At 42.9% G+C, this 144,179-nt stretch overlaps 1 protein-coding gene across 2 annotated transcripts; it reads left to right on the top strand.

Moving 5' to 3' along the window:
- The first annotated feature begins 26,760 nt into the window (after nt 1-26,760).
- On the top strand, nt 26,761-136,466 carry n4bp3 (NEDD4 binding protein 3). Of its 2 annotated transcripts, none has more exons than XM_080201125.1 (4): nt 26,761-26,938; nt 127,144-127,599; nt 132,779-133,597; nt 135,603-136,466. In XM_080201125.1, exons 2-4 carry the CDS (start codon nt 127,183-127,185, stop codon nt 136,236-136,238), a joined length of 1,872 nt encoding a protein of 623 aa, XP_080057251.1. In that variant the 5' UTR covers nt 26,761-26,938; nt 127,144-127,182; the 3' UTR covers nt 136,239-136,466. The 2 variants fall into 2 exon arrangements, with proteins under 2 accessions (XP_080057251.1, XP_080057250.1); XM_080201124.1 differs by lacking the exon at nt 26,761-26,938 and adding an exon at nt 113,443-113,519.
- The last annotated feature ends 7,713 nt before the right edge of the window (nt 136,467-144,179 follow it).

The raw sequence follows: 144,179 nt of genomic DNA, 5'->3' as shown, positions 1-144,179 counted from the left end.
GTAATATATCGCGTCTATCTTGTTTAAATTCATTTAAATAAATTTATTATAGTCAAAGGTGTGCACCACCATATTGCCCTGGAGGGCTGTGGAGGCCAGGTCATTGAGTGTCTTTAAGACTGAGGTAAATAGGTTCTTGATCAATAAGGGGATCATGGGTTACAGGGAGAAGGCAGAAGAATGGGGATGAAAATCATGCCAGGTTTAAGTCCAACCGATTTATTTGATAGTACGCTCACTAGCTTTCGGGGTTAGTCCCTTCGTCAGGTGAAGATTCACCTGATGAAGGGACTAATCCCGAAAGCTAGTGAGTTTACTATCAAATAAATCGGTTGGACTTAAACCTGGTGTTGTCAGACTTTTTACTGTGTTTACCCCAGTCCAACGCCAGCATATCCACATCATGAAAATCACAACAGCCCTGGTTGAATGGTGGAGCAGACTCCGTGGGCCGAATGGCCTAATTCTGCTCCTATATCTTATTGTCTTGTGGTTCCCCCTGGGTAAGCAATTCCTCTCTGGCTGATGCGATGTCACGCCTGCAAAGATTTTCATCAAGTATTGAGAAATGGAAAGCAATCGCTGGGCGCACAAAAATACCAGGGGTGGGGGGGGTGGGGGGGGACATGTCCAGCCTCCTGACACCCTGGCACTGCCATCCATTCAGTGCCATGGGGTGCTCCAGTGGGGGTTTCCCTTTGCATGTGTTGGGGGGAGGGTTGCCCCTGTGTTTGTGAAGGGGGTTTGCCAAACTGCTGGTGGGGGATGGTGTTGCTCTGGTGCAGGTGGGGTTGCCTGCTGCCTGTGAGGGTGGGAGGTTGTGGGGGGGGGGTGGTATAGGTCTCCCACATCTGTAGATTTGATTGGGAGGGGAGTAATGTTCTATATCAGAGATTGGGGCGCACATTAAAGAGGGATCCCCGATTGCTGTGGAGCTGGAGTTGTTGGTACTATCAGTCCCCACCCCACCAGCACGACAGTGAAAACCACTGGGATCTTCCTGCTCTCCCCAAAACCAGGAAATCCTGCCCGAGGTCAGTGGACCTTTCCATTGTCCGCCCCTCACCCACTACAATTCCTGTGGCAGACAGAATGGGATAATTTACGCCCCCCCCCTCCATGTCTCCGGATTTTCAGTGCACAGAGAATCTGGAGACAAAACTCAGCTGTGCAGCTGGTGAGCTACATGCCAATTTCCTTACCCAGCCAGCATTCTGAGTAGCACCTTATGGAACTGTCACCACTGTGTCGTAACAAAAAACCTGGTCTATTAACATCCTTTAGGGAAGGCAACCTACTAAGTGATTTGGACTACATGTGACTCGGCTGACTCTTAACTGCCCTCTGAAATGGCAGGCCATTCAGTTCAAGGGCAATTAGGGATGAGCAACAAACACTGGCCTTGCATTTTCAATTATCCCTAAAAGTTCAACTCTTATCCCCTTGGTCCACTTCCTTCCCAATTGTCAGATCCAGCAATGCCTCCTTTCTTGTGGGACAAACGGCTATAGAAAATTTTCCTGAACACAGTCTGGGAATACTTGTCCCGCTCTGCTTTTCACACAATTACTGTCCCAGTCTATATTCAGATAATTAAAGTCCCCATTATAACTATGCTATAATTTTTGCACTCATTCCATTAATGTATTTGTACATGATTCAGTCTATTGATGCTGTGCATGTGAAACATATTTCTTCCCACTCAATCATCTGTTGCGATGTGAATGTGCAGAGCTTTGTGAAGGTTTCTTTGGACGTCAGTTCTACGGATACAGAAGGCCAGAAATGTCATGGGCCATGTGCACGAGTGCGTGAGTTTGAGCCAAAACTGTATGTAAGATTGAGTGAATTTGGGAGATCCTGCAAATTCACGGTCAGTGCTTCCAGTCGCAAACCTAAAGAAAAAAGTTTATTTATTAGTCAGAAGTAAGCTTATATTAACACTGCAATGCAGTTACTGTGAAAATCCCCTTGCCACCACACTCCGGCACCTGTTCGGGCACGCTGAGGGAAAATTTAGCATGAGCAATTCACCTAACCTGCACACTTTTGGACTGTGGGTGGAAACTGGAGCACCTAGAGGAAACCCATGCAGCCACAGGGACCCAAGCCAGGAATCAAACCCGGGCCCCCGGCGCTGTGAAGCAGCAATGCTAACCACTGTGCCTGGTTGACAATTCCCTCTATGCTGTCACTACATCAGTTAATGTTACCATGGTGACTGTAATCGGGCAATTGAACTTCGCCTGTTAGAATATGAACTCCTTGATTAAGGGCCAAATTGGTGGGCCAATCAGGGAGCCTCTTGCTTTGTACTTAACCAGGAGTATCTCGCCCTCTGGGCCTCCTAGTGTGATGTGGATGTGCTGGTGTTGGACTGGGGTGAACACAGTAAAATGTCTGACAACACCAGGTTTTAATCCAACCGATTTATTTGATATTAAACTCACAAGCTTTTGAGGTTTCCCTCTTCATCAGGTGAATCTCCTAGTGTAGCCTGCTAACTGAAAGCACTCTGTATGCTGTTGTCAGACTTGGAAATAAAGGGATTTTGGTGAAGGGACTTCTGCCTCTGAGGGCTTATTACAGTTACCACAACACTAAGAATGATTGGACCGCACTCCAACACTGATCATTCTGAGTGTTGTGGTAACTGTAATAAGCCCTCAGAGGCAGAAGTCCCTTCACCAAAATCCCTTTATTTCCAAGTCTGACAACAGCATACAGACTGCTTTCAGTTTGCAGGCTACACTAGGAGGCCCAGAGGAACCGAGACTCCTGGTTAAATACAAAACAAGAGGCTCCCTAATTGGGGTCATTGAAAAATGCAATATGGTGGTGCACACCTTTGACTACAATAAATTTATTTAAATGAATTTAAACAAGGTAGCTGCGATGCATGTCCGTTATGGGGCATGGAAAATTGGAAATTGCTATCTCACCGGCGGCTCTTGCAACTTTTATTTATCCTCAGCCTCTACAATATCTCTTCCATCACAGAACTGAACCTCAAAGTGCACCTGACGTGTTGCTTGCACTGAAGTTATATTTTTAGATATTTGAAAAAGAGAATCAGAATTTCACTTGATGTATTTAAAATAAATGAACCTGACCATATGGTCCCTCCCTTTCCCTATACATTATGTATCTGAGACAACTTATCATTTGAATTTTTCAGCACGGCAGGAACAGTGCTGTCTGATTGTGTACATCTCTCCTGGGAGTAACCAAAGTCAGAAGGATTTCTGATATTCTGTTTCCTGGCATTGTCATTTCTTACCTTGATTTTGATTCGTTTGGCGCAGAATAAACAAATGGATTACATAGATGCTTAAAGAGAATCAGATATCATGTTAAATTGAATATTGCCTTTAACCTTGACAAAGGAAAATACACGTCTCACCATGTTGTGAAAGATCGGCTGTGCAGTGCTTCCTGGAAATCAATGCGGCGATTGATTTCTTGTCATTTCCACGGGAGTGAAGAAGATGAAGTAACAGCAAACGGAACAGGATATATCTGACGGGAGAGAGACTGTACACATTAGGGACAAAACAAATCACAGAGAGACAGAAATCGAGAACAAGCAGGCACCTATTAGAGACAACAGCAAGTTGGTGGCACAGTTGTTAGCACTGCTGCCTCTCAGTGCCAGGGACGCCAGTTCGATTCCCGGCTTGGGTCACTGTCTGTGTGGAGTTTGCACGTTCTTCCGGTGTTTGCGTGGGTTTCCTGCGGGTGCTCTGGTTTCCTCCCACTGTCCAAAAGACATGCTGGTTAGGTGCATTGGCCATGCTAAATTCTCCCTCAGTATATCTGATTAGGGGCCAGAGTGTGGTGACAAGGGGATTTTCACAATAACTTTGTTGTAGAATTAAGCCTACTTGTGATACTCATAAATAAATAAAGTTACAGAGAAAGAGAAAGCAAGAACCTGCACCAATTAGAGGCTAGACAGAACGGTCACCAATTAGAGACAAATCAAAGAATATAGGAATAAAGTTGGCCGTTTAGTCCTTTGCACTTCTTCCACTATTCAGTAAGATCACGGCTGTTCTGTAACCTCGCTCCATATATCCATCTATGCTCGATGTCCCTGAATATCTTCGCTTAAAGTAAAAACATATCAGTCTGAGATTTAAAAATAACAATTGTGATGCTAGTGTTCCTTTAAGAAAGGTTTTTCTTTAAACATGATTTCTGCAGCTCTCACAGTTTCAGCGGTATCTTAGCTCACAGCTTCAGTGAAGTCATTCTTGCCAGCTTGACTACGATGATTCCTTTTGTTGCTTCTCAAATGGTTTAAATGGGGTTACTTGTGTTTACTCTGGGATTAGTTTCATGATCCTGCATTGTTAGGAGAAAAGGTCATGTGTTTTGGATGATTATTTTTTCTTCCTAGTGAACTTTTTTTTTCAGTTCTGAGGCTGCAGTTTAGTTTTTAGTTTGAACAGGGCCATCAAGCAAGAAAGAAGCTGAAATCTCTGTCTCCCTGTTCTATTTGGAAATTCTGCTGATTATCTCACGGCAACATTTAGCCTTCTGGAGGGAAAGTGCAGGCTTCGAAAAGACTCAATTCCAGTCAAGTGAGATTTAATCTATGCTGTGTTAAGCCTGTGTAAAGGGTTTTGTCTATGAAAGGTTTTGGTTTGTTGGAACAGCTTTAATATTCAGTTAAGGGTTAATATGTTATTTTGATTGTTTTCTTTTTGGCCCTTTTTTGTTTGTCATTATTTAAAAATCTTGCTAATTTTCTTACTATGCATGTCAACTATATTTTTAAATAAACTTTGTTTGATAAAAGCTTCTTTGTGGGTTATTGAATCATATCTGAAGAGAAACATATCATACTCATTCGTGCCAAATTCAATTTGAAAAAACCTATGGTTCAGGCGGTCTCCATAAAGCACTTTGGAGCTTCTGCCCTGATTCATAACACAATTGATTCAGGATCAATTTCTATTTGCAGAAGAGAGTTCTAAACATCTATCCCTCTGTGTATGTACAAGCATTTCCTAATTCCATTCCTGAAATGTCAGGCACGATTAGATTAAAAATCTTAATCCTGGGCTCCCCAAGCAATAGAAATATTTCTCCCAATCTACATCATCTGTTCTCCTTAATGTTTTGAAAACTTCAATCCCATCATCCCTTAACTTCTAAATTCCAGGAAACACAACTCCAGTTTGTATAATTACTCTTCATAAGTTAACTCTCAAAGTCCAACCATTGTTCTGGTAAATTTACACTACATTCCCTCCAAGACCAGTATGTGCTTCCTGAGATGTGATCACAGAATTTTATCTTACAGATAATGTCTCAGACACCCCCATCACTATTCCTAGATATGCCCTGTCTCACTGGCATGACAGACCAACAGAGGTGGGGGCGCAGTAGTATACAATCAGGAGGAGGTAGTTGCTCTGGGAGTCCTCAACATCAGCTCTGGACCCCATGAAATCTTATGGCACCAGGTCAAATGTGGGCAAGCAAACCTCTTGATTATCATATACCCATCCCCCCCTCAACCGATTAATCAGTTTGTCTCCATGTTGAATGCCACTTGGAAGAGGCACTGAGAGTGGCAAGGGCACAGAATATACTTTGAGTGGGGTGTTTCAATGTCTACCACCAAGAGTGCCTCGGTGTTACCACCACAGATCAAGCTGGCCAGGTCCTAAAGGACATAGGAGCAAAGTGGGATTGTGGCAGGTGGTGAAGTAACCAACAAGAGGGAAAACATATTTATCTTCACCAACCTGCCATAAAGTGCACTCAGATGCATCTGTCCATGACAGTATTGGTAGGAATGACCACCGCACAGTCCTTATGGGGATGAAGTTCTACCTTCACATTGAGGATACTGTCCATCGCGTTGTGTGACACTACCACTGTGCTAAATGGGACAGACTTTGAACAGATTTAGCAATTCAAGATTGAGTATCTATAAGGTGCCATCAGCAGCAGCAGAATTGTACTCAACCACAATCTATAATCTTATAGTCCAGCATATTGCTAACTCTACCATTATCACCAACACAGGGGATCAACCCTGGTTCAATGAAGAGTACAGGAGGACATGCCAGGAGCAGCACAAGCATACCCAAAAATGAGATGTCAACCTGGTGAAGCTACGATACAGCCTGGTGAAGCTAAGATTCAATCTGGTGTTGTGAAACTACTTACTGGTGAGGCTACAACACAGGACTATTCGCATGCCAGACAGCATAAGCAGCAAGTAATGGACAGAGCTAACCAGTGTCATAACCAATGGATCAGATCTAAGTTCTGCAGTCATAGCACATACAGCCATGAATGGTGGTGGTCAATTAAACAACTCACTGGAGGAGAAGGCTCCACAAATATCCCCATCCTCAATGATGGAGTAGCCCCACACATCAGTGCAAAAGATAAGGTTGAAGCATTCACTGCAATCTTTAACCAGAAGTGCCAAATGGATGATTTATCTCGGTCTCCTCCAGAGGTCCCTAACATCAGAGGTGTCAGTCTTCATCCAATTCAGTTCATTCCACGTGATATTAAGAAACAGTTGAAGGCACTGCATACTGCAAAGGCAATGAGCCCTGACAATATTCCAGCAATAGTTCTGAAGACTGTGCCCCAGAACTTGCTGCTCCCCTAGTCAAGCTGTCACAAGAGACCTCATAAGGGTTGCAACACTGCATCATTAAGGATGATTGTAGCAAGCAGATTCACTGCAGGAGGTGGTGACGAGATATTGGCGTATGAATCATGAGGTATAACCACATGCTGATGTAGAATATTTGAGTTCATTGCTGCCTATCACTGCATGTGGTTACACATATTACACCATGATATCACAGCATATTACAGCATTAGGTTGCCAAGTGCTACTGCATGCAGTTAACGGCATTAAGAAATTGAATGCTGTCATGACGGTTAACAGGGATTGGTTGTGAGATATTACAGCATGAGGTCACAAGGTATTAAACATGGCAGATACACAATATTACACATATCCATGAGAGTGCAAAATGGTCATAAGATACTGTAACATGCACTCACAAGTTACTGCAGTTCCAAAATACTGCAAGAACATGTAACTATGTGACAACAAGGTATGGCATCATTATGTGATCTTCAGTAGCTTCAACTATGCTCATGAGAAATTGCAATATGTGGTCTCAAAATGCTGCATAATTCATTGTTCTTGAATGTTCCATTGTTAATGAATGGGAGTGTACAGAATGTACTCCTGTTAGTGAATGGGAAAGTGCTGGCGAGGGTTATTATTAGTACATTGGAAAGTGTGGGATGTGTGATTACTATTGCGAGTCAGGGAGGTGAATGTGAGCAGGATGTGCAAAGCCCTTGCATGTTTACAATGCAAAAGAAGTCTGCTTGAATCTGATATCCACAACTTTTATTGCTATAAGCAGCCCAGGAGTTTAAAGAAGCAAATCATTAGCTACTGAGCCAAGATTGTGGCAATGCATATTATCAAAAACTCTCACTGCTGAAGCCAACTGGCTGTCTTTCATTATGTTATTTTCATACAATTCTACCTAGATTAGTTTATTTAAATTGTTGAAGTTGTGTTAATAAGTCTTCATTTATCAATTATAGTTCTGTATTTCTTGTTTATTGGAATACAATGTGCCTACTTCTTGCCTGTTCAAACCTTCCCAATCTTCATTTATTCTCTCTAAGAGTCCTAATCTATGGTTCATGTGTAATGGCGGATTTCTTTTTTGATTTTCATGCCCTTATCCTATTTAGCGCTCCTGTTTCAAATGTCTGAATGGCAAACATGGTGATTGCTGGATATCATCTGTCCTTCAGACTGAAAAGTAATCTAAGAATTAAATAATTCAGCATTTATTCTGAATCCTGTTCCTCCTCAAGAGCAAAATTCACTTAGGGTTTCACTCTTTGCTCAACGGTGGCTCTCTACCCTCTAAATTGAATGGTTTTGTCCTCAAGCCCTTGCCCAAAGACTTGAGCACATGATCTCAGCTGCCCCTGCTGCCATTTTAGTGCAGTGCTAGGGAAATACTGCCATATCAAAGGTGCCATTGTTCAGATAAAACTGAAGCCCAGGTGGAATTTAATGTCTACCAGAGCTGAGATGGGAGGCAGGCTGGACCGTTTGATCAGGCAGGAGGGTAGAGAGCAGAGGTCAATTGCGGCCCTTAAGAAGCTACTTAAGGGCCACATAAAAAGCTACAACCCACTGCTATGAGAATTCAACCAGTAGCTAGCAGGCAACTTGCCATTTGGGAAAACCAGCCCACAAACCCTGTCAGGTTTGCCTGCAGCCTAGTGGGTGGCTTCCTTATACTCAGATATTCTGTGCCTAATCGAGAACCCCAGCATCAGGGAATGGGAGGATGTCCACAGGATGGGAGATCCCTGCCCTTCTTCCCCAACCATCCTGCCGTTTCCATCAAACCCCCTCTTACCGGTGTTCCTCTCTCCCTGTTACCCTATGCCCTCCAAGCTAACTTCTCTCTGGGGTTCCATCTTTGACCCCCAGTGAGGGCCCCTGTGCAGTACCAGCAATGGCCACTGCTCCCAGTGACACTACCAATGCTGGAGAGCAACCAACCTCTGATTGGCTGGCAGCTCTCAGGGGTGGAACTTCTGTCCTGCATTGGGCTTAACTCAGCGGGGGACCCAACTCTGCACAGTTAAGTGTCTGTTTCTTATAAAAGTCTCCTGAAAATAGGGATTCAGAGCATTTGTTCAGCATTATGTAAGAAAGAAAGGCTCTGTTAGCTAAGAATTTGGTGCAATATTATTGCCAACAGTATGATCCTCATACTGGCTGGGGCCATTCAACATTTATCCTGTGACCACTAAAACAGACTGCTTATTACTTATCTCACAGAGCTTATGACTTATTGCTGTGGGAAAGTGGACTATCGTGTTTCCCAGTGACTACTCGTCAAAATATTTTATTGGCAGTTAAATGTTCTGTGATTCTCTGAAATCATGGAAGATGCAATAGAAATGAGAATTGATTCTTTTTTACGTGATAACAATGGTAGACTCCTCTTTGCCTGAGATATGTTAAAGCTACAACTGATTTCAAAGGCCTCACTTTTGTAGCTCAGCTTACACCTGATGGAGGAAGGATGTGTGCTGCTGCCCTGATCCTTTCAGCTGCTTTTATATGATTCTAGACACAAGGCGTATCCAAGATCCACAGATCTCTGAAAGCAGAAGGGCATGTTAGCAGGGTGGTGAAAAATGCATGTGGTGCACCTGCCTTTTATCAATCAAGGGATAGATTATAAGAACATAAGAACTAGGAGCAGGAGTAGGCCATCTGGCCCCTTGAGCTGGCTCCGCCATTCAATAAAAGCATGGCTGATTTTTTCGTGGACTCAGCTCCACTTACCTGTCTGCTCACCATAACCCTTAGTTCTTTTACTGTTCAAAAATTTATCTATCCTTGCCTGAAAAACATTCAATGAGGTAGTCTCAACTGCTTCACTGGACAAGGAATTCCACAGATTAAAGGGCAAGGAAGTTGTGTTGGAGTTGTATCGAATTTTGGTGAACCACAGCTAGAATTCAATGTGCAGTTCTGGTCACCAATTTATCAGAAGGATGCAATTGCAGTGGAGGGTGTGCAGAGGAGATTTTCCAGGATGTTGCCTGGGATGGAACATTTAAGTTATGAAGAGAGGTTGGATAAGCTTGGGTTGTTTTCTTTGGAGCAGAGAAAACTGAGGGGCGAGCTGATCGAGGTGTGCAAAATTATGAAAGACATGGACAGAGTGGATAAGGAGCAACTATTCCCTTTGGTTGGAGGGTCAGTCATGAGGGGACATAGCTGCAAGGTGAAGGGCAAGAAGTTTAAGGGGGATGTGAGGAAAATATTTTTCACCTGGAGGATGGTGATGGTCTGGAAGCACTGCCTAAGAGGGTGATGGAGGCGGGTTGCCTCACATCTTTTATAAAGTATCTGGATGAACACTTGGCACATCATAACATTCAGAGCTATGGGCCAAGTGCTGGCAGATGGAATTAGGTGGAAGTTCAGACGTTTCTAATGTCGATGGGCCAGAGGGCCTCTTCTACATTGTATCATTCTATGATAAGATATCTGGGTAGCTTAACAATTGCAGTGAACAATTGGGACAGTGTGTTCCTCTGCTTTTACTAAGCTGCAGTCACTAAGGCCTACTCATCATGAATTATACAATGTAGTACTATGAGACAAGGCAAAGAGATCAGCTCCAAGAACAATCACAGCCAATATAGGGTTTGAAATCATGTTTGTTGTTGTTATGCTGCGCCACACTCATAACCAACTGAGCTAGAATGTCTTTTACATAGCAAATTATAGGAGTAGGAGACCATGTAGGAAGTGTAGGGGTTATTGGAAATAACTAAAGGCGAGGTTGAAGAGGCAAGATTTGAGTAGATTTTTGAATGAGGAAAAACTTTAGAAATAGTGGCTAGAATCAAAAAGATGTAGATTTTGGGGGTGGGTAAATTAAAGATGGGGAGGAGCAAGACCAGGCAGGGATTGAAACCTGAGAATTTTAAAATGGAGTATTAGATACTAATAGCCATGGTAGGTCAGCAAGGACAGGGGTGACGCTGTATGTTATAGGATACTGACAGCAGAGTTTTGGATCAGATGAAAACTGTAGAAGATGGGGAGCCGCCAGGAAAGTGTTGGAATTGTGTCTGGAGATGACAAAGGCAAGTGTGAGAGTTTCAGGAGCAAATGAACGGAGGAAGGGACAGAGGCAGTCAATGTTACAAAGGTAAAGGTAAGGGAAAGATCATGGGGTTGATAGATCAACTCTGGGTGAACTAAAATGATAGATTGCAAACACTCTGGCTTAAACCCTCACTGGCTAGAGAGGGTGGAATCGTTCACAAGGATTTGTCATTCAGGCTGATGATAATGATGCGAGTCTCCCTCACATTTAGCTAGAAGAAAATGTGACCTTTTCAAAACTGAATGTTCAACAAGCAATCCAGCTGGGTTTGAGGCTGACAAAGCAGCAAATGTATTGTAATGCAGAGAAACAGCAGCATGAGCCACTGGCCTGCAGCTGCATTTCTATGTTTCCTCTGTGCTGCATGAATATGAATGGATATAGAGATTGTCAGAAAGTTCCTATCCACACCATTCACACTTCTATCCAATCTCCATGCACTGAGAGAGATGCTCAATCCTCGAGCCACAATGGTGGTGGTCTCAGATCTCTGTGAAGTTGTCACCAGAGGCTCTGTCATTGTGTACTCCACTGTTCATAGAGCCTATCATCCTCTCCAACATTGACTTCATAGTTTCAATGCCTTCCCTGATGAATCCACACAAACTAAAGCTGGATTCCACATTGCTCTGTGCCATTCTGCACAAGCTCTAAGGCAGGCTGTCCAGAGTATTTAATGGGTCCTAGTTTATAGGGAGCAGTGTTGAGTTGTAATCTACAACATCATGATCGTCATCTGTGCTCTCTGCAACAGGGCTAGAATTAGAGAATTTTACCGCATACAAGGAGTCCATTTGGCCCATTGTGTGTGTGCTGGTCCTTTGTATGCGCTCTCCAATTAGTCCCACTCTCCTGCTCTGCCCTGTAGCTCTGCAATTCCTTCCCCTATAAGTATTTATCTAATTTCCTTTTGAACTTTTTTTTGCTGAAACTGCTTCCATTATCCTTCAAGCAGTCATTCTAGACCACAACAACTCATTCTGTAATTTTTTTTCCCTTTTGTCACCTCTTGTTCTTTTATCAATTACCATAAACCTATGCCGCTGGTTACTGACCCTTGTGCCAATGGAATCAATGTTCCTCAGTTACTCTATCAAAACCATCCATGATTTTGAGTACCCCAATCAAATTTTCCCTGAACTTTTGCTGCTCTAGGGAGAACAAACCCAGTTTCTCCAGGATCTCCAGCGAACTGAAGTCTTTCATCCTTGGTGCCATTCTAAAAAAATTCCCTCTGCACCCTCTTGAAAACCCCAAAACCTTCCAAATGCGTGCTGCCCAGATTTGGGCAAAATGTTCCACCAGTGTTTTATAAAGTTTATATTTACTTTCTTTCTTTTGTTAATGTTTCTTGTCCAATTTGACTCTGAAGAGGAAGGAGGTTATGTCATGTGACTGCTTGCCCCACCGTCTTGTGCCTGCCACTAGTCACCTGACACATTCCTCCTCACCTTCCCACATCGAGTGAACAGATGCTTTGTTAGCTGATTGGATTATTCTTGACTGTTAAAAACAGCCTATATAAACCCTGCCCAATATTCGTATTGCCAGTGTCCCTATTGGCAGCAGGATCAAGGACCGGAGGATACAGAAAGGTGAATGGCAAAAGAAGCAACTTTATTGTGCAGTGAGGGGTTAAGATCTGGAATGCACTGCCTGACAGTGTGATGGAGGCAAATTCCATTGTTGCTTGAAGAGAAAAAATGCGTAGGGCAAAGGTGGGGAAATGAGACTAGATAAATTCCTTTTTGCAGAGAGCTAGCACAGACACAACAGGATAAATGGCCTCCTTCCGTGGTATAATCATCCTACGATTCGATATTTCAAAAATGACAGAATATGTTTAATCTTCTTATGAATTATTTCCCCTGAGCTCCTTGCAGCAGTGCTTTGAGGATTAATCTTTTATTTCTGGAGACTGCAAGACAATGGACCTATTCTAATTGCCTGGTTACTTACTTTCTTGTGATATTTTGTGGCTCAGAAAGATTTCAAAATTATTATGGAAGCAAAAATGTCTTCTGTATACCTGTTCTGAGGTAGAGGGAGGCGTGTTTGGTGGGTGTTGCTGTTAAGGTCCTTAGGTATAGAAAAGTAGAAAAACACGTATACTCCATGATAGAATTGATTTGGATGGAAAGAATGAAAAATGTTGACCATTTAATCGGTTTGTTATTCCCCACTATCATGAGACAACCAAAAGAATCAGTTACTGAGCAATAGTACACCTACCATTTACTGCCTTAAAAGTTTTGCTGTGTGCTAGGGAACTGAACAGTGTGATTAAAAAATATATATTTTTGGCAAATTGCTTGTTTCTTTGGTGTAGTTTTCCTTTGTTGCCAACTCCTACTTTTGTAAGTCCCCTCAAGTCATGCTTACATTCTACAAATCATATTTGAATCGATCTGTAAATACCTTTGGGTTAAATTAGGGATGACAGAACAAAGAACAGGCTATGAATAGACCATAGTTAAACTTATTTGTCTTCATTGAAAAGGAAGAGGGGATTATCAAGTGAGGTTTTACGGTGTTTTGGAAGAGCCTGTTGCTCCTGCGGGTTCTGTTCATGCTGGTGGGTTGGGGGAGGGAATGTTTAGTGCAGGATATTGGCTCAATTCCCCCTGGGCTCCAACAATAAAAGCAAACACTCTCCACTTCTTACTTTTCATCTCTGTATAGAGCCGGTGTCTTATTTCAGGTGTATGGAGAGGGGGAAGGGTGAAAAGCAAAGAGATGGCTTTGTCTCTTCTGTTCTTTATGCTTTTTTTCTTCCTACAGTTCCAAGTCGCTCCTCCCCACAAGTACCTCTTTACTCAGGAAAGATCTTGAATGAGCTGTAATATTTTGCTCTGTAGCTTTTCTCCCCCTTTTCTCCTCAGTGGTTTTCTCCTCTCTTTTCCATTCCTGGATGTAGTGACTTTGCACTGAGCCAGTCACCCTCAATTACAAGAAACGCAACTTCTAAGAGCATCCAGTAAATGATGCAGTCGAGTCAGACCCACATTCATTGAGGGTTATTGACTTTCCTGGATTGCCTGTAAGGCTCCCAGAAAGGGGTATCATTCACCTGAAGGCTCGTTTGAGGTTTTGTGCTGGAGCAGTGTTCCTGTCAGAATTGCATCAGGGTAGGATTTCCACCTGACAACGTGACCCACTCCAACCCTGCACAGTTTTCCTTGATGTGGAGATGCCGGCGTTGGACTGGGGTAAACACAGTAAAAAGTCTGACAACACCTGGTTTAAGTCCAACCGATTTATTTGATAGTAAACTCACAAGCTTTCGAGGTTTCCCTCTTCGTCAGGTGAATGAAGAGTTCTGGCCTCAGACAGAGCATATAACAGCACAGACAGTTTACAGATTACTGATTAGAATGCGAATCTTTACACCTAACCTGCTATTCAAGTCTTAAAGTGGCTAACAATGTGAGTGGAAGGAGCACTGAGCACAGGTTAAAGAGATGTGTATTGTCTCCAGACAGTACAGTAAGTGAGGTTTTGCAAACCCAGGCAAGTCATGGGGGTTACAGATAGTGCAACATGAACCCAAGATCCCTGTTGAGACTATCCTCATGTGTGCGGAACTTGGCTAACAATATTCATTCTCCCCTGTGTACTTTATGAATGGTATGTTTTGTCTATTTAGCTCACAAGAAACAATACTTTTCACTGTATTCCCAATATTTGTGACAATAATAAATGAATTCAATGCAATTCAACTCACCTTACCCTAAGAGTATGTAAACCCATACTCTTAGAGTGACACGGTGGCTCAGTGGTTAACACTGCTGTCTGAAAGTGCCAGGGACCTGGGTTTGATTATCTGCTTCACTCACTGTCTGTGCACAGTCTGCATGAGTTTCCTTCAGGTGCTCTGGTTTCCTCCCACAGTCTGAAAGGTGCATTGGCCATGCTAAATTCTCTCTTAGTGTACCCGGACAGGCACCGGAGTGTGACAACTAGGGGATTTTCACAGTAACTTCATTACAGTGTTAATGTAAGCCTACTTGTGACACTAATAAATAAACTTAAAACATTTACCATGGCTAATCCATCTAACCAAAGGAGAAATTTAGCATGGTCAATCTGCCTACTAACATGCTCAGTAGGAATCAGAACATGGTGAGTGAATGAGTGGTGAGGAGGACAGTAAGTTGCTGTTGCTATGAAATTTAACTGGGTGCAGCAGCTTGAACAGGACAGACCCGCAGTAGAACATCAGTGAGAAAGAACTGCAAAGAATTTCCGAAGATATTGCAGCTGAGGCCAAAGCCCTCAGATTACAGACTCTTCCATAAAAGGTTTTACCCACTCAAATAATGAAAGAAGTGTGCAGTTCAGAAGTAAGTCAAAGAAAGCATCCATTGAAAAGTCTGGTCTTGTTTTATCAGTGATTGTTGGGATTTGGCAGGTGGTTTTCCAGCCAGCTGACCTTCCTGCTGTTAACTTACTCAGACTTGGAACTGGCACACTGACCTGCAAGCACCTGTGGCTGATTTTATTAGTGAGTGGTTTCAACCCAGGACCTGATGAAGTGTAACCCAGGACTTTATGGGAGGCTAGGGAGGAAATTGCAGGTTCCCTAGCAGAGATATTTGAGTCATTGATAGTCACAGGTGAGGTGACTGAAGATTGGAAGGTGGCAAATGTTGTGTCTTTCTCTAAAAAAGGCTGCATTGAAAAGCCTGGGAACTACAGGTCAGTAAGCCTCACATCTTTGATGGGTAAGTTGATGGAAGGTATTTTGAAGGGCAGGATCTACAGGCATTTAGGGACACAAGGACTGATTAGGGACAGTCAGCTTGGCTTTTTGAGTGGAAAATCATGTCCTACAAATTTGTTTGAGTTTTTTGAAGGGGTAACCAAGAAGGTAGATGAGAGCAGTGCAGTTGATGTTGACTACATGGACTTTAGCAAGGCCTTTAACAAGGTACCGCATGGTAGGTTGTTGCATAAGGTTAAGTGTCGTGGTATCCAGAGTGAGGTATCTAAATGGATACAAAATTGGGTACTTGACAGAAGTCAGAGGGTGGTTGTAGAGGGTTATTTTTTAAACTGGAGGTCTGTGACCAGCGGTGTGCCTCAGGGATCAGTGCTGGGTCCATGTTATTTGTCATTTATATTAACAATTTGAATGAGAATATAGGAAGCATGGTTAGTAAGTTTGCAGATGACACCAAGATTGGTGGCGTAGTGGATAGTGAAGAAAGTTATCTCCGATTGCAATGGGATCTTGATCAATTGGGCCAGTGGGCTGATGAATGGCAGATGGAGTTTAATTTAGATAAATGCGAAGTGATACATTTTGGTAGATTGAACCAGGGCAGGACTTACTCAGTTAATGGTAGGATGTTGGGGACAGTTACAGAACGAAGAGCTCTAGTGGTACATGTTCATAGCTCCTTGAAAGAGCAGTCACAAGTGGACAAAGTGGTGAAGAAGGCATTCAGCATGCTTGGTTTCCTTGGTCAGAACATTGAATACAGGAGTTGTAATGTCTTGTTAAAATTGTACAAGACATTGGTAAGACCACACTTGGAGTACTGTGTACAGTTCTGGTCACCCTATTATAGAAAGGATATTATTAAACTAGAAAGAGTGCAGAAAAGATTTACTAGGATGCTACTGGGACTTGATGGTTTGAGTTATAAGGAGAGGCTGGATAGACTGGGACTTTTTTTTCTGGAGCGGAAAAGGCTGAGGAGTGATCTTACAGGGGTCTATAAAATAATGAGGAGCATCGATCAGCTAGATAGTCAATACCTTTTCCCAAAGGTAGGGGAGGCTAAAACTAGAGAGCATAGGTTTAAGGTGAGAGGGGAGAGATACAAAAGTGTCCACAGGGGCAATTTTTTCAGAGGGTGGTGAGTGTCTGGAACAAGCTATCAGAGTTAGTTGTAGAGGCGGGTACAATTTTGTCTTTTAAAAAGCATTTAAACAGTTACATGGGTACAATGGGTATAGCAGGATATGGGCCAAATGCAGGAAATTGGGACTAGCTTAGGGGTTTAAAAAGAAAAGGGCAGCATAGACAAGTTGGGTTGAAGGGCCTGTTTCCATGCTGTAAACCTCTATGACTCTATGACTCTGTGTTTTGGTGTCAATAGTGGATGGAAATACAGAAATGTAAATTAAGCAGTAGATTGCCTCCAGTTGGAGTAATTATATAAAATGCAGTGGAAGTTTGTGTGATAGAAAGGTATTGCTGAAACTGAAAGGAAGAACCTACAAGCCAGTTGTGGGCCCAGCCTTGTACTTTAATGCAGAAATCTGGGTAACATCAGGAAAAGAGGAACAACATTTGGAAACTAATGACATTAGATCCTCAAATAGATGTAAGAAAGACAGGACACAGTCAAGAACCAACACGTTAGGGAGTCTACGGAAGCATCGAAGAAATGGCAAGAGGACAATGAAATGATATGACCATCTGTTACAGAGAGAGAGGGGGGAAATAAAAAATGTTGTGAGTGATAGAGATGGGACTGCCAAGAAGCAGGAGAAGAGTACGGGCAGCAAGGTGGCATAGCTGCCTCACAGCGCCAGGGACCCAGGTTCGATTCCCAGCTTGGGTCACTGTGTGTGGGGTTTGCAAATTCTCTCCATGTCTGCTTGGGTTTCCTCCGGGTACTCCAGTTTCCACCCATAGTCCAAAGATGTGCAAGTTAGGTTGATTGGCCATGATAAATTGCCCCTTAGTGTCAGGGGTCTAGCTAGGATAAATGCATGGGTTATGGGGATAGGGCCTGGGTGGGATTGTGGTTGGTGCAGACTTGATAGACCAAGAGGCCTGCTTCTGCACTGTACGATTCAATGATTCTGAGTAAGACCGAAGACCAGATGGTGGCGAGAGACTAAAACAGAGCAGCATTGGAAAAGAAATGTGTGACTGACAGGAGGAAATGGAATGAACCAGCATTGTGGTGACCCCAAATGGGAAAAGCTACACAAAGGAGGAGAAGGAAAGGCTGACCCTGTGTTACCTTCACAAGATGGGGTACCAGAGAATTTTGAGGCATATTACCCAGGATAATGAAAGTAAGAGGAGACTGTGAGGATGAAATTCAACCTCAGGTGCTGCAAAACAAGCAGCAGTTAATTAACTGCCAATCAGACAACCCGTCTGATTTTCCCTCTCATTGAAGTCAATATTATTTGGACATATGTTTCTCATTTGGCTGTCTCTAAAGTCTGTAAATGGCAGCACATTCAACATTGGCTGTTTGATCTAAGCGACAATCAAGGCAGAGACAGGACTTCAAGCCATTAAAAAAAAACCTGAGACTGTGACTGTTGAGGCTTTTATATTTCAATTAGCCTTATCCTGAAAAAGCTGATTGTACTACAGTTTGTTCATTTGTGTAACTGAAGACCCATTTAGTGTTCATTTCTCCAAAATCTACAGAAATGAGTGGATGTAATGATTTCAGGGCTTTATGACTTTGTGTATGGGGCCAGTTAGTTCAGTTGCCTGGAAGGCTAGTGTGTGGTTCAGGATAGTAACAGCCGTGAGGTTTGATCCTTATTCCGGCTCCAGTGGACTGGCGACCTGCCTCTGAGAGTGGAAAGCAATGACAAACCACTACTGACAACAATCTGCCAAGAAAGCTGCTCAAAGTGAAGAAGTAGCAGACAATAGCGATGAGTTTTGGCCTCCCCACGGTATATTTCCTGTGGCGGGAGGCAGTGTGCCATTCGCTCACTGCAGGATCTTCTGGTCCCAGTGCTATCAATGGGATTTCCCATTGACTGCACCCCACACCACAGGGAAACCTGAGGTGGGAGTGTGCTGTTAGTGGGACCAGAAGCTCCTGCCAGCATGAAAACTCTGCCAATGAGTCAAGGATCTGCCGTCAGGCAAAGCACACATGAATGAATGAATGAATAAGTCTGTGTACAAAGAGTAATGGATACTATGGAGAGAGTTAGAAACTGTAGATGACTCAGTTCTCCAGGGCTATACCAACATCAGGAAGATCCCAAGATAGAATGTCAGCATTTAATTTTAAGAAACGTTAATGTGACATTTCTTGATAAAGAGAACCATGGAGACATGACTGTATTGCAGTGATTCAGATGCTTGCCAAGTCTTTGTTCTGCCCAAAAATAGCCAACAGCTGGCATAGATCTAAGGTTTTTAAAGTTTATTTATTAGTCACAAGTAGGCTTACATTAGCACTGTAATGATGTTACTGTGAAACTACCCTAGTCCCCACACTTTGGCGCCTGTTCAGATACACTGAGGGAGATCTACTGTGGCCAGGATTTTACCTGCCGTAGAAATCGGAGCAGGCAAGGGGTGGACTATGGAAAGGTTCATTGACTTCAGGTAGGATTTTATGGTTTTGGGATAAGCGAGACCATAAAATCCCACCCTGCATTTTCTGCAAACTTCTGCAAAAAGTCCTTTTGATTAAAAAAAAACTATGGGTAACATTTGGTAACTGATGAGATGTTATGCATTATTCTCAATTTTTCTCCAACCAAACGGCCCAAACTAACGTGTTTAAATGGAGGAAGATCCAGTTATTGTTTCACTGTTAGGACAGTAATAGAGAAAATTGTTTCCAATGACAACTCATCTTTATTTCTAACTATTTTTACTGAGTTTTGTTTCTTTATATGCTCCTTCCCCTATCACACATCCCATGTCTTAGTCAAGGTATTGGTTCTTCCCTACTCTTAATTTAAGACTGCTATGTGTCTGCCTGCTGTCTGCCTTGTTAGAATTACTCAGCTTTCCCTCTGTGCCATTTACATGTCTGTTCGGCTGCTGCTTCCAATCCAAGGCCACTATTTCTCCCTCTTTTACAGCATTCATTGGGCTCCCAATGTCTTGTCTTCTTCTCATCCTTTCACCTGTTTTCAATTTCTCCCTTCAGTATTTTAGCCTTCCCCAGCTTCCTTAATCACTACTCCACCCATTACTACTTTTTGGCTATCTTCTTTCCCGTCATCATTCCATTGTACAGCTGGTCACATTTCAAGCTTGACTTCCTCTTGGCAACGTGTGCTCACTGATCATGCACTATCACTTATCAGCATAGGCCACTGGCTAGCAGCAACCTGGTGTACAATGATTCCACATTGCTGTAGGTGGGATCTTGTTAATGCATTAGCCTACAATTGTGATGGGCAACGTGGGCTAGTGAGTGGGCTGTAAGAGTGAAATTGGGCTTGTTCACTAACCATGACCCCATGAATAAGATTAAATGCAGTTAATACACAGCGAATATTTCATAACGCATTATAGAAAACGCTTAATCATTTATATGCTAATAGAACTCTCATCAACTTCACATGGTAAAACAAAAGAAATATTTACACTCTGGATGCAAAGGGAGTGCACAGCTCTCACAGTTACTGTTGTGTGTAATCAGCACGCACTTCATTTCACGTGCTCTTGCTTTACATGTTTATCATATCAGTCATACTTGTAGGAAAAAAGCTATGTCGATGGAAATCAGTGGAATGTGGCAGTCCTGCGACGGTTAACAAAATATCTTGTGAGCCACACTCAGAACACAGATGGGCCGCATGTGGCTCTCCAGCACAGGTTGCACGCCAGTGATCTACAAAATAACAGTGCCCGGTTCTTCAGAAGTAAATAATTGCTGCTTTGGGAGGCCATGAGTATGTGAACGATACTATACAAATCCTCTTTCCTCATCTTCCTAGTCAAGGATTACTTTGTTATTTCACCAACGGCTGAGCTGGGCATATGAGTTTGAAATATCACCTTCACCTGTCTGCCATGGAGCATTCTGTGCTAAGAAACATCTTTACCCTTTCAGAGTGAGGCCTGCGCTGTGTTTGAGGAGCTTGACCCCAGAGGCACAGGGACAATGCAATTTTGGGAAAACTCTGTTAGCTCTAGATGTCCTTGATGTGTCACATAAAATCCGTTCTATAAAAGTGGGTTTAAGTGAATGTTTTCCGCTAGCCTCAGAACAACAATTAACTGCTGTGCAGGGATTGTTAACAACCTTTTTGTTATGAGACAATGATATATTCAGCTGCGTGCCGAAGTACATGGAAATCTCAGAACCCTGTGTTTTCGCAGTCCGTCTGATCGATATTTGATTAATCTCAGTTCAGGGGCAGGAATCGATCCACGCATAAAATGTTATGCTGCCAGAAGTGATGTGATGAAGAGGTCTCCTGGGCACAATGAAAACAATCGTCATTCGTTAAATTTTTCAGTTGTTCAAAAGTGAAAAAACTGTGGATTTCCAGCATAAAGTCCCCTTTGATGCCCATTTGAAGTAGGCTGCAATGGAAGTCTAATGAGATTGAGTCCTCTGTATAGAAGCTACCTGCTGTGTCATCTTTACTACACGCTGTGGACTACTAGTGATATGACGTGATGTACAGTGCTTGCTGCATAGTACAATTTAGGTGCAGTGTGTTTCTTGTGAGCCACTTATTGCACCCTGCAATACAAATATATGCTGTGTGTCAAGATTACAGGCTGAAGGCTATGGATTGTGTGTTATTTGGTACTTAGTGTGGTGTTGGGTTCTATATTTTGTGGGCTACATGTTATTAATTACTTGTATGAATTGGATTGTATATTTATTCTGTGATTAGCTGTTAGTACACGCTGTACTTTGACCTGCATGGTATATGCTATGAGCTGGGGCTTACAAACCGTTTTTAATATTCCATATCACTGAAAAATCTGTGCCTCCTGCATTGTGTATCTTGCATGTTGTGTTGAGTTGCTGCATTGATGTGTGGGCCACATTTTGTGTTAAATATTTTGCTTGTGGAGAGATTTTGCTGTTTTGCATGCTGTATTGTGTTTGATACTGTGTAACAGCTGCAGTGCAAGGACATAATATATATTGAAGGCTATTATAACTGGATCCTACTGCAGGTTGTTTTTGTAAATTATGTAACGTGTACTTGATGTAAAAGGTAGATTGCACCTTGGAAATTTTATTGTGATGGTAATCACCATCTACAAGTCTTTTTAATGGTTAACAATGTTACACTTTGGAAGTGTTTTTGGAATTACAACTTAGTCACATTTGTAAAATGATGGCACCCTGCAGCACAAAGATCATTCCATCAAGTTAAGGTTTCTCTCTCCATTAATCACTTCCTTGAACCCCTGACTCTCCTTACCCTTAATAGTTTTCATTTCCAATTTGATTTCTGAGCTATTTATGAACTTTGCCGTGAAAGCAGAGGATGCCACTTTATAACCATCTTCTGTGTAAAGAATTTCTTCTAACTTGGAACGTCACGACAGAGACAATTTTACCACAAATCCAACAGTTTTATTGCTGGAGTTGCCAACTGTGATTAAGTGTGTCCCTGGACAATCACATGACTTGTCCCCCTCCCCCCACACACAAAGTCCAGCCAGTAGTCGGCCAATACATCCACCTTTATGACGTACTGTCTCCCTACGCTAATTGGAAAGCAAAAAAAGACTTATTACAATTGGATGATGTTTGACTGTCAGCCAAACGGCCCTTTTTCAATATTTTTTATATCTGGAAAAGAGAGATGTCAATTGAAAATGACAAAAGTTGATTTTGTTTTAATGTCCCAATGGTTTTTTTTTCCCAGGGTTGCACACAGCAGTGTCCTGGAGATTGATCTCCAATTTCGCGAGACTCCAGCCAATCCTGGAGGGTTGGTAACCTTGTGGTCAGGATTTTCTGTGCCTATTGCAGTGGGGCCTGCTATAGAAGATTTAGCAGCCCAGCCAAAAGTCCATTGGTTTTTACTGGAGGGCAGACCTGAAAATTCTGCCTTATTCATTGCCAAAAGATTCAAATTAAAAGTAGTACAGAGTTATTTAAAGCAAACAGTTGCCCCAGTCAGTCAGACCAGGTTGACGCTGGGCTGATTGGATCCAATTTGACTAGAGCCAATTAGTTGCTAATGGGACTTCCCCTGTTGATAGCCTCACTCCCAACGGTGCTCTCAGTGAGGGCTTTCTGCCTGATTTCGTTCTTTGGCTGCCTCTCTACTGCTCTTGTGCTCAATCGCTCTCCCAAACTAATCTTAAAATGTATTTTTATAAACCTAGCCTTCAATTTGTTTGTGGTTGTCTTATATTTGTGTCCATCTCACCAACCAAGGAAAACTATTTATCTTACTGTAATCTTTCGTAAACTTGAATATTACTGTGAGGTTACTTTTTGAGCCTTAATGAAAACTTCTCAAGTATCTCTTAATAACTCTTCAATCCTGTTAACATCCTAGTGAATCTATATTGCAGTTTTTCCACCACGTTGATAAACTTCCTGTATGCCAATGTTCAAAACTGATCACAAACTACTGAGCAGTATCATTCATGTACACTCAGTCGCTAGAACCTTAGGACTCTGTGACACAGTTTGTGATGCATTTCCATTCCTTGTGTATATGCCTTGAACCATTTCAACATTTTAAACTGATAGATAAAAACTGGTTTGATTTTATTCTTCTCTACATAGACTATCATCTGTGAACCAGTAATTCATTCCCATTAGCTGAAACATTTACTGGCTTCAATATCTTTGAATGAATGTTTAGCGAGTGAGGAGGCGTATGGAGTACGTTTATGTGAGTATTTTCCAGTATGTCTTTTTTTAGTACAATGTACAGTCACAGTCTTTGTTCCTCCTGACTTCATGTGCTTGGCTGGCTCCTTGGGGAAGAAGCGACCACACAGGGCTTTGGATCTCCTGGGAGCTGATGGTCAGGTACTTATTGTAATGGCCAAGTGGGAAGTTTAATCTGCAATGTATTCAAACACATTAATCACCAAGCCATCTTCATTATTTTACTGAATGCTTCTGGGTTTTTAGTGGATCCCTGTATATGAGGAGGAGGTGGATCTGGGGCGTTTTGTATCTGTTTATGAATATCTGTAGAATACTTTATTATTCTTCCTTATATTCCTTGATAATATCATTCTGCAGTTCCTTATTGATGATTTTTTTTGCTATTTTTCCTGATCGTTTTTGTATTTTTTTTTAATTTGCTTCATGGGATGTGAGTGTCACTGGTGAGGCCGGCATTTGTCGCAAATCCTTAATTGCCTTTGAAAGGTGATGGTGATGAGTCACTTTCTTGAACTGCTGTAGTTGGTGTAATGAAAGTACAAAGAACAAAGAAAAATACAGCACAGGCACAGGTCCTTTGGCCCCCCCAAGCCTGCACTGACCATGCCGCCCGACTGAATTAAAACCCTCTACCCTTCTGGGGACCATATCCCTCCATTCCTATCCTATTCATGTATTTGTCAAGACACCTCTTAAAAGTCACTATCATATCTGCTTCCACTACCCCTCCCAGCAGCGAGTTCCAGGCATCCACCAGCCTCTATGTAAAAAAACTTGCCTCGTGATCCCACAGTGCTGTTAACTATGGGGAGTTACAGGACTTTCACCCTGCGATGCTCAAGAAATGTTGACATATTTTCAAATCAGGACATTGACATCCTACTCTTTCTTGTCTGTGTGATTAGTGTCTATTTTTACTTCTGTTTTAATATTGCCCTTATTTCTTTGTTTCTCTGTGTCATCACGGTGGCACAGTGCTTAGCACTGTTGCCTCATAGCGCCACGGACTCTGGTTTGATTCCCGGCTTGAATCACTGTTTGTGTGGAGTCTGCACGTTTTCCCTGTGTCTGTGTTCATTTTCTCCGGGTGCTCTGGTTTCCTCTCACAGTCCGAATGTTGCGATGGTTAGGTGCATGGCAGCGCAGAGTTGCTGAGCAGAGACTGATAGCCAAGTTCTGCACACATGAGGACGGCCTCAACCAGGATCTTGGGTTCATGTCACACTATCTGTAACCCCACGACTTGCCTGGACTTGCAAAATCTCACTAACTGCCCTGGCTGGAGACAATACACATCTCTTTAACCTGTGCTTAATGCTCTCTCCACTCACATTGTCTGTACCTTTAAGACTTGATTAGCTGTAAAGCCTTGCATTCCAATCATTATTCTGTAAATTGAGTTTGTGTCTTTATATGCTGTGTTTGTGAACAGAACTCCCACCCACCTGATGAAGGAGCAGCGCTCTGAAAGTTAGTGGCATTTGCTACCAAATAAACCAAATAAAGAGATGGATGGGGGTAAGGCAGTTGACGTGGTATATATGGATTTTAGTAAGGCGTTTGATAAGGTTCACCATGGTAGGCTTCTGCAGAAAATACAGATGTATGGGATTGAGGGTAATCTAGGAAATTGGATCAGGAATTGGCTAGCAGATAGGAGACAGAGGGTGGTGGTTGATGGTAAATATTCGTCATGGAGTTCAGTTACGAGTGGTGTGCCTCAGGGATCTGTTTTGGGGCCACTGCTGTTTGTAATTTTTATTAATGATCTGGATGAGGGTATAGTTGGGTGGATTAGTAAATTTGCTGATGACACCAAAGTCGGAGGTGTGGTAGATTGTGAGGAAGGGTGTCATAGTTTGCAGGGAGACTTAGACAGGTTGCAGAGCTGGACCGAGAGGTGGCGGATGGAGTTTAATGCGGAGAAGTGTGAGGTAATTCACTTTGGTAGGAATAACAGATATGTCGAGTATAGGGCTAACGGGAGGACTCTGAATAGTATGGATGAACAGAGGGATCTAGGTGTATGTGTACATAGATCCCTGAAAGTTGGGAATCAAGTAGATAAGGTTGTTAAGAAGGCATACGGTGTCTTGGCGTTTATTGGTAGGGGGATTGAATTTAGGAGTCGCAGCGTCATGTTGCAACTGTACACAACTCTGGTGCGGCCGCACTTGGAGTATTGTGTGCAGTTCTGGTCCCCATATTATAGGAAGGATGTGGAGGCTTTGGAGAGGGTGCAGAGGAGGTTTACCAGGATGTTGCCTGGTATGGAGGGGAGGTCCTATGAGGAGAGACTGAGGGATTTGGGGTTGTTTTTGCTAGAAAGAAGGCGGCTAAGAGGAGATCTTATTGAAACATATAAGATGATTAGAGGTTTAGATAGGGTGGATAGTGATAGCCTTTTTCCTCGGATGGAGAAAGCTAGCATGAGGGGGCATGGCTTTAAATTAAGGAGGGGTAGTTATAGGACGGATGTCAGGGGTAGGTTCTTTACCCAGAGGGTGGTGAGGGATTGGAATGCCCTGCCTGCTGCAGTTGTAAATGCGCCTAGTTTGGGGGCGTTTAAGAGATCCGTGGATAGGTTTATGGATGAAAAGGGATTGGTTTAGGTTAGAGGGTCATTGTTTTGTTTTAACTGGTCGGCGCAACATCGTGGGCCGAAGGGCCTGTTCAGCGCTGTAATGTTCTATGTTCTATGTTAACCTGTTGGACTTTAACTTGGTGTTGTGTTCTTACTGTTCATGCATTTGGCCATACTAAATTCTCCCTCAGGGTTCCTGAACAGGTGCTGGAGTGTGGCAACTAGGAGATTTTCACAGTAACTTCATTGCAGTGTTAGTTTTGGCCTACTTGTGACAATAATAAATAAACTTAAACTGACTACATTGTTTTTGCTTTTAAGTGGGATATATTCCATCTGGATTTTTGACCATCGTTTTAAATGTTTCCCACTCCTTCTTTGTTAATCAGTAATATTTTTCAGCTAACTTTTCCCTATTCTCATTCCCATAAAATCACCACAAAATAATTTCTTATCTCGTCCTTTACAAGTTGTATCTTAAACCCCATGATGTTGTGACCCTACTGTATATATTTTGCCCATATTTTTCTTTCCTGTTCTGGTTTATTTAAACATGTTCACATGAATGAAAGTTTATGTGCATGCCAATTTTTGAGTGTGTGTGCACATGATGATATGCTGAGAATGTGTGGCCAGGAAGCTCTTGTCTCTTTATCCAAGAGCAGAACAGCTTTAGCATTAGCAGACACAAGTTGTGTGGCCTGCATGCGATGAAGTGTGGAGTCTCAGCTGTGGAAGGACTAGGCGGAGTTGGGCTGGGGGGAGATCCTGTTTCTTTAAGGATCCACCCCCGAGCTGTTTGAATTGTCCAGTCCCTTTTTCTGCGACTGCCCCGTTCCTGCTCGCTATTGCATTTGATAAAAAGTGAGATTAGGGCTGGCTGCGCTGTGTCAGAGAGAGAGAGAGAGAGAGTGAGAGCGCGGCTACTCAGCAAGTCTTTCACACAGAGTATTCACAGGCAGGCAGTCTCCCCGAGTGAGTGCATTCGGAGTGGGAGAGGACAGAGTGCGGGAGCGTCAGCCACAACCTCGCTGCAAACAGAGCCGGAATACCAGTGAACTATGGTGAGTTCGCTGCATTCTGTGTATGGGGAGGGCATTGTTCTGTGTCCTTGCTGCTGTGGTGCTTGTGCAGACTTGTAAAAAGAATGTGTTTCTAGCCCGGGACTCTCAGTTAGTAGGAGTGGGTTTAGAAATAGTTGGCGAGCTAATAGTTGGTTTTATTAAGCCTCAAGTTATCGCGCTCGATAGGTGGTCCCGTCTTGTCTGGCACATTGAAAGCGTGCACTTTATACATCTGTGCACTTGTCCAAGTCACGATGGAACCTGAGCTGTGTGCCTTCCACTTTAAAGCTGGCACCTCCCGCTTATCCTGAGAGGCAAGATCCAGACAGAGCCTCAGTAAAGAGAGTTGGCATCGGTGACTCCCCGCCAGACAGAGCCTCAGTGGGATTGTTTCGGGAGGAGGAAAGAGGGAGAAGTAGAGGTCCCTCACACCAGCTTTCAGATGATGTTCAGGTTACAGCAGCATTGCGAGGTGTGTGGGAGAATGCACTCTCACTATGACTGCTCCAGAGTTTTAGGAAATCCTATGTTCAACATACTTTTCAATTGGTGATGCTGGATATTGCAGTTGGAGATTTTTTTTTGTTAATCGCTGTGATTAGAGTGAAGATTTGATCTTTGGGCGAGCGCTGCTTTATGTTGTCCAAGACTCCAGGCCAGTGCTGCTGGGTTCCTGCACATGGCACTTGGACACAGCCCATTGTCCATCAGTAAAGAGAGTTGGCATCGGTGACTTGCTGCCAGTGTGAGTCTTTGTCCAGTTTAAGATTGGCCGGAGTTGATCTTAGCTGGGGCAGTAGCCTCGGCCTGACAGCCACTTTCAGCGCTGGGAGGAGTTCATAGAGTCATACGGTGCAGAAAAGGCCCTTCGGCCCATCGAGTCTGCACCAACAATATCTAGCACTTTTTGAAAGTTATTTTTGTGTACCTTATTCCCAATCAAAAATCCAATTCAAAACAGATCCAAGCTGACAAGACAGACCATACCTCCCAACTTGGGCTCGATCAAGTAAGATGCAAGTTGACAGGATGAAGCATTACACCCCCTCGCTTGATCTGAGCTTTATCTTAGCCAAAAGGCCCAGATGGCTTTTAAAAAATTGCTTCAGGTGAAGCCCCAGTGTAACCTCATTAGCCAAGACCAGATGCAAGACCGGATTTCCACTTGATTTTAGCCAAAAGGCTCGTTAATCCCATTTTCCTGCACTTGTCCCATATCCTTGAATATTATGGTCCCAGCTCCTGCTTGTTAGTCATTGACTCTTTCAGTAGGGTCCACGTTAGCAGATATCTGGCTAGACTACGATTGGATTTCTCTCAAGGATGAATTGCTCTATGCCTGTGAAGACTTACCTGTGAACACTGGCTTCAGGAGAGCTATTTCTGGGTTTATTGGAGTGTATTTGAGTCTGTGTGTGTGGTCTTTTTAAATGGGAGGCAATGCTTTGTGGAGCTAGGGAAATGCAGAAATTCTGTCCTAAAGTGTGGAAGTGATAGAGTTACATTTTGCAGTGATTTTTGTGACAGGTTAAGCAGTCTCACTGAAGATTTAGATGGGAGATCACTTCTCTACAGTTCATACCAGTCTGAATACACTAGGGGCTTCAGTACTGAAATCAGTATTCCAATGTAAATTTAAAGTTTGGCTGGAATGAGGTGAACGTCATTGGGAGAGAAAATTATGCGGCATGGTGACTCGGTGATTAGCACAGCTGCCTCACAGTGCCAGGGGACTGGGTTCGATTCCTAGCTTGGGTCACTGTCTTTGATTTGATTTATTATTGTCACGTGTATTAGCGTATTGTTTCTAGCATGCTATACAGACAATGCATACTGTTCATAGAGAAGGAAACGAGAGAGTGCAGAATAGTGTTGCAGTCATAGCTAGGGTGTAGAGAAAGATCAGCTTAATGCGAGGTAGGTCCATTCAAAAGTCTGATGGCAGCAGGGAAGAAGCTGTTCTTGATTCGATTGGTACGTGACCTCAGACTTTTGTATCTTTTTCCCAACGGATGAAGGTGGAAGAGATAAGTCTATGTGGAGTCAGCACGTTCTCCCTGGGTCTGCATGAGTTTCCCTTGGGTGCTCTGGCTTCCTTCCACAGTCTGAAAGACATGTTAGGTAAATGCATTGGCTAAGCTAAATTCTCCCCCAGTATACCCAATCAGGTGCCAGAGCGTGGCGACTAGGGGATTTTCACAGTAACTTAATTGCAGTGTTAATGTAAGCCTACTTGTGACACTAATAAATAAATTTATGCATATTTTTCTTTTATTGATTGTGTAAAGAGCAAGTTATGTGAATAGTGGCACTGTGGGCAAGTTGTTGATCCCCTCTTTGCCATCTTACAATTTGTTCATTCCTCCTTGGCACGCGTGCTCTCCATTTGTTTTTGGATATCAGTTTGGTGATTCCTCCAGTGCCATAATGAATCTGAAGTGAGGTGAGCTTTGGGAATGGCTGCAGAATCCATTTAAAGAACCCAGAAATTAACCACAGTTAATCTTGGGAAAGACTGCCCTGGTGGCTATGCATTGCATGTTGCCAGATTTAAATCCGGTGAAGATTGCATAGTTGGTTCCTAGGAAGTTGATAACAATGACCAGCGTCTAGTCCTGTTTCTCATGCAATGTATTTACTCACGTCCATCCCCCAGACCAAAGGTCAGCAGGCCACAATCTAGGTTTGTCTTTAGAAAATAAATATCTTAAATAGTTTGAATAAAAGCTATTGGTAGTGGCAGAGTACAAAGAGGATTTTTAATGCTCGCTAACTGAAGGAACTAATGATATTGGGTGGCACTAAAACTGCAGTATGCAAGTCACCTGTTTATTAGGTGATTTCTGATCATTGCTGTTTATATATGTGACATTCTGGTGGTGGTTATTCCAGATGAGTGAGATGTTGCAGGATGATTGACAGCTGTCGAATGCTGATTCAGTGTTTTGGGGGGAAGATAAAGACTATCATAGCGTCAGAAAGTTCGATCACTTCATAACCCTCCATAAATTTGAAAAACTTTTTAGCCAATGATAAGGCATTTAATTGGCAAGGAAATTCAACTTTTTCCTCTGGGCCAATTTCTTCTAAAATAATTCTGTGATTGCGGTGCTAATTGTAGGTCATGGTAAGCCAATCTCTGGAGGATAACAGGCCTCCTTTAAAACAATGCATCCTCTTTCACCATTCAATTCTTGCCTTTCACAATGCTGTTTTCCCTTTTACCCTTTTGTGAAGTCGAGGAAATGGCTGTAATATAACCTAGGATTTCTGATGCATTAATTCTTCCACACTGATCCAGTAATTCTCTTTACTCTATATAAGAAGCAAACGGTTGCTGAGAGCATTACTGACTTGTCTCAGACTTGTACAGTGTACATTAGTGACAGTAGGTTAAAGACATGAATGGCTCCAGTCTGTGATAACAATCTTTGTAATGGAACATGAGGAGCTGGTTGGTGAACAAGAAGATGCTGGTTTGTCTGCAGTGTAGCTTTTTGTGACTGACTGCTGCTGTGTAAACACCTCTGCGGGCTTGTGTTTTGAACAGTAACATTTTAGAAATTGGCAGGCGGTGAGTAATTCAGTAACAGATAGTAGGGTAGTGAAGGATTGAACCGCAGTTAATAGTCCTCTGAACTGAGTCTGAGCCTGTCTTGATAAGCCTCTCTGCTGTAAGCTTGGCTTATTTGGATAATACATTTTTTTGAGTTTTACTTTCCAAATTCATGGCATTCTTTCAGTGTAGCCTCTTTGTCTCTTCTGATAATTTTGAGAAATAAAAAATAGAACAGACAAAATATGACTTGTCTAGGCCATTGATTTCCATCCTTGTGAGTCACTGGAAGTTCATAAATGCAATAAGGATGCTTGATCAGTTTATGTTCTCATTCTCTATTTACTGTGATTTTTGTTTGTGATGGTGATTGTCACAAATAATAATGAAATGTATTGTATGCTCTAATCTAATGGATACAGTTTAAAAGGTGTGTATATGTGAAATAGAGGAACTGGCTGCAATTTAACCTAAGATTTCAGATGCATTCATTCTTCTATGTTCTTCAGTTGCCCTATCCACCAGATTTTCTGAATCTCTCAGGGAGATCCACTGCAGTGCAATAATGACCAGACTTTATTCTTTCATCTATTTCCCTAAGACTAAGAACCTGTAGTTATTGAACACCTTTTCAATATAGAGCAACATCCAAGTGTGTAATGGGGTGGAATGTAGAGATGAATAATTATCGTGGGACAGTTAGGGAGGGGACCCGAAGCTAGTCAAAAGGGTGGGTTGAAAGCAAATTTCATTGTTTTCAGTGAGCGTGTTCCAGGGAGTAAGATTAAGAAGGCTGAACGTTCTTCTGGGGTAAAGAGTAGAGAAGAATGCAGAAAGCAAGAAACAGACAACTGGATGGTAAAAGAGGATACAAGTCTGAAGAAGTTTGTTAAATTATGATTGTGAGCCAAGTGAGGGATATGAAGACCAGATGAGGTTTTAAACATGGGGTTAGATTTGAGCAGAGTTTGGGACAAATCAGCCTTTCTGGAGCTCAGTGGGAGGTCAAGGAAACAGAATATTGAAGATAGTTGGTGGGCAGTAAGAAAATAGGTAAACTATTTGGAGAGTATTTCATAGGAAATCAAAAGTGTTAAGAAACACACTTTGTCAGTTATGAATATTTTATAGATATTTGCAGTTTAACAACACATTGGCAATATTTGACCCATCTATGCCAGCACTAAGATCAGCCATTTCCACCTCTATACAATCATCCAACTCCCTACTTTAACTGCTGTGCCACTGAAACACTCATCCATTGTTACCTATAGACTCAACTATTCCAATGCATTCACGGATGGTCTCTGTGGTTTTTCCTCAGCAAACTTGAGGTCATACAAAACTCTGGTGCCTGAGTCTTAACTTGTACCAAGTGCTTTTCTATTATCCTCATTCTCAATGACTTTGGCACCTTGTTAAGGAATGTCGTGAGTTTTAAATATTCTCACCCTTGTTTTCAAATTCTTTCATGGCTTCATTCTTTCCTATCTCTTATATCCTCCACCCTCCAAGATCTCCGTGCTCTTCCAATTCTGGCCCCTCCAGTATCCAACATATTAACTGTTTCAGCACTGGCAGCCATAGCTTCAGTTGCCAATGTGCTAAGCCCTAGAATTCTCTCGGAACCTCACTGCCTTCCTCATCTCCTTTTGTTCCTTAGGCACCCCTTAAAATCTGCATCTTTGACCAAGTGTTGGATGTCTATTCTCTTCATGTGTCCTTCTCCTTATGTGGTATCAAATTTTCTTTGATAGCTTCCTTTTGAAGGGCCTTGTGAATTTTTACTGTTAACGGTGCTAGGCAGAGTCTTACCAATAAATTATAAAGCGTTAGAGTTTGACTGAAAACTGGTGTGTTTCTCTCCACATCTTAGGACACTTTGTCAAAAAGAAAATCATGGGTGTGTGTTTCATGCCATTAGGTAAAGTCTGGCTGCCTTTTTTAACAGGCACCCCAACCAAAGCAAACCCCCCCCCCCCCCCACCATCCTGTGAGCAAAGCCGGCATCACCCACCACCCCCCCCCCCCCAACTCCTCCAAACAATCAATGCTGGCAAACCACCACCACCACCACCAAACCCCCCCCCCCCCCCCAAACACCATGTCCTGATTACATGGTGCCAACTTAGCAGTACTAGTTTGTGCCTGGTGACAGTGCCAGAGAATTGCCTGGCCATGGTCTCTCTCTCTCCCGCGGGGTTCATACTCACCTTTACAGCGCTGGGGTGGATCCCTGCAACAGTTTCATATCTGGGTGAATCAATTGTAAAGATAGGCGAGATTTGAAAATACGCCGTGGGGGGAAATGGCTGGGAGATGGCCTTTAATTATATTTAAATGTAATAAAATTGGGCACAAACCTGATTCCGGGTTTCTTGAGCACCCGCCTGAGGGCTCAGGATCACACCTGGTATATAAATACATGGAGGTGCGGACGTTGAGTAGACTGCAGTTCAGAAGAAAGAGGTGATCTCATTGAAACATAAAATTATGAAGATGCTTGTCTGATTAGATGCTGGAAGGATGTTTCTCCTGGTTTGTGGGGCGCACGGGGTGGGTGTCAAAAAGTAGAATTATCAGTGTAAATCAGCCTGCTACTTAGGACTGACATGAAGGGAAATTTCTTCACGCAAATAGTTGTGAATCTTTGGAATTCACTACCCCAGAAAGATGTGGATGCTCAGTCGTGGAGACGGTGATCAATAGCTCTTTGGACACTTTTTGGAGCAAATCAAGAGGTACGGGGATAGTGCAGTTAAATGAAGTTGTGTTGATGATCAGCCATGATCTTATTGAATGGCTTAGTCCTTACCTTCTTAAGGCCCCTCTTAATCTCTCCTTCTGTGGTGTGCTGTCCATTTCCCTGCAGCTTTGTTTTTGTTTAACAGTAAAGGGTCGATACACAAACAGGTTCTGTGTAGAAACTGGCATATTATATCTCGTCCGCTAAGGCAGAAGCTGGCTTTTTAATGTAGTGTAGACACTGGGATCATATAGCCATGACCTATATTTCCCTTTCTGCTCTCTTGACAGGTGCTCTTGCTGTCGATGCACTCCACTGCACTAGCACTCAGCTCTTGACAATTCAAAATCTGGGACAAACATTACCGCACTTGTTCCAGTTCGTTTTTCTGAAGCAGATTTTTGGCAGTTTGCATCACTGACATATTTTACGAGACCTGTGATCTGCACTAAGTTTACATAGAAGCATTGAGGTTAAAAGTGTAGACGCTCTGGGTAATGGATAATAAACAGGATGAAGGATTAAATGCAGTCTCTCTCTCCAGTTACCATATTCTGGTCCATGGTTATGCTTGGCAAGGTACTGCAGTGGTTTGCCCTTGCCTTCTGCAGATATTGTTGACTAGGAAGTTCTCAGAGTCATAAAGGTTTACAGCATGGAAACAGGCCCTTCAACCCAACTTGTCGATGCCGCCCTTTTTTTTAACCACAAAGCTAGTTAATTGCCCACGTTTGGCCCATATCCATCTATATCCATCTTACCCATGTAACTGGCTAAATGCTTTTTAAAAGGCAAAATTGTACCCGCCTCTACTACTATCTCTGGCAGCTTGTTCCAGACACTCTCAACCCTGTGTGGAAAAAAATGCCTCTCTGGACCTTTTTGTATCTCTCCCCTCTCACCTTAAATCTGTGCCCTCTAGTTTTAGACTCTTCTACCTTCGGGAAAAGACGTTGACTATCTAGCTGATCAATGTCCCTCATTATTTTGTAGACCTCTATAAGATCACCTCTAAGTCTTGTATGTTCCCGGGAAAAAAGTCCCAGTCTATCCAGCCTCTCCTTATAACTCAAACCATCAAGTCCTGATAGTGTCCTAGTAAATCTTTTCTGCTGTCTTTCTAGTTTAATAATATGCTTTCTATAATTGAGTGACCAGAACTGTACACAGTATTCCAAATGTGGCCTTACTAATGTCTTGTACATCTTCAACAAGACATCCCAACTCCTGTAATCAATGTTCTGACCAATGAAACCAAGCATGGTGAATGCCTTCTTCACCACTCTGTCCACCTGTGATTCCACTTTCAAAGAGCTATGAACCTGTACTCCTAGATCTCTTTATTCTTTAACTCGACCCAATGGCCTACCATTAACTGAGTAAGTCTGGCCCTCGTTCGATCTACCAAAATGTATCACCTCGCATTTATCTAAATTAAACTCCATCTGCCATTCATCAGCAGACTGGCCAATTGATCAAGATCCTGTTGCAATCCGAGATAACCTTCTTCACTGTCCACTCTGCTACCAATCTTGGTGTCATCTGCAAATGGTCTGGGTAATGGGCAATAAACAGGATGATTATACAGCCTCTCTCTCCAGTTACCATACCCTGAAAAGTCATTGGGTGACTGGTCCGTAGTTATGCTTGGCAAGGTACAGCAGTGGTTTGCCATTGCCTTCTGTAGATGGCTGTTAACCAGGAAACCCTCTCATTTTTACTGCCTGCCATGGTAGATTGGAAGAATTGATGTTCAACCTGCTTGGCTGTGTTCAACACCATTATTCTGATGAAACTCGTCTCCAATCTCCGTGACTTGAGCCTCGGCACTTCCCTCTGTGACTGGATCCTAAACTTCCAAACCCACAGACCACAATCAGTAAAGATAGGCAACAACACCAGTGCGGCACAAAGCTGTGTTCTCAGCCCCCTAATACACTCCTTATACACTTATGACTGTGTGGCCAAATTCCTCCCCAATTTGATTCTTAAGTTTGCTGATGACACTGCCATAGTGGGACAGATCTCAAACCATGATGAGATGGAGTACAGGAATGAGATAGAGAATTTGGTCAACTGGTGCGGTGACAAGAATCTCTCCCTCAATGTCAACAAAATGAAGGAGATTGTCATCGACTTCAGGAAGCATAAAGGAGAACATGCCCCTGTCTTCATCAACAGGGATGAAGTACAAAGGATCGAGAGCTTCGGGTTTCAGATGTCCAGATCACCAACAACCTGTCTTGGTCCCCCCATGCTGACACTATAGTTAAGAAAGCCCACCAATGTCTCTGTGTTCTTAGAAGACTAAGGAAATTTGGCATGTCAGCTACAACTATCACCAACCTTTACAGATTCACCATAGAAAGCATTCTTTCTGGTTGTATCACAGCTTGGTATGGCTCCTGCTCTGCCTAAGACCGCAAGAAATTACAAAAGGTTGTTAATGTAGCCCGATCCATCACGCAAACCAGCCTCCAATCCACTGACTCTGTCTACACTTCGCGCTTCCTCGGCAAAGCAGCCAGCATAATTAAGGACCCCCACGCACCTCAGACATTCTCTCTTCCACCTTCTTCCGTCAGGAAAATGATACAAAAGTCTGAAGTCACGTCCCAACTGACTCAAGAACAACTTCTTCCTTGCTACAGTCAGACTTTTGAAAGGACTGACCTTGCATTAAGTTGATCTTTCTCTACGCACTAGCTATTGACTGTAACATTACATTCTGCATTCTCCCATTTCCTTGTCTGCATAGTACTCAAGAAACAATATTTTTCACTATATGCTAATAAATGTGACAATAATAAATCAAATCAAATCAAATAAAGGATATACTGGCACTGGAGGGGGTACAGAGGAGATTCACTAGGTTGGTTCCAGAGTTGAATTATGAGGAAAGACTGAGTAGTCTGGGACTATACTCACTAGAATTCAGAAGACTGAGAGGAGATCTTATAGAAACATATAAGATTATGAAGGGGAGTAGATAAGGTAGAAGCAGGGAGGTTGTTTCCACTGGCAGGTGAAACTAGAACTAGGGGGCATAGCCTCAAAATAAGAGGGAGCATTTTTCGGACTGAGTTGAGGAGGAACTTCTTCACCCAAAGAGTTGTGAATCTGTGGAATTCTCTGCCCAGTGAAGCAGTTGAGGTTACCTCATTGAATATTTTTAAGACAAAGATAGATACATTTTTGAACAATAAAGGAGTTAAGAGTTATGGCGAGTGGGCTCGAGGGGCCAGATGGCTTACTCCTGCTCCGGATTTTTATGTTCTTACATCTTGCCACACCTGAACTTATCAAGTCCTGAAATGGGACTTGAACCAGGAGTTTCTGCCTCAGAAATAGGCAAACTACCATTGTGCCACACAACCACAAGAATACTTATTAGTATCACTGGGATTAGGGGTAGGGACTGCTGAATGGGTTTCCTGTAGAATCATGGAATTCTTACAGTGCAGAAGGAGACCATTCGGCCCATCAAGTCTGCATTGACAACAATCCCACCCAGGCCCTTTTCCTGTAACCCCATGTATTTACCCTAGTAATGCCCCTGACAATAAGGGTCAATTTAGCATGGCCAATCCACTTAACTTACACATCTTTGGACTGTGGGAGGAAACCAGAGCATCCAGAAGAAACCCATGCAGACACAGGGAGAACATGCAAACTCCACATAGTCACCCAGGGCCTGAATTGAACCCAGGCCCCTGGCGCTTTAAGGCAGCAGTGCTAACCGCTGAGCCATTTTGGGCCCATTGCTCTTTCCAATTTTGAATTGTTTTGGATTGAGAAACTTGATGCATTTGGTCAGATTTACAGGCCATCACAATCTCTCTTTGTTCCAAAACACCTTATGGCCATATAAATACTTTTGAAATGTCTCCACTGTAATAGGAAATGTATTAGCCAATATGCACACAAGGTCTCAAAAACAGAAATGAAATAAATGACCATCATTCTCATTTTTGGTAAAGGGATAAATGTTGGCCAGCAGGCTATTCTTTGAATAGTGCTGTGGGATCATTTACCTTCGACTGAGAGGACAGGTGGGGCCTCAGTTAAACATTTCAGTCTGAAAAGTGATAGCGGCGTTCCCTCAGTAGCGCGCCGAAGAGCGGCGATCCCTCAGTAGCGCGCCGAAGAGCGGCGATCCCTCAGTAGCGCGCCGAAGAGCGGCGATCCCTCAGTAGCGCGCCGAAGAGCGGCGATCCCTCAGTAGCGCGCCGAAGCGCTGGTCCCGATTTTGCATTCAAGGTTTCTGACTCTGAGGCAAGAGTACTACCACTGTCACCCAATGCGGGTGGCATGTTGGCACAGTGGTTACCACTGCTGCGGCACAGTGGCAGGGACTTGGGTTTGATTCCTGGCATGGATCACTGTCTGTGTGGAGTTTGTACATTCTCCCCCTGCCTACGTGGGTTTCCTCTGGCTGCTCTGGTTTCCTCGCGGGGTAGATGCATTGGTCATGCTAAATTTTCCCTCAGTGTAGCTGAACAGTGTGGCAACTAGGGGATTTTCACAGTAACTTCATTGCAGTGTTAATGTAAGCCCACTTGTGACACTAATAAGCTTAAAATCTGAACAGCATGGACATTGTTTGATACTGTTGAATAGCTAAGGGAGAAATTGACAGCATTTTTGGCAGACTTGATGCTCACCAACTCACACCAAGATTGAGCAACAACTGATTAAATTAATAGAATGCTTAACTTGTATAAACAAGAATACAAGGCAGGGAAATTGATTAACAAATAGTATGCGTCTCTGGCGAAATAAACTTGGAATAATTTGTGCATTTCAGGTCACCAAAATATCAAAGAGATGTTCAAATTTTGCAGGCTGTACATTGTAAAGACAGATCATCAAGGATCCGAGTTGTAACAACAGTCAGAAGAAACTTTGCAATTGAGGTGTTTGAGGGCTGTTTTCTGGTGAGATGTATTAAGGCAATAAATGTTGTGTAAAAAGATAAGTAAAAAAATTGTATTGAGTCTCGAGCAGGACTAGGGAACACTGGTTCCAACCCAAAGAGGGTAAATTTGGGTCAGCTAAGAGGGAAGTTCCTTATGCCAATGTGTCAATATGTGAAACGGACTCTGGAGTTGGCTAGTGGAGATAGAAACTCTAGAATTATTTCAGAACCGAGTGGATGATATTTTAGAGAGGGAAAGAGCTGCACATGCCTGGTTTTGATTTTGACATTGGTCAAGCCCATGCGCATGACCAATGGGACTTGGAGCTGAAGACAAAGACCCCACATAGCCGCACAAAAAGTGAAAACTGAAGAAGTGTACAAAAACCCCTGAGGATACCAGAGAGACAGAGATAAAATATTCTGTTCTAAACATCACAACATTGAAACCATGCCAATAACTTGTATCTACACTTACGCTTAGATAATGCCTAGATGTGAGATTTGCATTATGCTGAGACTTATGTCCCGCTCTTCATTGAATCCCCTGCAGTGCAGAAAGAGGCCATTCAGCCCATTGAATCTGCACTGACAACAATGTCACCCAGACCCTATCACCATAACCTCACATATTTACTTTGCTAATTTCCCTGACACTAAGTGGCAATTTAGCATGGCCCATCCACCTAACCTGCACGTCTTTGGACCATGGGAGGAAATCAGAGTACCTGGAGGAAACCCATGCAGATACAGCAAGAACGTGCAAGCTCCACAAACACACACGCACACAGTGGTCCGAGGCCGGAATTGAACCCGGCTTCCTGGCACTATGAGGCAGCAGTGCTAACCATTGTGCCACCCCAGCTTTATTCTCTTTTCTTATTTAATTATTACTGCTTTTTTCTTGTATTTCAGTTTCTATCTGAGGTAATAGTACTCAAAGTACTAAATTCAAAATATTACAAAAGCAAAATACTTCAGATGCTGTAAATCTGACATAAGTAGAAAAAATGCTGGAAAATCTCAGATAACCAGGCAACATTTGTGGAGAGTAACAGTCAAAAACAGTTGATGACTATCTCAAAATATTACATCTTGCGTGTGGGTTATGCTCTGTGTAGAAGCAATGAACAGAGTGATGTTGGGATGTTTCTAATGAGAATGTGTTCAATGCCTATGAGACATGGTCAGAATTTGAAAGCCTTCAGAAAATTATTTGATAAGTGTTTTTAAGGAACTCAAGTTTTCCTTTACGTAGTTAACATATTGAATCGTTTGCATTTTTCCAATCAATGATCCAGGTTTTGTGATAGCTACAATTGAAGTTATCAGTGGTCAGCATTGTTCTGGTGGAATCAGATTTGTGGTGTCCACATGCACAGTAAAACATGGAAACCTGCGTTTCCTGATTCCATCTGGATTTTCAGCCCAAGCCACCATTCTCTCTGACAGTGAACACAGGCTGAAAATTGCCCCATAAAAATCTTCTAATGGAGGGTAGTTCAGGGAAAATAAGAGGTATGCCTGAAATTATTTTTATGGTGTAGAGGTGTGCTGTGACATATTAAATAATCCTCCTTCTCTGTTGTGACCTTGTTGTCTTATCAGAATTTCCCCAACGTCTAAACATCCTTGCCAATTGCTTTCATCCTCGATTGCATCCTCAAGATGAGGAGTGGGAGAATTCATGGCTTGACCCAGCTGCCTCGGGAGGAAGTGTCAGCAAGGACTGGATTATCATTTAGGTCGGGGAGCAGGTGTGGGTTACTCTCCGTGCAAAAGCAATGAACAGTGCGATGGTAGGATGTTTCCAATGAGAACATGTTCAATGCCTATGAGACAAGGTCAGAATTTGGAAGCTTTCAGAAAACAGATGGTTATTCCATGGAAAAAAATATCCTAGACTTTAACAGCACGGCCATTCTTTGCCTTTAAATGTCAAAAAAGAAAGCTGACGGACACAAATGAACAGTTCATACATTCATGGGCACTGCAAAGACAGAAGCAATTTATTTTATTGTGAGAAATCAAATTTTCCATCTCATTTGGGCTCCAAACATTCTTGCTTTCATTCATGTTGCAGTCCACCACATACAACATTTCAAGTGGTCAGAGCCAGAATGAAGCTGGACTGCTCTCTTTAAAGTAATTGTGTTTTTTGATGGTTCCCCACTGATGAATAAATGTCCTGATGCCTCTCTTCATTGGGTATATATTCCTGGTTTGTGTTGTGATTGATTACTAGTTATTGAGTCATTTACAGGACTTGGAACTCACTGCATAGCTGGTGGATCTGCAGCTCTGTATATTGTTGCAGCTTGCTAATAATATGAGCAGCCATATCATTATTTCACTGAGGTTGCAGTGGCTTTGTGCATGGCGTGGTGTGATACTATAGAAACCAGAACTTCCAACCTCCATTCTTAATGTGTACTGGGTTACATCATGATGTGGAGATGCCAGCGTTGGACTGGGGTGGGCGCTCACCTGAGGAAGGAGCAGTGCTCCATAAGCTCATGATACCAAATAAACCTGTTGGACTTTAACCTACTGTTGTGAGACTTCTTACTGAGTTACATCATGTTATTCAGTAGCCATCCCAGTTAGCTTTCCTTTGTTAATTCTGTAATGGAAATTACTATCCACTGACCATTGTGGGTATCAAAGCCATACTTCTGTGATTGAATAGCCTGCTGATATTCTGTGTGAGGTGGGATATTGGAAGCTTGCTAGTTTCTATAAAAGCTATACCCAACCAATCTTGGCACAGGTGGCACAGTGGTTAGCACTGCTATCTCACAGCGCCAGGGACCCAGGTTCAATTCTACTACAAAGGGATAAGAAGCTCAATTAGAAACAGGGATTATAACCCTCTGCACACTCTCCCCATGTCTGTGTGGGTTTCCTCCAGATGCTCCAGTTTCCCCCCTCAGTCCAAAATTGTGCGGATTAGGTGGATTGCCTGTGGTAAATGTGTGGGATTACAGGGATAGGGTGAGGGAGAGGGCCTGGGTAAAATACTCTTTGTCAGAGAGACAGTATAGACGCGAGGGCCGAATGGCCTCTTCCTGCACTGTAGAAATTGATGACTAGTCATAGTTGTGGCCATGGGAATACCATTTTAGCCATGTCTATTACTGTTGTTAGAAAGTGCCTTATACCTACTTATCCAATACAAATGAGCTTTAGCTGTATATTTACTGAAACGTTTACCACTATTTAGTAACCAGGGAGGATAAAGCACTCATGTCAATCAAAGGCACTTCCACACTCGTGTTTATTTGTAAAATTAAAACAAATATTTAGAATCCACACATGTGCGTATGCAATTAAAATTAAGGTCACATGCCCAACAACAGTATCTATTATTCATTTTTATTTAATCAATTACAAATAGGAACATCTGATACCCATTTAGCGACATGTAAATGTCCTTTCTGCAGTGCCAGCAGGAACATAAACTGCCAATTTCTCAATTCCAACATTTGTACACATACCAATCAAGTTGCAAAATCACTTCAAATTCAAAAACAAGTTTACACAATAGACAGTCATTTTCCTCTCACTCTCACTCATGTGTTCTTTTTTCTCTCTCTGTCCGGCTCAGACTCCAGTGCAGTACTGAGCGAGTGTAGCACTGATGGAGAATACACTTTTCAGATGTGTTGTTAAACTGAGGCCCTAATTTAAGTCTGGGACCACCTCCTTAAGTAGCAAAGGAGCATCTGATACCCATTTAGCTACATATAAATGCCTTTGGGAAGTATATAGAGCAGCATGGTGGCACAGTGGTTAACATGGCTCCCTCACCGCAGCATGAACCCGTGTTCAGTTCCAGCCTTGGGTGACTGTCTGTGTGGGGTTTGCACATTCTTTCTGTGTCTGTGTGGATTTCCTCTGGGTGCTCTGGTTTCACCCCACAGTCCAAAAATGTGCAGGATAGGTGGATTGGCCTTGCTAAATTGCCCCTTAGTGTCTCAAGATGTATAGGTTTGGCGAGTTGGCCATGCTACATTGCCCCTTAGTCTCCAAAGATGCGTAGGTTAGACAGATTAGCCATGATAAATGCATGGGATTACGGGTATAGAAGGGATGGGAAGGCCTGGGTGGGATGCTCTTTCAGTGTGGACTTGATGGGCTGGTTGGCCTCTTTCTGCACTGTAGGAATTTTATGGGCCTGTAAGTAAAGCCATCATTGTGAATCCATTGGCTGTGAATATTTTGCAGAGGATTATAATTCCTGTTTCTAATTGAGCTTCTTGTCTCTTTGTAGTAGCTCTTGTGTGGCCCCTTATCCATGTTTCCATTCCTTCCAGCGATAGGAATCCTTTTCTGTCTAAAATTTAATTCTTCAGATATAATTGTGTTTTTATTCTTAATTGTCTTCCTCTGGCTCGTGTCATTCTGACTAATCACACTGATCAATTTACACTATTATTAAAATCCAAAGTGCATAAGTGCCTCTCTCTTCAGGTACCAGGCCCAAAGAGCACACTAGTGACCATGGATCTCCATGTTAATCTTGCTCTGGAAGGATGGATTTTTTTTGATGTTTTGTTATGACTGAGAAAGAAACTTCTGAATGGATCCCATGGCCTGTGTTTTCATGGAATTATGGAGACTCAGTGAGGAGGTGAAAATGTAGGCTGGGACCTGATTCCACATTTTCTGACCATCCTTCCTGACGTTTCAGTTTTCAGCAGTGTCTTTTGAAGGGTGCTAGTGACTTTAAGGGCGTGCCCACAGACTATGGTCCACAAGATTTCTGAGGTGCAATGAGTGTGAACTCTTTGCAAAGTTGGTCCGACTCAATGAAAGTTGCATTGAATTAGGATATTCCTTTCCTAGTATTGAAGCTGGCCAGGTCGGGAATGTAGGCATTGCCATTGTAGGTGACTTGGATGCAGGTCACCTGCAGAATTATAGAATCACAGAATCCTTACAGTGCAGAATGAGGCCTTTCGGCCCATTAAGTCCATACTGACCACAATCCCACAGGGATGTATGATGTTGATGTAGGTTCTGGTGTCCAGGAGGTGAGCTGGAGAACCTGGATGTTGACACATACAGCATACCAATTTAAAATCAAACCTTTACCATAAAGCAATATCTTTTTGCTGGAAACGAATCTGGAGCACAATGGGAATGATTAAATTATCTGTATTGCAAATTGGGAATTAGCTTTAGCTGAAAATGGGACAGTTTTAATTTCTCGTGCAGTGTAACTAGGTTATTTTTAAAACAATTCTATCATGGGATGTGGGTGTTGCTGGCTGGACCAGCAATTATTACCCATCCCTAATTGCCCTTGCCTTGAGTGGCTTGCTAGGCATTTACTCGTCAATCACATGAGTGAAAATTTGGAGTCACGCAGAGGCCAGCCAGATAAGGTGCAGGTGGCAAATTTCCATCTCGAAAGTACATGGGTGAACCAGATGATTTTTTTAACAATTCATAGACTCCCAACAGTGCAGAAGGAAGCTATTCAGCCCATCGGGTCTGCACTGACTCTCCAATAGAATTGTTTTCCCTGCCCCCCTGTATTTACCATGGCCAATCCCCCTAACGTACACATCTTTGGATACTATGGGACAGTTCAGCATGGCCAATCCACCTAACCTGCACAGTTTGGACTACTGGGGGAAACTGGAGCACTCTGAAAAAACCCATGCAGACACAGGGAGAATGTGCAAACTTCACAGTCACCCGAGACTGGAATTGAACCCGGGTCTCTGGCGCTGTGAGGCAACAGTGCTAACCACTGTGCCGCCAATTTATAATCATTATTAGACCTCTATTGAATTCAAATTCCAACATCTGCGGTGGCAGGATTCAAAACCTGGTCCCCAAATCATTACCTGGTATCTCTGGATTACTAGACCATGAAATTACCACTGCTTCCCCATTTGCTAATAATCTTTACCAGTTGATGCTCAGGCCTTCAATACAGTCTCACAGAGGATTCCTTTCTTAAATTTCTCTGATCAAAGTAATGGGTTGTAGCTTGGAGGTTGTACTCTTTCCCTAACAGCATTACAGGTGTACCTATACCACATGGACTACAGTTGCTCAAGAAGGCAGCTTGCCACCACTGCCTAAGGGGCAATTAGGGCTGGGCAATAAATGCTGGCCTGGTCCAGTCACCTTGATATCCTATAAAAGAATAAAAGGTAAAGCTGGTCCTGGCAGGCAGCATTGAGCAGAGCTGCAGACGAAGTTGATCACTGGAGTCAGTGGGCTGTTATATACCATGAACAACTTTGACAAGCTGTCAGTGTGCTACTACAGACTGTCACTCTGCTGACACAAAGATACTTCATCAGCCTGACGACTGCATTAACATTCAACTAACGCACTGCAGAAATGGCCAAAGGACAACTTGGTCTTTTATAAACAAGAGCAGGAGGCCTAACATTTAATTTTTATTTAGTTATTTGGGGCATTTATTGGGGTGTGAGGGAAAATGATTGAGAAAAGCAATGGGGTGACGTTGGCTGCGTGTAAACTTTTCAGTGTTTATAGTATAAAGCAACTGAACAGTAGGGACCAGTAAAAACTTTCAGATATCTGCTGTGCCCCCACCACCCACCAAAGGAGTTAAGTCATTTTGTTTTATTTATTAGTGTCACAAGTAAGCTAACATTAACACTGCAATCAAGTTACTATAAAAATTTCCCAGTCGCCACACTCTGGTACCTGTTCGGATACACTGAGGGAGAATTTAGCATGGCCAATGCACCTAACCAGCATGTCTTTTAGTCTGTTGGAGAAAACCAGAGCACCCAGAGGAAACCCACGCAGTCACAGGGAGAACTTGCAGACTCTGCAGACAGTGACTCAAGCCGGAAATTGAACCTGGGTCCCTGGCGCTGTGAGGCAGCAATGCTAACCATTATGCCACCATGCAACCCCATGCTGGGGTAAAGTGTCTCAGCCATTCATGTGCTAACACTCTTTAGTACCTTGCCAAAGTGGCTGTTTCTTATGAAATGTTTGGATGATTGTTTGACTGTGGCAGGCACTACTGTCAAGCCCAATCTATTCTCAGGTGAACTCTACATATTTTCAGCAGAGATTACTGGGTGTTAGCCTGGCTTCAAAGTCCTGAATGATTTAATTTTCACCCCCCACCCCTCATCCCCCGATCCCCTCCGTTCCATCCAGCCCACCATTCCTCCTCCAAGTGTTACAATCTCAGTGGATATTGTATGCCTGCAGAGATCTATGGATTGGAGTCTCCCTCATTTGTATGACCTGATATCTGTAAGAGCCAGTGATTTGCCAGCTGAAAGATCAGACACAATGTGTGTCTGTTTTAGAAAAATATTTCCATTTGATTTGTTGCTCAAACTGGGATGGAGAGGATGAACAGGCAGTGTGCTGTGTAACTGAACGTAGCAAGAGTATAACGCTGATCTGGGTGCACCTTCCTTTTCTATAGGAAGTGACTGATCGCTTCACAATCCCACACAGCTCTGCAGCTCAGTATGACAGTGCTTATGGCTGGGTGCAGTTCAGTTAAAAGGCTTTGTGCAAATATTGGAAGTCCTGTTTTTGGTCACATTTAGGGTGGAGGGTGTGATTGTGGGGGAAGAGGAATATGTCTTTTCAGGAGAAATGATTCAGCAGCAGCAACAGCAGGCTAGTACAGAGCAGGCGCTAATTGGAATTTTGCTTCCTGCTGGCTGTTGAGAAGGTAACTGCAGAGAGTTTGTATGGAGAGCAGTGATGCTGCTGCTACTTATCTCACTGCTGGTCAGTGATGAGTTTCTCACAACACTGGAAAACTCAAGGGCTCGGGAATTCTTAATTGACCTTGAGGAAAACCTGCTTCCTGACAGCAGGGGATAAATTACTTTTCCCACATTGCCATCGTCCTTAGTTTATATTAAATGTTAAAATACCCAAATTGCAGAATGAGGCCTGTGGTTTGGGTTTGAGTGGAGAAAGAGGAGTCCACAGGGGAGAGTCTGTGACGGCGAGATTAGTGTGTGTCAGGGCATGGACTGACTGTACCAGACGTGGTGACCAAAGGGAATTCCCATTTCCACTGTTCTTTCAGTGAGAACACAGTGTATAACAACAGGGACATTAGTAATTGATGAATCTCCTCTCCTTCAAGATCAAGCATTGGGACTTGAGGTTGGAGAGAAGCAAGTAAGGATGGCAGGTGATAGCTGCAAGTTTGTGATCAGAGCTCTTTGTTTTGCTTCTTATCCCCTCACAGCTTATCTTACCCTTCTAAAGTAAGCTCTCATGAGCCCTCGTTTCACTGTTCCAGAGAGTGAAATATTTGGTCGCTCCTCCTAAATGTGATGGAGGACAAAGTGCCAGGCTCTCTTGGCTCTGGCTTCACTTCATCCAGTAAAAAATCTGACAACACCAGGTTTCAGTCCAACCGATTTATTTGATAGTAAACTCACTAGCTTTCGGGTTAGCCCCTTCGTCGGGGCTAACCCGAAAGCTTGTGAGTTTACTATCAAATAAATCGGTTGGACTGAAACCTGGTGTTGTCAGACCTTTTACTGTGTTTACCCCAGTCCAACGCCGGCATATCCACATCTTCACTTCATCCCACATGCTGTCAAGACTCACCTTTTTCTCAAATTAAAACTGAGGAAAGTTTGGGTAGGCTGAGGTTATTTTCTTTGGAATAAGGGGGGCTGAGGGGCAATTTAATTGAGGTGTACAAAATAATAACAGGCTTAGTTAGAGTGGATAGGGAGGATCTATTTCCCTTGACAGAGATGTCATTAACAGAGGGCAGAGATTATCTAAAGGAGGGAGAGAGAGAGAGAGCGAATCCTGGCTTTGGAATGCACAACACCCTCCCCTCTCCAACGCAGCTCTTTTTCTCTTTGCGCAAAGACTTAAGGCTCTATGATTGGCTGCACCTTGAGGACAGACATGTTCTGAAGCTTGACTGGCTTCAGCCTTATTTTGAGGGACTGACTGTGACAGCCTTCCAAAATCCCTGCCCAGAGATAACCACCTGGGCTGGAGGACATCAGTGAGTGAGTCAGAAAGCTCTGGCTGATACTTGGAGCCAAGGAGGAAGGCATTGTTATAATATCTAACTCCTCCGCTGATGCGTCCGGAGTCAGCTTTCATGGATCTAGCTTTCAAAATAAGAAGGTTTAGTGCAGTAAATTATCATCACAGTTTCTATCGAGATGCAGCACATGATGTCCACATCTGCTTCTCCCTGGCGGGTGGCTTCTCAGAACTCGACATCTGGCAGATCAGTAGCAGAAGCTTAAGGACAGCCAGTTCCTTCCATGGATGCTCTGTCACTATGGAGACCTGTGGGTAACTTTGAACTTGGTCAGGGCTGGAAACGGCGTGTCTTCCAGTTAATTCCCATTGGTTTAATTGCACTCCACCTTGACTTAAAAGTCTAGGTGGGATGTAATGGGCAGCTGATCCAGACCTCCCACCCAATGGGAAAGCGTGTCTAATGGGAGATAGACTGCTCCACCAATTCAGAGCTAGGATTTAGGAAAACATTCTTTGACACTGATGGAGCTACTTTCCCGCAGGTTAGTTGTCATGCAGAGCCAGCGTCTGAACTAGCATGACGCTGTAACTCTCTCTTTAGGATAAAAAGAGAGAATGTGTGCCCTCCCACCAATCCCGTCAAATGCCTATGCCAGTAGTGTGGATTAGGGGTGCAGAATCCTACATACGATGCTGGTGAATGTTGGGTGCTGGACTGCTGGCGATGCATGTTTCAGTGTTCTGTGTTTGTGTAAGATTTGGGACTAACTTTTATCAGGTGTGGACTGGAGTTGTGTGGGTTGATGGACACGCAGAAGGGCCTATGAACAATGGGAAGGAAATCTATCCATCGGGCTGTTTGTGCAGTGGCTGGAAGTTGGAAGAAGAATAAGCCTCCACATGTTGGTGTGGCAGGTTTGTCATTGAGCCAGGGAAAGATTGTTGCCTGGCATTTTCTTCATCGAATCCCTACAATATCCTTATTGAGTCTTATTGAGTTTATTGAGGCTTATTGAGTCTGCCCCGACTCTCTGACAGAGAGTCATATCCAGGCCCTATTCCCGTAACTCCACATATTTACTCCACTAATCCACACATTTTAGGACACTAATGAGCAATTTAGCATGGCCAATCCACCTAACCTGCACATCTGTGGGAGGGAACTGGGGCACCTGGAGAAAATCCATACAGACACAGGGAGGCAGTCACCCAAGGCTGGAATCGAATCCATGTACCTGGCACTGCAAAGCAGCAGTGTGCCTGTGCCATCATGCTGCCCCTCGTTGGCCAGATGCCAGTAAATGTAAGTGTGATCTCTGGCATATAGATATAAACAGGTAGGTGCTTTGTTTCTTTGGCATTCCACCCTGATGATCTGCCATATGCCCTCGATAGTAGAAATGGATTCCTAACTGGAGCACCGACTTTGAAAGTATTTCTTGGAGTGAAAGTGCTGGAGACCCACAGACAAGAGACAAATGGTAAAAAACCACGATTCTGCAAAGCTTTAACATGTACTTATTCCACCTTTTTCTGAAGCGCCTCGCAATACTGGAAATCTTTTGTAAACTTGTTTTTATTCACATGAAAATGAGACAGTAAATAATGGGAAACAATTTGAAAGCTCACCACACCGTCACTTAAACACACCACTATTTTCAAGTGGGTACACTCGCCAGGAATCACAGTCGGAAATTAAATAGATGCTAAAGTGGAGAGGCATTTGTTCAATGGATCCCCAACCCCCTAAAGCTGGAGTAGTTTTAGGAAAATATAGACGAGACACTGAGACTGCACTTTCTCAGTCATTTGTGAGCTGCAAGGTCAAGGTGTTGACTTTACAGATGGGCAGGCAAACAATTCTATGTCTCATATGGAAGATGGTGCGTCTGACAATGTGATGTACTCTTGGTGCTGAAATATCAGCCTAGATTGTTTGCACCACTCTGGAATGGGCCTCTGATTGAGAGCTGCTGCAAATTCACCCAAACAGATACTTGAGGTTCTATGGTACTTGCAGGAGGTGCCACCAGTAGTCAAACTTGCAATAATCTTCTTGTTTTAACTATGCAATTGCATTCTTTCCCATCAGGAGCATTTAATTTTCTCACTTTTTAAAAAATTCATTTCATGGAATATGGGCATTGCTTGCTGGACCAGCATTTATTGCCTATCCCTATTTACCCTTCAGAAGGTGGTAGTGAACTGTCTTCTTGAACCATTGTAGTCCTTGAGGTATTTGCACACCCACAGTGTTGTTGGGGAGGCAGTTCCAGGATTTTGACCCAGTGACAGTAAAGGAATGACGATATATTTCCAAGTGAGGATGGTGAGTGACTTACAGGGGAACCTCCAGATGCTGGTGTTCCCAGGTATCTTGTCCTTCTCAATGCTGACTTGCACGAGGTACGTTTTCATGTGTCTCCCACCTACTGATACCTCCTTCAGTGGGTGATCTTTGTGAATCTAGGCGATGAATGTTTACCTGTGCTAATCAACTGTGGAAGGCACATAACAAGGCATTCTGTACAGTACCACTTCTTCTACAAATTATTTGTGGTGTTTGAGAGAGGCCTTTGTGATTGGGTGATCATTGTTGCGCACGTTTGAAGGTTCCTGTGAAGACAGTAATCTTGACCGACTGTTTCTGCATTAGTGCATGGGTGTCCAAGGCCAACTATACCATCCTGTTACCCATGATGGCTGACTCCATACAATGAAGAGAAAAGGGAGTCTGAATGCTAAGTGCGTTGATACTCTAAAGTGTACATTTATACACAGATCGCACATTTTGCAGAAACTATCTCGCTTATCTTGCCAGGACAGTTCGCACACGATCCAGACTGACCTAAAAATAGCCATGTATTTACCTTTTCCTTTCATTTTTCACCCTGCTTTCTGACTGAGGCTGTAGCTGGATTCAAATCCACCCTGTATGTTTGTGCTTCTGAAGATTTGGCACATTTTGAACTGGCTGTGTGCCAGTGACCTGGCGTTATACAAACTCTTCAAATCTATTGCATCTTAATAACATCTCCAGCTGTGAGCAGCTATTTCTGCTCCTGTTTTTAATAAAGGAAGATGAACCCAAGGGCTTGTTCTTGGCAGTTTTTAAGGCTGGCTGCCAGTTGCCCAGGAGGTTAGTGGTTAACGAAGCCTGATGTTTTGGACTTTTATGTTACCGACTTGCTGCTGTTCACTCTGCTCAGAGATGCAGATGTGCCCATTCCTTTATTCTGCTTTTCAACCCGATGCAGCCATTTCAAGAACCTACACTGTTTTGTGAATAAAGCGGGGGAGCTCTGACAATTATGTGATTCAGTAGTTGCTATACCGATTTGTATCCATATATCGGGGTGCAGTTATCCGAAATTCAAATGCTTTATTTGTGAGGGTGAAGAAAATAGATGCTGGGCTGGAAAACTTTCTACTTTAAGTAGTCAGATATAGTCATTGGTAAGTAAAGTCAGAATAGTCCCAGATGATCATGGGGAGCCACCTCTGAAATGCTATTGCTGTTGGGTAATCAAACATTGCGGCAAATCTGGGCGCTGGTCCACTGACATAGCTGCCTGGAGTCCCCAAATCTGTGAATCTGATTTTTTTGGCATTCATTGAGGGATAGTCATTGACCAGAATGTCAAGAGAGCTTGCTACTTTCCTCCAAGCCAGGATAGTGTTTGGCTGTTTGTCTGCAGCTCTTCTTGTTCAAGGAGGTGGGTATCGTCTGTTTGGAAGGTCAAAGGAGCCTTGATGAGTTGCTGCAGCGTGTTTTCCAAATGGTACAAACTGCTGCCACTATGAATTGGTGGTGGAAGAAGTGAATATTAAGGTGATGGCTGGGATGCTGATCAAGCGGACTGCTTTGTCCTGGTTCGTGTTGATCTTCTGGAGTGTTGTTGGAGCTGCACTCATCCAGGTAAGTGGAGAGTACTCCATTACACTCCTGAGTCAGGAGGTGAGTTACTTGCTGCAGAATTCCGAGCCTCAGGCCTGCTCTTGCAGTCAAAGTATTTATGTGACTGGTCCAGGTCCATTTCTGTCACTGGTAGCCCCAGGTTTTGGATTACACTCCGTTTTCTTTAAACGTTGTTTGCGTTCTTGGAAGAGGTTTCAGTTTAATGCTCGTCTGAAAGATGGAGTTTCAGCTTAGTTTTTAATCTGAATATCTGTAACATTCGTTTGGTAAAATACCACGAGTGTCAGCTGAGATTATGTGGTCAAGTCCTGGACTTTGCATTGAACTCACAACCCTTTGATTTATGGGGAAAGAATTCTACGACTGAACCACAATGACAATTATACAGTCCTGTGTTTGGAACGAATGGAACTTAGTGTTATTACCCATGTCTTCGTATTGATTTGCCTTGCTGCTGCTTCATATGGTTGGAATTTCTCCTTCAATAGTAATCTCACACAATGGTAAGTGCAAACCTGACGCTCAGAAATGTGTGAAAACAGGATATGCTGTGAAATGGCTGCTATACACTTGGGTTCAGCATTTGGAAATTATTTTCACAATGGCTTTGTTCTGTTTATGGAGCAGAGACTGTTTGTCGCCTCCCTGAAAGCAGTAATATTTAGGTAGTGGGGCCACTTCTGGCTCCAGTAAGAGAGGAGTTGGGAATTATGAACATGAGGGGGAGTGCACATTTGAGTAAATTGCTAACTGAACCTTTCCAAGAATATAGGCTTACTAAAGAACACAGCTGCTGAGGGACAAAGAGTGATGCAGATGTGTGTCTTGAACTTGTAGATGAACAGTTCCATCTCCAAAAATATGCTGTGTATTTTTACAAACCTGTGTGTGTGGATTCTTTGGGATGAGTGTAAGCTATTCTCAACGTGACCTTGTGTAGCAGATTGCTGTTTGAATAAATTTACCTGACTTGCTATGCTTTATTTTGCAGTTTAATTCCCCTCCACTTTTTTGGGTAAAGCAATTCCTATTCCTGTACGTAGAAGCAAAATTAAGTATTTTAGAGGGAGGATGTTTTCACATTCTGTGCTGGGAAGGTATTATTCAGAAGTAGGTGCTGATCTTACTCCTGTTCATAAGGTTGGTTTGTTTAAAATCTTTGACCCATGTACAGTGCTTCCTTCGTTTGGAAAATATAGAGATTGAAAGACCTGCAAATGGATTAGATTGAATGTAGCCAGAGCTTCAGCCTAACACCTGATTTCGTAGAATAGAGCTGCTGAAAGTGTCTACTTTGAGGGTGTCTTCTGTGAATGAACCCATCCTGAAGTATTGGGTGAAAGCAGAGGGCAAACGAACACTTGCTCACTCGCACTGTCACTCCTTTCCCAGTACTGTGGTGCTCGTACTCTCAGTATTTCAGCTTTAGGTGGAAAATGTTTTATAAATCTGCATCGACAAGCGTGCTTTAAATATTTTATTAGCCACTGATCATTTGGGAAAACTGACTCTTGACTCCATTGTACAGTGAAAGCAGCCAGGAATTAGGAAAGCTTTCTAATGAACGGAATACGAGGCATTTTTCATCCTACATAAGAACATAGAAACATAAGAACTAGGAGCAGGAACAGGCCATCTGGCCCTTTGAGTCTGCCCCGCCATTCAATAAAATCATGGCTGATCTTTTCGTGGACTCAGCTCCACTTACCCACCCACTCACCATAACCCTAAATTCCTTTACTGTTCAAAAATTTATCCGTCCTTCCCTTAAAAATCATTCAATGAGGTAGCCTCAAATTGCTTCACTGGGCAGGGAATTCCATAGATTCATAACCCTTTGGGTGAAGAAGTGCCCCTCAACTCAGTCCTAAACCTGCTCCCCCTTTAATTTGAGGCTACGCATCCTACTGGAAGGTTTCCACTGCCAGTGGAAACAACTTCCCTGCTTCTATCTTATCTATTCCTTTCATAATCTTTATGTTTCTATAAGATCTCCCCTCATTATTCTGAATTCCAGTGAGTACAGTCCCAGTCTACTCCTGCTCCTCCTGGGACCATGATGTGAATACTTTCCCATGGAGGTTCAACCAGTGGATCACTGGTTGAAATTCTGCTTGTTTGGGTAACTTTCCCATTGAGATCTGCAGATAGCAGTGACTACTTGACTAGTCATGACCTCATTGAACAGGTCTGGGCGGCTGACTCCTTTCTCTTTGTTCCTTGGTCTAAAGGAACTGAGTTTATGGAGTTGTTTGATCCTCATAATTCATATTGTGTCTGAGATATGTACATGTTTAAATTCTACCATGGGAAAGTGTGGAATCATTTCCTGGATATCTTAGTAGATAAAAGCCTTCCTGGTGTAGCAGTTAGGCCAGATGTCCCTCATAACAATAGAATCTGAACTTCAGAATAACCAATGTATTCCTCCAGTACTCCTGAGGTTGATTGCCAGAGCTTTGTGAACTTGTATCTCAGGGTGAGGCGTTGCTGACAGGCTGGACGGTCTGATGTTTTTAAAGAATTTGTTATCTGAGGGCAGGATGGTTGACTGATTTTTATTTTTAATTTTGGGGATGTCTTTCTTCATTGCTATTCTACACGCCCCTAAGTCAGCATAGAAATGCAATATAAAACTGACCCATGGCTTTTAACAATTTTTACAATTCCTTCTGGTAAATGATCAGCTAGTTCTAAGTAGAGATTATTGGTTGGCTATCCATTATTTTTTTTTATTTGTTCATAAGCATCACTGGCTAAGCAATATTTATTGCCCGTCCCTAATTGTCCTTGAGAAGGTGGTTCTGAACTTCCTCCTTCAACTGCTGCAGTCCATGTGATGTAGGGAGGGACTTCCAGGATTTTGACCCAGCGACAGTAAAGGATCAGCAAAAATCTCCAAATCATGATAATGTGTGGCTTGGAGGGGAACTTGCAAGCAGACATATTCCCACGTGTCTACTGTCCTTGTCCTTCTAGATGGTAGAGGTTTTGGATTTGGAAGATGCTGTGTAAGGAGCCTTACATCCTGCAATAGGTGGTGCACACTGCTGCCACTGTGTGTCGGTGATGGAAGGAGTGAATGTTGAATGTGTTGGACGGGGTGCCAATCAAGTGGGATGCTTTGCATTGGATGGTGTCAAGCTTCTTGAGTGAAGTTAGATCTGCACTCATCCAGTCAAGTGTAGAGTATTCCATTATGTTCCTGACTTGTGCCTTGTAAATAGTGGACAGGCTTTGGGGATGACTAGAGCAGCATTGCTACCGCGCTCCCCCACCACCACCCTCAACTAGAGAAATTTTCATAGACAGTGAATAAAAGAAACAAGATTTCAGTTGACACTTATGCAAATTGGGACACTCCTGCAGTAAACAGTGATGACCTGTATGCCCTATAATATCACAATTCAAACTATGTTCCTGGTTATATTGTCCAATAGAATCATAATTTCCCTGAGGCTTTTTGATGCCAGAGTGATTTAATTTTGTGCTTATTAAATAAAGGCCTAATTTGTCTTGACTGATTTGCCTTTGCAATTTTCTTTTTGCCTTACTGAAGTTTCTGAAGGCTTTACCTCTTTTTAGAAATTGGTTTGTAAGCATTCCCTGTACTCTCATTAAGCACTGAGTCATTTCTCCGGCACCGCATGTTTTTTACCAACCTCTGCCTCCCACTTAAACTCCATGATCATTTTAAAGCTCTCTATCCCAGTGAGTTTTGTATGAAAGTGCAACATTTATCTTCTTCTTTCAGCTTCCCATGATGGTTGATCTCTCCATTTTTTCCTGTTAGTCACACATTCATCTTCCAGTTGTACTGTGTTTTCCATTTCATTCTCCTATGTGGTCTTAAACCTTTCTTTTCTCTTCCTCCTTCCTAGCAACCCCTTTTCATCCACGGGCCTCACTACATTTTCTCCTTCTCTCCAACAGATGACCATACCATTTCAATCACTTAGAACTATAGAAATGTTGCAGTGCATAAAGATGCCTTTCAGCCCTTTTCAGTTTCTAGCACCTGGTCCTTAGCCTTGCAGGTAACAGTACGTCAGATACAGATCCAGGTACGTTTTAAATGAGTTGATTGCTTCAGCCTCAAGCCCCAAATTAGACATTGAATTCCAGACACTCACCATCCTCTGGGTGAAATGGTTGTTTCTCATTTCCTCTTTCGTCTCCCTCCCTAATCTCGCTACCTAAATTGATATGCCCTGGTAATTGACCTCTCAGCTAAGGGAAATATTTTTTTCCCTGTCCACCCTGTCTAGGCTTGTCACCATTTGCTAAGGAAAATAATCCGTCTATCCAATCTCTCCCCAAAGCTGCAATTTTCAAACCCTGGCTTTTTCAATGTTCCAACAATCAAGTAAATTGAAAAGTAAGACCTCAAAAGTAGTGATCTCAGGATTACTACCAGTGCCATGTGCTAGTCAGAGTAGAAGCAGCAGGATGAATACGTGACTGAAGAGGTGGTGTGACGGGGAGGGTTTCAGATGCCTCGGACATAGGGATCAGTTCTCGGGAGGTAGGAGCCAGTACAAACCGGAAGGATTGCATGTGGACAGGATAAGCACTGATGTCCGAAGGGGAGGATTTGCTAGAGTGGTTGGGGAGAATTTAACCTAAAATGGCAAGAGGATGGAAACCTATACGAGGAATCAGATGAGGGGGAAACAAGGATATGAACAAAAGGCAGAAAGGGGAATAAGAAAAGTGACAAGCAGAGAAATAAAGCTCCAGAGTGAAACCCGACCACTACGATGGTATGAGGCACGAGTTGGCGATGATGGATTGGGAAAGGGATGAAGGTGGATAGGCAATGGCAAACATTCAGAGAATGCATCTGTGCACTGTACCAATTGTTTACTCCTGTCTGGTACAAATCAAACTGGAGAGGTGGCCAAACCATGGCTTACAAGGGAAATTGGAGATAGTATTAGATTCAAGGAAGAGTCATACGAATTGGCTAAGAAAAAATAGCAGTCTTGATGATTTGGAAGCAGTTTAGAATTTAGCAAAGGAGGACCAAGGGATTAAGGACAAAATAGAGTATGAGAATAAGTTGTGGTCAACAAAAAAATTTATGGTAGAAGTTTCTATTGATAAAGATAAAAAGATTGATGAAGACAGTTAGAAACAGGGGAATTTGTAATGGCAAACAAAGAAATGGCTGACTAATTAAATATATACTTCATAGTTCTGTCTTCAAAAGGAGGACACAAATAACATACCAGAGTAGTTGAGGACAACACAGTTTAGTAGAGGGAGGAACTGAAGGAAATCGGTATTAGTAGGGAAATGGCATTGGAGAAATTGATGGGATTGAAGGGCGATAAATCCCCAGAGCCTGATAACTCACATCCCAGAGTACTTAAGGAAGTGGGCCTGGAAAAGTGGATACATTATTGGTCATTTTCCTAGATTCTATAGACTCTGGAACAGCTCCTACCGATTAATGGGTAGCTAATGCAACACCACTATTTAAAAAGGGAGGTAGAGATAAAGCAAGGAATTATAGACCAATCTACCTGATGTTGGTATTGGGGAAATCCATTATAAAAGATTTCATAACAGAGCATTTGGAAAACAGTGGCAGGATCGGATAGAGTCAACATGGATTTATGAAAGGGAAATCATGCTTAACAAATCTAGTGGAGTACTTCGTGGGAATAACTAGTAGAATTGATGAGAAGAGCCTGTGGATGTGGTTTATTTAGACTTTTAGGAGGCTTTCAACAAAGTCCCACATAAGAGATTAGCATGTAAAATTAAGATCGGTTTGGGAGTATTGTATTGAGGTGGATGCAAAACTGGCTGGCAGAAAAGAAACTAAGAGTAGGGATAAATGGGTCTTTTTCCAAGTGAGTGGCAGACTGACTACTGGGGTACTGCAAGGATCAGTGCTAGGACCGAAGCTATTCATAAGATGCATTAACTCTTTAGATGAGGGAATTAAATGTGATATCTCCAAGTGTGCAGATGACATAAACCCTAAGATTTTTTGGGGTGGGCAGGGGTGAGCAATGAGGAGGATGCAGAGATCCTTCAGTGTGACTTGGACAAATTGAGTGAGTGGGCAATGTGTGATAGGTGCAGTACGATGTGGATAAATGTATGATTTGATTTATTATTATCACATGTATTGATATACAGTGAAAAGTATTCTCGCACACTATACAGACAAAGCATACCATCCATAGAGAAGGAATGTAGAGAATGCGGAGTGTAGTGTTACAGTCATAGCTAGGGTGCAGAGAAAGATCAAAGGTCAATTCAAAAGTCTGATGGCAGCAGGGAAGAAACTGTTCTTGAGTTGATTGGTACATGTTCGTTGGTCACAGGTATAGTGCCAGAGGATTGGAGGATAGCGAATGTTGTCCCATTGTTTAAGAAGGGGAACAGAGACTTCCCCGGGAATTATAGACTGGTGAGTCTTACTACTGTTGTGGGCAAAGTTTTAGAAAAAATTATTAGGGATAGGATTTATAATTATTTAGAGAGTAATGAATTGATTGGAGATAGTCAGCACGGTTTTGTGAAGGGTAGGTCGTGCCTTACTAACCTTATTGAGTTTTTTGAGAAAGTGACCAAAGAGGTGGATGGGGGTAAGGCAGTTGACGTGGTATATATGGACTTTAGTAAGGCGTTTGATAAGGTTCACCATGGAAGGCTTCTGCAGAAAATGCAGATGTATGGGATTGGGGGTGATTTAGTTAATCGGATCAGGAATTGGCTAGCAGATAGGAGACGGAGGGTGGTGGTTGATGGAAAGTATTCGTCATGGAGTTCGGTTACAAGTGGTGTGCCTCAGGGATCTGTTTTGGGGCCACTGCTGTTTGTAATTTTTATAAATGATCTGGATGAGGGTATAGTTGGGTGGATCAGTAAATTTGCTGATGACACCAAAGTCGGAGGAGTGGTAGATAGTGAAGAACATAGAACATAGAACATTACAGCGCAGAACAGGCCCTTCGGCCCACGATGTTGCGCCGACCAGTTACAAAAACAATGACCCACTAGCCTATACCAATCCCTTTTCGTCCATAAACCTATCCAGAGATCTCTTAAACGCCCCCAAACTAGACGCATTTACAACTGCAGCAGGCAGGGCATTCCAATCCCTCACCACCCGCTGGGTAAAGAACCTACCCCTGACATCCGTCCTGTAGCTACCCCCCCTTAATTTAAAGCCATGCCCCCTCGTGCTAGCTTTCTCCATCCGAGGAAAAAGGCTATCACTATCCACCCTATCTAAACCTCTAATCATCTTATATGTTTCAATAAGATCCCCTCTTAGCCGCCTTCTTTCCAACGAAAACAACCCTAAATCCCTCAGTCTCTCCTCATAGGACCTCCCCACCATACCAGGCAACATCCTAGTAAACCTCCTCTGCACCCTCTCCAACGCCTCCACATCCTTCTTGTAATGCGGGGACCAGAACTGCACACAGTACTCCAAGTGCGGCCGCACTAGAGTAGTGTACAGTTGCAACATTACACTGCGACTCCTAAATTCAATCCCCCTACCAATAAACGCCAAGACACCGTACGCCTTCTTAACTACCTTATCTACTTGATTCCCAACTTTCAGGGATCTATGTACACACACACCTAGATCCCTCTGTTCATCCACACTATTCAAAGTCCTCCCGTTAGCCCTATACTCGACACATCTGTTGCTCCTACCAAAGTGAATTACCTCACACTTCTCCGCATTAAATTCCATCCGCCACCTCTCGGCCCAGCTCTGCAACCTATCTAAGTCTCCCTGCAGACTATGACACCCTTCCTCACAATCTACCACACCTCCAATTTTGGTGTCATCAGCAAATTTACTAATCCACCCAACTATACCCTCATCCAGATCATTAATAAAAATTACAAACAACAGTGGCCCCAAAACAGATCCCTGAGGCACACCACTCGTAACTGTACTCCATGATGAATATTTACCATCCACCACCACCCTCTGTCTCCTATCTGATAGCCAATTCCTGATCCAACTTCCTAGATTACCCACAATCCCATACATCTGCATTTTCTGCAGAAGCCTACCATGGTGAACCTTATCGAACGCCTTACTAAAATCCATGTATACCACGTCAACTGCCTTGCCCCCATCCACCTCTTTGGTCACCTTCTCAAAAAACTCAATAAGGTTAGTAAGGCACGACCTACCCGCTACAAAACCATGCTGACTATTTCTAATCAATTCATTACACTCCAAATAACTATAAATCCTATCCCTAATAATTTTTTCTAAAACCTTGCCCACAACAGAAGTAAGACTCACCGGTCTATAATTCCCGGCAAAGTCTCTGTTCCCCTTCTTAAACAAAAAGAGGGGTGTCATAGTTTACAGAGAGACTTGGACAAGTTGCAGAGCTGGGCCGAGAGGTGGCAGATGGAGTTTAATGCGGAAAAATGTGAGGTAATTCACTTTGGCAGGAATAACAGATGTGTAGAGTAATAGGGCTAACGGTAGGACTCTGAATAGTGTTGATGAACAGAGGGATCTAGGTGTATGTGTACATAGATCCCTGAAAGTTGGGAATCAAGTAGATAAGGTAGTTAGGAAGGCATACGGTGTCTTGGCGTTTATTGGTAGGGGGATTGAATTTAGGAGCCGCAACGTCATGTTGCAACTGTACAAAACTCTGGTGCGTCCGCACTTGGAGTATTGTGTGCAGTTCTGGTCCCCACATTATAGGAAGGATGTGGAGGCATTGGAGAGAGTGCAGAGGAGGTTTACCAGGATGTTGCCTGGTATGGAGGGAAGGTCCTATGAGGAGAGACTGAGGGATTTGGGGTTGTTTTCGTTAGAAAGAAGGCGGCTAAGAGGGGACCTTATTGAAACATATAAGATGATTAGAGGTTTAGATAGCGTGGACAGTGATAGCCTTTTTCCTCGGATGGAGAAAGCTAGCACGAGGGGGCATAGCTTTAAATTAAGGGGTAGTAGATATAGGACGGATGTCAGAGGTAGGTTCTTTACCCAGAGGGTGGTGAGGGATTGGAATGCCCTGCCTGCTGCAGTTGTAGATGCGCCTAGTTTGGGGGCGTTTAAGAGATCCGTGGATAGGTTTATGGATGGAAAGGGATTGGTTTAGGTTAGAGGGTCATTGCTTTTTTAATTGGTCGGTGCAACATCATGGGCCGAAGGGCCTGTTCTGTGCTGTTATGTTCTATGTTCTATGTCCTCAGACTTTGTATCTTTTTCCTGATGTAATCCTGATGAATGTGAGGTTATCGTGGAAGGCAGATTATTATCTGAATAGCTTTTGATTGGGAGAGGCGAATGTGCAATGAGACCTGGGTATCCATGTACACCAGTCACTGAAAGTTGTTCATCCAGCAGTAAGGATACTTCAGTTGCAAGCCATAGAAGAACTAACTTCACAAAGTAAATCAAAGAAAAATGTCTAATAAAGAGACTTCATTACACCAACTCTCATGCCACACCCTGAGCCACACAGGCTCCCCACAATCTCCATTTACTTTCTATTTATGCTGGGTCAGCTGACCCTCAGAGCATGTTACTATTGGTTACATTATAACAGATTCCAGTGTTATTATTGGTTACATTATAACAAAAGTAAACATGTAGATGCAGCAGGTGCTGAAGAAGGCAAATGGGTTATTGGCCTTCATAATGAGAGGATTTGAGAACAGGAACAGGAATGTCTTGCTGCATTTATACAGGGCCTTGGTGAGAGCTTTTTACCATTTATATATTTCTTATGTTCTTATGAGAGCACAGATGGAATGTTGTGTGCCGTTTTGGTCTCCTTATCTGAGGAAGGATGTCCTTGCTCTAGAGGGAGTACAGAGAAGGTTTATTTTATTCCTGGGATGGTGGTATGGATGTATGAGGAGAGATAAAGTTGGTCAGGATAATATTCACTGGGGTTAGAAAATGAGGGGGATTCTCATAGAAACCTATAAAATTCCAACAGGACTAAACAAGGTAGACGCAAAAAGGATGTTCACATTGGTGGGGGAGTCCAGAACCAGGGGTCACAGTCTAAGGATATGGGTAAACTATTTAGGACTGATGTGAGGAAAACTTTCTTCACCCAGAGAGTGGTCAGCCTGTTACCAGAAAGCAGTTGAGGCAAAAACATTGTATGTTTTCAAGGAGTTAGATATAGCTCTTGGGGCAAAGGGGACTGAAGCTATGGGAGCAAAAGTGCAAGTTACTGAGTTGGATGATCAGCCATGATCATAATGAATGGCAGTGCAGATTTGAAGGGCCGAATGGCCAACTTCTGCTCCTATTTTCTTTGTTTCTAAAACCCACCCCCTCCCTCCCTCCCCCGGCCCTGCCGATGTACTGATTCCTGATTTGGTCCTTCCTCGTTACTACTCACATCCACCTCAGGATCTGCATCTCATTAATATCCAGATGTTGTTCCTCTCTCCCTGATGTTGCTCAGGTTTCTGCACTATATAACAAGGCCAGGCCCACAACTGGCTTATAGATTCTTCCTATTGCACAACCTCCACTGCACTTCTTACAATTACTTCAACCAGAGGTAATCTGTTGCTTGATTTCCATCTTTCCATCTTCTCTGGCCACTGATATTTGAAGTTAGTAATAATGTCATTGGACTAGAAATCTTGTTGCCCAAGTTAATGGTGTGGGGCAGTGGTTCACATCCTACCATGGCAACTGGTGGAATTTAAGTTCAATTAATAGATCTTGAATTGAAACAGTGACCATGGCAACATCATTGATTGTTGCAAAGACCCATCATGTTCACTAATGTCTTTCAGGGAAGGAAATCTGCTGTCTTTACTTGGTCTGGCCTTCCTTCGTATGACATCTTATCCTCTGAAGTGGTCTAGCAAGCCACTCAGTTCAAAGGCAATTGGGGATGGCCAACAAATGCTTTGCTCATGGCACCTACATCCCATGAAAGAATAAAACAAAAAGGAAGTGCCTCAGTGCTGATCCTTGTTGCAATTTGACTTAAAAACTCACATTCTCCCCACTTCCTCTTGTCTGGCACTCCTTGTATACCTGTAATATTTATACATACATTTTGAAATGACTCCTCAGAGGCTGGTGTCTCTTCACCAGATTCTCTTTATTTATAAATGTATCTCCACTCCTAAGAGTGCTTCAGGAACAAAGTCAGAATCCAGAGAATCAGTAGATCTGACACACCTTAATATATATATAAGGTGAAATTCCCTGATTGAGCAGGCAATCATTTTATCAGTCAGGGACCATCTTTTTGTGTTCAACCAAATAAACAAAATCAGCTTAACTTAGGGACAACGCAAAAAGAGCAGCTCGCTAAAAGGACAGGAGACCGCCCGAAACAAAAAAAACAAAGTGGAAAGGAATTTCATCAATCAGGGAGCTCATAATCCAAAAGGCCAACCTCATGGGTCTTGTTGATCATTACACTTTTCAAGAATTCCATGAACTGTAAATTCACTGAAGGTCCTCAAACTTTCCAAGGTAAAATCAGCTCAAAACAATTCTCATCATTTCTTTTGATTTCTGGTGAAGGATATTGATGATGTAAATTGCCATTCTCATGTCTCTTCTGTTTATGTCATCTTCTAAGGTTATTTTTCACTCTGCTTGTTTCTCCTGCTCAATTTTTTTCTGCTTTAAAAATTTTGCCTCCTTACTTTCACTTTGCTCTCTCACAATTTTCATCACATTTTACTCTGCATTGGAAACCTTTTATGAAGGGAATATTATGGGCGACATGAGGGACCAGAGAGCCAAGGAACTGGGGCTTTCAAATAGTACACAAGGAACAAGTTTCCCTTGGGGGAAACACCCCACCGGTCAGGCAGCATCTGCACAATAAGCATAGGCCAAGCTGCAATACCACTTAGGTTCCTTTTGACAAAGCGGCACGGTGGCACAGTGGTTAGCACTGCTGCCTCACAGTGCCAGGGACCCAGGTTTGATTCCAGTTTTGGGGCACTATCTGTGTGGAGTTTTCACGTTCTCCTTATGTCTGCTTGGGTTTCCTCCCACAGTGCAAAGATGTGAGTTAAGTTGATTGGCCATGCTAAAATTGACCCGAGTGTCAGGGAAATTAGGAAGGTAAATGTGTGGGTTACAGGTATAGGGCCTCGGTGGGATTGTAGTCAGTACAAACTTGATGGGCTGAATGGCCTCCTTCTGTACTACAGTTATTCTATGATTCTCTGAATTCTGGCTTCCAAAGTAATGTGTTGATGTAAGTTCACAGAGCACAACACAACACAAACAGTGGCTGGTCTCTTTTGGGAGTGCTGCTTTTTGAAAAAATAATGATTTAACAAAAAATGGGTGCACCCAATAGGGTTGCCTGAGAGATGGAAGATCTACATTCCTCCCCTACTGAAGCTCACTGATAATAAAATTCTTATGGATCATAAAAATCAGTGGTTCAGTTTTGTAACTATTTGTAATATATGCCACCTCCCCACCCATCCTTCAGGGAGAATTCAAATAGATATTTTGTTTGGGTTACAATGCAGTGATGTACATTTTTGCTAGGTGGATGACTAAGGGGGATAGATAGATTATGTTCCTCTCTTCCACTACCGTCCTTCCCCCCTGCCTGCCGTCCCAATTTTTTGCCATTGAAAGGCTGCTGCTGTCTCCTACAGAATATTGGCATTTTCTTCCTCCCAGGGAGCAGGGCAGTCGGTTCCTAGAGAAGGTGAAGCATACGTTGCAACCAGTTGGATGCTTGGCAGCTGAAATTGCTGACAAATCTCTCGAGTATGGCGAGGTGTTCGAATTTAAAGACTTTTGACTCTGATGAACTGAATACATGAGGCAGCGCTTGCACTGCAGGACACATGGTGGGATTGAGTGCCAAACAGTATGGATTTTCCTCCATTGCTTCAGCCAGTTGTTGTGTACCCTTTGTCTTCATTAAATGTGATTGACCGTACTTGTGCAATGAATCGGTCGCCCAGAATGATTTAACACCTAAATCTAATGAGGCTCTGTTCCATTACCTGTTTCCCGCTGTTATACATCAGAAGATGTGACCATGTTTCCATTTTTAACTTTTTAACTCATTTGCTAAAGGCATTCTCAAAGAATATCAAATTGGATCAAATGCTGAGCAGAAGGGACAGGGTGAAAAACGATTTGAAGCTTGACAGAATGGAAGTGATGTTAATATACTGTAAATGCTGCAGTGTCTGCCTCCTTTGTCCCAAAGGCACACTGCAGTTTTGTGTTTACATTGCCAACCAGTCATTAAACATTAGTGTGTTTGTAGGAACTGCGGCTGACAGAATGAGACTTTCACGTTTACCATCCACTGCACTCTTTGTAATACAAAAGCAACTTTTGTTTCTCCTGGTGGCTGACCTGGGGCAGGAGAAGTCTTGTGAAAAAATTGAAGCCATTTTAAACACAAGATAATAGCTAGCAGTAAATGCAAAGGAAAGACTTGCAGGAGATCTGAAGGGGACAAGACAGCTCCATCTTTGTAGAATTTGAGAGACAGCCAGGCTAGTGTCTGTGACATGCCCTCACACTTCTAAAGATTCCATCAGGACAAGTGAGTAGTTAGGTTTTTAGTTAAATATCTCTGAGACTGTAACATGGACAAGCTCACATCAGATTTATTTTCCCATTTGTATTAATAGTCCATCCACATTGCTGAAGAATGATACCCAGCTGTTTTGCTTGACATCTGTCTGGGTGTTTTGAGGCCATTTCCTGTAATAGGGTTCAAAAAGGATCAGCTAATTACGTTCTAATGCTTGTAAAATACCTTCTGTCAATAGTTCATAGTGTACTAGTATAGGCCGATGGCGAAGGAGATAGAAAATCAGTTCAGTAGTGGGGGTGTTGGACAAGGTAACGGTTTTATCCTAGTTCTTGCTGAGCTTTTTGACTGGTACAGCTTTTGTTATTCAGGTGAGGGTGGTGAATATTCCATCACATTTCTGACCCGAGCTTTTCTACATAGTGGATTCGGACCTCGGTTCGATTCCCGGCTCGGGTCACTGTCTGTGTGGAGTTTGCACATTCTCCTCGTGTCTGCTTGGGTTTCCTCTGGGTACTCCAGTTTCCTCCCACGGTCCAAAGATGTGCGGGTTAGGTTGATTGGCCTTGCTAAATTGTCCCTTAGTGTCCTGGGATGCATAGGTTAGAGGGATTAGTGGGTATAATATATAGGGATATGGGGGTAGGGTCTGGGTGGGATTGTGTTCGGTGCAGACTTGATGGGCCGAAGGGCCTCTTTCTGCACTGTAGGGTTTCTATGATTAACTTTGTGGGATCAAAAAGTGAGTCAGCCCTCAAGAGCAGCAGCCTCTTTTTCCTGCACTTTTGTGCAAAGTGTTTATTTGTCCGGCCCATTTAAGCTTTGACCCTCATGAGGTTGATGGTGGGGATCTTGGAGGTGGTAATGTTGTTAAAGATGTGGAAGTGATTGAATCTCCTCTTTGTTGGAGATGGTCGTTTTCCGGTATAAGTATTTCCGCATTTAAATGAGAGTGAGACCACACCTGGAGGACTCTGTGCAGTTTTGGTCCAAGGAAGGATATACTTGTCTTGGAGAGGGTTGGAGGATGGTTGAAAAAATGGATTCCTGAGATTGTCCCGTAAGGAGAGAGATTGAACTGAATGGATTTATATTCTTTGGCGCTCAGAAAACATGAGATGATCCTATTGAAATGTATGTAATCCTTCAGGAGAATTGACAGGGTAAATATCGAGCGGCTGTTTCCCCTGATTGGAGAGTCTGGAACAAGGGGTGAGATGTCCCATTCCCCCCCAATGCCCCCCACCCCATGGCATGTTTTCTGGCAGTGAAGACAGCTCACCACTGACTGTCGGCGAGATCTTTTGGTCCAGCTGAAGTCTCCAGCATTTTGTGTGGCTCTCTTGCCCTGCCACTGGCGAGACTGGAAGGTCCCAGCAGTGGGATGGATTGGAAAGCCCCACCCTCGATGTTAAATCTCAGAATAAGAGGTCAGCTATTTAGGACTTAGATCAGGAATGATTTCACTCAATGATGTATGAATATTAAATTTTTTTTTACTGCAGAGGATTGTGGATGCTCAGTCTCCTGAGTGTATTCAAGACTGAGACTGATAGATTTTTAGGCACTAATAGAATCAGGGAATCTGGGATAGGGTGGAAAGATGAAGCTGATGTGGAATTCAGCCATGATCTTATTGAATAAAGGAGCAGATTAGAGGAGCCATATGGCCGACTCATGCTCCTATTCCTTACATTCATAAAGTTCCAATTACACAGCTTAAACATTATTATACTTGTATCTCAGTGGTAGACTTCCAACCCAGCCCAAACTATGACACCCTCCCCATCAATTTTATAAATTTATGTAAATCCGTTTCTCCTTGGGGCCTCTGACCAGATTACTTCATTTCATTGCAGTTTGTCAATGCTTCCCATTCACAGCCCTGTGCTATTTCTTTGAATTCAAGTCAGAAGGCAGAGTAATTTTGTTGTACCCATGCCATCCAGTCTCTGTTTTTGCAACAGAAAGGGAATGGACAAAGCCTTATTCAGAACTGTAAACAGACTAAAACGAATAAAAATTAATTTAAGAAATATAATTCTTGTGCATCTTGTTTTGACTTCACAACATAAATATAGTGAATGGCATTTGACTGTTCTCATGTGTCCAATTTTTACGGGACTTTCACGGGAGGTAGACGCCGCTGGCTGCATCAGTATTTATTGCCCATCCCTAATTGCCCTTGAGGGGGCACTTAAGACTCAGCCACATTGCTGGGGTTTGGAGTCACATGTAAGCCAGCAGATTTCCTTCCCTAAAGGAAAGGACATTACTGAGCCAGATGGGTTTTTATAACAATGGTTTTATGGTCACCAATTTTAATTCTAAAAGTTTTATTGAATTTTAAATTCCACCATCTGCCATGATGGGATTCAAGCCCAGGTTCCCTAGAGCATTACCCTGGATTACTAACCCAGCAACAAAACCACTACGCCAACACCTCAACAGTAATGCCTAATGGCAAATTATCCAATCCATTTTGGAAACTACTTGATGTTCCACCGGCTTTGGGTAACGGTGCTGGATTGAGACTTGTTAAAGTCTTATTGAATTTCATTACTTTACTTTAAATGTGTTTTATCTGTGTTGGGTTGGATTTGGTGAATGAGAGGTAACCCTCCCCACGAACTGCCCACTGTCCACAAATACAATTTAAGGGTATGCAGTGGAGTGTTGAGCAAAATCTGTGATTGTAGCTCTGTAAAGAATTTCTCTTGATAATTTTTTAAAAAAGCTTTGAACAAATTCTAATCAAATTCAGTGGAAGAAGTTTTGGGAATTGCAAGCAAATCTTGGTCTCTTCCAACATATTGACCCAGATGGAAAAAAATAGCAGCTGAATCACAAGCATTTGTTTTGAACTCGTTACGTTAAAAGACTTGGATACAGTATATTTTTGTTTATTTTGATTTGGTGCTGCTCTAATAGACCCGCAGAATGTACATTCTTTTTCTGACTTTGTTTCAATCGAGCTTTCAAGGCGTGGGAAGGATGTACGTGTCCCTGAATGAGCCACTGTATTTAGACTGCCTGCATTTCTTTTAACAATCGTAACCTTGTGATTGCTGGGTTGGGCAACACTGGACAATTAATGTACAAAGATGGCTCTGATAAAGGTCATTGTTTTACTGCAAGAGCCACAACCCCTGCCAGGCGCCACCATTTGCTTATTGATGCATACAGTTAGCCCAACTCTCTGCTTGTGATAAATCATTCCTATGAGTTCATTCAGTAGCAGTTTCTTCCTGTTGCCAGATTTATTGCATAATTTGGTAGATGGCAATGTTTAACTTACAAATATATCTTTTGTTGTTGGCATTTGTCTGGACGTTAACTGTAAAAGCAAATCTTGTACTGGAAATGAAACTGTGATGGTAATTGTCAGATGTTGATGAGGAATGCAGGTTAAATTCCAGGGCATGCCTCTTAGTTTGGGGGAAGGGGGATGCTGCCAACAGGAAGAACGATTTGTTCAGTGAAAATTATTTCAAGGAGGGATTTTCGATGTGCCCCTCGCTGCATATAACATAACTCTCCACTAAAAGGCAGGCTGAGGGCTTTGAACAGTGAGATTGGAAGGAGGTCTACCAGGAGAAGCAGGATGGTTACAAAGTTTAATGAAACAGCCCTTAGAAGTATGTTGGCAACAGTATGTTGCTGAAGGGGATGGATGAAAGTTGGGCAAAAGAATCCAAGAAGGCCTGGATGGTCAGTAGACTGATGTGTTGTCCAGATGATAGATTCAGTGCAGGCACTTCATCTACTGCTTTTTCTGGTTCAGTTACACATTTACCCCACTCTCATTCCTGAATCACTTCCCTCAATGCCAGTCTTTGGTGCACTGTGTCATCTCTTATCTTCAGTGTTTGCACATTCCTGCATAAGAGTGGCAGATATGACAACTGCCTAAGTGTAGCACCGAGCTCGGAGAGACCATGGTCGATCTGGCTACAAGATGATCCACAAACTACATGCTCTGCCTGCTGTATTCCCCATTGGATGACATGAATGACTTCTTTCTTCTGCACCCTGAGTTCTATGTTAAGCAATGTTATGCAGGATGCAGTTTGCAAAAATGATTCTGGAGATTCTGGTTTGAGTGTGTTTCAGGGGCCTCCAGGCCAGCACGATATTTGAATTGTAACTTCTGAGCATTCCATTGGCTTCCTCCATGACTTTTCTTTTGCTCGCGTAGCTGCTGTTGTCTTTGTTCGGTGCAATTGGATAAACAGCCACATTTTGGAACTTGTCCCAGGGTAAAACATAGGGATATTAGACCATTGTAATATGAAGGCATGACTCATTTGGCCACTCCCTGTGAATCTGGCATATACCTCAAGTGGGTAATTAGGAAGTGTCCAGATGGCTACATTTGTGTTGCAACTTATCAGGATCTTTTGAAAATCCATGTTTTTTTTATTTGTGGGATTCAGATGCCCAACATCCATGACTAACCTCAAAGTGGAGGAGAATTGCTGTAATCAGTGTGATCTCTACTTGCTTCACCCATAGCTACCCTTTATGCTTTCTCTTCAAAGGAGCAGATCAGTTACATAAGACCTAGCCTTTGAAAATCCATGCTGACTTTTTAATTATATTTTTTGTTTCTATGTGCTCTGTTACTGTATTGTTCAGTATAGATTTCAGTATCTTTGCTTTCAGTCATGTTAAGCTAGCTTGCCTACATCCTGCTTTTATCCCCCGGTTTTGCTCTTCTCCCTCTTTAGTTCATAGATATCGGATAAAAAGAGAGCAAAGGAGTTAGAAGGATTTGAAAGCTAGGCAGGATCTTCAAATGGATTTGCATTGGCACAGGGAACCAGTGGAGCTTGGAATTCAACATGCCTGAATGAAAGCTTACACTAAAAAGCTGTCAGTGTGCTGCATTACTTGTGAGCTCTGCTGTTGAGATGGCACAAAGCTCAGACTGAAAGTTCTCCAATTCATGATAGGGAGAATTCTCTGCAGACGCTGCCAGGGAGTTTCCTAACATCTTGCCTTTCAAGAGGGAATAACAGAGGCCTGGCAGCAGGTCACTTTGCTGGAAGCTGAGTGAGAAATTGCCTTTTAAAAATGGGCACAGCGTAGCTTACCCTCTTTCTTCATGTGGTATTACTATAGGACAGAGTGAGGAGGCTGACCCCAAGAACCTCAGTTGGTATGGGGATTAAGCTCACATTATTCCACAGCCAGGTGAACTAATAAGCTCCCATAGAATGAATGAATGAACCACAAGTTGTCACTAAAATTATGGCCTGCATTTTCACAACGGTGGAGGGCCTCTCTATCGTTACAAAAATGAGATTGAAAATCAGAATTTCTATCCCTGAGCAGTCAGCACTTCCACAGGAGCAGCAATGGGTTGGAATTTGCACAAGTGCATTTTACAGAAACAGCTGCACACATGAAACAGTACCCCTCACAGGTCTAATTTTGCTGACCCAGGTGTGTAAAACACGATGTGTGCAGGTTAAACCTGGTAGCAGATCTTAACTTTGTGGTGTCCTTTGGAAATGTAGTTTAGCCTTTTGGAAAGATAGGGTAACTCCAGGACACTTTTAGGGGAGGTCACATGCCCATTGGTGGAGGTCAGGTGCCTGGGGAGAGGTAAATTGCTCTTTGGGATTGTTAAAAGGAGGCATGATTCTGCGTAAAAATGCATAAACTCTTTCACTGCTAAGCTAATTGGAACTATCAGAAATGCAAAATGAACTGTTAAGAGCAACTGTCAAATTATCAAGGCATTTAAAACTTCTGTTTAAACTTTTGAAAAAGAAAGTGTCTGGCGTGTTTACAAAAATCATTGCTTGTTAGTTCATCCCATCAATGGCGTATGCCTGAGGGCTGCCATTATTGGATTAGTACTGCATGCCTGATTGCACAACCTTCCATTATCACAGCCTATCATTTCACAACTTGATATCTCCAAATGATTACGGATGTTTTGAAGCAGGACTATGAATTCTAATGTTCGTTTTTATAAGGGATTATTCACTTGAATAAAAGTTTCTTCATGTGCAAGAGTACATAGTTGAATGTGGAAAATTGATTTTTATGAATGAGTTAAGAAATAAAGTCTACAGTAAGCACTTTGAACTTGAGATTATTTCATATTAAAATAGCCTTACTATAGTGGATACTTGGCAGTTTGGTATGCTGTGTGTCAGGGTGAAGGATGGGAGATCAGGGAGCACATGAGTTGAGATAAAGGCTATAAATGGTCATATGGATAGATGGGACATCAGGTGGCATGGAGGGTATTGGGGCTATGGTGATGTGGGCAGGGAACCATGGGTGGCATGGAGGATCTGAGTAGCAATGAAGGCATTAGGGGCTTTGAGGAGCCATGGGATGGTGAGAGATCAAGGTGGCATGTGGATATAAGGAGCCATGGGAAGTGTGGGCGTAAATTTTCAAGGAAGGTATGGAGGTTATGAGGGTGGGCATAACTTAGCATGGAGAATGTATGGGGGGCGCGGGTAAAGGATGTGAGGTTAGTGCTGGAGGACTGTTTTATGGGTATTATGTGATTAGGGTGATGTACAAACATGGATTGAAAATTGATAATGGACTCAAAATAGAGGAAGAATAAATGGGTCACTTTTGAGTTGGCAGACCGAAACTATCAGGCTGTCAGGGTGAAGGATGGTGGATCAGGTGTCAGCTGTTTACTGTCCATATCTGTGACTTCACTGAGGGGTCTTTGCTGATGATACAAAGCTAGATGGGAAAGAAAACTAGAGAAAGATGCAAAGGAATTTAGACAAATTAAGTGAGCGGGCAAGATCATGGTGGGTGTTAAAATTTAATGTGGAGAAGTGTAAAGTTATCCACTCCAGAAGGAAGTATAGAAAAACAGATTACCTTTTTTTTAACGATGAGAGACTGGGAAATGTGAGTATTTGGTGGAGGGAAGGCTAGGTGTCCTTGTATATGAATCACAAAGTTAATAGCAAGCTAATTGACAAAGCAAATGGTATGCTAGCTACAAAAGGGTTGGAGTATATGAGTGACAACAGCATACTATAATTGTACAAGGCATTTGGTGAGACATCTGAATTATGTGCACTTTCTTTTAGAGTGAGTATAACAAGGTTTACTAGACAGATGCCTAGACGAAAGGAATTGGTCTTTGAGGAGAGAACGAGCAGATGAGGTCTATATCCCCTAGAATTTAGAACAAGAAGTGATCTAATTCAAACGTTTTGGTTGTTCATGCCAGCGGGATTCTCTAGTCTCACCTCAGTGAACAAAGATGTGGCTGAGTGCCAAATTCTCCATCCTTACTTGCAGTAGTGGTGGGGCATGAATAGCTGGAATACTCCAACCCACGCTTTTAAGGAGCTTGACAGGGTCCGTGCTGAGAGGATGTTTCCCCAAGAACTAGTCACAGTGTCACAAAAACAGGTTGACCATTTAGGACTTAGCATTTCAGAGAAACGCAAAAGGCTGTAGTTCCTTTGGAATTCTCAATTCTGGATGGCTGTCAGCCACTGAATATACTGACAAGGGATCAATTGGATTTTGGAAACCAAGGGAATTGCAGTAAGGTGGAATGAAGATAAAAGACCAGCCATAATCATTCTGAATGGTGGAGTAGGGTTGATGGGCTGAATGGCCTACTCCTAGAAACATAGATTTTTAAAAGTTTATTTATTTATTAATCACAAGTAGGCTTACATTAACACTGCAATGAAGTTACTGTCAAAATCCCTGAGTTGCCGCACGCTGACACCTTATTCAGGTACACTGAGGGAGAATTTAGCGTGGCCAATCCATCTAACCAGCAGTCTCTTGGACTGTGGGAGGAAACTGGAGCACTTGAATCTGGATCCCTGGCACTGTGAAGCAGCAGTGCTAATCACTGTGTCACCGTGCTGCCCATTTATAGAACTCTAGGCCATTCAGCCCATCATAACTTGATAAATTTTTCATGTAAATGCTAATATCTTTTTATACCTTTTCCGTGCTTTCTTAATTTCCTTGTTAATTTATACCCTCCAGTTTGTATGCACCTCAATATTTTTTGCCTTATTGAGCTATTGGCAATTGACATAATGTTTTTTTTTCATCTTATCCTTCTCCGAATTCTCTTTGTGAATTATAGATTTGTGAGTTGCGCCCTTTTATTTTATTTGTGGGAACATATTCTACCTAAACCCCGTCTGTCTCTTCCTTGAATCCCTCCCAGTGCTCTGGAACTGATTTACCTTCAAGTGACTGTTTCCAGACCACTGCTGCCAATTTATATCTCAACATGGTAAAATCCCCCGATTTAAAATTTTTACTTTTTGCTCTTCCTTTGTCCTTTTCTATAATCACCCTAAAGTTAATTATGATCACTGCCACTGAAATACTGTCTTGTTAATGCTCCTTCCACTTGCCTAATCCATTCCCTAAAGTGAAGTCTAAAACTGCCCCTGCTCTTGTTGGGCTTGCTTCAAACTGGTTAATCCTGCTCCTATTTCTTAATATGCTTGTAATAAAGACTCTTTTCAGTGTCACAGGTTCACCACCTCATAGCTGAGGTTTGCCAGTACAGGATGTGAATTCTGCTTGCGGAATTAGTTCTGGTTTTGAATATTGCGCTGCAACTCGGTGAAACGTTTGAGGCATACCGATGTACTGGGTGTTAAAATATGCACCTGAATTGTCAGTCATTGTCTAGGGATGGCAGTACAAAACCAATTGTTGGTTAGTGTTCTGTTATGAACAGTTGAGACACCTTTAGGGATAATCCAGCATTTTTGTCTTTGTCCAATAAGTACTGGGTTGTTAGTAGTGGTGTTAATTCTTGTCTATCACTCACCCGTATACATCCTTCCCTTTTTATGCGGGGTTGGGGGCAGGTATTGGTGGGAAGGTCAAAATCCAAATTCCAAGTAGACAGCAAGTGGATTATTGCCTTGAATTCACTTCAGGCCAAGTTTGATGCTTTTGGGATAGTTTCCCTGGCACACTAATGTCACTTACAGATGGTTTGAATTTGCAAGCATCATTAACCACAAAACATTCCCTTTCATAGTATGTGTGAAAGTCCCATCGCCTGGTTTTACCCAGAGTCCTGTGATGTATGGTGAATATTCAGCTGTTATTCTCATGCTGCTGTTACGATGCTGAAGTGTACAATCTTAAAGTCCTTACCAAAATCCATATCCAGCTAACAGCGCCCTCCAATATGAGGAAAAAAGAAGGCTGCTTGAGTGTTGTTTTTCCATAGTTAGCAAGGCGGGTGGGGGGAGCAAAAGAATGTGATCCCATCAAACCCACATCAACTGTTACTATTAATTATGTGATACTGGGTAGACTTAGAAAGAATGTTCTCAGTGGTGGGGGAGTCCAGAACTAGGAGTCATCGTGTGAGGATAAGGGGTAAACTATTTAGAACTGAGGTAAGAAGCAATTTCTTCACACAGAGGGAGGTGAATGTGTGGAAATCTCTACCACAGAATGTAGGTGAGACCAAAACGTCTGATTTCAAGAAGAAATTAGATATAGCTCTAAGGGTTAATAGGATCAAGGGATATTGGGGAGAAGAAGGGATCAGGATATTGAATTCAGTGATCAGCCATGATCAAAATGAATGGCATGGAGCAGGCACGAAGGATCAAATGGCCTATTTCTGTTTCTAGTTAATGTGATACTACCTGAGGATCAATTTGAGGTTGCTCACGCCAACCCTTTCTCTGCATTGGAGATGGTTTCTATATATTCTGCTTATTGTACTGCTAGATAACTGCTTTAAGCTGGATGTGTCGATCCATCTGTATAATCTCCACTGCATTGATAGAGGCTATCACATCTAGTTGTCACTTGTGAGACTTTTTCATTGGGTTAGAGATGGGCAGGCTTGCTGACAGGATTGTCCTATGGTCAGTTGCTCCAATTTGTAATCTATTCCATTCAGATCAGTTTAAGTGGAGCAGAGCTCCCTTTTTTGCAAAGCACAGATTAATAATTCTCCTCACTGTTGGTTTGTTCAGAATTACTTAGCTCATTGAAAAATGTTGCTTGAGGCTGCATTAATAATTACCCTGCAGACCTGAATGTCGGTGAATTTAACCCTTTGGCTGGGATCAAATGGGAAAGAGCAGGGCGAGTGAGAAGTCACTGATGTTCCCTTCCTGTACTGAGGCAGGTGCAGAACAAAACAACTGTATACAGGTCTTTCAATTCAGTTAGCGATCATGCAATGTAATGTGATATTAATTTATAGTACCCTGATATCCTGGGTGACCTTCACACAGGAGAGTCTGAAATACATGGGAAATATTCTTCAGTAATGTATCCAGGCCCACTGACTCTCTTGCTAATTGGCCAGAGGCTGAGATTCTAGGCTGTGTTGGCTTGATTATTTTTTCTTCCTCTTGGGCAAGGGACTTTTCAGCCCACTCTGAACTTGACCTGATACTTAGTCCAGCCCAACACCGAGTGAGATTGTTGAAGGTGCCATTTTCTGGATTGAATCATATAAACCCTACAGTGCTGAAGGAGGCCATTCAGCCCATCGAGTCTGCACCGGCCACAACGACCCAGGCCTTATCCCTGTAACCCCACATATTTACCCCGCTAATCCTTCTAACCTGCACACCCTGGGACACTAAGGACAATATGGGATGGCCAAAGCATCTAACCTGCACATCTTTGGAGTGTGGGAGGAAACCGGAGTACCAAAGGAAACCCAGGCAGACACGAGGAGAATATGCAAACTCTACCACACAGATAGTGACCCAAGCCGGGAATCGAACCCAGGTCCCTGGAGCTGTGAGGCAGCAGTGCTAACCACTGTACCACCATGCCCCCCGCCCCCCAAACCAAAGCAAGGTCCCATCAACCTACTGCATTTTTTTTTATCTCCAGGTGCCTTTAAAAAATCACCATCAAAAATGGATGTAAAATGTAACTGGTTACTCACCTTATGTGACATTCACCTAGATGTAGGAAATCTGTGTAGAAAATTTCCTACAACTCTGCAATGACAACACTTCAAAAACTGATTAATTGTCTGCTGAGCAGAGAAAGCTCCAAACAAGTGAGATTGGCCTCCTTCCAAAAGCAAACTGCGGCAGAATTTGGAAATCTGAAAGAAGAATGGAAAATGCTGGAAATACCCAGCAGGTTGAGCAACATCTGTGGGCAGAGCAACAGAATTAATGGGTGGAATTTAATGTCTTGCCTGCTGGCCGGAGAAATGGCAGGAGTCCCATGCTGTCTCCATTTGGGCCTTCAAGGGCTTATGTGGCCTGTGTCAGGCCTTCCCCAGGAACAATAGATACTAAATGGTGTGGAAATGGGATGGAATTCCCACCCCAATCAGAGGCTGGCATTGCTCCATTGCTGTCAATGCCATCAGGAGCGGTGGTCACAGCTGGTAATTAATCCACCAGAAGCTTGGAATGAACAAGGGACTCCAGGCCAAAGATAAATGAAGGCAGGGTGTGGGTCACAGAAGTGGGTGGTGGTTAGGCAAATGAGTGGCTTTGAATGAGAGAGAGCGCCCCCCCCCCCCCACCACCACCATCCCTGCCCTCCAGGGAGCCTGCGGTTGACTTTGCTTTTCGGGCTTCCTGCAAAGCAGTACCTCTGCCTGCCACTAGTTGAAGGATGAGATTCCCACTCAAGGCAATCAGTTGGCATCCCGCGATGGAAATATTTCCATGAGCCTTCCACCCTGGATTGAAGCGACGGAGACTGGAAGGTAGCAGTGTTCTCACCCTCACCCTTGCGCCCAGCTGAATGCCCCACCCCCGTCTCCAAACTTATCTCCAGGCAGAACATTAAATTCTGCCCAGTGTTTCAGGTTGAGACCTTTCACAATCTGATAAAAGATTGGTCTCCTTGTGATGCAACTGCTGAGGATTATGGTTTATGAGTCCAAAGTTCTCCTGTCCAGGACCGATGGTTTGTTAATAGCTACAGTACTTGGAATTCTCTTAGTGGGAAGAGTTTTGGTCTGGTACGGTCCACTTCATCATCAATCATGTGTTTATGGGAACGCAATTCCTTTAGGGGCAGTGGTGTCTGTTTTGTAGCGACTGTGTGACAATAAAGTGTGTTATGTTGTAACTCCCTTAAATCTCTAAGCTTTCTTGAATCACTTGTATAATACTCGTTCAACATCTTTCTGAGTTTACCCTCAATGGTACTATTCAACAAAATGACTATTCATCAAGAATTGAGAGGAGCTACAGCCTGACGGACTGACGTGAGGGAAAGAGAGTACCGTCCACACATTTATTTCTGGGTTTAATTTGAAGATGTTAAACCTCTGGGGAGAAAAAGATTTTAAGAAGTCTCACAACACCAGGCTAGTGAGACTTCTTGCTGTGTTTACCCCAGTCATGCCGGCATCTCCACATCAAAAAGATTTTGCATTGCTGTAAATTAATAAGACTTTGTTTTTAAGAAGTGAGACAGTGTTTGGCTGAAACTTTGGCAGAAGCTTGGGATTGTACCTTCAAATCCTCGAATCTATCACAAGCAACTGACTCCAGCAGGAAATAATGAAACTTGAGTTATGATCTCGCACTCAACAACATTCAGATGATTAAAGAAATAAGTGATCCTTTGTGGGAACTGATCCCCGGCAAACTTGTGCTGTAGGTTCTAACTCTGGGTCTGCTGCCTGGTATTTTAATGAGGGTGAGGTGCTGGTATACTTCTCCGGTATCCATTTGGACACAAATTCACTTCATCTATGTAAGAGTACTTTTGTTTAAAGTGCAGGTTTGCTGATCACAGCAGCGATCGATCACTGTTGAGCAAACTGATTAATGGCTATTAAAAATAAGAAGCTGACTCAGTTTTCATGGAAATATTTTGGGTGATTCAGGATGTTAACAGCTCTGTTAATGCACCAACGGGTTCTGCTTAATCTCTTCTGAAAGCATGTTGTTAATAGAATGTCCTGATTAAAAGCCCTCCTCTGGTGCTATTTATAGTTTCCCTATTTGAGTTTGTTTAACAGCTCCTGGTGCTGATGAAGCTGTTTAAGATCTCTCTGCATGCAGTTTAGTGCGGCACTCAGTTATGCCGCATTTACTATTGCTGAATCAAAGATCCTTTTGGACAATTTCACCAGCAACTAACTCTGTTGAGCTGGGGGCACTTCAGAGACCCTGCTTGAAGTTTGGTAGTTTGCAGTCGTTAAATGGGTAGATGGGATTCAGCACAGAATCCTGTGTGCCGTAAGAAAGCTGGTGTCTCTACGTCCCACTTCACTCTGGCCACAGTCTTCAGTTGTACCTCCCAGCTCCAAAATGCACATCATAAATAGACAATTAATGGGGTCAACAGGCAGAAAGGATCACATTCCAAAGCATGTTGATGCCAACTTTCAGTTTTGAAGAGAATGTCAAAGAAATATTTTTTCTGAGAGATTTTTGCGATGAAGGTGGAAAGCTCAATAAATAGGTGAAGCCCTTGAGCTTCCCGTTAGACAACCTTGTTCTGGTCGGCCCCTGAATGTAAATGCCACAGTCAATGATGTCTTCTTCTTCTGAGAATTGTTATGGAGCCAGTGAAATGGTTGCCAGATAACAAAGTTTAAAGTTTATTTATTCGTGTCACAAGTAGGCTTACATTTACATTGCAATGAAATTACTGTGAAAATCCTGTAGTCACTACACTCTGGCCCCTGTTCGGGTACAGTGAAGGAGAATTTAGCATGGCCAATTCACCTAACCAACACGCCTTCCAGACTATGGGAGGAAACTGGAGCACCCGGAGGAAACCCATGCAGATACGGAGAGAATGTGCAGACTCCATACAGACAATGACCCAACCCTGGAAACGACTCTGGGTCCCTGGTGCTGTGAGGCAGCAGTGCTGACCACTGTGCCATCGTGCTGCCCACTAACGGAGGGACAAAGTGAGTTTGTGAAGAGAGTTTCAGATGGGGTTCAAATAGCTTTATCACCATTGAAAAGAGGATAAACAAAAGTCACTGTAGGGTCAATGGTGGCAGGGGGATTTAAGACCAGGGATCGCAGCATCAAAAATTGGCAAAACTGGGAAGTTTTAAATGAGGAGATTAAAATGCTGGACTGGAGCCATTATAAATCAGTTGAGATTAAGTTAGAAGATCTTGGTGCAAACCAAAATATGGGCAGCTTCACTTTGAACAATTGAGAGCCTTGATTTTTAACCTTCCAGTGAAAATGAGGCACATTTGGATCAGATACCCAAATTACACCACATTCACTTTCTTTGAGTTCCAATGGTATTGAGAATTGGTCGAGAATTAATTCAGGTGTCTGGTCTCATCACACAGCCTTCTTTATGGCACCTGCTATTCCTAGGTGGGTTCAGTTAAAATGAGGGCTGATGGGTTGATACACGATGGCGGGGGTGGTGGGTTGGAAAAAATGCATTGGAATAATCTGACTTCAGAAATGACAGTGTAGGTGAGAGAATCAGCAGCAGAACTGTCAGGAGTAGGCAATGTTGGCTTGACTATGGCTAGCATGCAAACTTTAAAGTTAGGTGGAGCTTCAAATATGATAACACAGTTTGGCTCAGATGGATTCTATTTGAATGAATAGCTGGGAGGAGATGCCACTTTTAAGAGGAATGGATTGTGAAATATTTTGAAATACGTTCTTTCCATTTAAGACAGCAGAGAAATCAAGAAAGCCAAACCTCCTTTCTGTGAATTGCTAACAGTTGGAAATCCAGCTGGGACTTTGTATCAGAACATGAATGGAATTAAAATCCATCCTCTGTAACTTCATGCACTACACCTTTTAAAAAAAACTGCTCAAACCCTTTGTTTGCAGACAGAATAAACCAGCCTCCAATTTCTAACCCCATGTTTGTCTGTGTCAAGTCACAATATTCAGCTGCAAACACGTGCTGTTCATTTTTGATCATTGATCCCTTGCAAAGCGCTGTGTGAAGAAGGTTTTAAAAGTAATCATCCATTCATAACTTTCTGTTATGTTTGAAAAAGAAACAGCAGTACAAGCTAATGGAAGTGTTAGTCATCCAGTACCGACAGCAAAAACCCTCAAACCTTTGAAAACATTGAATTTGTGTATACAAACACTGTGAAATTAACCACAGAGATCTGAGAGACTGAGCTGTCAGTTGAAAAATGTTTCCTCTGTGGAGCAGCTGTTTAAGTATTCAAATAGCTGTCTGGATTCTCAGCCAAGCACAGAAACATTCCTCAGGCGGGTTCTCCACCCGACCATCTTAAAATGCTTCATTAGTGACCTTCCTACCATTATTAGGTTCGAGTGGGAATATTCACTGACGATCAGTATTATCCAGAAGGACAAGGGCAGCAGATACAGGGGAACACCACCATCTGGAATTTTCCCTCCAAGCCACTCACCATCCTGACTTGGGAATACATCGCTGTTTCTTCACTATCTCTGGGTCAAAATCCTGGAATTCCCTCCCTTAACAGCACTGTGGATGTACCTACACCACATCAACTTCAGTGGTTCAAGAAGGCAATTCAACATCGTTTTCTCAAGGGCAATAAATGATGGCCTAGCCAGCAAGGCCCACATCCCTCGAATTAATTTTAAAAAACATAGTAAGGATTGGCTGAGAACTTAAACAGCTTGTAGAATATGAGGTGGTCTGTGAAATTCAAAGAATGCATACAGTGCAGAAGGAGGCTATTCAAAGCATCTTACCCAGGCCCTCTCTCCACACTATCCCCGTTATCCCATGCAATTAACATGCTAATCCCCCTAACCTGCACATTTTTGGAGTGTGGGGGGGAAAACCAGAGCACCCGGAGGAAACCCACGCAGACACGGGGAGAACGTGCAAACTCCACACAGTCACCCAAGGCCAGAAAGAAGATGGAGGACTGGAAACCACTAAGAAAATAGTTTATTGTTTTAAAAATCCAATGCAAACAGTTGCAAGAATATTAAATAATTAAACATCCTTGCTCCACATTCTACAGTACCCTGGCACACTACTACCACCACCACCACCACCACCCTGCAGAGGTGATCCGCCATTGACCAGTGGCAGAATCATTAGTTCCTGCCACTGTCAATGTGTTTCCTGTTTTTTCCACCCTCCAATGTTGTGGATCCCACAGTGGGGGATTGCTATTGGTGGGACTGGACAATCCCACCAGTGAGAATGGCTGGAAAATCCCATCCTCTTTGTGCAGAGACATTTTATCGAGTTTGACAACCTGTTTACTCACTGTGAAAGAAAAATGTGCTATTTCTTTTTTTCCCTAATAATAACATTTATTTGATGCAATGTCAAGTTTTCTGGACTTTTACTTGGAGGAAACCTTCTGATTGAGGTAAGTTTAGGCTGGAATTTTCCAGCCGGTCAGTCCAGCGGGATCTTCCAGTCCTGTTGTTGGTGTATCCCTGCCATGGGTTTCATGGTGGCAACGGGTGCATTGAATGGGAAACCGCATACACCCACGCATCTATGCTCCACCCCCCCCTCACCCCACACACACACACACACACACACACACACACACTCTCACTCTTAACATAAATGAATAGAGTGTAGCAATTTGCTGAAATGGACTGATTTTTTTTTTGTGACAGATCTTACCGGTTATATTCCCTGGCTTTCTGCATATCCTGTCTTTCTACAGAAGGAATGAAATGTGGGAAGACTCCTCTGTATCATTCCTTGGCACAATCCCAGAAGCACTTGGTTCCAGTTAAAACCATCCCATTGCTAAAACAACTAAAACGATTGTGATTCTCCCTCCAGTTCTCCTCCTCCAGTTCCCGATAAGCAGAGCAATCATTAATGTTTTGGTTACAATGCCTGTTGACTAAGTGACGAAAATGCACTGGTGCAGTGGAGTTTGGAGTATAAGCTAAGGTATGTTGAGGCATCTGACCTTGCTGTTCTGCAAATTGGAAAGACTTCCAGCCCTGGTTGTTATTACCCTTCAGCTTGAGCACAACTTCTGCTTTTGTAAAAAAAAAATCAATTTGTGTAAACGTAGTGAATTGCTTTTGCTAAATTAGACTTAGTCTGGAAATGCAACTGAGGGATGCTTATGCTAACAACATATTTATTTATATGGTGGGTTTGCTGGATTTATGACTACATCTGCACTGCTTGCTGTGCAGGCTGCCTGCCACATGATATCAAGTGGGGAATTTTACACACCGTATTAGAGCTGACTGCATAAATGACTCCATTCAATCTGCTTACACTGGGGTTTCTTTCTACATTTGTCCCATGAAGCAGCTGACTATCTGGGGAATAACTTACGGCTGCTGACTCATAACCAGAGCCAGTGTAGCGCAGGTGGAGTTTATTGTGGCGTTTGCAAATTGAAAACCAGGAAAAGGAGTTGAATTCATTGGTCCCAGTGGCACTCTTTGCTCGCGGCTTTTCAACCTACAAAATGCCCTGAGGTCCCTCCCTGCAGCACGGCAATAATCTGTACAGGGTTTGGTTACCACGCACGGTTTAGCAGCTACTAAACCTTTGTGTAAAATCTTTTGGAGTCAATTGTGAATGCGGCTGGAAGCTCAGTTAATATTTAAACACCTAGCAGCTGTTGAATTGTCTGATTGTTTGCAGCAGTAGTGTTTTGCTTTGACCAATGTGCCCAAATCATCTTTTATCAAAATGGAAACTAGACAGGATCGGCTACTGTAGGATTTGAGGACAGAGTTGAATTCCAACTTGCTGCAGAGGGGTTTAAGGATAGGCAGCGAGGCTCCAATAACACCTTCTATTACTCCCTTTGATGCCAAATAGGTGGCTTGCGCATCACGGTAAGATAGTAACCATTTCTCATTCTAGATCTGCTTGCTTTACATTGTCATTCTGGTGTCCATGTTGCTATGGAGTAGGAGCTGTGTCAGGCTGCAGAAACACGATCCAGGCCTTCAAAAGAAAATTAATGATTATCTGAACAGATTTCAGGACTACAAGGCATAGACAGGGAGTGGGATTTAGTGAATTGCTCTTACAGAGAATCACCATGGACACAATGGGTTGAATGACCCCCTTCTGTGCTGTAACCACTCTATGATTCTAGAAGATGGAAGAAATGAGCATTGCTCATGCCAATTTTGAGAGTAAATTGAGGAAGTGTTGCTGTGTCTGCCTTTATTCTGGAACTTGACGCCCCCCTCCCCTGTCCCCGTGCAGTATTATACAGCACATCCCTCTATCTGGAGCTGGGCTGCATTCATAATTTCACCAAGAGGAAGGAATACAGACTGAATAAAGCCAACTGCTTTCCTAATTCACCCACCACATCTTCAGGAATAGCTTTTTTAGTTCTTGTTCAGCCACCTTGAGTTCCCCAAAGATCAAGTCTGTGGATCATGTTACTTGTCACCTGCTTATTATCTTCAAGTTCCAATTCTCCAATAGATTGTCTGCTCACCTGCGCTGTCAGACCACCTGTGTCTCATGTTAAATTGTAACCGTGACAAGATTTCACCTGAAGCTATCATTTTTTTACCTTGGCAGAAAATGCCGCTGAGACTATCCCTGCCCATCACTCATGCAAATTCAATTTGCCTGTGGAAAACTATGGCATTACACTAAACCCAGAGCTGAGCTTCAAGTCCTGCATCCCATCCATTACCAAGACTCTTTATTTCCAGCTATGTTCCTTGTTCGTTGTCTCTCTGTTGAAATCTTTGTCCTCACAGTTCTCATCTCTAGACTTAATCACCTTTGGTTTAAAACATTTACAATGCATTTTTTGTGCCCCCAAATATTACATTTTAAAATCTTTTGTGGTCATCTTCAAATCTGCCCGTTGCCATGCTGCACCCTCACTTGACCACTTCCACAAACATTCTACTTTCTCCTGTTCCCTACAGCTCTCTGATTCTGGCTTTTGCAAATGTTACCCAATGCAAGGTACACGATGCAGAGCGTCATCAGCGGAGGAAGGTGATTATGTTACTTGCCCTTCTGTTGTTAATTTGGATGCCAGCCAAGTGACATCTCTTCTGTTTAGTTTCTTCTAAGTTATTCCCCCCCCAACTCCCTCATCTCCCCAATTACAGTTACCTTGCTGCCCTTGGCTATCATAGATTCCCTACAGTGCAGACGGAGGTCATTCGGCCCATTGAGTCTGCACCGACAACAGTCCTACCTCGGCCCCATCCACATACTTACCCTGCTAGTCTCCCTGAAACTAAGGGGCAATTTAGCATAGCCAAATAACCTAACCCGCCATCTCTGGAGTGTGGGAGAAGACCAGAGCATCTGGAGGTAACCCACGTACACAGGGAGAACATGGAAACTCCACACAGACAGTGACCCAAGGCTGGAATTGAACCCAGGTCCCTGGCCCTATAAGGCAGCAGTGCTAACCACAGTGCCACCGTACTGCCCTAACTGCTGCTGGACACAGCTCACACATATGACAGCAGTTCTTTCGCACCTTGCTTCGTTGGCCAGTCTTCATGTACAAACCAAAATGAAAACCTCAGATTATTATTGGGGATGCTAAATCTTTTGTTGCCTCTGCACAGGCTTTCTAACAAGTTGTTGGAAATCAAGCAAGGTTACATCTCTGAGGCCAGTCACAGTGCTATCCTGTTTGGAATTGTGTTATTGGGCAGATACAAGGATCAAATCTGTGACTCCCCTGGTCAGTTGGTGCTGGAATTCCCCTGTTGATGTTTTTTAATTGCAGTTCTTCCCTCAGGTCAGAAATAACACATTTTTAAAAGTTAAATTCTGAAAAACCAAACTTTGAATAAGATGGAGATATTGAAACACCTGGTTAATATTTAGAATCAGCCGAACTTTCCTTTGTAACCAAATGCCAATGTCATGGTGTCTTCTTTGCTGAGGGGAAGATTGTGGGTGTAGTGTTGCAGGGTGAAAACTCCACTCAGAACCTCTCAGATTGAACTGGCTTTTCACTTTAGAGGCTTGGCATTGGTAATTAAATTTGTCATGTACTCACATTCAGGGAAAGGTGTAGTTCTGTTAAAGATTGAGGGAAGTGACAACATATCTGTCAATCCACTGCAAAATCTGTACTCCCAGCGACAGCGCTGAAAGTTAATGTTGCTTTAGGTTCTTTTGGAAGTAATGAATACAGAAAAGTCCTGAGGCAGCTTGTACAAACATTAGACATGATTGCTCCTTTCACTCGGTTTGTTTTGATACTGCTCCAGAAGGGTCCTTGTTCATGTTGTTGTGGAAACCTACTTACAGAATATTAATTGTTCATTCCCCTAACTCAATTCATCTCTACATCCCAATTAACCTATTAATTGCAATCTGTTTAAATAATCTGTCCTTAATTCTATTACAACTCCAAAGATCCTAAATTACTTCCTTTGATTAAAAAAAAAGCCCATGGTAACTGGCCTATAGCTCTTAGGGTCATGAATTGCCTGCTGTTAGAGTGCAAAATAACCCTTGCCCAGTCGCCATTTAGAACATTTTTATCTTGCTCAGTGTGTCCCTATAGGTGGGTTTTTGAATATGTCGATTGTAATGCTGCTTGCAGAGACCCACTTATTCTGCACTAATGTTATTGTGCATTTTTCTTTCCTTTCTCCCGCTGTCCCCCCTCCCTCATTACCTCAGTAATGACCTCAGCGAGGCTCACAAGGTTGACCTCTTGAAGTATGAGGTCCCTGAGTGAGTTAGCGCCAGCGGTGGTAGTATGGTGGTGAGCATGGGTTCTTCCCAAGCAGTTGACCTGTGTTCGATTCCCAACCATTGCAGAACTTGCTTGCTTAAGCAAACCAATTGGAAGCTCCAAGTGAAACAAAAGAAATCCCTGATTGGGCAGGCAACAACTAACTCCATTGGGGAGTTTCACCTGTTGGTGGAGGAGTGTTCGGGCTGCGACACTCTGGATTCTGACTTTGTACCTAAAGCACTCTTAGGAGTGGAATCGAGTTTGTAAATAAAGGGAATCTGGAGAAGGGACACCAGCCTCTGAGGAGTTATTTCAACCTCCCAGAAGGTATTGACTGCTGCTGGGGTGACTACTCCACGTGTGCTTGTCACCCTGCAGTACCTTGTATAAATGGTTAATTTGTGTGTGCAAGCCTAGACTAGTCAGCTTTGGCCTGTGTAGTTCACTGCGGAGACCTGACACAGCTCGGCATTATCCTTTCTCACCTGATGTCCACGTACAGCATCTCCACGGCTGACATGAGCAGGGATCTTTGTTACGGTGATGGATTCGATATGCATCTACCCCCACAAGATGACATTTTGAAACGAGTTCCTGTTTAACGTTTCAGTTCTGTCTTGTGTATCTACTCGTGTACAACGTTGCTGGTTTCTTCAGTGAATCTCTTAAATGTCTTGTGTACAATAATGCGCCCATACTTTTTTAATTAAAGAGAAACACTCTTGGGGTTTGAGCATCTCTGACAAGGCTGCCATTTAGTTTTGGTAAACCATATTCTGTGAGGTTACAGGGATAGGGCCTGGATGGGATAGTTGTCGGTGCAGACTCGATGGGCTGAATGGCCTCCTTGTGCACTGTAAGGATTCTAGATTCAGATTCCAAATCTGAGCCTCATATTCCTCGTATTCAAATTCTAATTACTGTCGACCATAATTTCCTCCATTTGTTAGAGGTGATCACACAAAACCTTTGGATTTCATAACCCAGCAATGATGCCCGAATCTAATTGTTTGATAAAGTAACATAAGGCTTCAATACTAGGGCAGCCTTGTGAACCGAAGTAAGTGTGTCCTCTGGTGAGCTCTTCCAACTCTTCAAAGGTGAAGTGAGAAAAAAACTTGCAAAAGTAAGGTCAGATTGACTGACTGGTGGGCTGCAGGTATTTCTGCCTAAAGGAAAGAATAATAAATAGCATATGCTGTATTTCTCATTGCCTGACTTATGTTTAGTGTATATTTTTTGAGTGATTACTTGAGTGACTTTTTTTTTGTCCTAATGGTTAGGTTGATTGATCATGTTACGTTAACCCTTAGTGTCGGGGGATTAACAGGGTAAACGTGGGTTACGGGGATGGGGCCTGGGTGAGATAGTTGTTGATGCAGACTCGATGGGCTGAATGGCCTCCTTGTGCACTGTAAGGATTCTATGATTCAGATTCCAAATCTGTGCCTCATATTCCTTGTATTCAAATTCTAATTACTGTCGACCATAATTTTCTCTTTGTTTTGTTAGTTCTAACCTGAAAAAGCAGAGGAAGAGTATCAGTCACTTTATTTAATCATACAGGAATTTGCAAGCAGGCCTGCACAGGCTGCCCCTGTCTAATGAGTGTATTCCCTACAGACATTTCACTGTGTTTTCCTTGCCACAATTGGTGATAAATGTTTACTGGCTATCTGGGATGAATTGACAAAAATCTTGAATCTTCCCAATCATCATCTAGTCCTGGGAGAAGGCAGTAGCTCCTTGTTGTATAACTTGTAATATTCTCACAGACTGGTATGTTGGATTTTTAAGACTTGCCATTGATATCTGCAGCCAGCAGATTGCCTTTTAAAACATGCAAAGATTTATTTGTGAATTATGTTTGAAGATGTTCAAACAATCAATTCCCAAAGTCCTAGAAATAATTGATTAGAAACCTCAAGCTATTCCTTTGTGCTCTCTGCAGAGGGATTATTATACATGGTCTGAATTTTTCACGTGTTCGCATGATCACATGTGCCTGCATATGATCGGCAGGCCCAGAAGCAGATATGATACATGCTCCTGCCCACAATCACAACCCAACATGCAGGACACACAACCAAAGGTTTACGTCATTGTAAACACAAAAAGGGTGATCTAACTTCAGTTGATACGTGTTCTATGTATAAATTGTGTTAACGGGACGCCATCTAAAGATTTCATTCTGTGCCAAGGGCTGATGTTTCATGTTTTTTCAGAGGTGATGGACATGGGAATAGCTTGTGACAGGCGCAAAAGGCTGCGAGCTTTCTTTCAGAGCTCGTTACTTGACATAAAGATCAAAGGATGAGCTAATCAGGAATGTTCAAAAGGCACCATTACCCTCTCTTGTGAGCCATGCTTTAGATGCCTACCTGAAAGAATGAAGAATCAAAGCTGCCCTGCCTCCCCATTAGGTTCTTCACTTCTGCATCCACAGTCTCACTCTGGGCCTCCTGCTCCTCCTCAGACACATCACTTGAGTTGTCCTCTGGGGCCTGTGAAGCTGCCTGGCTGTCTAAATCCTCCAATGGGTTGCCCTTTGATACAGCCAGATTGCACAGTGTGTGGCACACAATAACAATAAACTAGATATGCTCCGAAGGATATTGAAGTACTCTCTCTGACTGGTCCAGTCACAGAGCCTTATCTTGAGCCCTCAATGGTTCTCTGTTATCTCCCATGACTGAATTGTACCTCTCCTCTGCTTCTGTCCTTCGGTGACTGAGTGGCATTAGGAGCCACCTTTTCAGCGTACTGCTTCTGCCAAGCATCCAACCTGGCAGCAACGATAAAGAGCCTTGGCATCTAAGAGCATCGCAGGATAAATGCAACAGGGCAGCTGTCAGGATACCTGGCACAGATTTACGAATTCTGTGTCTTGTGGTCACAAACCAGTCAGAGTGGAAGCCCCTCCTGGTGACAAAGGCACTTGGCTCACCCACTGGCACCATGGTGGCCACATGGGCGCACCAATGCTGCGGGGGAGCCCAGCAATTGCAGCAAAACTTCCCACTCACTCAGCGTGGTTGACCTTGTCTGGCTGAATTTAGGTGTGGGTTGGTCCAGAAATGAATGTAGTTCATGACCCCGCTGAACAGGGCATCAGTGATCAGCTTGAACCGGCTGTGGGCAGCAGACTGGGAAAAACCACACTGGCCTCCCACTGAGCCTTAGAAAGAAGCAGAGGTAAAAAAAGCTCCAGACCAGTGTAACCTTAAGAACCACTGGCATAGGGAGGCCGCCTACACAGTTTGAGTTGATCTATGGGCTAATCATCTGGCATATGGAGGTCATGGTGTCCTTAGAGAGCCTGCTTCAGCACTGGATGTCAGACATATCCAAGTAGCTAGAGTATTGCCTGTAAATATTGGGTGCAGGATAATGGCATCTTCTGTGGACCCTTCTGCTTTGCACTCCCTGCTGACTCTGCACCCCCAATGGCTGGAAGAGAAGGAGGAGAAGGTTCCTGCAGCAGAGTAAACAACCCCCATTTGCTGAAATACAGATTGTACAGGATAGTGCATTGAAAAGGTCTTTCAGCAGAAAGACTCGGACAAAGAGTCTGGTAGAAAAGACATAAAATGCAATTAGCCACCTGATGATAATCACCTCCAACCAATTCCCACCGACTTGCATTGCTACAGCTCTGGTCAACCTTTCTTCCACCCCGATTCATGTTTCAATTAATAATATGATGGTTCCTTGGGCGAATGGCCCGTGTGCCAACCGGTAAATTGTACGGGCCATGTAAAATTTCTGAAAATTGCCGTTTTACTGGACTTAGTTGTCCCTGTAATTGTCAGTGGGGCACCTCCAACTCCCACCCACGCACATTGACCGTAATATTGCGCAACGGTACATTGACATCAGGATGGCCGTACAACGTCTTTGAATCATGGAATCCCTGCAGTGAGAAAGGAGGCCATTCGATCCATCAAGTCTGCACCAACTCTCCAAAGGGCATCTTACCCAGGTCCACCTGCCCTATCCCTGTAACAGCTTGCATTTATAACACTAATGCCCCTAACCTACCCATCTTTGGAAAGTAAGGAGCAATTTAGCATGGCCAATTCAGCTAACCTGCACATCTTTGGACTATGGGTGGGAAGAAACCGGGGCATCCGGAGAAAACCCACGCAGACGTGCAAACTTCACACGGAAAGTGACCCAAGGGCTGGAATTGAACCTGGGCCCTGGGTGCGGTGAGACAGCAGTGCTAACCAATGTACCATCAGGCCGCCCAAGTGATGTCATAAGAGTTACATATCATCATGTATCCGCTCCAGGAGTGTAAAATCCTAGCCCACATTTTTCTTCCCTTGTATTCTTTCAAGGGGAACAAATGTTTTACTTGAAAGCACTTTGGTTTACCTTCCACTGCCACCATCCCACCCATTCCCAATAATCTCTTCAGCGATCAAGTTACTTTGGCTATTGTCCCGGACCTTCCTAGCATGGAGTGTTGATAGAAATGTGCAGATATTAGCCTGATTTATTGTGTTTGACATACTGCTCCTTCCAGTCTAGTTCTAACTGTTGTTTTTTATCTGTCTGATTTATTACTTACTCAGCTAGGTAACGATTCTCCCTGGCTACCCCACAGAGCCTTGAAGCTCCATATGCATATCTACTCTGCAACACTCCTGCACCAGCCATCTGGCTGAGGAACATTTGTACAATCTTGCATTCTCACACCTGCCAGTCTTCTGACCTTGGAACCTCCTCCTCTCACATATTTGGCACAACTCGAAGAGCAAACACGGATTGTGCAGCATGTAGATTTGCCGACAGTGTTTTCCAAACATGAGACTGGTGCTTGCATTGTTCTGGTCAACGCGGCATAGAACGGGGCTTTATCTGTGCTCAGAAAGAAAACATTACTGATTAATGTAGAGGAATTTATGGTATGTGTGCTTTCCATTGTGCTCTGCAAACAAATTACATTTCCTTTGGCCAGGTGTTGGGGAAAATAAAATAATTGCTGAGAGCAGCTACAGAAGAAGAGATTGTCCTTGGCCAGGATAACCTGGAATCTATCTTATCCATCAGTCTTCTGATAAAGATGTTCTAGGGGAAGTAGCAACTCCAGTTGTACCATGGGAGCTCCACTAGTACAGAAAGAATAAAATGCCAATATTCATATGAGCTTTGTGGTTCATAGAACAATACAGCCCTACTCTATCAGATGCCTTGCACCCTACAAACCAGAGTGTGATGTTGTATAAGGTAGCCTAATCTAAAACCCCGGAACTTTCAGCTATCTTTTGACTTTCTGGTCGTTTAAAAATGTTCTTTCTGTGAACGTTCAAACTCCAAAGCAGATTGGGTGCCAGTGTTCTCCTACCTTGTCTGCATTCAATGAAGGAGTGGACACGATCCAGCAATAAAGTTTCCTGAGCACCAGCTGGCATTGGTACCTTGCCCATGTGGCTGTTTTCCACTTATGAACTTAGTTGGTAACTTTTGGCAGGCCCTTCAACTCATGTGGGCATCTCTGTTGCGACTGATTTCAGTAAACACTCTGGGAAGAGTCACAGAATAATGCTCAGATTTTGGGAAAATGTTTTTGAGGTTTTCAGTTTTACTTTTTCACTTCAAGTTCTTCTGTGCAGCCATGTCAAAACTGAGAAGCCATGCAACCGTGTAGCTATAAGTATCTGACAATAATATGTTGTCTTCATGAGAATCTGAAACAGAAGGCAGCACAACAGCAGTGGTAGTAAAACTCTGAGGGGGGGGGGGTATATCACTGCAAGATTTACCCCTTCCACCGGTCCAAAGATGACATCTGAGTGGATTTTATTATTTTCAACCTTTTGGGTTTGACATCTTTGGATTAATAGCTGATTAATATTTCTAGATATCAAAAGTTTGCAGTTAAGATTAAGAAAAGCAATGCAACTTAAATGTGAAGTTTTCCAATGGAGCAAATGGTAAAGGGATCAGAGTATGCTTCCACTGCCACCATCCCACCCATTCCCAATAATCTCTTCAGCGATCAAGTTACTTTGGCTGTGAAGGGTGGTAGTGTAAATAGACACAGTTTTAAAGACAATTTTTAAATAGAACATAACTATGGAGAGGAATCCTTCAAATACAGACACTAATCTCTGTACCTGTGTTTTTGGAAGTGTTATGGATGATGTTTGAAGGACTGGGTTGGGAGCAGACATTAACTAGTGATCCTAACACAAACAGGCCAATCATTGGTTTCACACTGATTGTCAATGTTTTGAGTGTATGTCAGTGTTGTGGATCTTTACTACCACTGCCAAGCCCCTAAACCAAAAATATACCCGTAAACAAAACTAGAAAGGAAAAATATGCAGAACAAGCAACACAGTAGATACATGGGTGAGTTCAAGAAGACAGTGTCATTCTGACAGCATAGAGTCCATTACTCTGGATCTCCTGGATTCCACTCCTCAGAAGAAAAAGAAAAGCTACTGGTGGAAGTGAGAGGCATAGTGGCACAATGGTTAGCACTGCTGCCTCACAGTGCCAGGGACTGGGTTTGATTCCAACTTGGGTCACTCTGTGTGGAGTTGTTCTCTTATGCCTGCATGAGTTTCCCCCAGGTGCTCAAGACATGCTTCCCACCCACCTCCTGCTTTCCCTGAACAGGTGCTGGAGTGTGGCAATTAGGGGATTTTCACAGTAACTTCATTGCAAGGTTAATGTAAGCCTTCTTTTGACTAATAAATAAATATTAAAATAGTTGAACTGAATCACTTTGTTCATTGCTGCGCTTTACTTGGGCTGCGTTCTACCATTCCCTGTTGATTGTATTTCTGGCAAGGTTGGGTGAAGCCATGCTATATAGGGCATGGGGAATGTTAAGTCGGACGGGTGCCCACCCCATCACCTTCCTGCTCAGCTTCGAGTTAACTCCTATAATACAGGGGTTGAGCAGGCACTCAAATTGGCAGTGTGCACGCCATTTTTAAATAAATAATCAAATGTCAGTTGGGCTTGTTAACAAGAGAATTGACTCAATAACATTCTGCCCACACACTAATATGGTTGTGGTTGGGTGGGAATGGGCAGGTTGCTTTTCAAATAAAAACTTCTTAAAGGGCAGAAAGGGGAGCTTGCTATTGTGGATTAGGGCAGTCCCCCTAAAATAGTACCCCCTCCTTTTTCTTCCAACCCATCTATTCCATAAAATGCACCAGGCCCAATCCACTGCCACCTCCCTAAACTACCCAAACGTCCCATGCCAAAACTCTGGACTGTTCTGGCTCTGGGATCCATGGACTGCCTTGTTCCTGGTTACAGTCACAGCAGGCCCCATCAGTGATCACAGGATTGATTGGATTGGCTGGCAGCTCCTGAGGGTGGGGCCTCCTTTCCAGTGCCCCTATTTAGCCTGCCCACCGCACTTTATGGCGTGAATGAACTCCATCTCAACTTTGTTTCCAGTTTTGTGGGGCGGAGCGGGGGAGGGGAGGTTGGAAGTGAACTGTCTGCACTCCCTCCCTGTAATATTCTTCCCCTGGTGTTAACCTAGGCCAGTGCAAACTAGCCAGCAATTGTGAGGAGAAACTGAGAGTGGTGGAACTACTGCTGAAGAGTTGGGGGGTGGGGAGGGGAGGGGTCATTTGAACGGGGGAGGGAGGAAGAGTAGTGGCAAGGGAGGGGGTGATGAATAATCAGTGAAGGAAGGAGGAGTGGGAGAAATTAATGCCAATGTAATGGGGAAGTGAGGGAAAAGAGAAGTGGTGAATGTACTGGGGAGGAGTGAAAGGAGAAAGCCAACATTTGAACTGATTCAGAGGGAGGAAAGGAATGTGAACTTGCATGGAGGGGAAAGACAAAATGTCAGTGATATGGGGCAGGGAGAAAATGTAAGTTGAATGGGGAGGAGAGGAGTGAAGTATACCAGGAAGATCACCTCTCTGAAGGGAGAGTGCAGACAGGGGCTTCAGTAGGTAACTTTCAGAGTGATATTGATTAGGCTATAGGCCTATCTTGGCTGGGTGCAGACAGTTCACTTCCAACCTGCCCCTCCCCCACCCAAAACTGGAAGTGGGAGATCTAGACAAATGGAGCAATGTTTTTAACTTTTTGCTATCTTGCAGATTCCCCTGAAAGCACTAACTCTTGCACCACATAGTAATATTTTACAGCCTGTGCTCCAGCATCATTTCAGATGTGTGTCTCTGTTAGTAAGCTATTGATTTCAGAGCGTGCCACGTCCAAGTGTGTTCCCACATGTCATCCACACACATACACACACGTGTTTCAGCAAAGGCAGCAATCAGATTTGGAAGCTCTGGATAATTTCATCTTCCCTGCCTATCGCCAAATTCTCTAGCTAGGGATGGCTAATACCGTTAGGCTGACAAACACAAACGTAGCACTGCTGGGATCATCCTGGTTGGCTGGATTGAGTTCTCCCGTGGTAATATGCTTGTCATCTGAATTAATAAAGGAGCTCAGCAAAAACATTTTGAAATCAATAAATGTGATGTATATAATACTCATGCCCTCCCAGTGAACTGTGGGGTAGTGATTCATCTGAAGGATTCAAATGCCCATAAAGAATGCAAACTTTACTTGTGACCTCTTGATTTCATTTTAAAGTGCTTTATTGGATTATTGTGTTATGATGCGTGGAGGTTCCATATTCAATGTTTTTCAACGTATCGGGTTATTCAATACAGTGTCTAGAAAGCATTAATGGTGTTTGCAAAGTCATTGTTAACCATTCTTTTGGATGCTGGATTCCTATTTCTTAGTGGTTGAGTCAGTGGGTTCATGTTGACAGGAGCCAGCTGTAGCTCTTTGTTGAAGAAAGACTGGTGTATGTTGTGCTTGCTGACCTCCCTTCACCCGACATACTTCCTTCAGCCTCTCAAAGTGCGTTATGTGAATACCAGATTAGGGCTTGTGCCCTCTCCTTGATGGAGGTCATCAGAGGTCACCTGAGCACGTAATTGCAACAAAAGCATTTTGAAATGATTGCGTGCGTCCCCCCCACCTCCCCAGGTTTTGTGAATACAATATTGCCTTTGAGTTGCTTCTAACACAAGCCTAGGCTGGCGTATTGAAGCCTCAATGTGTGGTGTGATTTGAGAAGTCTTTAGTTCTTTAAAGGGCCCCCCACTGTGCCATTTAAACTCTGCATTATACATTTGCATAGCCAGAGTGTCCAGCCTTTGGGTGTTTCTTTCAAATTGTTCCTCCCATCAGTTGAACAACCCTGGTTATCTCACTTGAAGCATTGCTTGATGTTGATTTGATAATTGGGGTTCTTGCTCTGGCGTTTTTGCCAGGTTAGCATTTCCTTGAGGATGAAAATCCATCCCTTTTATTCTTGACATTTGACCATTTCAGATTATTTACTATTTGACTTCCCTCCTTTTTGCTGCCTTCTCAGCAAAGAGGAGTCCCATATGTGGAGGCCTTAAAATGTAGCGTTCCCCACATTTCGCCATCCAGAAAGTAGTTGAGCCCACAATTTCTTCCTTTACCTTGACTGCAATGATAATGGTGAGGAACAATGGAGGATAACTGTTGATTTCAATAGCCATCCACTCCCCAAATGCCCTCAGATCGCCAAGTCAAGGAGAGAAAGATTAGCGTGTATTGTTACAGATATGGGGCATGATCTTTTGGCTGCACTGTGCTCGCCAATTAGTGTAGCAGGGCTGAAAATTTGAGTGGGCAGTGCCAAGCTGGCACCCTGGCAATGTCAGCCTGGAACCTTGGCACAGCACACCAGGCAGTGTCAAGGGAGTGGGGCTGAAAGGGACACTACTTAAAGTGGGATTTGTTGGGACGGCCTCTGATGGGGGCGAATCCTGATAGGGGAGATGAGGGTCGAGGCCAACAATTAGGAGTTCAGGCTGGTGATCAGAGGGCCAGTGATTGGGGATTGAGACTGGTGACCAGGATGTAGCCATTGGTGCAGGGTGGGGGGTGTGGTGCGGTGGGGAAGTGATAGGGAGGCCAGTGATCAGGGTGACTGAGGGGAGGGTGGGGGGGTGCGGTGGCGATCGGGGGGAAATTAGGTTGGGAGATTCACCTAACTTGTACTAGAGGAAGAATTACCAGGAAAATCCCTCATTGTGAAAGTAAGTTATGGGCTTAATCGTTAACAGGCTGGGAAAGGAAAAGGACAGAAATCAACCTTTGGGGGCTAAGAATCATTTCAGACTAGTTCTACTTACGGAACAGTGTAAACGTACCTGAGAGATGGATTTTTCCATTATATTAAAAATAAAAGGGCAGTTCTGTTTTGTACTTTATATGTGACCTGAAAATGGTGTTTAATCAATACCTCCTTTGGTCAGTTTGTTATACCAAAACTCTTAAAACGTGAAATCATGACATACCATCCTATCACTTATAAACCGAAAGTCCAAATTTCTTCTTAAAAGTTACTGGTCTCTATGGGGATTGTAACAATATTCACTCTGCCAATCATGATCCAGATACCTCTCCTAAAACTACGCCTACTATCATTGAACTAGGCTGCACTGCACTTCACACACAGTGTGTTCATGCCTTGTGTGGCAATATTGCTTTGAACAAGGCACCAGAGGTTGACTGCTGCCCTGAATCCCTGTCTTAGCAAAATGTTTGGGAGGGAAGGAAGCAAATGAACAAAGGCAAATAAGAGATTTGACCTTTTCTAGCTGCGCTGAACCCTTGAGATTTTTAACTTGCTCTGATTTGCTTTTGTGTAACTTGCTCGAACTTAAATAAAACTTTAAAATTACAAAATATCTGCACTTGAGTGGAAGTAAAAGGCTAAGAGTGAAGAGCTTTTCATAGAGCCAGTATCACTCTTTGAATTTCTTCTTTTGTCTCTAACCCACCTCACAAAAAGCCTTTCCAATTGTATCTGGAACACTTAATAGGAAAAAGCTGCAAAGAATGCAGAAGCAAAGGCGATAATGGATTTCTTCTGTGATTTCCTATTTGAGAAAGCAAGCATGTGCAAGACTTCTGCTCAGGCTTTGCCAACATGGCTGAACTAGAAAACTATTGGATGGACCAAGCACCTGCTGTTAATGTGTCTCTGTTGGACTGTAGACTGATAGAATTAATGATCTGCAAGCTGATATTTATGTGTTGTGGCTATTTGAAACTTAAAAGGACAAATTTGACTCCTTCACCTCAAACATATCTTTGCCTGCTTCGGTCCATCTGTCTAATTTGTCTCTCTCGTCATCCTGACTTCTGCTTTTCTTCTTTTTCTTTCCTCTTTCCTCTGAAGGTTTGAGCTGGTTTGAATAATCTGTAACCTTGGTTAATGAGAGGTTTCCGGTTGGTGCTGGCTCTCTGTAAAGCGCCGGGGATTAGAGGAAGTATCTCTGCTGAGCGCAGGGCTGTTATTAATCAGGACATCTGCTTCTAATCGTTAAACCTGTGTCTCGGCATCAATCTACTCTCACCTAGAAATGAGCAGCTTCTCTGGGCATTGATCCCCTGCTTTGCAGGGAGAGCCATAAATTGCTGCTTTATCATTGTTTTTCTTTCTCCTGTTGTGCTAGAATTTAGAAGGATTGATTATATCGGGGGATTGATCACTGTCCGAATTGTGAGTTCTACTTCAGTACAGTATGTAACCTGTATTGATGCGAGACTAGTGCAATGCTAACTCTCTTTAAGAAAGGAAGAATCTGGGAGTGAGGGGGCCTAGGTGGTTAGGATGTTTGGGGGAGGGGAGGGGAGGGGGGATGAGTATTGATGAAGTTTTGAGGGGGGAAGTTAGCATTTGTAACCAAATATCTGTCTTTAGGCTTGATTCCCTTCCATCTGGTAACAATTCAATGATGCTCTTTCCCTTAGAGAAGGAGGGCTGGAAACAGTAATCCTGGCAAAAACGAAGGGGATTGAATGGATCTGAAGAGTAGCAGTTATTTAGATTGACATCTTTAATCTCAATGAACACAAAATGGAACAGTTTTTAGAATTTTTTTTCCACAGGGTAAGCATGCCCACAAAAGATTTAGCCTCGATTGGTTTAAGAGTAAGAAAGCTTGGTTCCGGTAGCTTGCGTTTTGATCTAACTCAGTTATCACTCCCTCACTTTCACACCCTCAGTGTCATCAATGTGACTATTTCCCATCCAGCCAACCCATGAGCAGGTTTTTGAGGTGAGGTCCTGTACCCAAATGAAGATGAATGCAGCTGGAATTCACCAATGTGCAGTCAGCAATGTCAAACAGCTAGGAATACAATATTAGACTACAATATTGCGGGAGTGATGACTGAAGAGATTTCTGGTGGCTCCTCCTTCAGCTGTCATTAGAAACTTCAAATCTTCAGCCCATTCTTTGCTAAAAGTAGCTCCATGTGTTGAAATGCATTCCCAAGTACATGGCCAAGTGCCAATTTTGCATGCGTACAGCAAATGTTGAGGGGACTAATTGACTTTGCGTTTTAATTGCATCAGAGCCCAACCATGTAGTCTGGTTTATTTAAATCTTACCCGCCTGTCCTTCCATACCATTGACACAGCCAAAAGCCAGCCAGCCAGCCATGACCTTACAATGTGTTTGAAATTTCAACAGCACTTGTCTTCATCTTGGAGGCTACTATTAGTATTCCATTTACTGCTCACTTCTTCAAAAGAGAATCCTGTTCCAAATTCTTCAGAACTTCAGATTGTGCCTGCTTTAAAAGCTGTAATGTTTTTGTAGAAAGCTGTGTTTATGCAAAACTCTTATCTGAAGAGCTGAAATATTTTTAGATAAGGCTGTTGGAAAATTTCAGGCCATTGACACTTTCTCACTTCCAGGCATTCTTGTCCACAGTTGGCTACCTACTGCAGAACAAAAACATACACACACACTGCTCCTTACCTCAGTATTAACTGACACTTCAACACTTTATAGCAGACTGTATTTATAAATAGCCTGTAAGAGGAGCCGCATTGAACATTGAGGGACGAGAGCACAAGGCGAGAGATTAATTTAGTGGGGCGGCATGGTGGCATAATGATTAGCACGGTTGCCTCACAGTGCCAGGGACCTGGGTTCAATTACTGGCTTGGGTCACTGTCTATGTGGAGTTTGCACATTCTCTCTGTGGATGGGTGGGTTTCCTCCCACGGTCCAAAGATGTGCAGGTTAGGTGAATTGGCCATGTAAATTGCCCCTTCGTGTCAGTGGGACTAGCAAGGGTAAATGCATGGGGTTATGGGGAATAGGACCTGGGTGGGATTGTGGTCAGTGCAGACTTGTTGGGCTGAATGGCTTCTAGTACTGTGGGATCCTTGCTTCTATGAGTCTAGAATAAAGTCTCAGCCCATTGAGGGACTCGGTGAACTCACTGGTTAATAGTTCACCCACCCTCTCAGCAATTGTACAGAATCCAATACTTGTAACAATTCTCTGGTGCTAAGATTGCCTGACAAATGTTGAAACCTTTGTAGAAGACATTCATCTGCAAGATATCCTGACTATGAGTTTTTAAAATATGTTGTGTGGTAGTGTTGCATTTCCCAGGAGAGAATACCAATCCTGTTTTGTCCTCAGGATGTAAGTGATAATGGCATGGCTGCATTTATTGTTTATCCCTGGTTGCTTTCATAAGGTGGCAGTGAGCTGTCAGCATCTGTTGCAGTCCTGCTGATGGTGCAGGGTACGTTTGAGCGCAGTTACTTCTGCTTGTCTGGCATCCAATAGCTCAGTACAGGACTTGGCCATGAGAGATGAAGTGTGGATCTGATGGAAGCTGAACTGAACTTTGCAAAATGGGTGTTGTTGGCTGCCAATATTATTGACTCCTTTATCAAATAATTACTGATTGATTTGACTTCTGTGTGTGTGGGGACCGGGAGGGGTGGGGGAAGGGGCATTGTTTGAGGTCAGGAAGCTGTTGAGTTTTAATTGCCCTGTCATAAATACAGGGCCTGTTAATCTTCCACGTTATATAGTAGCTGCTGGTAATAAGTTTGAGGGGAATGGCTAGTTCTGGTGAACAAGGTTAATCAGTACAGCAGGAGTATTAGCAAGGCCCGTGACCTTTGCTCTTATGAAGTTAAACAACTTTGCTGGAAACTGGTATCTGAAATGGGGATCTCAGCAGAAAGCTGTATGGGATCATCCATTCAGCATTTGGTTGCAGATGCTTGCGAGTGCCTTGTCTCTTGCATTGCTTCCTTATCATAGAACCCTACAGTGCAGAAAGAGGCCCTTTGGCCCATCGAGTCTGCACCGACCTGAGGATTGGGCTATTCCACTTCTTTCCACACCTCCCCATCTCCACTTTTGTGCATTTTGTTTTGTTGCTAGGCTGCAAACGACAGTGAATTCAATTTCACAACTTGCCGTGGCAAGATTTGCACTCTTGACTAAGTTGGTCCAACTGGTACTGTAACTGCTAATTTGCCACAATACCCAACCAGCAGCTACATACATCTTTCTTTGTAGTTTTAAGGAATGGCGGGGGGTGGTGAGGGTGCGTGCTGCACAAGGGTGAGGGTTCAGTGCAGCAGTGCGGACTAATGTTTTATGTTGCCGGCTCATTTGGATGTCTGTAACATCAGCCAGGGTACCATTGATCCCCCATTCACCAGATCACTGGTGCCATCTGCAGGGTAAATGGGGAATTTATCCTTTCTGGCACAGCTGCATGAAAGATACTTTTAGGGTATATTACCTCTTAGATTTTGTTTTCATTTATACTCTGCAAATCTGACCACCTATCAGTGTTAATAGTTTTGGCATGTTGCTTTCTTTCATAATTTTGCCCCATCTCCATTCAGTATGTGAGTAGGAGGAAATACTCATAGAATATAGCACAAAAGACCCTTTGGTCCATTGTGTCTGCACTGGCCATCAAGTACCTACCTTTTCTAACCCCATATTCCAGCACTTGGGCCATAGCCTTATATGCTATGGTGTTTCAAGTGCTCATCTAAATAATTTTTAAATGTTGGGAGGGTTCCCATCTCTACCACGCTGGGTGAAAATGTTTTTCCTTTAATCCCGTCTAAATCACCGGCCCCTTGTCTCAATCTATGCCCCCAGTTATTGACACTCCTACTAAGAGGAAAAGTCCTTCTTATCTGCTCTGTCTGTGTACCCTCATAATATTATATACCTTGATCAGGCCCTCCCTCAACCTTCTCTGCTTGAAGGAAAACCATCCCAGCCTAACCGGCCTCGCTTCATAGCTGAAACACTCCAGGCCAGGCAACGACCTGGTGAAATTTCTCTGCATCCTTTCTCGTGAAATCTATAGTGTAACAATCAGAACTGCACACAGTAATGAGTCTAATGAGCACTTAATACAGCTCCGTCATAACCTCCCTGTTCTTATATTCTATCCCTTGGCTAATAAAGGCAAGTATCCTATATGCCTTCTTAACTACTTTACTTACCTGCCCCGTGCCTTCAGAGAACTACGGACATGCACCCTAAGGTCCCTCTGGTTCTCTATACTTCCTAGTGTCCTACTGTTCATTGTGTATTCCCTTACCTTGTCTGTCCTCCCAAAATGCATCACCTCACACTTTTCAGAGTTAAATTTCACTTGCCACTGTTCTGCTCGTGTCATCAATCCATCTTTCTGTTTATTCCTGCAATCTAGTGGTTAATGTGCCATGAAAAAGTATTCAAAATGATTTAATCTCCAAGACCTGACGAATCTTGGGCCTCCTGCACATGCGCTGGTTGGGAAGGAGCCACATGTGCATAGTTTTGATTTTTTTAACATGTTGGCCAGGCGCATGCACATGTCCAACTGGACTTAGATCTAAAGATAAAAGCTCCCATGCTTCTGCACAGAAAATTAAAACTCAACAAGGGCACAAAAACCCTGGGAGAAGTGCAAGAGACATGGAGTGGTTAACAGAAAACAGGCACTAGGACAGGGAGAAGTTAGAAACCAAATTCCCAGTAAGAGAAGAAGACAGAGAAAATAGGAGGGATGCTCAATGTTTTGTAGTATAGAGGCGTACCATGACACATAAGAGGTTGGGAATCATTGTTGTAATCTAAGCCTTTACCTTTCATTATTTACCACACCACCAAATTGCATGTCACCTACAAACTTACTGATCATACCTCCTCCTTTCACATCTAGATCATTAGTGTACACTACAAACAGCAAGGGATCCAGCACTGATCCCTGCGGTACTGCTGGACACAGGCGTCAAGTCACAAAAACAACTTTTGACCATCACCGTCTGCCTCCTGCCACTAAGCCAGTTTTAGATCCAAATTGCCCTGGATCCCACGAGCTCTTCTTGATCAGTCTCCGATGTGGGACCTTGTCTAAAGCCTTACTGAAGTCCATGCAGACTACCTCAACTGCACTTGTCCCATCTACACACCTAGTCAGCCTCCTCGCAAAGTTCAATTGAATTTGGTAGACTATATAAATCACGTTTTTGGATTATGATTTTGAGCATACCAGTGATCAGGGATTGCATTTTTATGCAAGCCATTTTAACAAGGGAAATCATTAAGTCTGCTGTGAGACTTAGAGAAGGCTCAGGGTTTGACTCGAAATCTGAATACAGAGAAAGTACTTTACAACTAGCCTCTTAAAGAAGGCATTTTAATTAGAGCTACTACATCTGGCAGTAGGTGAATGCAGAGTTCAATTTAGCCTAATAACAGGTCTGTGGCAAAGAACTACGTGGCTGTCAGGGGTAGTTCATTAGCATGATGGATTGCAGATGGCAATTGGCATGGATGTGAGGACTGGCGCTGAGTTCCCTTGTGTTTTAACTTTATTTAAAAAATATACTTTAATTATAGAATAGCTGATATGAATCAGCATAAGGAGTCGCTAAGTCAGACAAAATGATTTTGTTGCTTTACCTTTTTAATTCTCCACTGTTGCTTGATTTGTAACATGAGCGTCAGGAATCCTTTTGCATAAAACTTTTAGTCACATCAATAACTTTGAATATTTGTGGTGAATACTTGCGATATGAAGTGATCCTACCTCCTTGGATTTTAATGTTTCAATTCCAAGAGCGTTCAAAAGATTCTATGGTATCATTACACTGTACAATGTCAAAAGACTGAGTCTGTCATCTGAGGAGAAACTAAATCGGATAGGATTATTTTCACTGGATTTTAGAAGGGTGAGGCGAGATTTCAGAGAAACTTATAAAATCCTAACAAGGTTAGACAGGATAGATTCAGACAGAGTGTTCTTGATGGTAGGGGTGTCCAGAACTAGGGGTTCATTCTCATCTACTCTATCTGGGGAGGTCATAGTTTGAGGATAAGAGGTAAACATTTTAGAACTGCAGGGAGGAGAAATTTCTTCACCCAGAGAGTGACAAATGTGTGGAATTCACTACACAGAAAGTAGTTGAGGCCAAAACATTGTGTGATTTCAAGAATAAATTAGACATAGGTCTTGGGGCTAAAAGGACCAAGAGATACGGGGGGAAGGGGGAATCAGGATATTGAATTTGATGATCAGCCATGATCGTAATGAATGATAGAGCAGACTTGAAGGGCTGAATGGCCTACTCCAACTTCTAGTTTCTATATTTCTATGTTTAAAGTGTTTTCCGAGAGTAAGATTCAATCTTAAAATGAACTCAGCTGTGCTTAGTATGAGGCAGAGGTATCGCTATAGACTGCTTAGCCTGAGACAGAGACCATTGATCAAGTAAGTGATGGATCAATTTGTAAAGCACAGAATTTGAACACTTGTTTAGTCACTGAGTACTTGCAGAAACTTACGTAACTAAAAGTGACTGAAGTATTATGGTTTTCATATATGCTTCATAGGATGGTGAGAAGTAATTCTGGAAAGTATCGTGTAATAGGTACAAACCCTATGTATGAGGTGTTGGCTTGAGTCTTGCCTAGAAGTCAGAGGCCTCAATACAGGACCTGACCTGAACACAACGTTCAGTCAGGCTGACACTTCGTTGCAGCACTCCAGGATTATGGCTTTGTCAGAGGTGCCATCTTTGGGGTAAAAGCACAGTCTTACCTTGGGTGGATGTTTACAATTCAAAGTCACTTTTTTGAGTGAAATCAGGGGACTTGTCCTGATGGCCTAGCCAACATTTAGACCTTAACCACCACAAGCAAAAACAAAGTGCCATGCACTTTGAGTTTTTAAAATCCTTCATTGGGTGAATGATAAACTGAATAAAATGTGAGACCATCTTCTAAGATATCAGTTAGGCAAAAATAAACCAAAAATTGTGGAATTGTACAGCAGGTTCATCATCTGTAAGTTGAGAGGACTGGCTAATATCTAAAGATCCTTTAAATCATGTTATTCATTCTACTGAGGGAGCTTCAATTTGAGATTGTTATGGGAGGATTCGTTAACATTCTCTTTTCTACTCTGGATGTAATGGTATTCCTCTTGATTAGCTTGGCAGAAGAACTTCTCTGTCTCAGCAAAGCAGATTTTTCATGGACTGCTGCAATTGAATATCCTTCATTTTAATTATATTGGTTGGGCAGCAGACCAAAGTGGCAATTATTTGAAAAAGTTGGAGAGTTTGTTGTAATAGATGTTGGCTGCACATTTGTGTGGCAATATTTCAATAGGTGAGATTGAAGTCAGTAAAATCTCTGTGCGCTATGGGGGGGAATGGGGAAGCCTCTGAATGAACATGTTCTCCATTTTTAAACTAGTTTTCACGGTGGCTTCTCTCTGGAGTAGAGACAAAGATGTATAGGACGGGGAACATTGAATGGATTTGCCAAAACATGAATCTGTTCAAAAGGTGGCTAGCTGTAGCATTTGGGGCAAATGGGATCAAAGGTTATGGGGAGAAAGCAGGATTAGGCTATTGAGTTGATCAGCATTGATTGTGATGAATGGTGGAGCAGAATCGAAGGGCCGAATGGCCTCCTGCTGCTCCTATCTTCTATTTTCTATGTGATAGCATACCTGAAATTTCACCAGTGAGAGAGTATGTCAGATGCCCTCACAGCTTCATAGAGTGAAGTGTACTGACACTATTATTGGGGTGGAAGAATTCTTATTGGCTGGAGAACAAGAAAATACTTGAGACTGTTTTACTTATAAGAGGAGTAAATGTGAAGAGACAATTGTTCAAATGTAAGAGCAAAGACTGAGGAGCTTGTTACAAATTAGAGATAGAACACTGTTTGGACATATTGCTAGAGGCATCATCACATGCCATTCACATCACCATCATTCAATTCCCAACTAGTGACTATTGACATGCTCATAACTCATGGCCTACGACCTTCCCACGCCAGTCGGAATGCAAATAGACTGTATCCAATTGGATGATTCTTGATTGTTGGGCAAGTAGCCTGTTTCCCATGTCTCCTATGAATATAAGAATTAGGAGCGGGAGTAGGCCACTCAGATTCTTAAGCCTGCTCTGACATTCAATTTGAAATGCTGCCCTGTTCTCTTCATCCAAATTTAGCATGGCCTTAACTCGCGCATCTTTGGACTGTGGGAGGAAACAGAAGCACCTGGAGGAAATCCATGTAGACACGGGGAAAATGTGCAAACTCTGCAGAGACAGTAATCCGAGGCCGGAATTGATCCCGGGCCCCTGGTGCTGTGAGGCAGCAGTGCTAACCACTGTACCATCGTGCCACTCATGCATCCCAGTTTGCTAAAAGAAGCAAAGCTAGAAATAAAAAAAAATTGGTCACAATCTTTTAATCTTCATTGGTTGCAGGATTGCTACCAGAAAACTGAACGGTTGCTAATGTCATCCCACCATTCCATGAAATTTTGAGGAATAAACCAGGAAACTAAAGACCAGTAAACTGAACACACAACAAAACAGAAAATGCTGGGCCAGTTCTGAGGAAGGGTCATCCAGACTTGAAATGTTGGCTCTATTCTCTCTCCAGACATGCTTTCAGATCTGCTGAGATTTTCCAGCATTTTCTGTTTTTATTTCAATAAGATGATGGCTGACCTGATTGTAGCCTCAACTTCTCTTTCTCATCTATCCCCAGTAACCATTCACCCCTCTGCTTATCAAAAATCTATCCCCAATAACCATTCACCCCTCTGCTTATCAAAAATATATCTACCTCCACCTTAAAAATATCCAAAGATTCTGCTTCCACTGCTTTTGAAAAAGAGAATTTCAAAGAACTCTCAATCATGAGAGAAGAAAATTCTTCCCATCTCTGTCTTAAATGGGTAATCCCTTATTTTTAAACAGTGACCCCTAGTTCTAGATTCTCCCACAAATGGAAACATCCTCTTTACATCCTTCCTGCCAGTACCTCTCAGGATCTTAAATGTATATCAAATTACTCTAAACTCTGGCAAATACAAACATAGCCTCTCCACCCTTTCCCCATTGGACAATCCTCCCATTCCAGGTATTAGTCTATCAAATGTCCTCTGAATTGCTTGCAATGAATTTACATCCTTCCTTAAATAGAAAGGCCAGCACCATACACAATACTCCAGATGTGATCTCACCAACACCAAGTATAACTGAAACATCCTTCCTTTTGTATTCAGTCCCCCTCGCCATAAACAATCACATTCTTTTAGCTTGCCTAATTACTTGCTCTACTTGCACATGTCTCAACATGCTTATAATTACCAAACAGAAGTATTTTTAAAAGGAACTTTTAAGATTACTTTTATTTTATTGTCCCTATGACTGGAGGTTGATACCTCACTGGTCATGGCTATATTTGCCTACCCATACCCATGAGTGTATTTCCAATGTCTACAAAATCAAATATTCTATTCTGTCTCCACAGATGCTTTCAGATCTGCTGAGATTTTCCAGCATTTTCTGTTTTTGTTTCAATAAGATGATGGCTCACCTGATTGTAGCCTCTTTCTCATCTATCCCCAATAACCATTCACCCCTCTGCTTATCAAAAATCTATCTACCTCCACCTTAAAAATATCCAAAGATTCTGCTTCCACTGCTTTTGAAAAAGAGAATTCAAAAGAAGTCTCAAATTCTTCCCATCTCTGTCTTAAATGGGTAATCCCTTATTTTTAAACAGTGATCCCCAGTTCGAGATTCTCCCACAAATGGAAACATCTTCTTCACATCTTCTGATGATTCTAGTGATAGCCACAAAGCCTGCTCCTTACTAAGTCTGAAGTTTTGAGAAGATTGAACAAATGGATATCAAATACAGGTCAAGATATTTAAGCCAGTCGAGACTCAAAATAAATAAGGCAGTTTATGTAGAGGATTCTTGGAGAAGTCGTTTAGCAGTCAGTACTGTGTTTGGAGTTCCTGGACATCGTATGAGGAAAGCAGCCCTTCAACCTTTCCCTGCTTTCTAATCTGGAGACATACTAAGTAGCTCTGATGAAGGTCATCTAGATTCGAAATGTTGGCTTTATTCTCTCCCTAAGACTGGAGCAGCAAGGTGGTGATGATGTGGAGATGTCAGCATTGGACTGGGGTAAACACAGTTAGAAGTCTCAGAACATCAGTTTAAGGTCCAACAGGTTTATTTGGGAGCAAAAGCCACTAGCTTTTGTGGCTTTTCCCCTTTGTCAGGTGAGTGGGGAGTTCTGATCACAAACAGAGCATATAAAGGCACACGCTCAGTTTACAGAATACTGATTAGAACGCGAGTCTTTACTGCTGTTCAAGACTTAAAGGTGCAGACAGCGTGGATGGAGATAGCATTAAGCATAGGCTGAAGAGATTGTCCCCAGACAGGACAATAAGTGAGATGTTGCAAGCCCAGACAGATCATGGGGGTTACAAATAGTGTGACATGAACCCAAGCTCCCGGTTGAGGCTGTCCTCGTGTGTGGAACTTGGCTATCAGTTTCTGCTCAGCAACTCTGTGCTGTCGTATGTCATGAAGTACTCAATGCCCACAACTGCCCGTTTCCAGATGCAATTTTACAACTCATCCGCTTCATCCTGGACACAATGTCTTCACCTTCAACAACCAGTCCTTCATCCAGACACATGGAACAGCCATGGGGACCAAATTCACACCTCAATATGCCAATAACTTCATGCACAGGCTCAAACAAGACTTCTTCACCGCACAGCACCTTCAACTGATGCTATACACTAGATACGTTGATGACATTTTGTTCCTTTTGGACCCATGGTGAACAGTCACTGAAACAACAATATGATGACATCAACCAGTACCATCCCACTGTCAGACACACTATGGACTACTCTTTGGAATCGATTGCATTCTTGGACACACGCATCTCCATTTAAGGATGGTCACGTCAGCACCTCATTGTACCGCATACGCATGGTTAACCTCACGATGCTCTACTTCTCCAGTTTCCACCCTAAACATGTTAAAGAAGCAATCCCTTGTGGACAAGCCCTCCATATACACAGGATCTGCTCAGATGAGGAGGATCACAACAGACACGTTCAGATGCTGAAATATGCCCTCATAAGAACACGATATGGCGCTCGACTCATCAGTCAACAGTTCTGACATGCCACAGCGAAAAACCGCATAGACATCCTGAGAAGACAAACACGGGACACGGTGGACAGAGTACTCTTCATTGTCCAACACTTCCCTGGAGCAGAGAAGCTATGATATCTTCTCTGGAGTCTTCAACATGTCATGCCAAGGCCATTTCCACATCCCCACTTCTTGCCTTCAAACAACTGCACAGCCTCAAACAGACCATTGTCTGCAGCAAAATACCCAGCCTTCAGGAGAATAGTGACCACGATACCACACAACCCTGCCACAGTAACCTCTGCAAGACATGCCAGATCATCAACACGGATGCCATCATCTCATGTGAGAACACCATCCACCAGGCACACGGTACATACTCTTGCAACTTGGCCAACATTGTCTACCTGATATGCTGCAGGAAAGGATGTCCTGAGGCATGGTACATTGGGGAGACAATGCAGACGCTATGACAACAGGTGAACGAACACCGCTCGACAATCACCAGGCAAGACTGTTCTCTTCCTGTTTGCGAACACTTCAGCGGTCATGGGAATTCAGCCTCTGATCTTCGGGTAAACGTTCTCCAAGGCGGCCTTCATGACATCTGACAGTGCAAAGTCGCTGAGCAGAAACTAATAGCCAAGTTCTGCACACAAGGACGGCCTCGACTGGGATCTTGGGCTGATGTCACACTATTTGTAACCCCCCCATGACCTGCCTGGGCTTGCAACATCTCACTTATTGTCCTGCCTGGAGACAATACACATCTCTTCAACCTATGCTTAATGCTATCTCCACTCACATTGTCTGCACCTTTAAGACTTGAATAGCTGTAAAGACTCACATTCCAATCAGTATTCTGTAAACTGAGTGTGTGCCTTTACATGCACTATTTGTGATCAGAACTCCCCACTCACCACCTGATGAAGGGGAAAAGCCCTGAAAGCTAGTGGCTTTTGCTACCAAATAAACCTGTTGGACTTTAACCTGGTGTTGTGGGGCTTCTTGCAGCATGGTGGCACAGTGGTTAGCACTGTTGCCTCAAGCGCCAGGGATCTGGGTTCAATTCCCGACTTGGGGCACTGTCTGTGTTGAGTTTGCATGTTCTCCTTGTGGGTTTCCTCCGGATGTTCTGGTTTCTTCCCACAGTCTGGTTAGGTGCATTGGCCATGCTAAATTCTCCCACAATGTACCCAAACAGGCGCTGGAGTGTGGCGACTGTGGGGTTTTCACAGTAACTTCATTGTAGTGTTAATGTAAGCCTGCTTGTGAATAATAAATAAACTTTAACTTTTCTTTAAGATGCTGTCAGACCTGCTGAGATTTTCCAGCATTTTCAGTTTTTGTTTCAGATTCCAGCATCTATAGTATTTTGCTTTTATTTTCCCCTTTTCCTTATTGCCTTCTCACTTGTACAATCCTGCAAATGCCCCTTTGCTTATTGCTTATGATGTGAGTGGGGGGAGAAAGGGATTTCACACGCTTTACTACAAAGTCTGTATTTGTTTGTAATAACAGTAAGACGTCTTACAACACCAGGTTAAAGTCCAAAAGGTTTATTTGGTAGCAAACGCCACTCGCTTTCGGGGCTTTGCCCCTTCATCAGTTGAGTGGTTTGTAATGTTCAGGAAGGAAAGCAAGTAAGATTGAAGCTTGATGTTGTCTTTTTGACTTCTGCATAGCAGAAGTAACATGCTGATTATTCACTGTCTTTATTCACAACTGTCCAGTACTGAGTACACAGGCTCATCTATTCATCCCATTCACTATCATAGGAATCAGCTGTAACCTGGCTGCTTTATCTGAAGCTTTGTTTCCCTTCTAGCAGGTGTGAACCCATGAGAGGACATTGTGTGAGGAAACAGTGGATTGTTAGTGACTGACAGTTTGCTGTTTCAGGCTGCTCGGTTCAACTTTGCATGATTTTTAGCAGTTCTTCACTATTTATCCTATTTAGAAATTTTGTGTGATTTCACTTGAATTTGTTTTTCACTGAAAAATTCTCAAAGATTCTCTCTGGTCATGTACTACGTGTCCTTTTGTTTTGGTTTGCTTTGATCTTTTATTGTGCTTTGATCTGTGCCCCCCCCCCCCCTTCAGCTGCTCATTGAAATAATACTTCGCCGTCAAAAGAGAAAATTGTTCCCTTTTTCTTTTTGTCTGATGACCAGAGGTTTACGAGCAACAGCAAGTCATGTGAATTGTGCCCATTGATCTATATATCTTTAGTTGTGAGATTCCCAGCTGCAGAGTTTCCTGTTGTGCTATTCAAATTCCCACCCTATCCATAGTTTCCCTTCCATTCCTTCCTGATCACTCTTTTTCCGCTTCCTTTTGACTGCTGGGCTGCTGCTGTACTCCTCCCTGTGTTCATCCGGACAGCCTACAGTGCTGCCAGACATTTAACACGTGGGTCAGCTGAAATTTCCAATATTTTAATATTGAGAAAACTTGAAATTCTTGACAACCCACTCTCCTTGACAATGCACGTCTCTGACAAAGTAAACCAATCTTCCAGCCTGATGTCTTGGATTACATAAGTGCAGAAGAAATAGGAGGCCACTGAACTGATGGCCAATCTTTTACCTCAACTCCCACCTTCCTGCACTATTCTCATATCTCTTGATTCCCTAAGTATCTGAAAATCTGGAAAATCTCTGTCTTGAATATACTTGGTCCCTCCATTTTGGTCATTGATATAGATTGCTAATACTTGAGATCCTTGTGGTGGCCCCACCAGTTAAATTCTACCATCCTGGAAATGATTCAGGCCAGGAAACCAAACAGTCCATGTTGATATTGTCCCAACTCCACGAGACCTAATTTTGCATAACAGCTTCTTGTGTATCACCAAGTGAATATCCTTTAGAAAAATGCAGAGAGCCCACATCCACAGGTTTCCATTTATCTAACCTGATCGTCATCATCTCAAACACAGCCTCATAGATCTGCTGCACAATTTCCTTTCATAAATCTGTATTGACTTTGCTTCATCAATTGGCCCAGATTTTGTAGTCCGTGGTGAAGCAAAAATGGTTTGTCCTTCACCAGACAGCACCAGAGATGTTTTGGTGTGTGTTGGCAAGCAGCTAAGGAACCAATCACATTAATTTGTACACAGCAATCCAGGAAGTTAAAAGCACTTAATATCCTTTACTTTTTAGGTTAATATTTCAGACAATGAAATGAATTAATTGGATTAAGATAGAAGCCACAATAAAGAAACAAAATTGACTTGTGTGGATTTTTCCACTATAGTGAAATTTTACAGTCTATGAATATCAAATGTGTTTTTCTGGGCTTGGGGGTTTTGCAGTCATTATGAATTTGACGTGCCAATTGCCCCTCATTCAACAAGATGCAGTTTTTTTCAAGGATGTTTGGAGCAAGATGCAAAAGTCAAATCAGGATCACATTGGAGATTACACTCTATGGGAACCTCCACAGCAAGTCTCATGGGGGAACATCGACTCACAAACAGCACCTTCTGGGTTATCGACATTATTTTGACTGTGCGCAGACTCCCAAAGTTGCTGTCAGAATTTGAAGTATTAATGACAAATCTTGACAGTTTGGTAAGCATTACCATGGCAAACTCTGGGTGTTTATAGTTTTCCCTATAACTCATGTTCTCTACAAGCCTATAGTTCCTTATTTTTCCCTTCCATTATTCGTTTTTTTTCAATCCATGAGGACTGTTCTGGAGTCTAAAGAATTCCGGAAGATCAAAATCAATGCATCCATTATGTTTCTATCTCTTTTAAAACCTTAAGGTGTAGGCTATCTAAGCCGGAGGACCTGTCAATTTTAGGTGTGTTAATTTTTCCAGTACTATATCTTCAATAATAGCATGTTCCTTATTCCATGAGACGCAAATTCAAAATTGAATTCATAATATTATGATCACGCTTCCCTACAGGCTCCTTTTATAACAATGTTGTGAATCAATCATTTCTCGTTGCGCAATAGATCGAAATTAGCCTGTTCCCTCGTTGATTTTTTTGTCAGATGGATTGTGAAGACTACCTGATATACACTCCATGAAGATTAATGTCCCCTGTAATTACTGTATTATCCTTATTATATACACCTCTAATTTCCTGATTTATAGTCTTCCTGACTTCACTCCTATTGTTCAGTGGGAATAATGTATATTAGAGAATAGTCCCTGCATTTTCTGCCCCTTGCTTCTTAGTTCCACCCAAACTGATTTTACATGCTAATTCCTGAAGCCACAATCCTCCTCCTTGTTAGTCTTTCTTCCATCCTTCATTATCAAGGCTACCCCTTCTGCATTTGCACTTTGCCTGAAATTCAAGTATCCCAAACATTTCGTTCCCAATTTTGCTCATGCTTCAATGGCTATTAGATCAAATCCACTTACTCCTATTTATGCTATTAATTTATCTACTTTCTTGTGACTGTTTAATGCATTAAAATAAAGTGCCTTTATCTTTAACGTTTTTTCTATTTTTCTTTGTTTTCATCTTAACCTAGGCCATCTTTACTATCTTTACTGAGCTCTGTCTCCCTTCCTGGTCCATTTTGCTTACTGTTACCCCAGTTACAATTCTGGAGGTGTACAACCTTGGATTCTTGTTCCTGACCTGATTTCTTTTCTCGCGCTTACATTTGTTCCTAAGGCAGGTTTCATTCATTTCTACAGAATTACATGCCAACCACTTCCTCCCCAGCTGCTGTTGCCGCTCTTTTAGTTGGTCTCTGTCATCGGAAATTAAAACGACTCCAAAATTCCATTCCTTTCAGCTGCAGATAATCAGTCCACTCCTCTCCCCCAGCAGTTTCCAAACTCCAGGAGCTGATTTGAAAATCTCACGGTGGCACAGTGGTTAGCACTGCTGCCTCACGGCAGGGACCCGGGTTCGATTCCCAGCTTGAGTTACTGTCTAAGTGGAGTCTACAAATTCTCCTCCGGGTGATCCGGTTTCCTCCCACAGTCCGAAAGACGTGCTGGTTAGGTGCATTGGCTATTCTAAATTCTCCCTCTGTACCCGAATGGGCACTGGAGTGTGGCGACTAGGGGATTTTCACAGTAACTTCATTGCAGTGTTAATGTAAGCCTACTTGTAACACTAATAAATAAACTTTAAAAGTTTTCCATTGTGTGACCCCATTTCACCTTGGCAATCTTGAGCTATTTGCTGCATACTGTCCCCCAGCTCTGAAGGGTAGTCAACACCTCGTCCTACACCCCCGCCAGTCCACTGTCTCAGCCAGCACTCCCTTACTCTGTCATGTCCCCTTCCTCACTGCCTTTGATTCCCTCCTATTTGAATCATCTTCCTGCATTTCCCGTGCTATTTCTCTCTCTCTCTCTGCATCCATTCTTTCCCTCTGATCTTTGAAACATCCTGAAATGTCCTTCCGTACATGGGGAGACTGTGGAACAGAAGCTGTTGTAGAGAGGGAAATAAGCAATGTAAGCTGTGAAAAATGTGCTTTCTTTAGTAACACTATTCTCCTTTTTCTACATCACAGCTGCAGTCTGTGATCTTGTTGCAAATAAATCCCTCTTAAAGATGAAAGTGTTTGTCTATCTTTGCACCTGATATTAATTCGTTCTGCATTTGGTTGTGGTGCTGGTTGTCTCTGTATCAATTTTTCTTCAGTAAATCTGTCTACTTGCTAGCGCCTGCTAGTTTAAATTGTGGGGTGTTTGCTTTTACAGTGTCAGTATCTGTATTCACATTACATATCCACACTATCTAAATGAGCTTGACCGAAATGCTCCTAGATGAACAAAGTCACTTAGCTTCGCATTACTTGTGATGAGCTAAGTTTGGAAGCATGGGGGGGTCACTGAGGTGACATGGTGATTACAGGATTAAATGTGGAAGCAGCTACTTATAATGGTGCTACTGACCTTCGAGCTTAGTGTTTTACAATTCTCTCTGCTTGAAGGAGCAGAAGGTGCCATTTGGAAATAAAAGGCTGCTTTAAGGACTAAGAACAAATATGGGTGAGTGGGTTTATTTTTTACTGTTCTCCTTCCCCACCCTAGAGAAGTTAAATAGTTGGATATTTTGTTGTACAGTTCATATTGTTGCTTTGGATTTCCTGGTGGCTATCTGACAAAATTGACTAATTTGCTTTACTAAGGAGATATTTTATTAGATGCTGGCCCCTCCTGGCGTTTGAACGAATGTCTTTTACTTTACAATAATCGCTTGCACCATCTATATGTAACATTTGAGAGGAGCCTCTGATGGTTCTGTTCCCCATTCACGATGGCACAATGGTTAGCACTGCTGTCTCGGAGCACCATGGACCTGGGTTCAATTACAGCTTTGGGTGACTGTGTGGAGTTTGCATATTCCCCCCGTGTCTGTGTGGGTTTCCTCCGCATGCTCTGGTTTCCCCCCACAGTCCAAAGATGTAGGTTAGGTGGATTGGCTATGCTAAATTGACCCTTAGTATCCCAAAATGTATAGGTTAGGGAGATTAATGGGAATAGGCATAGGTGAGATGCTAAGTTAGTGCAGGCTCCATTGGCCGAATGGCCTCCTTCTGCACTGTAGGGATTCTATGATTCTCTAAGGTATCTATCTCCTGTTCTGGGGAAAGGAGTTGAATGGAAAAGCGATATACCTTTTAGAAAACTTATTTCCTTAGGTCCTCATTTTTTTTTCCCATGACATCATCACTTCTAATTTCCCTTCTGGTTAAATGGTTCCATTGCTCTTTCACTGTAAAGCACTTTGTCTCATTCTGTACATTAAACAGTATTTAGAAACGTAGAAGATAGGAACAGGAGGAGGCTATTTGGCCCTTTGAACCTGCTCCGCCATTCATCATGACCATGGCTGATCATCCAACTCAATAGCCTGATCCTGTTTCTTCCCCATAACCTTTGATCCCATTTGCCTTAAGTGCTATATCTAGCCGCCTCTCGAATATATTCAATGTTTTGGCATTAACTATTTCCTGTGGTAATGCATTCCACATTTCTATATATACAAGTTGTTGTTGAGTAACAGCGCCTCTTCTAATCTTTTGCTGAAGTGCCTGTTCATGAGTCTAACAAGTATGTTCAAAAAACATTGGAGGCAATTTTAGTGCCTTCTCAGCCACAGTTAAGATAACATTGCACACACCAGGCATCTTCCTAGTTTGAAGTAAAAACAGAAAATGTCAGAAACACTCGATCAGTAGGAGAGAGAAAGATTAACATTTCAGGTTGGCTTTTTATCAGATTCTTCTGGTTTTGTATTATATTATTCATCTACCCACTGAAAATGGCGGCATTTGTTTCTATTGCTGCTCTTGTGCTGAAGGGAGAGACAATATGGGTTGAATTATTGGAGTCGAGCCAGGAGTGCAGAATCAGGAGAATTTCAGTCTTTACAAACCCAGCTTGGGAGATAGTGCACCAAATCTCCAGATTTTGGTTGTGGGGTGAGGGTGAAAGCTAACAGGAGTCAGGCTCATCGACCCTGGAAACATTTCAGAGGCGGCCACAGAGCTCCTTGGTTCCGAGGTAGACGAGTTAAAATGTCTGCCTCAGTGCTCTGGGTGCCAGTTACAATGAAACTAAAAACAGCCCTCTGTCCTTCAGCCCTTGCAGCCCTTCACCACTCTACACACTCTCCATACCCCACTTGCTAATGCACGTCTTCTCATAACCCTCCCAGACACCCCCAAACCCCCCCCCCCCCCCCCGCCTCTTGCATTCTCCAGGTCAACCCCTATCCACCTCTACCCCTTCACCCCCTCACAACCCCCGCCATGGACTTTTACATGTGCAGCTGCTTCCGTGAACCACAGATGTGCAAAGTACAATCTATAATCCATCGCAACCCAACCACCACCTCCCTCCCCACTCCCACCTTGCATGAGAAATAGTAGGTGCCAGAATTGGGAATCTGGTGCCATTTTGCTTAAGTTCGAGGTTTCACACAACCTTGACTTTAATTCTGAATGTTTCTTCTTCATTTCCCAACTCCCCACCATTAATTAACCTGGCCCAAATTTTAACAGAAGCCAAGATTTTCCTGTTCTCTGTGAATGATTTGCAGGCCAAGCAGTGTCCTTGCCCACTGTGCTATTGATGGCCTTTAGCTGCTGCCTTGATGCCCTTTTTGACCTCAGGCTGAGCTTCTGCCACCTAATCTCTCCTCTCCACCACAAACACAGTGGCCACCTCAGCAGGTCAGCTGCTGAAATCCTCATTCACACCTTTGTCACTTGAAGACTTTATCATTACACATAGAATCCTACAGTGCAGAAGGAAGCCATTCAGCCCATCAAGTCTGCACCAATCATCATCTTATCCAGGCCCTATCCCCATAACCCCATGCATTTACCTAGCCAGTCCCCCTGACACTAAGGGGCAATTTAGCATGGCCAATCCACCTAACCTGTACACCTTTGGACTGTGGGAGGAAACTGGAGCGCTCGAAGGAAACCCACGGAGATATGGGGAGAATGGGTAACTCCACACAGACAGTGACCCAAGCCAGGAATCAAACCCAGGTCCTTGGCACTGTGAGAAGTCTGTGCTTATCACCGTGCCACCCCAATTACAATGTTCTGCTCTTTAAACTTTAAATTTTAGCTCACTTAAAACTCTTGCAGGCTGCACTACATCCTACTTGCCATCTTTGAGGACCTACATTGATTGCCAAATCTGCTGATGAAGCATTTATTCTCATCCATGTGTCTAAATCCCACCACCGCACCGCCCCACCCCCCCCACTCCCTGCCATGATCTTGACCTTGTACCTACCTCCAGGTCTGCCTGTTTTCCCTCACTAGATCTCCTGAGGCCTCCATTCCTCAGTCCGGTGTCCCCTCCCTTTACCTTGCCATTGGATTTCAGCCAGTGAGGATCAGTGCCCTGGATTTCCTCTTGTAAACTCTTCCATTTCTTCACTCCTGCCTCCACTGTCAGAATACTCCTTCCAGCTTTAGGTCACGCCTCCTGCTTTCTGCTGCTTTGGTACAGTTTTTCCCTTCCCCCTTTATCTCCAACATGAGTTGGCATGGCGGTACAGTGGTTAGCATTGCTGCTTTACAGCGCCAGGGAGTCTTTCTGGCCTTGGGTCACTGTCTGTATGGAGTTTGCACATTCTCCCTGTGTCTGTGTGGGTTTCCTCCGAGTGCTCCGGTTTCCTCCCACAGTCCGAAGATGTGCAGGTTGGGTGGATTGGCCATGCAAAATTTCCCCTTGGTGTTAGGGAGACTAGCAGGGTAAATATGTGGGGTTACAGGGATAGGATGGGATTGTTGTCAATGCAGACTCGATGGTCTGAATTGTCTCCTTCCGTTCTGTAGGGATTCCATGATAATGGAAGTCTTTTGACCCTTTGCTTTAAGTCAGCTGCCCATTTCCTCCGTTTCTATAGGTGGTGCCTTGCATTAAACAGATTAGCAGGCTCTTCGTGTCTTATATTTGATTTTCTGTTCCCTTCCTTGGGAGCAGAATTCCTCTTCCCCACTTCCCCAGCCCAAATGATTACATTCAATTGCCAAACCCCAACAAGGTTGCGTGTTCGTTTAACCCTCAAAGTGTGGTCTTGACAGCTGGTGAATATCTGTTGCTGTACAGGCGAGTAACCAGTCAGACTGCACCTGAAGAACATCGCTTGCTGGGAATACATTCTCCCCTTTGCCACAACACAAAAGGGAACGTCTGTCTGCCATTTGATTACTTGATATCTGATAAAGTCAGTTTGATGGGCGGAATGACCTTGCCTTGTACATTGTCTCTTTTCGCTAGTGCAGGAATCTTTTCTGCTTGGTTCAAAATTAATTTGTCAACTGCAGATAAAACTGCCAATTTACAAATGGTTTGTACTGTGTCCAATTCGCTGCTTGGCCAGCAATTTAAAATGAGCTGATTGAAAAGTGCTCCTGTCTCTTGGTGAAACATGGATAGAGATTGATTGCATTCATGCATTAATTAAAACTGCTGTCTCCCATTTTGCCTTGAGCTGGTCCCAGGAATGCCGCGCAGTTGCAGCAAATTGTTGGCTGACTGGTATGTTAACATTTGATACGGGACTCGGGCCTATCTTGTAGGCTTGTTCCCAAGCTTCATTCCTCCTTCTCCTCCACCCTCCCCCACCTCCCATGTCAAGCTAGACTTCTCAGTTGTAGCAGGGGCATTATACTGGCCAAGTGGCTCCTAATTTAGTGAGGGAGAATTGCCTGGAGGATGACTGCTGGAGATCTGACAGTCTTAACTAAAATCCATTTCCATCAGAAGTGTGTGCACATGCTGTTTCCCGTAAGCCAGCTACAGGCTCCTGCTGATTTCTACGGATTTATTGAGTTTAATGAGGATCCAGATGGCTGTACACTGTAAGCAGAAAACAGTGACCTCATCCTGAACACTGGGAATCTCAATCTAACGGATCATTCACATACACCAGTCCATTTTCAAAAGAATTAAAGAAAAAGTAGAAGAGATTCTGAAAAATTTAGGAGTTTCATAGTCGAATTTGGCGGTAGCTGTGAAATTTACAGGACTAGGCCAGTCTTGTGTGGCTTAAGTATTTTCCTGATTTTGAATTTACCCTTGGTCAATAATCATTGTGGTAAGGTAGGGCTGATTCACTTTGAGTAAATACACCAAATGTTTGAAAATGAGGTACATCTTCCCCCTAACAGTTCCTAACCAATTTGTCAAAAGCTTTGTTTGGATCCAAATTGGCCTCAAAACATATATCGTATACTTCCATATCTTTGGATTTTGTTTTTTGTCTCTTTGAGGCTAAGCAAATAAGGAGTAAAGTGGCCAATTTGTCTATCTATTTATGTCGTCCCTATCCTCTGAATGAACGTCACATTGAATAAAGATCCACCTGCCCTCGGTTCTGTCTGGTACACCCTGGAGCTTACACTTGTTTGTATGCAAATTCCTTCTTTGTCCCTGAGATACTTTTCTGTTGCTTCTTGTGCCAAAATAACTAAGATGTGCCTCAGAATAAGAGCCCGGTGTGCAGTGATGTGTGAAGAAGAGCACGTAATCAAATTGGCATTGATTTCAACAAGATGTCATGTGCTTATTTCTCATTCGGTGATGGCGTGTTTGTCACTATTTAGAAATTGGATCATGTGCAGATGAGAAGAGTGTTGGTTGGCTTGTCTGACCCATAGGTTGGGCATCGCAAAAGAAAAAATGTTGCCCATGTTTTTGTCCTAATCATGATGCTGTGACTCAAATGTGTGTGTGGATGTGCGCTGGGCAAGGTTGAAGTTGGTTGCTGTCACCTACCAGAATGGAATAGTCAATAGAAATTCATGTTTACATAATGCACATTTACCTGGACTTGGTATCAAAGGACCATGCACATACTCCATGTGGAAAAAAACCTTGGCTTTGGGAAAGTTAGACTCGTGTGATGGGGGGAGTGGAGGGTGGGGCTTGAAAATTTAGCATTCCATGGTATTAGACTCCATTCTTGCTATCCTTGGCCAATGGCTGCCAATAGGAATCTAATAAAATCCCGCTTCGCATTGAACCTCCACTTTGTGCATGTTTTGTCTCACCATGACAGGAACATTCTTGGTCTGTATGCAACACAACCTCCAAATACTGATGAATTTATCCAGCATCCACTGGGCCATACAAACATATAAATTAGGCCACTTGGCTCCTCCAGCCTGCTCTACCATTCAATAAGATCATGGCTGATCTGATTTTTATTTCAAGCTGATAACCTTTCACCCCTCGTTCATCAAGAATCTATTTATCTCTGTCTTTAAATTGTTCAAAGTTTCTGCTTCCTTTTCAGAAACTCAGTTCCAAAGAATCATGACTGTCTGAGAGAAAAAAAAGTTTCTTCATCTCTGTCTTAAATAAGCGATCCGTTATTTTCAAACAGGGAGAAAAGCAGCAAATGGTATTTCTTTGCACCATCATTGAGCCATCTTGGTCCCTGAGGCAATTATAAGTTTTGATAATCAGAGCAGAACTAGCAAGGTTTGTTTCTCACACAATCTGCCAGTTGTCACATAGCCAGTGTCCTTATCAATGCCCTTTCCAAAAGAAAATAATCAACTTCCACTTTATAATACATCAAACATTGAATGCTAATTTAATTGAGAATCCAACTTAGACAAGTTTGAGTGTTGACAGTGAGAGAAGTTGACCTCATATCAGTAGAGAAACATCATTAACTCAAAGCTGCTTCAGTGATTTGTCATTTTAACTGTGTGTATGTTAATTCCACTCTCTTGCTCTGTCAGAATCACTAATTCTTCAGCGTTTCAATGACGTAGCACACCAGATTTCAACACATATTTGCAAGAAGATGTGAACGTTAAAAAGGGCACTCAACATAAATACTTGAAGGGCAACTTAGTGTGTGGAGTGAGTTAGTCACCTCCCATTTTGCCTCTGTTTTGGTTTGAATTTAGTCAAGGCTGAATGAGAAGGTTTTATTTGCTCATTGTAATGATCCTGAATGAAATGGCATTGGACATTCTTACTGCAGCTTCTTATTGATATCTGCCCACAATGCCAAACTGCACAGTTCAACATAGAAAATGCTGGATGAACTTAGCAGGTCTGGCAGCATTTATAGAGAGAAATGGAGCTAAAGGGTGGGATTCATCAATCTCTTCCATGCCTGCCCCGCTTCAAGTGAGAACAAAGAGTTTGTCCGTCCAGCCAAAACAGCATTCACTACAGTGGCACTGGAGAATCCCAGCCACGGAAGAGGTCAGAGGTGAATGTTTCAGTTCTAAATGACCTTTGTACATTCTGCACAGCATTTTCTGTTGTTATTACAGATTTCCAGCATCTGCAGTATTTTGCTTTTGTTTGTGCAGAGTTCAACAATTGGCAGCAGTGTTCAGAGGCTGTCAGATTACTGACATGGGAAATTAGGGAAAAAGACACTGGTGGGAGTAGTCTCTAGAGCTTCAGAGTTTTCTGTCTTCATGGATTGTTGTGCAACGAGAGAGGGACGTAATAAGCACAAACATCTCTCGGATTCATACACTGCTGGCTCCCCTAGGCCACTGGATATCCCAATTACAAATTTTTTCCAAGAGGTAGGTCAAGAGTTTTCCGTTATTTAAAAGCCCACATTTGAATTTCCAGAAGCAAGGGGTGAATTTTTTGGCAGTTCTGTCTCGGGCAATGTTCCAGAGCCAAGAAAATATTTGAAAAGCTTTGATTTGAGGCAATTCTCGTGTTCTGGTGTGAACACTGACCTGTTTTAATAAGGGAAATGGTTATGAGAAATAATAGTACCATCAAATATTCTTGTGTTGCATGTGTTCTGACTGCACTAGCTATCTTTGTCCATTCTATTAGTTTGAGTTATAATTGTCAAAACTGCTGAATGATATTCTGGAGTGACATTATCCTATCTATACGTATCTGCTGTGCTTCAATTCCTTCTTCAAAAGTTGAAGAGCCCAGGGGCTCAGATGTTTCAACAGGCCAATAAACTTTGGGTTTCTCAGCCAAGTTTCATTATGTATTCTTGGCTGAGACCACAGACATCCATTAGTGTACCAAAACCCCCCAGGCCCAGGGAAAGCATTGCTTGATTGACAGCGCTGGCACAATGTTTTATGAAGAAAGGCTTGAAGTGTTTCCCGATGTTGCTGTTGATACTTTAAAGTGTCTGGATGATTGACACTTTTATTCATCTGAGGTTAAAAACTTTTTTTTTAAAGTGGAAAATTATCAATGCTTGATTTTTTTAAAGGTTTTTTCTCAAATCATGCTATCACTATAGGGTTTGTTGGTCTGTGCAGTTTATAGTGGGTAATTGGACAAGTAAGTGTTATAGCTTGGCATGAGTGGCTATGGGGGTTGTTTGCAGGCACACCTTGACTTGAGGGCAAGGAGGCCCATCAAGGTTATTTGGGGGCATTTTCTTGGCAAGGGGGCTTTAATAGGACGTTTTGACCTTGTATTTCAAAGGTTTCCCTTGTGCAAAGTATGGTTTGTGACACTTCTGAGGTGTTGTGAATCATAACTCTTTGAAAAGAGCTGTCCCATCTTCATAAATATTGTGGAGGACCAGGACATGGTTCTTCTGCAATACAGAGCCTAGTTCAGGAATGCAGGGCATTGGCTTTTCGATCTGAACCAGCCTGCACCCTTAAAACACACCTCTGAAAATGACACACACTATGAATAAGGTTGGGAATCCTGGAATCAAGCCCTATTTACCAATTTTAAAGTATAGCAGAGTCCAAGGGAGCGATCTTACCAAAGAAATTCTGCCAAATGAGCGTGAAAACGGGAGAAATTTGCCTTTTTTGGTCAACTTAAAAGTTGAATCTTGCCACATTCTGGCAGAACAAACCTGACAAACTTAAAATTTGCCAGTAGGGGGAGTGGGCCCAAAAGCCATCTGATAGCAGCAGAGGACGCCACTGTGGGTTTCTGTGCTCTGAGCCCCCCACTATCTCTTGTTCTGCTTGGAACAATCAAGAGAGGCAAAAAAATCAGGTGCGAACCTGATTTCTCGGCTCCCTCGTGGTGTTACCGACTCACTACCCCCATTGACCATGGGGCGCAACGGTAAGATTGTCCCCCAGCCCGGTCTTCATGAAAAGCAGCCCTTGGTGTTTCTCCACTCCTACCTAATGAATATTGGACATGACTAGAGGCAGATGCTGTTTTATTTGGGCAGTTTGCTTTCAGGAACCATGCAATTTGGAACTGGCCCCCTATTTACCTCCTGTGAATGAGAGGGGGAGTAGGGCAGGATTTCTGGATTTGGGTCTCCACAGCCCTTGTCCTGACAACTGAGATGCACCCTTATAACAATTCAGACCTCAGTGTCACAACTGGACGAATCTGTTCAGAAGCAAATTGGTAATTGAATAATGGCCTGTTATTACAGTAATTTCTCATTCGCCTGAGCTTTGCAGTGATGGGCAATTTTGATACCAGTTATAATGATTACTAATGCATTTTATGATGAGTGCAACATTTGCTGGATTCTGGTTATCAGGCCCACACTGAGTGAAGGAATAGGGAAGAAATAATTTCATTTGGTTCTGAAGAGACGAGATCACAGCAGCGTGAAGTGAGAACTGGAGGAGAGTAAAGATTTCGAACAATATGAATTTGGCGAGACGGAGTGAGAGAGGGAAGGAAGTGCTAGGTGGGCTAGCTGATCTAAGCCACTGATACAAGCAGAATGAATAAACTAAACCTAAAAATGTCAGCACAGGAAAGGATAGTGATGTCATTACTCGCAGATGTTGGGAGTTTTAAGCACCAGGTGTTGACACTGTGGGAAGTGTCACGATCTTGCATAGAGAATGCTGCTGAAATTTGCAGATGACACTAAAGATAGTACAGTTCATTACTTCAGAGACCAGAGGAAGCTGAAGAGGAATATTAATATGACTGAGCAATCGGCTAAAAATTGACAAATGGAATTCAGCATCACTGCTTGTGAAGTGATGCAGTTGGGTTTAAAGAAAAGCAGTAACGGAGATCAGCTTATTGTTAAGCCTATTTTTTTAAAAAAAACAATCTAATGGAATTAAGTCTTATCACTAAGTAGGGAGTATAAAAGTCAAGATGTAATGGTGATTCTAGAAAATGTTATGTTAGAATAGAAGCCACGATTCTCTGACCTCACTCATCCTGCCACCACTTCCAGCAAGAAGGGAGAATTTGGTGCCTCAGCCATTCACTGCAGCAGGACTGGAGAATCCCAGCCCAGCCCTGGGTGAGGGCAGAGGATTCTGGCTATAACATCCAGCTGTAAGAAGCATGCGAAAGGCTTGGAGAAGATAGAAGGGTACATTCACTGGATGCATGAACCTAGAACTAGAAGGCATGCCCTTAAAATAAGGGGGAGCAGATTTCAGACTGAGTTGATGAGGAACTTTGTCACCCAAAGGGTTGTGAATCTGTGGAATTCTCTGCCCAGTGATGCAGCTGAGGCTATCTCATTGAATGTTTTTAAGGCAAGGATAGTTAAGTTTTTGAACAGTAATGGAATTAAGGTTTATGGTGAGCGGTCGGGTAAGTGCAGCTGAATCCACATAAAGATCAGCCATGATCTTAATTGAATGGTGGAGCAGACTCAAGGGGCCAGATGGCCTGCTCCTGCTCCTAGTTCTTATGCTCTTGTGGTCTGGTATAAGGAAAGTCAAATACCAAAAAAAATTCATTTTTCTCTGGAACAATACAGATTTAACATTATGAAAAGCTGGAGTAGGGGAGACAGAAGCAGACTGTTCCGATTAGCTGAGAAAGTTATGAGACTGTTGAATTCACTGTCAGGATGAGTGAGTCAGCTAGAAACGATGTCAACATTAAAGATTGGATTGCATGGTTGGAGGACGAGTGGGGAGTAAATACCATTGGAACTACTTGTTTCCGTTGAGATTAATCACAAGATTAGACTTGTGTTGATTGATCTGTCTCTGTGGAATGCCTCCTTTTGTAATCTAAGTAGCAAAGGGGGCAAGTAGGATTTCTCAGATATGATTTATGAAAGATGTCTTTTGTCTGATTACATAGAATTTACAGCTTAGACACAGACTATTTGACCCAACAAGTCAAAGTTTTTGTTCATGTTCCTGACAAGCTTCCTCCCATCTTCTTCTATCCAATATTGTCAATGCTGCCTTCTGTCCCTCGCATTCCACCACCCCCCCCCCCCCCCCCCCCCCACCCCCACCCACCTTCCCGAATATCATGCAACTACATTCTGAAAAAAAAGTGGAAGAGTGGTCCCGAAGGCAGCTGGGGACAGATCTGCCTCTCTCTCAAGAGTCCTTAGAATTGCTTGGTTTGATAATGATTTCTGCATTGTCCTTATTGACGGCAAGCTGATTAAAGGGACTCCTTTTTTTGGTTTGATATTTGTCCCTATTTATTGCTTGATCTTCCTGAAAGCCCTTGTAATTCTGAAGCAATTGTTCAGCCCGTGCCAATGAGTAGTTCTGGAGCAGCCGATTGTAACTGTTTGGTCTAAGCTCTAGTGACATTTGCATGACTTTTAAACTGATCAGTCACCCCTCAATTTAGTACTAGAGATATTTTTGTAAGTCTCTGTTATCCACCTGAAGTATTTATTTCCTATTACTGGGGTGAAGACTATGTATAATAGTCTCTCATGCTAGTTGCTATTATTTTCTCCAAAGTCCGCTCATGTGATGAAGGATCGCATCTATTTGGAGGGAAAACATTAACTCTTGTGTGATCATTAGGGATGTAAGGAAATTGCATTGACCCTGCCACCTTCATCAGTCCTCCATTTGCTGATCCGAGAAACTCTGCATTATGGTAAAGACTGGGGGGAAATGGAATCTGTTACAAACTACACATTCCATTCTTCACTAAATCTGTTAAGGACCATTGTTTGAACAGAGTAGGAGTTTTCTCAGCATCTATTTGGTATAATCAAATTTGGAACACTTGTAAACTAACAAAATGGGTCATTTCACAATACTTGAATGGCGGGGCAGGCTCGAAGGGCTGGATGGCCTACTCCTGCTCCTATTTCTTATGTTATGTTATGTTATAACAAAAAACAGACCTTTTGCTCCCAAAAAATGACATGGACCTCCATCACTCCAAGTAGCTGTGAGGTAGGCTTTATTTCACTTTCTTTGAGTATAACAAAATGCACCATCACTTAATACCTGCACCTGCTGGAGTGTGGCAGGTTATGGTAAGTGCTACAAACACCTTTCCTCGTAGTCGCTTAAATGCAGTGCTGGTCAAACAGCAGGGCATTCATCTATGGAATGTTCATGGGTGGAATTCCGTTGTTTGGGACTAAGACCTATGGTGAGGACAGCAATGTGGAGTGAAGGCTGGCGGGAAACCATGTCTTATCTTCCAGCCCCAGTCTCATTAATTATGCATGCGGGGGGGGGGGTTTATGCTGTATTCCGTGGTGGGGCAGGCATGGTGGTGCCAAGTCCTGATATCACATCGCATATCGAAAAGGCATCCATATCACTGACCCACCACTGGAAGATGGAAACACCCACCTTGGTTTTATCATTTGTGCACCTTTTATTGCTCGAGTCACAATGCAAGTGTTTTCCAAACAGTAAGTTAGGAATATATAACAACACTATTGCATGGGTAAGGAGTGAGGTTTGCTTCAGGTTTTCAGTGAAACATTTAAATGAACAGTTTGCAAAACCGCTCAGACAACTCTGTTTTTCTACCAGTTTAATTCTCATTTGACTTGTGTCCAGTTGGCACTGGCTACTTTTTTGGGACACAGTTTCACAGTTACTGTTCGCCGTATGGTGCCTGACCCCAGTGCCCAATTTATATGTCATCAGGATATTTAATCCTTAAGATGCAACACAACCAGAGCACACACCACCCCCCCCCCCCCCCCCGGTTTCACCTATTGTCATTGTCTACACATGTCCCCTCTTCCAGCAGTAGACTGCATTATGCTGAAGGCAAGCGCTTGAACTGAACCCACTCAGCTGCTCTGTTTCCCTCCACCCAACTGACAGCAGTTCGGAAGATTAAAATAAAAAATGTTTTTTTTGCTGAATGGTTTGTCTAATAGAATAAGGAATGTCGCAGACCTCACTTATCCCCACAACTAATACATAAAAACTCCTGGCACATCACCCATTCATAGCTGATTCTGTACACTCTGCAGAATAAATTGAACCAGAGACTGGAATAGATCAGCTGCAGAATGGTGACTTTAAATCTGATGGCTCACCACTTTCTAGCAGCTAGGATGAGCAATATATGTCATCAATATATGCAATCAAGTAATGAATTTTTTTAAATGTCATTATAAGGGTATATTTAGCAAAGGCAGTAGTGGGTCTTGCTGCGGCTGTATAGGGCATTCGTGAGGCCGCAGCTGGAGTACTGTGTGCAGTTTTGGGCGCCGTACTTACGCAAGGATATTTTGGCCTTGGAGGGAGTGCAGAGGAGGTTTACTAGGCTGATGCCGGAGTTGAGGGGATTGAGCTATGAGGAGAGGCTGAATAAACTAGGCTTGTACTCGTTAGAGTTTAGAAGAATGAGGGGAGATCTCATTGAGACGTATAAGATGATGAATGGGATGGATAGGATAGAGGTGGAGAGACTCTTCCCGCTCAGAAAGGATAGTAGGACTAGGGGGCACAGCCTCAAGATAAAGGGGGGGCGGTTTAGAACGGAGTTGAGGAGGAACTTCTTCACTCAAAGGGTGGTGAATCTCTGGAATTCTCTGCCCGTTGAAGTGGTGGAGGCTGCCTCGCTAAATATTTTTAAGACGCGGGTTGATGGGTTTTTGATAAGAGAGGGGATTAAGGGTTATGGGGAGAGGGCGGGAATGTGGAACTGAGCCACGGCAGATCAGCCATGATCTTATTGAATGGCGGGGCAGGCTCGAAGGGCTAGATGGCCTACTCCTGCTCCTATTTCTTATGTTCTTATGTACAAAGTATTCAGACTTTGTGAAGGATCCTCACTGCATTTACCATTTACTGTGCAGTAGGAATGTGTTCACTTTTTATTTTCTCTGTCAGATATAGATGGCTTCGCCTACACTCAGTAAGGGAGTAGATGCGATTATAGTTGGCTTAGTCTACACTCAGTAAGGGAATTGAGGGAAACATGCGGTCTACAGCATTGCAATTGATCTCTAAATTACCTGTCTCCTTCCTTCTAGTGTTGCCACCGAGTTTTTTCCTTCGAGTCCTGAGGGTCCATGGCTGCAGTCCAAACCTTAAGTGCATCCAGTGATCGCAGCAGCCATTGCAACAACCTCTACCCTTGTTCCCCAGGCAACAGCAAGTGCAACATGGGAAGCGTTGGTAGTTTAATGGCTGAAAAACAAGACCTTCTAAGTGATGGTCTGAAGAGTAACAGAAATGGAAATGCTTACAATATCAGGCAGCCAGATGGGCTGTTTAAAAAGGGATTGACCCAAAGAGAATTACTGAACTACCTAAACAGCACTAAAAAAGGATCAAAGACAGAGAAAAGGATTGCATCTGGGAGTTCTTCCATGGAACGCTGCCGAAAAGATGGACAAGATGAGATCTATGGGCGGACATGTTTTAAGGATGGGAAGGAGGTTGATTTGACCAAGAATTCACTTCCCGTTGGAGGAAAATTTGAAAAGGTACTTTAAAGTGTACTAAATCTTTGAAGTTTGACCATGAGCAATGGATTTTCTTTTTAGAAAAGCTAGCCAGATTTCTTCTTAAGGGGGCAATTAGGGATGGGCAGCAAATGTTGGCTTTGCTAGTGATGCCCACATCTCACGAAAGGGTATTAAAACATTATCCCAGTTGTCATTTTATCCATTTTTCATTGAAGTTTTCCTACATTTTTTTTCTGAATTTTTATCATCTTTTTCTCTATTCCATTTCTTTGATTCTTGTTTTTAAATATGGTGCCTTCTAGTACAGCATTCTAGATCCCAACATTTCCAAGTGAAAAAGGCCACCAGAAGGAATCTTTTTTTCTTCTTCAGTCTATCAAAACCTCCCATCTTGAAAATCTCTGTATGGTTTCCTATTAGTCTCTTCCATTCTTCAGAAAATGATCCTAACCTTTCTAACCCTCTCCTTACAACTGAAGTCCCTCATCCCTGGTAACATTCTGGGTAAACACTCCTGTACTCTTTTCTCGTTCTTTATGGGTGCAATCTTATCACCCGTTCATGCCACGCTCCCATTGCAGCAAAGTGGGAGAATTTGGCAACAAGCCTAGCCTCTGTTGACTGTAGCAGGATGGGAAAATCCCACTGGCGTGAATGGTCAGAAAATTCCAACCTCCATCTTTCCTTAAAAGTGATGCTCAGAATTGTCCTCAATACTCTAACTGAGGGGTAACCAGGTTATTTATGTCTAGCTCGATTCTTTTATTTTTAGGTTCCATTCTTCTTTTTATAAACCCAGGCCATGTTTTATATCTTTTTAACCACCTCATCAAGTTACCTTGCTCCCTTTTAACGATTTATCTATATGAATACCAAGGTCTCATTTTTCAAAATGGTACCATACATACTGTCTGGTCTTTCAATATTAGTTCTCCCAAAGTGCATCATTTCACATTTTGCCACATTGAACACACCTGCTATGCTTTATCCTATTTTACCTATGTCACCCTGAAGTCTATAACTTACCCTCATTGCTATTTACCACAATGCCAACTTTCATTGTAGAAATGAATTTGAAGTTTGGAGAAGGCATTTCTTTGAAATGCCTTCTTCAAACTTTATTATGCTACTTCTTGCATCCAAGTCGAGGTAGTTTCTAAAAATTGGAAATAGGTAATGGATCCATATAGGACCCGTGGGAAACCCCACAGCAAACCACATCCAAGTCTGAAAAATATCCAGCCACTACTTCCTTTTGCACCCCCCGCCCCCGTCCCCTTGCTAACCCAATTTTGGATCCGTTCTGCCACTTTCCTCTTAATTCTACGAGCCCTGCTGTGTGTCATTCTGTTGAATGCCTTCCAAAAGGCCATGAATACAACATCTGCTGTATCTTGATCAACCATCTCTTTTTTTGAACTGGGCACAGAAGTAGGCCACTTGGCCCCTCGAGCCTGCTTTGCTGTGTAATGAGATCACGACTGATTTGTTTGTATTTAAAATTCACATTCCCATCTGCCCCCACTAACCTTTGATTCCCTTGCCTAACAAGAATCTATCTACCTCTGCCTTAAAAAGATTTGACCACCCCACCTCCACTGCTTCTTATCAAAGAATTTGATTTTCAGTCCTGTTTTGCCAATTAACAAGTTTATGCTGCCTGTCTTGATTAACCTATGCCTTTCCAAATGAGAGTTTATTTTGTCCCTGATAATGGTTTCCAATTACTTCCCCAACCCAGGTCAAAATCCTGGAATTCTTTCCCTATCAGCACCGCAGATGTGCCTAATCTCTGGGACTGCTGTGGTTCAAAAAGACAGCTCACTACCTTTTGAAGGGCAATTAGGGATGGGAAATAAATGCTGGCGCAGCCAGCCAATGCCCACATCCTGTAAATTAATGTTTAAAAGCTGGAAAAAGGAAATTAACGCAGATGTTGGAATTTGAAACAAAAACAGAAAATGCTGGAAAATCTCGGCAGGTCTGACAGCATCTGTGGAGGAAGAACAGAGCTAACATCTTCCTTGCTATGAATTAAATCCTAAATCCAACTACTTGTTGAAAGCCTCCTCCTCCTGTTATTTTCTTTGTCATCCAGAGTGGACTAATTTTGGATTGTCCACCTTTGTTTTCTAAGGATCCTGATCCTGTATCTGAACTATGATATTTCCGAATCCCACATTTTATATCCTAAAATTAATTGCCCTGTCGATCCACCACTGATTGATTGACAATACAGCTACTAACAGGGACATTTTATAGTTTTTGCCGTTAACTTGGTGGGGGAGGTGTGTACAGTGGAACATACCTGTTTACTTTCGACTGGTTCCATCAGGAATGGTTGAAAATGCTGGTAAATGTTGACTGACCAAATACGAGGAAGTTGGCTTTGGAATTTAATGGGATATTTTGTTAATTCGCTATTTTGCAAACTCTGCTTGAATTGTGCAACACCCTTGCCCCTCCTGACTTCTAAAAGGGTGAGATTTTCAAATTTTTAGGAATGTAAGATATTAGACTTTTGCAGAAATTAAGAACATAATTAAAAAATCTCAGACACTACATGTTTAGCGAGGAAGTTTAACGACATAAAAGGAAAGGACAAGTGACAGTTAAATGTTACTCTTTAGAACCCTCTGTCTCTATTGGGATTCACCTGAAAGGGAGGATTACATTTACACGGACACAAAACTATTTTGTGTTATAAAAATGCAAAATAATAGCAACTAAATATATTTCAGAAAAACAAACACAATATTGCTACGAATACAGCATCATTTCCTGGCCAGGAAACTTAATGAAACCAGAAGAAATGTGCTATTGGATCTCAATTATAATGTGGCAAGGCCAACGTTGGACTGGGGTGGGCACAGTAAGCAGTCTCACAACACCAGGTTAAAGTCCAACCGGTTTATTTGGAATCACGAGCTTTCAGAGCGCTGCTCCTTCATCAGGTGAGTGGAGAGGTAGGTTCACAAATACGGCATATATAGACAAAGGTAATTGCGTCTTTATCTATATATGCCGTGTTTGTGAACCTACCTCTCCATTCACCTGAAGGAGCAGCACTCCAAAAGCTTGTGATTCCAAATAAACCTGTTGGACTTTAACCTGGTGTTGTGAGACTTCTTACTGTCTGTTATATTAATGGAACTAATCCGACATTAGGTGTCTTAGCTATTAGTCCATGAACCCAACATACACAGTTCACTGAGAGTCATAAGATCCCTACAATGCAGAAGGGGTCATTCTGCACTGTCTCTCCAGCAGAGTACCTTACCCAGGCTCTCTGTCTGCTCTATTCGTGTAACCCCATATATTTACCATGGCTAATCCATTTCACCTACACATCTTGGGAGAGTAGGGCAATTTACCAAGGCCAATCCACCTAACCTGCACATCTTTGGACTGTGGGAAGGTTCCAATGCTGGCATCTCCACATCTATGGGAGGAAACCAGAGCACGAGGAGAATGTGCAAACTCCATACAGACAGCCACCCAAGGTTCCTGGAATTGTGAGCCGGAGCTGTGAGGCAGCAGTGCCACTGGCTGGGACCGTCTGTGGAATCCAGTCCGCTGCTTTGAAGAATTTAGTGAGATTACCTTAGCATTCCCAGCCAGTAGAGACTGGACCATTTACATTACTATGCAGGCTCTACTGTTTCGTGAGGTGAAGAGATGCTTTCACGTGTAGCAACACACTCTCTCATTTATCTCAGGGTATTGCTATGTAATTACTCCACTAATCTCAGTTGGACCATGAGGATAGTGGTTTTGAGACTGAATGTGTCATGTTAGTGCAGTTACCAGTGTTCATTTGATGATGGGTGGCTGACCTGATGATAAGCTTGTGTATATAGCTGTTGACTATAATTATGAGACATTTAATTGAAGTTCTTGTCAACTTCAGTATCTGACTGGAATTGTCTTTAAAAAAAAAACCAAAAAAATGTGTGCAGACCTCAAATGATGTGGAGGTAGGATTGGAATCAGTCAGTGTCTCAACATCATTTATTTTTCTCTCTGCATCCCCACTGTTCAGTTAAACTACCTTCTGTTATTTCTTTGAGAACATGAGTAGCATTTTATAGCCTCACTCATCCCAAAACTGTAAATTCCTGCCTGAGATTAATGGATCTTCCCATTGTCCACCCCTCGCCCACTCAGATTCCCGTGGTGGGCGGGACGGTAAAATTCCAGCCCATATCTTTTTTTACAAGTTCTTCTTTGGTAAGGCAAGTAAAGATGCAGAAGTTGGGTTTAATGGAACATACAGGAGTACACCAATCATTAAGAGCTGCTTTAGACCCGGTCCGTACAGGGCTGGTGGAAGAATCATCTATGTCGGAAATCAAATCAATATAGCTTCATCTTTGCATTTGAAGAGAATGCCCAAGACTGGGGGCTTGAATAGAGACTTCGGCTATGCACAGTGACCTGGATTGGGAATGTCACCATAAGGTGGTTTCCAACGTCCTGACAGTTTTTCCACTGCACAAACTCAGAAGAATATAAAACCTTCTGACTGACTAGTTCACAATGATGAGCATGTGGGGCAGAATACTTTGAGCCAGATTGTTGCTATTGTGGCAGGAATCTCATGTTATGAAATTTCCCAAGTTGGCAGACATTTGTGTTCATTCTGGGGAGGTGGGAGATGCGGGATGGAATCTCTGCCATCTCTGGAGGCGGTTCAAGGTCGGGCAACTACTGAAGGGGGCTGCTTAAAGGGCTCTGTCCAAGTTGTTTTAAAGAATAAAGCTTTCAACGGCCTGATGCCACGTCCTTGCCCCCTCTGTGCCCCATTCATGGTTCTCCTGTATCCAGGCCAACTCACTCATTATGCACATTGTATTTAACACAATTAGCTATATTATAACAATTGCCAGTCTTGAAACACATAAGTAATACCCCCATTCGCAAATCTGCTTTAAGAAAAAGCTACTTCTCTCACAACACTAAAGGTTTCCTACCTGCACTAAGAGGGAATGGGGAGGGTGGGAACAGAGAGAGTGGGAATCCTGAAATTACCTCCAGCCTGCCCATTTTAATGGCCTTCAGAGTCAGCCCAGGTCTGTGAAGATCTGGCCTTTGACAAAGTTTATGCACAGATCCAGTGAATTACAAAGTAGCAAACTACCATTCAAGAAGTTTACTTTTGACTTCTCTCCCACCCACCTTTGTCTTTCCTTCACAGTCTCGGTCTCGATCCTCTGCCTTTAAGCCTGTTGTGCCAAAGAACTTCAGTTCAATGCAGAACTTGTATCCGCAACAGAGCAAGGAGCTGTCTGACAGTACTGCCAGCCTCAATTTCTTCAGCAAGATGGATCATTCATCACTGAGGAATGGAAATGAAGCGCAGGATTACTTCAGGACCGTCAGTCAAGAGGAAGACATGTCCGACTCGGGAAGGAACTCGATGACTAGTCTCCCTCCATGTGGGACAGGCCTGAAGCATCATGTGGGGCAGATCAGTGCTTCCATGGGTCAAATCAACCACATTGGGTCAAATTACCTTGACGGAGGATCCAAGGAGGTGGCAAACTCTGACAGCGGCCGGTATTCCTGTAAGAGCATGGCAGTCCTCAGCCGGCTGAACTACCAGGGCAATATGTCCCCCTCTTGTGAGCTTTCCCGGTCCATGGAGGACGTTGTCAGGGAGTTGGAGGACCGGCTGCACGAGAAGGAGGTGGAGCTGAAACATGTGAGGAGGAACTTGGACGAAAGCGAGGATGCCATTGCTCAGGTGTTTGAGGATAAACAAAGGCTGTGGGAGAAGGAGATGGGAGAACTCAAGCGTATATATGCCAGCAAGCTGCGTCAGGTGAGCCAGCAAGCCCAGCGCTCCCAGCGGACTCTGCAGCTGCAGGTCTTCAAAGTCCAGCAGGAGAAGAGGAGGCTGCAAGAGGATTTTGACAAGTTACTGAAGGAGTGTGAGCAACTCAAAGGCCGATGTACATCTTACAGACAGGAGCAAGATGACATAACCCCAAGGCTAGAGGAGACTAAATGGGAGGTAGGAATATTTTTAGATATTTCTTGCCATTTATTATCTAGCATTTGTTTAATAGGTTAATGGCCATATATTTTTACTTTGGTTTCAGTATATAGTGGAAATCACTTTTTATAATCCAATTTACCTTTCCATTAGCAAATGGAGGAAACTATACCATTTTGCAAATGTTAACTTTAATCCTACTATGTGAAAAAGCTTCACTTTTAGTGTAATAATCTATTCACAGGAATATAATGCAAGTGCTGGGAAGTAGGACTAATTAGATTACTCTTTGAAAGAACGACACAGGCTCAATGGGCCTTCCCTGCTGTACTATTCTGTCATACACCTTTTTATTAAGTTGCAAGCAAGTACCATATCAGGTATACATTACTGATCAGCAGGCGTCGGGGACATGTGCCAGTCAAACTGTGTTTTATTTTCTCCTTCCCTCACCTCCCCCCCACATCACTTCCATTCCCATTCTACCCTAATGCCCTGAATGCAAACAGATGTGGGTTCTGGAGCCTCAGCTGCCTCAGCCAAGTGATCATCCTTCACATGTAAGCCTGGATTGTGCATGTCAAGGAAGAGGGTGGCACAGTGGTTAGCACTGCTGCCTCACAGCGCCAGGGATCCGGGTTCAACTCTGGTCTCGGCTCACAGTCTGTGTGGAGTTTGCACATTCTCCCCATGTCTGCTTACAGCGGGTGCTCCGCTTTCCCCTCACAGTCCGAAAGCTGTGCGATTTAGGTTGATTGGCCATGCTAAATTGACCCTGGTGTGGGGTTACGGGAATAGGACCTGGGTGGGACTGTGGTCGGTACAGTCTCAATGGGCTGAATGACCTCCTTCTGTACTGTAGGGATTCTATGATTCTGTTCTATGATTCTAAGATGTCTAGTACAACACAGGAACCCCTTGTCTGACGTACTTTCTGGAAGGGCTCGCTGTATTTCAGTTAGGTGTCTGACCCCTGGCTGATTTTATTATTTGACACAGCCCATGCCGCTGGGATCAAATTTGGGGATATTTCTGCGCATGGTGAGTTCAGTACTCTGCACCAGTGAGTGTAAGCTGTTGGACCTTTCCTCTGTTCATTCCTCTGCCTTATACTTCATGAAACTTGATTTCATAAATCACCAGGAAAAAGGATGTTTCGATCCTCTTTTAAATGTGAAATTCAATGTCTGTTTTGTCAGTATAACATGATTTCCTTCCCACTGACATTCATCGTTGGCCGTGACCATTTCTACCTCGTGGTTGATGCTTTTTAAAATATTAGAGGGAAAGAATGTAACACTGAAAGAATGTAACTCTTCCAGAAATGTGTAGTCAGGGCTGCCCATTACTTCCAGCGTGACTGAAGGTAGAAAAATTAAATAAAGGAACAGTGAAACGGCACGGTGGCACAATGGTTAACACTGCTGCCTCACAGCACCAGGGTCACTGGTTTAATACCGGCCTTAGATCACTTGTCTTTGTGGAGTTTGCACATTCTCCCAGTGTCTGGGTGCCCTGTTTTTTTTTCTCACACTTCAAAGGTGTGCAGGTCAGATGGATTGGCCATGCTAAATTGCCCCTTAGCATCCCAGGATGTGTAGGTTAGGGGAGTTAGTGGGGTAGATACGTGGGGCGACGGGAATAGGGGTAAGATGCTCTGTGGGAGAGTCGGTGCGGACTCGAGGGGCTGAACGGTTTCCTTCTGCTCTGTAGGCATTCTCTGATTTAGTGGTATGTTTGAATCCCCCAGGAAAGAAGGAAAACAGACTTGAGATTTCTGGTTGGTCAGTTCTGCCAGCTATAATTGGATATTATGATACGGTACTTGCCTGCAATTTAATAAAAAGGTGAATGACAGAATAGTACAGCAGGGAAGGCCCATTGAGCCTGGTGTAAGAAAGGGAAATTGAACAACTGAGGTGGACTTTAATGAAAATACATGTTTTGTAAAAACCCAGCCGTTGGTGCTCTTAGCTTATGGTGGCCAGAACAACCAATGTACTTGATATTTGTCTCGTTGCAGGTCTGTCAGAAGGCTGGTGAGATTGCCATGTTGAAGCAGCAGCTGCGAGACTCACAAGCAGAAGTGGCGGAGAAATTAAGTGAACTGTTCAGCCTCAAAACGCTCCTCCGTGAGCTCCGAGTGGAGCTCTGTACCAAAGATGAACAGCTCCTGCTATTAAAAAACTCTCTGCAGACACAATCCATCCAACTGACTAAGGGCACCGATGCCCTGCAGCAACAGGAGGAAGCCAACTTGCTCCAAGAAGCCTCTCTGAGGAGAGATGGGACTCCTGAAGAACTGAAGGCTTTCTTGAGTGGGGAGACAGATGATCTGAAGGCCAGGGGCCTTCAGGAGGACAGTGCCCAAGCTCTTGCCCTCCAGGTTGAGAGGCTGAAAGCAGAACTGTTGTTGGAACGAAGACAGTGTGAAGCCCAGGCTGCCAGCTTTGAAATTGAGAGGAGTACCTGGCAGGATGAAAAGGAAAAGGTTATTCAGTATCAGAAACGACTGCAGTCCAGCTACTTGGAGATGTACCAAAGAAACCAGGCCCTGGAGCAAGAAGTTCAGGAGATTGCGGCCAAAATTGAACTAACGGACACTGATGTCAAGCAGAACCTACCATGGATAGAAAGAATCGAATCCTCCGAAATCTGACAGTTGCCGAGAGGCAAAACTGTATCATTCAGTGTTTGTTGATTCAAAAGATTAATTTTAAAAAATGTAATTCTCTGATTAGTGTTCGATTTCTTATAGTGACCAACTACATTTCACATAAGGGTGATGGTTGTAGCATTTGGGTGATACTGTGAAGTCGGACGTAACAATAGCAGGGATGTAGTAATGGGTACTTTCCATTTACCAAAATGAAAAATGGATGGGGTGAAGGGGGGATGAGGTGGGGGACGATGGGGTGGGGTGGGGGAACGACAGAAAGACAGAGAGCAAAAATAACCTAGAATTCTTGGTTCCTTTTCATTTCCAAAATTCACCTGTCTGGATTCCTCTCAAGTTTAGAGAATGTTGCACATAACTTGTGTACACTCAAATGGTTGCAAACATGACGTAGAGCAGCCAATCCCACGTTTAAACCCAGAATACTTCAGAATGTGAAATGATCCAAGGCCATTACTTTTTATACATATTTATATGTTACCATCAATGCAGAGTGGTAAATTAGTGCAATTCCTCATCAGTAATCTGAGTCAGTATTTAGTTTACGTTTCTTTTTCTGCAGATGTTAAAATAATCAATAAGAGTAGAATATTTGGTAAGTAGTGACAAAGAGTTTTGTTCTTGATGGTAACAATTTTTAAACACTTCATGTAGGCCTCCGAAAAGTGCATAAAATCTTGTCAGTGTTCAACTTTACAAGATTTCTCCCCTCTTTTCTATGATGGGGTCTGTTGATTGTATTTTATTCAGGTTTTGTTTTTGAAGGAAATATTATTTTTCACCTGCAAGCCATAAAAACACATTTCATTTCCTTTTGTAAATAATTTTCCCCCATCACATTTTCCTTCTACATTCTGCTTTGACGGAATTGACACTTTGACCTGCTCGGGATCTAATTCTGAAATCAGTAGTAGACAACGAGTAAACTGACGTACCTTTATTCTTTTCACGAGATCCCGATGAGAAATGTTTTATCTTTGTCTCACTGAACCAGTCCTTTCCCAGAGGGCAAGTGTCAGGGGACTCCCAACACATTTCCTCCTATTCATACCAGTGATAATCTTTGGCCTTGTTTGCTGGTGCTCACTGGAATCCAATGCATTAACCTGATGATTGTTCAATGCAGTGTCCTCTCAAAGCACACCAAATGTTGCCCAATTGTGGGGTTCTTTTTGGCTCTGAAAAACTTGGGACACCTAAATAAAAATTCCACAATGGACAGATCCGGGTTTTTGCCTGTAATTCTGCCAATGACTGTAGCTACGATGGGGTGTTCACCCAAGGAGATGTCATTCTGTAAGCTGGGCTGTTGGGATGCCAGCGGGTAGACTAAATTCTTTATTATTTTCACATCCCAAAAGGTTTCAAATTGGAGTGAGAGAAACAAACGTGTTCATCCTGCATTTATGTGAAGCCTGGTTTTGTGTATTAGAGTATCCCAGAGCACCTCATGTAGAATGTATTTGTTCTAAATTGGTGAGTAGCCATTTGCTCACAGCACAGTTACATAAACAGCAATTAGCCTGTTTGAAGTTGATTGAATGAGGAACGTTGACCAAAGCACCTGGGAAACTCCATGGGCTCGATCTTATCTGCCATTCACACCACGCTTCCTCTGCAGCAAACTTGGAGAAATTTGGCAGCCAGCCAAATCTCATTCACTGTAGCGGGATGGGAAAATCCTGCAGGCGTGAACAATGGTAATGTTCCGGTCCATGTTTTTCTTTGAACATTTGAGTGGATCTTTCTGGTATCCTTCTTCCTATATGATTAAGTGAATGTAGCTTTGTTTTAACATGTCATCCGAGCTATGCACATGTTCTCAGTCTAGCACTAAAATGCCACCCTAGATTGTGTGTTCATGACCTGCAGTGGGACTTGAATACCTGACTTTCTGAGTGATTCTAACTGAGCTGAGATGATACCAGAAACTAACAGCAACATCTGAAGACTAGCGAATAAAATGTACGTGCTAACAAACTGAAGGTTTCCAAATGGATTGGCTTCCATGACTTTCAGCAGAATGAAATGTTTCACCTCCTGCGTTCCACGTATGACCTGGACACTCCCATATGGAAAATCAGAAACTACTTGCTAACTGAACAAAGGTTCACTGCTGCAGGTTAATCAGTTGTGTCAGGTTCTGTGCTCGGTGTGGGGGTTTGACAGGCTATAGCAGATCAGCTTAAACTGAATCTTTTAATCCTCCTCCTCCTCCCATCTCAGTGTTCTTTACAAGTTCACACCCTACGCTGTTAAATTGCACTCATCAGTTACTATCCATTTTATGAGCTTAAAATAATTTCCCCTTGCCAGTAAAGACTGTAAAGTCAGGACTAGAGGGCACAGCCTCAAGATAAGGGCGGAGGGGGGGGCGGGCAGTTTATGTCAGAGTTGAGGAGGAACTTCTTCACTCAAAGGTTGGTGAATCTCTGGAATTCTCTGCCCGTTGAAGTGGTGGAGGCTGCCTCGCTGAATATATTTAAGTCACGGGTAGATAGGTTTTTGATGGACAGGGGAATTAAGGGTTATGGGGAGAAAGCGGGAAAGTGGAACTGATCCACTTCAGATCAGCCATGATCTTATTGAATGGCGGGGCAGGCTCGAAGGGCTAGATGGCCTAATCCTGCTCCTATTTTTTATATTCTTATGTAAAGTCTTGTGTCTTTCTCTCAATCTTTGCTTTACCAGTCTGCATCCCTATCCACTGTCTCCAGTGTGGTGGCTCATTGCAGTCTCCTCTGTTTTTCTAAATCCCAACAATGCAGAAGGAGGCCATTCAGCCCATTGAGCCTGCACCAACAACAATCCCACCCAGGCCCTATCCTCATAACCCCACATATTTAATCTCCAGTTATGTGAGTGTTGAACAATTGCCAAAGAAACACTGAGTCCAGGTTCCTGCCCACGTGGTTCACCTCTGTAAAAGTGTGGAGACTGAGATGCTATGCTGTGGTGGCAGAGAACTCTCCCCAAATAAATTCGTCTTTGCTTGGTTTTGATGGGAATGGTTTAGAATGAAATCATTTGACATGCTGTATTTTTGCAAGGTTTGCTGTCCCGTAAGTCATGTGACAGGAATGTCAGTCTAAACATGATTTGTACGTCACTATCTTGTTTCAACTGCTCCACCCAGCTCCACTCCCCTTTCACTAATTAGTACCAGGAAGGTTTTGTGTAATATATGGCTCAAAACAACCAGTGTCTTCAACTGGCGTATAGGAGAACTGGATGGCCTCAGTTCATTTGATGCGTAGTGTTTAAACGTTGGGATAAGACTTCCAGGACCATAAGGGGTCCACAATTGAGAAGAGTCACCATACGTGATGCAGCTCCACAACAGCAAAGTTAAACGGCTTAGAATTCAAATATGATCTAAACTTGTCAGTCCGAATGCAGATTCATAACAGGTGTAGTTAAAGGGACTTCCTCCTAAGAGTCAATTTAAAATGGGATATTCGGCTGGAGTAAAGGAATCTTTGTTCTGCATCTCGCCCATCTGTTGCTTTTTTTAAAACCAGCATTAAGATTCCTTGCTTTGAGCATCAGTATCATCAGAAAAAAAACTGTAAAGTTATGGGTAAACAAAAATGCCGGCAAGAGTAGTTACAGGTCAACTTTGTCAACTGCTCCCTTGGAGGTCTCATTTATTACCAGCTTGCATGAGTGCTGTCTTTCAGATTCATTCTTGGCTTGTGTGTGCAGTCATGGTTTTACCACAGTCCCATAAACACTTTCTGTCCTGCCCATTTCCACATGGAGCAGCTACACCACTGATTTGACAAGATTACATAGAATTACAGCCAGAAGCAGTCCATTTGGCCAACTGGTCTGGTTATGCTTTACCAAAGCCTGCTCCCACCTGGCACAAATCCTTCTGCTTTCATCACGTTTACTTTAAAATGCAATCACTTTGTAGTATTGAGTGGCACTTGAGGCACTGGTGCAGTTAAACAAATCCTACCCCACTTACTGGTTAGACCAGGGGAGAGAGGAGAGGAACGGGTGCCTGAACTGATTGAAGCTGTCTCCGATTCCATTCTCACAGCCCCTAGAGCCTTGCAGCAGTCTGGGTGGTTAGCGGAATGTTAGGTTTTGCTAAATTCATAGTTATTTTGTTTTCCTTAATGATAATTTTCAAGGATTTGGTTTCTTGGCCCTTGAGGTGCTCTTTGCATTCGGTTTTCTTGTGGGAACTGTCTCGGACTGTATACAAGTTGATGCGCTTGAGAGAATTGTTTTAGAACTCATTTCCAGCATGCTGGTTTGACCTGTATTTTCACACAGCTTGCTTTTCTGTCAATCGTGGTTGTACTGAAGGCTGCTGTCCTTGACCAATCTGTTCAGCACACACTTATGTAATTCTTGTATCAATTTATGTAGGACTGTGAATATTCACCCAATTCCCATTTGATACCAGCAGTGCTGGAAGGTCATACAATTATACAGCACAGAGGAAGGCCATTCGGCCCATGATGCCCGTGACAGCTCTTTGAAAGAGTGAATTTAGTCGTTCTTCAAATGTTTGATTTGGTTTATTATATCAAATTATAAATATACCAAATTCTTCATAGAATCCCTACAGTGTAGAAGGAGGCCAGTCGTCCCTTCGATTCTACACCAATCACAATCCCAGGCCTACGCCGTAATATCACATATTTACTCTTCTAATCCCCCAACACTAGGGTTAATTTAGCATAGCCAATCAACCTAACATGCACATCGTTGGATTGTGGGAGGAAACTAAAGCACCCAGAGGAACCCATGCAGACATGGGGGCGAATGTGCAAACTCCACAGAGACAATGACCCAAGGCCAGAATTGAACTCAAGTCCTTGGCACTGTGAGGCAGCAATGCTAACTACAGTGCCACCGTGCCATCCCATAATTCTCTTGATAGTTACTATTGAAGCTCATTCCATTGCCCTTTCAAGGCATATGCTCCAAATCATACTTTATAGAATCATACATTGCAGAATAAGCCCTTTGGCCCATCAAGTCTGCACTGAAACATATTTAGCTGTGTTTTTTAAGTAACCATCTCCTCTGGGAATTTTAATGATTATCTTAAAAACTGTATTTTTAAATTTGTTCTCTAGATGTGGGTAACATCGGCGAGGCTGTGTAATTTTTCCATTCATATTTGTCCTAAGGGGGCAGTTTTCTTCAACTGTTACGAAGTTCATATACGGTAGGTTTTGGGAGGCTATGTGATTGTAATTTAAATTTGGCCAGGATACATCGGTAAACCTGCTTCCCTTTTAATATGTGATCATTTACATTCATCTGAACAGGATAATAGAGCTTCAATTTAAAATCTCAGCTGAAATGGTACTTTTGCGAATGGGGCAGTCCAGCAGTACTGTTAAGCTAGAAGATATGGCCATGTCATGGGTGTGTCTTAAACCCACAATCTTCTGACTTGATAGAATGCTCCAAATCAATTTAAATGAATACCCCTGCCTTGTTAGCTGCTATAATAGCAAGGCCAAGCTATGGATTTGGGAGTGCAGCGTAGCCCCTTGAAGTCAACATCTTTCAGATTTGTATTGGGGCAGACTGGCTGGTGAGAGTGTTCTCCTCTCGAGAGAGAAATGTCTTATTTTCTTGGAATCCCTCAATATTCTGAGTTACAATCTTTCAAGCCTTTTGCCTCTCCTGTTGATGAGCTTTTTCTTTAGGTAATGGAGATCGGGTAAATTGTGTGTGGACATAAATTTAAATAATTACAAATGTTAGTAATTAAAGTTTACTTATTGGTGTCACAAGTAGGCTTTCATTAGCTCTGCAATGAAGTTGCTGTGAAAATCCCCTAGTCGCTACACTGTGGTGCTTTTTTGATACGCTGAGGGGGAATTTAGCATGGCAAATGCATCTAAGCAGCATATCTTTTGGACTGTAGGAAGAAATCAGAGCACCTGAAGGAAACCCGCGCAGACATGGGGAGAATGTGCAAACTGCGAACAGACCCAAACTGGGAATTGAACCCGGGTCCCCAGCACTGTGAGGCAACAGTGCTAACCATTGTGCAATTATAACTATCTCATCTGAATTCATAAGCTACACAGAATCACTGGACGTGTGTACGTTTACTTCTGCTTATGCCGATAACTATACACCATCAGATTTGGATTTCAAGTCAATCTTCCCTTGCAAAAGCAGATCACTGTTTTGCATCAGATTCCGGGCCTCTTTCACCATCAAAAGAAGCTCGGCTGTATTTTGGAGAGAACGTGGTTCCTCTCTTTGTCCCTCCCCTCACCCTACCCCGCGCCCCCAGATTGGCTGTCTCACTTCATGGTGTGTAAATGTTCTTTATGCAGGCTTAAAAGAAAAATACCGACCAACCATACAAAGATGGGTAAGTCAGAAACTATGTCCGTGTGATCAATCAGCATTTGTGTTACAAAACACTCTAGCTCCATCTAGTGAGAAAGATGTCTCCCACATTGTCTCATTGTCTTTTCCCCATCCACCACTTACTTTTATCACTAGGTGACTGTACCTGTTTCTGCTGTTGCTAAGGGCAACTTGGTTAATTTTAGAATTTTTTTTTAAATCAATGTTTGCTGTAGCAATTTGAAGTAGCTATCCGGAAAATGATAAGCCAGTACCTTAACATTGTTTGCTTAGTGGCTACGGCCGTATGTATTAAACTTGCTGTTTACTGGTCATCTATGACTAGGCCTCCATTAACCTAATGGACCTAAATAAAAAATATTTCAAATAAAGATTGACTTACAGTAATGGATTCTTTGTTTGGAATGACTAATATATGTAATGATGTAGATGTGTGCTAAATGGAGAACTCTATATCTTTTGCATGTATTGAAGTTATATTTGGAAGGGTGTTGAAAAGCAGTTTGTATTAGGAGAACTAAGTTATTTTCAACCTCTGAGTCCATATAGAGTAATTCGCCCTGAACTTGAATTTAAAGTTTATTTATTAGTGTTACAAGTAGGCTTACGTTAACACTGCAATGAAGTTACTGTGAAAATCCCCTAGTCATCACACTCCAGCACCTGTTCGGATACACTGAGGGAGAATTTAGCATGGCCAATGCATCTAATTAGCAAGTGTTTTGGATGGTGGGAGGAACCCAGAACACCCGGAGATAAGCCAGGCAGGCACGCGGAGGACATGGAGTTCAGACAGGCAGTGATCTAAGCTGGGAATTGAACCTGTGTCCCTGGCACTGTAAGGCAGCAGTGCTAACTTATAGTCATCGAGTCATGATGCATAGGAGGCCATTCCGCCCATTGAATGCATGCTAGCTCTTTTAATTTCTGTAAATTCTTTGGAAATGACACGAGTTTACAAAATTCATTCAAGCTGGAACGTTGATAAAGTGCGAATGAGCTTTCTTTGTTTCGCAAGACTGTAAATGGTATCTCCTCTCTAAACAATCTAAAAACCCAACATACTCGTATTCATAAAGACTTGCATTTATACAGCATCAATCTAGATCTGACAGTCACTCAATTCCTTGGAAACTGAATATCATTGGCCTTTGAATCTAGAAGGTGAAATGGTTGCCAAGTCTGTTGACCTCCAAAGATTTTAAAGATCCGTGTGACTAGAAAAGCACCGAGACACACACATCTCGAAACACTTTACAGCCTACAAAGTACTTTCTAGAAGTATAGTTACTGTTGTAATATAGGAAACATTTCAGTTAGTATGTGCACAGAATGGTCTCACAAACAGCAATGTGAAAATGACCAGGAAATCTGTTCTTTTGTGATGTTGATTTGAGGGATAAATATTACTCAAGAGATCTGGGATAGATTCTCTGATCTTCCAAATAATGCCTTGGGATCTTTTACAAGGGCAGATTGGGCATCTGTTTAACTTCTCATCCAAGGACCAGCATCTCCAGCACTGCAGCGCTCTTTCAGTACTGCTTACCTAAACCCTGGAGT

Source organism: Carcharhinus amblyrhynchos, chromosome 13, assembly GCF_965287045.1.
Source record: "Carcharhinus amblyrhynchos chromosome 13, sCarAmb.v2.hapA, whole genome shotgun sequence".
Lineage (NCBI taxonomy): Eukaryota > Metazoa > Chordata > Chondrichthyes > Carcharhiniformes > Carcharhinidae > Carcharhinus > Carcharhinus amblyrhynchos.
This window is presented reverse-complemented; position numbering and strand designations above follow the sequence as displayed.

Excerpts from the sequence above, each read along its gene's own strand:
- n4bp3 (XM_080201125.1), top strand. The coding sequence starts at position 127,183 with ATGGCTGCAGTCCAAACCTTAAGTGCATCCAGTGATCGCAGCAGCCAT. Across the intron at positions 127,600-132,778 it reads TTGGAGGAAAATTTGAAAAG|TCTCGGTCTCGATCCTCTGC; the intron begins GTACTTTAAAGT and ends TTTCCTTCACAG. Across the intron at positions 133,598-135,602 it reads TAGAGGAGACTAAATGGGAG|GTCTGTCAGAAGGCTGGTGA; the intron begins GTAGGAATATTT and ends GTCTCGTTGCAG.